Raw genomic sequence first — 140,455 nt, forward strand, 5'->3', positions numbered from 1 at the left:
AAATAAAGATTCCTAGGGTTGAAAACTGTATTAATGGAATGACCACTGGCTTTATTCGTGGGGCGGGTGGGGGGAAGACTCTACATCATTCTTAATTGGTTTTTGAAGTTTGTACAAGTCTGAGGGTCTTCTGGGGATCGTAAGCAGAACCTTATTCCACCTGTATAAGGTACACACGTGCTGTATTATCACACACTCATTCACACCTCGGGGCAATTTAGAGGCATCAGTCCACCTACTGGCATGTTTTTGGAATGTCAGAGGAAACTGGAGGAAACTTATATTATGTTATAACAGCTGTGGTGCCACTGTCACCTCACAGCGAGAAGGTTCTGGGTTTGAACCTCATGGTCGACGGGGGTCTATCTGTGTGGCGTTTGCATGGTGTTTTCGTGGGTTTCCTCCAGGCACTCTGGTTTCCCCCTCCATCCAAAGACATGCGATTTGGTTAACTGGCTACTCTAAATTGCCCGTGTGTGTATGAAAGGTTGGGTGGGAACTGTTCTACGTCCTCGACATCCACCCGGGGTAGCTCTTCTGAGCTAGCGAACAAATCTGCAGTAAAACAGTCAACTACAGCTGATGTATGAGAAGAAGCTAACAGCTACACTACCGTTCAAAAGTTTGGGGTCACTTTGAAATGTCCTTATTTTTGAAAGAAAAGCACTGTTCTTTTCAATGAAGATCACTTTAAACTAATCAGAAATCCACTCTATACATTGCTAATGTGGTAAATGACTATTCTAGCTGCAAATGTCTGGTTTTTGGTGCAATATCTCCATAGGTGTATAGAGGCCCATTTCCAGCAACTCTCACTCCAGTGTTCTAATGGTACAATGTGTTTGCTCATTGCCTCAGAAGGCTAATGGATGATTAGAAAACCCTTGTATAATCATGTTAGCACAGCTGAAAACAGTTGAGCTCTTTAGAGAAGCTATAAAACTGACCTTCCTTTGAGCAGATTGAGTTTCTGGAGCATCACATTTGTGGGGTCGATTAAATGCTCAAAATGGCCAGAAAAATGTCTTGACTATATTTTCTATTCGTTTTACAACTTATGGTGGTAAATAAAAGTGTGACTTTTCATGGAAGACACAAAATTGTCTGGGTGACCCTAAACTTTTGAATGGTAGTGTATAAACTTATGCTATAAACACCAAGAAGGTTCAAACCTTCTGACCCGACTGAGATATTTCTATGTAGAGTTTAGATGTTTTCCTCGTACAAGGGTTTCTTCCAGGTGCTCCAGTTTCCTCTGACAGTCCTAAAACATGTGGATTAGGTCAACTGGCTACTCTAAATTGCCTGTAGATGTGTATGTGAGTGTGAAGGGCTATCTGGCTCTATGTGTTAGTTGGGGATTGGTTCCAGCTTCCTCCATGACCCTGATGGATAAGCATATAGAAAATGGATGGATGTTCCCTCACCAGCCTTTCTCTTTTTCTCTCTCAAGTTAATTAGCCAAGAAAATTGCAGATTATTATGTTCCCAAGAAACCGTAACGTTGTTACAGGAAACTGATCAACAACTTCTGACCATTCAGAATTGAGAATTCAACAGTGCTCTGGTACAGTGTGGCATACAACAAAAAAACAAACAAAAGATGTCTCATATCATCCATCCATCCATCCATTATCAGTAACCACGTATCCTGTGCAGGGTTGCGGGCAAGCTGGAGCCTATCCCAGCTGACTACGGGCGAAAGGCAGGGTACACCCTGGACAAGTCGCCAGGTCATCACAGGGCTGACACATAGACACAGACAACCATTCACACTCACATTCACACCTACGCTCAATTTAGAGTCACCAGTTAACCTAACCTGCATGTCTTTGGACTGTGGGGGAAACCGGAGCACCCGGAGGAAACCCACGCGGACACGGGGAGAACATGCAAACTCCGCACAGAAAGGCCCTCGCCGGCCCCGGGGCTCAAACCCAGGACCTTCTTGCTGTGAGGCGACAGTGCTAACCACTACACCACCGTGCCACCTGTCTCATATTATAATATATATATTTTTTTTTTTTTTTTGCTTAAAATGTCTTAATAGCTGGATTCTGGTTCTCAGCCCCAGTCTTGGGCATTTCTCGACTCCTTTTCATAACTTCTGTTTTAAAAAATTTAATTTCTTGAATTTCCCAAGAACAATGACGAAACATTAAATATCATACTTTTCATGTTTTCCAGCATCATTAATATCCATCCAGCACATCAGCATTATCTAATTATCTAATAACATGCCATAATTATCTGGCCTGCCCTAGGTCGTTGTGGTTTCTGGGAAAAAAAAAAACATGGAAAACATCACAAAATAATGATCTAATGATCTGGACGCAGAACTACCGTACTTATAGCTAATATTTAGGCTTCATTTTGGGACGGTTCTGCTTTCACAGGTGATAGCTTGACTTTTAAGCCGGTGTTAATGGTAGCACTGACCCTAAACTGTGTTTCTCTGATTTTTTTTTTTTTTAATTTGAGAATATGATCAGAACCCTTTAGTGGTCATTGGTCGATGAGGAGTAGCTTTTAAAAGTAAGATTAATAATTTATCACATCAAATGTTGCTTGGCTTTTAGGCTAGGTTTCATATGGAAGCCATATTGTCATAAATTATGTATATGTTCACTGTTATTTATATTATACACCACATATCCACCTGCTCCGGTCAGTGTGTGTGGAGGAATATGTAAAATTAAAGCTTGTCATTAATGGTCCTGTGTGCCGTATGTCATATCAATCACGCTATTCACAGCCATTGTGGTTGCTGAATATGTATCGATTAGGGGTGGAATGCAGTGAAGCTATCTGTAGCTGGGTCTGTATTTTGTAAGTCTCATCTCATTATCTCTAGCCGCTTTATCCTGTTCTATCCCAGCTGACTACGGGTGAAAGGCGGGGTACACCCTGGACAAGTCGCCAGGTCATCACAGGGCTGACACATAGACACAGACAACCATTCACACTCACGGTCAATTTAGAGTCACCAGTTAACCTAACCTGCATGTCTTTGGAGGAAACCGGAGCACCCGGAGAAAACCCACACGGACATGGGGAGAACATGCAAACTCCGCACAGAAAGGCCCTCGCCGGCCACGGGGCTCGAACCCGGACCTTCTTGCTGTGAGGCGACAGCGCTAACCACTACACCACCGTGCCGCCCTCGTATTTTGTAAGTGCTTTAAATATTCATATTTGGATTTAAACATGGCGGCACGGTGGCGTAGTGGTTAGCGCTGTCGCCTCACAGCAAGAAGGTCCGGGTTCGAGCCCCGTGGCCGATGAGGGCCTTTCTGTGTGGAGTTTGCATGTTCTCCCCATGTCCGCGTGGGTTTCCTCCGGGTGCTCCGGTTTCCCCCACAGTCCAAAGACATGCAGGTTAGGTTAACTGGTGACTCTAAATTGACCGTAGGTGTGAATGTGAGTGTGAATGGTTGTCTGTGTCTATGTGTCAGCCCTGTGATGACCTGGCGACTTGTCCAGGGTGTACCCCGCCTTTCGCCCGTAGTCAGCTGGGATAGGCTCCAGCTTGCCTGCGACCCTGTAGAACAGGATAAAGCAGCTAGAGATAATGAAATGAGATTTAAACATGATTTAGGTAGTGGGTGTGGCCTAATTTCAAGTTTTTATTTTTGTGTTTTAATTACATATAAACTCCGTAGGTTATATGGTTGTCAGATTAACCAAAGATTGTCAGATCCATATAAAATCTCAAACATTAAAAAAAAAAAATCCAGTGAGTTCCTCAACCTCAGCTACATCACTCGAATCCATAATTGTTCTCAACTACAGGGGTTTTTTTTACCGTTGTTTTGTTTTTTGTTTTGTTTTTATCCTGCTCACTTGGGTCCAGTTGTTCAAAGCATGGTTATTTTAAGAGCAGGTTAACCTGTAACCATCTGTTAAAATTTGAACCTACCATTAGTTAACCAGCCATTAAAAAATTGTTTCTTGAAGCGAGTTTAACCATACCATTAGCAAACCAATTGGTTTAGCCCTAATCAGCTGGTTATGGCGTCACACCATGTCAAAATCAACCCACAGTGCCACCCCCACCGAGTCTTCTGACTTGGAAAAAACTGCCACTTGCATAAAATCTAACGGCAATGATCACCTGTTCCTCAACGGACAATGCATGGCTTCTTCGCGTTAGGCGTTCCAAATCTTCTCATCTCATTATCTCTAGCCGCTTTATCCTGTTCTACAGGGTCGCAGGCAAGCTGGAGCCTATCCCAGCTGACTACAGGCGAAAGGCGGGGTACACCCTGGACAAGTCGCCAGGTCATCACAGGGCTGACACATAGACACAGACAACCATTCACACTCACATTCACACCTACGGTCAATTTAGAGTCACCAGTTAACCTAACCTGCATGTCTTTGGACTGTGGGGGAAACCGGAGCACCCGGAGGAAACCCACGCGGACATGGGGAGAACATGCAAACTCCGCACAGAAAGGCCCTCGCCGGCCACGGGGCTCGAACCCGGACCTTCTTGCTGTGAGGCGACAGCGCTAACCACTACACCACCGTGCCGCCCACCGTTCCAAATCTTCTTGCAACAAATCAAATATATAACGGAGAGATTCTCTACCAAATCAGTACCAATGTCGAAGTTCTGTGTCATTGTATCGATGTAACTCATTTGGTCCTCATCCGAATTGTTTTGGACGGCATGCATTAACAATCGGGAACATGCCAGCAGCGTTTGCCTGTAAGATGAACGCCATTTTTGATGAAATATAACGGAGTCTGGAAGGTGTGTTAACTTTAACCACTTGGTTAACTTTAACGGAGTTGTGAACAACAGTTTAACGGTAGGTTATATTTAACATAATGTTAAATAGTGATTAACCACTGGTTAAAAGATAACCATGTTTTCAACATCCGGACCTTGGTTATGTTTTTTACCTGCCAGCGATATTTTCTAATGAATTTAATTGGTTCCTTTTCCCAAAGTATCGTATAAACAAACTTGTGGATTAATTTAAATTACGGGCGGCACGGTGGTGTAGTGGTTAGCGCTGTCGCCTCACAACAAGAAGGTCCAGGTTCGAGCCCCGTGAAAGGCCCCGCGAGGGCCTTTCTGTGCGGAGTTTGCATGTTCTCCCCGTGTCCGTGTGGGTTTCCTCCGGGTGCTCCGGTTTCCCCCACAGTCCAAAGACATGCAGGTTAGGTTAACTGGTGACTCTAAATTGGCCGTAGGTGTGAATGTGAGTGTGAATGGTTGTCTGTGTCTATGTGTCAGCCCTGTGATGACCTGGCGACTTGTCCAGGGTGTACCCCGCCTTTCGCCCGTAGTCAGCTGGGATAGGCTCCAGCTTGCCTGCGACCCTGTAGAACAGGATAAAGCGGCTAGAGATAATGAGATGAGATGAATTTAAATTACTGCAACCCTGACCAGGCAGTTACTAAAGATGAATGAATGGCTGTATTGTGGAATGACTCACGTTTACGTTAATGAATGTTTTTCTTTGTCCAATTAGCTAGCAACAAGCCTAGTCCATGTTTGCACACCTCTAGATTCTGGTTTTCTGTCCTCGTATCTGTTTAGAATATATTATCTGTTCATTAGAGGACATAAGGACCTTTTTCATATTAACTCTATGTCCTCGGGCTTTAAATAATACACTAGCGTAACCAGCAGATGAGGAATATTCAAAAGGGAAGTGTATGACGTTTCTAAACATACTGCGAGAACCAGACATGCCGGAGATAGCTCAGACATAGCAGTTCTCTATCGGGATGGCTAAGAGAGTAACAAAGCAGGAAAAGGAGAAGTGCACTATCGAACGTGTGGATGACAGTCACTTCACTGGACTCAGACTTCAGTGTTGCGACATGTGAAGCAGCCGAGCAGAGGCATCCTGCAGCTGTGTGCAGGACTGAGAAGTGATACTGAAGGGGATTTTGACGTATTAAACCTAGAATATGGAAGAAGAATCTAATTAAAGCCTATAACTGAGCAGTTCAAGGTTAAAAGCCTTTCCAAAGGTTAAGAGTCTTGGGTCACTTGCACCAAACCACTCAACCACTGAAGTACTAAGTGAAATATTTCAAAGGACTGAACCGAGTGCTTGAATAAAAAAAAAAAACAGAAGTTAATTATTTTCCTATAAAAGGACATATCAAAGTGTTGTATGGTTTATATTGCTTGGACCACAGATATTTATCAATGATTTATTTTAATTCATAATTTTTTTTTATTACATTTATAGTTCTGTTTAATTTTGTGGGGCGTCTACAAAGCAAGTTAGTTCCTCTTGCTTATGTTAGAGCATTTTTCTTTCCAGGTTCAGTTTTTTCTCTCTGTTGAAGTTAATAAGACCAAAAAAAAAAAACAGGTGCAGCATGTCATGTTACTGAGAAATCAGAAAGCGTAACATATGTCCTCTGGTCTGAAAACTTTCCGAATGCCAGAATACTTACTGACTGTTTCAACATGCTGATACTGGAGACTCATTTCAATAATGATTATACATTATTTATCATAACAACAAACAACAAGAGAGGTACAAGACAGGTATACTGACCACACCTCCTTCACTAGGACTGACAGGTACATAGGCCACGCCTCTTCCACTGTGAGTGATGGGCAAAGAGATCACAACTTCATCCTTCACTGAGACTGACAGCTACACAGCACTTTGCCACATTCTACTTAAGGCCACACCTCAATCATTGGGACTGACAGGTACAGATGGCATGCCTTTTTTACTCGAGGCTACACCTCAATCACTGGGACTGACAGGTACAGATGACACACCTTTTTTACTTGAGGGCATGTCTTATTCATTGGGACTGACAGGTACAGACGACACACCTCTTTTACTTGAGGCCACACCTCGATCATTGGGACTGACAGGTACAGACGACACACCTCTTTTACTTGAGGCCACACCTCGATCATTGGGACTGACAAGTACAGAGGACACGCCTCTTTTACTCAAGACCACACCTTATTCGTTGGGACTGACAGGTACAGACGACACACCTCTTCTACTTGAGGCCATGCCTTATTCGTTGGGACTGTCAGGTACAGATGACACATCTCTTTTACTTGAGGCCACATTTCGATCATTGGGACTAACAGGTACAGACGACACACCTCTTTTACTTGAGGCCACACCTCAATCATTGGGACTGGCAGGTACAGACGGAACACCTCTTTTACTAGAGACCACACCTTATTCTTTGGGACTGACAGATACAGAGGACACACTTTTTTTTACCCGAATCCAGGCCTTGTTTGTTGGGATTGGCAGGTACAGAGGACACGCCTCTTTTACTAGAGGCCACGCCTTATTCATTGGGACTGACAGGTACAGACAACACACCTATTTTACTAGAGGCCACAACTCAATCATTGGGACAGAGAGACCACGCCTTATTTGTTGGGACTGAGAGGTACAGAGGATATGCCTTGTTTACTAGAGGCCACGCCTTATTCATTGGGACTGAGAGGTACAGAGGACAAACATCTTTTACTCAAGGTTACGCCTTATTTGTTAGGATTGACAGATACAGAGTACATGCGTCTTTTACTTGAGGCCACGCCTTATTCATTGGGACTGACAGGTATAGACAACACACCTCTTTTACGAGAGGCTACACCTCGGTCATTGGGACAGCAAGATATAGAGGCCATGCCTTATCAATCGGGACTAAGAAGTTCAAAGGACACTCCTCTTTCACTAGAGACCATGCCTTATTCATTAGGACTGATGCCCCTTTTCCACCAAAGCAGTTCCAGGGCTGGTTCGGGGCCAGTGCATAGTTTGGAACCGGGTTTTCTGTTTCCACTGACAAAGAACTGGCTCTGGGGCCAGAAAAACCGGTTCCAGGCTAGCACCAACTCTCTGCTGGGCCAGAGGAAAGAACCGCTTACGTCAGCAGTGGGGGGCGGAGTTGTTAAGACCAACAACAATAACAAGACCGCAAAAGATCGCTATTTTTAAGCGATGAGAAGCAGCAGCTGTACAAATGCGAAGTCATCCATTATTATTGTTGTTGTTGTTGCTGCTGCTGCTTCCGTGTTGTTTTTGCTTTGATATTCGCGCCAAGGTTTATGTAAACGTGGCGCCGTAACTGATGTATACAGCGACATAATGACGTATACAGCGATGTAATGACGTATACAGCGACGTAATGACGTGGCTCCGCTTAGCACCGCGAGCTATGGAAAAGCAAACTGGTTCTCAGCTGGCTCGCAAGTTGAACGAGTTGTGAACCAGCACCAGCACTGGCCCCGAACCAGCCCTGGAACTGATTTGGTGGAAAAGGGGTATGAGAGGTACAGAGGACAATGCCTCTCTTACTAGAGGCCACGCCTTATTTGTTGGGATTCACAGGAACAGAGGACACGCCTCTTTTACTAGAGGCCATGCCTTATTCATTAGGACTGTTAGGTACAGACGACATGTCTCTTTTACTCAAGGCCACGCCTTACTCATTGGGATTGACAGATACAGAGGACACGCCACTTTTACTAGAGGCCATGGTTTACGCTTTGGGACTGACAGGAACAGAGGATACACCTCTTTTATTAAAAGCCACATCCTGTTCACTGGGACTTACAGGTACATAGGATGCACCTTGTTTACCAGAGGCCACACCTCTTTCACTGGCACTGACAGCTATATAAACTCAACAAAAATAAAAACTTTACACTTGTTTCAAAGTCAATAATTTGAACATTTTGGAAAATAGGTTTGAAATAACGATTGTATTAAATTATCTTGTCATTAAAGATGCTATAGCATACAGATCATGTTTGTCATGGAATCGGTTCCACCGGAAATGCGACGACAATGTCCATGATCAAAAACTGTGAGTCACAACTTAATGAAATCATGTCAATATCGGGTGTGTCCTCCATGGGCGTTCACAACTGCGATACAACGTCTCCTCATGGATTGGATGATGCGTCTGAACACAGCTTGGGGAATGCGCCGCCATATTTGTACCAACATGGCACCAAGCTCCTGTAGGTTCTGTGGAGGGTTCCAGTGGTTCCTGTGGTGCCAGTTTGATGGAGACGTGTCTGGAGATTATGGATGGTCTGTCGACTGCGTCCCATAACCCTCGCAACGTCAGTGACGGATGTTCCCGTATTCAGCATGCCAATGGCACGTTCACGCTGAATGTTTGACAGTCGTGGCATTGCAAATTAACGAATAATTAACTATAAAACCTTGTTTTTCTGAGATGACACTCTACTCTGCTACCGTGAGATCAATTGCATGTGTATCAATAGGTCACGTCACTTGTGTCACGTGGAAACGTGATTTTAGCATGCAGTGCTCTCGCACGTGCTACGTAGGCCCGACCAGTAGAATGAATGTGTGACGTAATGCCCTTGACAATGCATTTAACCATAATCACAACAAAAACTCTTTCAAGAAACGTTTCTAAACACTATTTGAAAAATAATGAGTATCAAGTTTTTATTTTTGCTGAGTATAATTGACACTCCTCTTTTGCTAGAAGCCACGCTTCCTTCACCGGGATTGAGAGGTATATAGAACACGTTGTTTTTAACCTTCATCCTACCAAGTGGGGTCCATCTGGACCTCGCACCTATATGTTTGTTTGCCATTTTAAAAATATGTGACATACTGCCTCACCGTTTTATGAATCTGTCGGAATTTATGTCTTAATTAAAACACTAAAGCACCGGAAGATCAGCTTTTTGCATTGTGAAGGTATAATTAATTTGTTACTGGGGTCCAACCGGACCCCAGAGTAAAGTTTATCTGTCTTTCATTTTATAATTGAATAGCACACTGAAAGTTAACTTCTTTTATTTCTTTTATGTTCCATAATGAAACTACCAAGGCATTCCTTCTTGGGGTCCGTGTGGACCCCACTGCTGCAATAAGCACAGGCTGCAAAACAAAAGCCCTAAATTATTTTACAATTACTTTTTTGTTTTAAATTCTGTAAGAAAAGACCTAAGTTGTAATCCAGAATGTTTTACAGCTGCATGAGCTGCAAAAATCATGTATATAATGCCAATTTTTTTTTTTTTGTGGCGCTATAATTTGCTACATGTATGCTAGTTATTGCAATATTATTGCAATGTTATTGCATTTATAATACATCATTGATATTCAGCCATAGTGGATTTTGTTCTTCAATAAAGTTATGTCTGTTTGCTGCATTGAATTGGTTCTTACTGCATTGATTTCAAGGTATTCCCTCCTGGGGTCCATACGGACCCCGCCTGGTAGTTTGTGTATGTAAAATTGGCTGGTAGGATGAAGGTTAAGTGTGTTCTTTATGCCTTGGGCCCTTTAGTGTATTGCTGTTATTAATACAAGATGTTCTGAACAAAACTTATCTGGTGATTTTGTCTTTATAAGCTTTAATTTTAAAGAAAAGTATTGGGGTCCAAACGGACCCCACACGGTAAAATTAAGGTGTAAAATAGCATGGTAGGATGAGGGTTAATAGAGGCCACACCTTCTTCATTGAAACTGGCAAGTACATAGGGTCATACCTCCTGAACTAAGACTGATGGTCACAGAGGCCACATCTCCTTCACTACAGGCCACGTATCCTGGACTGACATGTAGAGACGCCACACTCTTTTCTGGAAATTTCTCTGGAAATTAAACATACATAGGCCACACTTTTTATGCTGGAGCTGAAAGCAAGACAGCATGTCACTTTATTAAGGACACAAATCATCAGTGAGATTAAATTTTCTTCCATGCACAGACTGTTGTCAGTCGGCACCACAAGCTAAACATCAAGGTTTCGTCTCGTTCATAAATTAGGTCCATTAAATCCCTCGCATTATATTTGTAACCATGAAACCATGTTAACATTACCCCACGTATTATTATGGGCAATTTATCTGATTAGTAAGACTGAAAGGATTTTTGATCGAGACATGACTCACTATAACAGAACTTCTTCCTTGTCTCAGCTCTCTACGATAAAATAACTTTATTTTGTTATTACTACTGCAAGCCCTGACGGTGATATCGAATTTGATTTCTTTGCATTTCGTGGAACTACGCATGAGGAAGCCTTCAGAGAGAAGCGAAATGTTTTAGACGCTTCAAGTAGTGAGAATAGTGTGTGAATGATAGTCGTAGAAAAAAAAAGATCAACATTTAAGAGTATTAGAGATCTATTAGAAACGAGAACCCTTGATAAAAAGAACACTTTTTCGAAGAGTGACAGGAGACAAGGCAGTATATCCACAATGTGTGTGTGTGTGTGTGAAATAAAACCACATTGGAACTGCCGAAAGGTCTGACAGAAAGACAACACAAGAGTAAGCCTGATCATTTCATGCTTACAAATCACAGTAAGAATGAGTCATGTCATTCATGCCCTCCACAGACAAATTGTGGTTACTGTAAATATGCGCATTTGTGAGAGTGCATGTGTGTGTAAGGACGCCGAAGCAGATGTGGCTCATCTATGAATTATGGCCTCAGGCGGAAATTTGTCATTGGCCTGAAATACTGCCAGCTTCCATCGTTGCGCTTCGATATGCATTTTTAGAAACACGGCTGAAGAAAAGAGCAGCAGTATCACATTCTTCACTCACTAGATTAATTTCTAATGAATGCCATGACCAAGTGCAATGATATAATCCACGACTTTTATCTATTTGTAATAAGTCCTTGAGTTTTTACGTCTCAATCTTTGCAATCCAATACTACGAAAAAAAAACCCAACTATTGTCATAAAAGGAGCGAAAATCTTCTGTTCTGGAGCTGTGAGCAACCTGTGCATGATCTAAGCAGAGGCCCAACCTCATTCCTGGAGATCTACCATGCAGCCAGAGTTTAGCTCTAGTACACCTGGCTCTAATATTTATATGCCAGCGAAGGCTTTGGTTAGCTGGATCATGTGCGTTAGATTAAGAACTCAACTTTGAAAGAAGGTAGGTCTGGGTGGTCATGCTGTGGATTGTGAGAAATCAAGAACTCACAAACATAAATAAGATTGACGTAAGTGAAGTGCACATTTAAATAATTAATTAATAACATACTCAGGGACATGTTGTTATAGGAACATAATCAACGACCAGGTGGTGTTTATGTCACTCCATTTGAAGCATAGTTAATTCCACCATCCTAAAATTGATTTGATTACTTTCCAAATAGAGCATGCTCTGAAGTGTTTAATTTCTCGTATACTACGGCAACTTGATAATTATCGTACGTTATTTATAATTGAAAATTCCCTGACACATAATGGTCCCTTTTCAGCATTTATACATATATACACTATACATTATTATCCATAGTTACATTTAACAGTTATTCCATGAAATCGAGTCGTACGTGAGCTGTTAGCCGACGAGGCGCGTTCGTAGCACCGAGATTGAGTGGAATAACCGTTTTATTCTATCCACAGTTACTGGATTTTGAGAAACAGAGCATTTTTATTTTTATTTTCCGCAAATTCGATCAATAAAAACTTTGTACAAAGTGTCCGACAGAATCATTTCCACTTAGAATGTAAACAAACCAGCGAAATGACAGGAGCAATTTGTGAAAAATGCGATGATAATAATAATAATCATTCTTGAAAAATAAAAAAGATACGTTCTTACCATAAAATACTTTTATTCCATATTTTGTTGCTTTTTTTTTTTGTTTGTTTGTTTTTTTTGGGGGGGGGTGTTTTTGAGTAGAGTTTTTATTCCGTCCTCGGTTGGTTCAGCAATACACTCCGCCATTTTCTTCTTTTTCTTCTTCTTCTTTAGGGGTTTCTTTTAAATACTTGATAACAAAGTGATATATCTGGCTTGATGCACTCCATCATTTTGTTTTTCTCTACTAACAATATATGAGCTGATATCTTAGTAGTAGAGTAGCCAATCAGAGTGTGTGATTGCTCATATCCAGTGAATGTGGATAGAATAATATAGATTATGCTCATTGTTCAGGAAACAAGTTAGTACCTGTTATAACTTATGCTATAGCAGTTCATAAGACAAAAAACACACATCTCATTCATATCAATGATTATAAGTGTTGTTTGTTAAACTACAACACTTCTTTTAACCACTTTATTATTATTCAAAGATTATGTTGAGCATTAGCGATACAAGTTCATGTGTATGAGCTGTTACTACACGATCAGTGATAATGTATTAGAACAAACTGCTGAAAAAGTTAATGCTGGCTGAAACAGAAAGATGTCAGCATTAAGTTTTTTAGCAGTTTGTACTACAGGAGCTCTTCTGTGGGATTGGGTCATATGGGCTAGCCTTTGTGCCCCATGTGAATCAGTGAGCCTCCGACGCCCATGACCCTGTCGCCGGTTCACCGGTTGTCCTTTGGATCCTTGGACCACTTTTGGTTGGTACTAGCCACCGCATACAAGACGTGCCATTTTGGAGACGCTCAGACCCAGTCACCTCGCCATCACAATTTCACGCTTGTCATAGTTGCTCAGATCCTTAATTTTGCCCATTTTTCCTGCTTCCAACGCATCAACTTCAAGAACTGACTGTTCTCTTGCTGCCTATTATATCCCCCTTAACGGGTGCCATCGTAATGAAATAATCAATGTCATTCACTTCATCTGTCAGTGGTTTTAATGTGATGGCTGATCGGTGTATATTTTGATATTATAAACAATGAAATTCTTGAGAGTCTTAGAAAAAACGTTTTCTTTGACCGGTTTCTAAAGCTTTCCAAAGGGGTTCTACTTGGAAACCATTTACATGCTGGAGTAGTGCATTATTATCATGTATATGCTTTATGGGGGCGGCACGGTAGTGTAGTGGTTAGCGCTGTCGCCTCACAGCAAGAAGGTCCGGGTTCGAGCCCCGTGGCCGGCAAGGGCCTTTCTGTGTGGAGTTTGCATGTTCTCCCCGTGTCCGCGTGGGTTTCCTCCGGGTGCTCCGGTTTCCCCCACAGTCCAAAGACATGCAGGTTAGGTTAACTGGTGACTCTAAATTGACCGTAGGTGTGAATGTGAGTGTGAATGGTTGTCTGTGTCTATGTGTCAGCCCTGTGATGACCTGGCGACGTGTCCAGGGTGTACCCCGCCTTTCGCCCGTAGTCAGCTGGGATAGGCTCCAGCTTGCCTGCGACCCTGTAGAAGGATAAAGTGGCTAGAGATAATGAGATGAGATGAGATGCTTTATGGTTCTAGGTGCAAGATGGAACCTAGATTGCCGTCTTGTTGATGTGAATAACGGCACTGGAGCAATATCAAGGCGTTATAAAAAGTTAGCTCGCTTTCTGAGAAGCCTATACACGACATCAGATCTGACACCCACCTTTGCATTGAAAACCTCATTCACTGTAAGCAAATGAGCTTGTGGAATGCAGCTGCCTCCAAAAAGCAAATATGAGCGCAGAGAGTGGTGGTGGTGTGTATGTGTGGTGGTGTGTATGTTCTGGGAGTGCACTTACTCTCTCGCTCCTAATGGCTGCGGATGTATCGTTAAAAGAAGATGATTGGTCTCTGCCTTACATGCCAGAGCTCTTTTCAAGACCTGGAAAAGCGTTTGATGCAAATTCTGAATGAGCTACTCTATTAGTCAGAGGAGCACTAATTACGCCCCCACGGCGCCAAATGCACAATATCCTGCACTGCTCTTCTGCAGAGAGCTGTTATCATATGAGCATAAGAAATGGAGGACCATGATCAGATTACAATCGTACACATGATCAGACTGATTCAGAACCAGAAGACGCTGTGACTAGAAGGTTTCGTGAAAGTTGCTGCTTTCAGCCCATGCCTCAGCACAAGGAAACAGATTCATGATAGAAGGATGGAAAATATCAATTGCTCTCTTCACAGCTCTGTGCTTTTCGGAATGTCTGAAGAAACCAAAGTTTCCCTTGCTACAAGGGAAACACGCTCTATATGACTCGTCGGTGTCACCGCAGACAGCTAAGCAATCCGAACGCAGGATAAGAACAGTGTGATTACTCTGTAGCGTCTTTCGCTAAACCCTCTCAATATTTGCCAAGTCTTGAGTCATTTTAATCTGAACCCCCAGTGCTTTCTAATCCACAAAAGTGTACCTATTCCAGAGCAGAAACTAAAACGTGTCCTGGAATTCCACCCAAGACGAGATTAAAATTTCCTGAATAGGTTTCTGAGTGAGACATTTCAGTCAAACCCCTTTATTCACAACCAAGAGCTTTACCTTGGTCATGGTCACAGTCAATCCAGAGCCAATCCTGGGAATACTGGGCTTGAGATGAGAATTGATACACCTGAATGGAAAACTAATCAATTACAGGGCGCCATGCACACACACACACACACACACACGGGCACAATTTCAAGTTGTCAGTACCTGAAGCAACCCCACAAGAACAAGAGAATCAACACACTATACATACAGTAACCTATAGTTACTGTCGTCACCAGTAACCTGCACCACCCTCAGTCAAAAGGTGTATTTGTGTACTTTGAGGGTGTAACCAATGTTTTGTAAATGTGGCATGAAAATTGTAGGCAAATTGAAAGTATGACTATTGTAATGTCATTTACATTTCAATAACAGCAGCCTGGTGATGGATTGGAATCAGGAAAACAGGGTGTACTCCCAGTTGGCTCGCAACCTTGAGAGGATATGTACCTACTACATACCCAGTATTCCCAGGATCAGCTCCAGATCAATATCCTGACAGGGTGTATATCTGTCTCATGCCTAGTATTCCAAGGACATGCTCTGGATCAATACCCTGACAGAATGTGTACCAATCTCATTTGCAGTATTCCAAGGATAGGCTCAGGATCAACACCCTGACAGGGTGTGTACCTGTCTCATACCTAGTATTCCCAAGATAGGCTCTGGATCAATACCCTGACAGGGTGTGTACCTCTCATGCACAATATTCCAAGGATAAGCTCTAGATCAATACCCTGACAGGGTGTGTACCTACCACGTACCCAGTATTCCCAGGATAAGCTCAGGATCAATACCCTGACAGGGTGTGTACCTGTCTCATACCTAGTATTCCCAAGATAGGCTCTGGATCAATACCCTGACAGGGTGTGTACCTACCACGTACCCAGTATTCCCAAGATAAGCTCAGGATCAATACCCTGACAGGGTGTGTACCTGTCTCATACCTAGTATTCCCAAGATAGGCTCTGGATCAATACCCTGACAGGGTGTGTACCTACCACGTACCCAGTATTCCCAAGATAAGCTCAGGATCAATACCCTGACAGGGTGTGTACCTGTCTCATACCTAGTATTCCCAAGATAGGCTCTGGATCAATACCCTGACAGGGTGTGTACCTCTTATGCACAGTATTCCAAGGATAAGCTCTAGATCAATACCCTGACAGGGTGTGTGCCTACCACGTACCCAGTATTCCCAGGATAAGCTCAGGATCAATACCCTGACAGGGTGTGTACCTGTCTCATACCTAGTATTCCCAAGATAGCCTCTGGATCAATAGGCTGACAGGGTGTGTACCTGTCTCATGCCCAGTATTCCAAGGATAGGCTCAGGATCAATATCCTTTCAAGGTGTGTACCTGTCTCATGCCCAGTATTCCAAAGATAGGCTCTGGATCAATACCCTGACAGGGCATGTGCCTACCTCATACCTAGTGTTCCCAAGATAGGCTCCAGGTCAAAACCCTGACAGAATGTGTATCGACCTCATATCCAGTATTCCAAGGATAGGATCAGGATCAATATCCTGACAGGGTGTATACCAATCTCATGCACAGTATTCCAAAGATAGGCTCAGGATCAATATCCTGATAGGGTGTGTACCTGTCTCATACCTAGCATTCCCAAGATAGGCTCAGAATCAGTACCCTGACAAGATGTGTACCTGTCTCATGCCTAGTATTCCAAGGATAGGATCAGGATCAATATCCTGACAGGGTGTATATCTGTCTCATGCCTAGTATTCCAAGGACAGGCTCTGGATCAATACCCTGACAGAATGTGTACCAATCTCATGTGCAGTATTCCAAGGATAGGCTCAGGATCAATACCCTGACAGGGTGTGTACCTGTCTCATGCCCAGTATTTCAAGGATGGGCTCCAGGTCTAAACCCTGACAGAATGTGTACCTACCTCATACCCAGTATTCCCAGAATAGGCTCAGGATCAATACCCTGACAGGATGTGTACCTGTCTCATGCCCAGTATTCCCAGGATAGGCTCCAGGTCTAAACCCTGACAGAATGTGTACCTACCTCATACCCAATATTCCCAGAATAGGCTCAGGATCGATACCCTGACAGGATGTGTACCTGTCTCATGCCTAGTATTCCCAGGATAGGCTCAGGATCAATACCCTGACAGGCTGTATACTTGTCTCATGCCAAGTATTCCCAGGATAGCCTCTGGATCAATACCCTGACAGGCTGTGTACCTGTCTCATGCCCAGTATTCCAAGGACAGGCTCAGGATCAATACCCTGACAGGCTGTGTACTTGTCTCATGCCCTGTATTCCAAGGACAAGCTCTGGATCAATACCCTCACAGGCTGTGCACCTGTCTCATGCCCAGTATTCCCAGGATAGCCTCTGGATCAATACCCTGACAGGCTGTGTACCTGTCTCATGCCCAGTATTCCAAGGACAGGCTCAGGATCAATGCCCTGACAGGCTGTGTACTTGTCTCATGCCCAGTATTCCAAGGACAAGCTCTGGATCAATACCCTGACAGGCTGTATTACCTGTCTCATGCCCAATATTCCCAGGATCAGCTCCGAATCAATACCTTGCCAGGATCTAGTCTTATGTCCAGTATTCCCAGATGTAGTGTTCCCTTGACCAGGATCAAGCATATACTATAGATGAGTAAATTAACAACCAATAAGAAAAAAATGGTTTGCAGAAAGGAAAATGGTGTGATGGCAATATTCAGAAGCAAAAACAAAAAGGCGAGAGATCTGGGTAGATAATGATTGTGCTTAATGACAGCCTAATAAACTTGCAACAAAAACTAAAGGTGAAAGGGCAATAAATATGACATTTATTGTGCTTTAAAAAATATATACACTACCGTTCAAAAGTTTGGGGTCACTTTGAAATGTCCTTATTTTTGAAAGAAAAGCACTGTTCTTTTGAATGAAGATCACTTTAAACTAATCAGAAATCCACTCTATACATTGCTAATGTGGTAAATGACTATTCTAGCTGCAAATGTCTGGTTTTTGGTGCAATATCTACATACTGTAGGTGTATAGAGGCCCATTTCCAGCAACTATCACTCCAGTGTTCTAATGGTACAATGTGTTTGCTCATTGCCTCAGAAGGCTAATGGATGATTAGAAAACCCTTGTACAATCATGTTAGCACAGCTGAAAACAGTTGAGCTCTTTAGAGAAGCTATAAAACTGACCTTCCTTTGAGCAGATTGAGTTTCTGGAGCATCACATTTGTGGGGTCGATTAAATGCTCAAAATGGCCAGAAAAACGTCTTGACTATATTTTCTATTCATTTTACAACTTATGGTGGTAAATAAAAGTGTGACTTTTCATGGAAAACACAAAATTGTCTGGGTGACCCCAAACTTTTGAACGGTAGTATATGAATAACTTGCAAAGTAAAATTAGCTTATGTGAGTCTGCTAGCTAGTCAACATTTTAATAATGTGTCAAAAATATTTTGTAAAATCCTGTCAGTTTAGCTCATTTTAGCTAGCTGACTAGGGTTTTCAGTGAATATTAACATTTATGAATAACTTACAAAGTCAAATTAGCTTATGTTAGTCTGCTAGCTAGTGTTAGCTGTGAATATTGTCAACATGTTAATGTCAAAAATATTTTCTGAAATCCTGTCAGGTTAGGTTATTTTAACTAGCTGACCGGAATTAGCAAGGAATAGTAACATTTACACTACCGTTCAAAAGTTTGGGGTCACTTTGAAATGTCCTTATTTTTGAAAGAAAAGCATTGTTTTTTTCAATGAAGCTTGACTGATTGATTTTATTTGACATTCTCAGTTCTTGTATAAAAATAAATACATGATTTAGTTTCAAATAAACCACACCACATACTTAAACTAAAAACAGAGAGTCAGGATAACACAATAAAGCTCGAAAGCTTATTTCCATTGTGTCCTTTGATGTTGGATGGCAGCAGATGTAAAAATGACAAAAGTGGCGCTGTGACATTACTAAAATTGTAAAACAAAATTACATAGACAATATACACATCAGATTAACATTGTATACATACTATATAAGTGCAAGCCCTACACTATCTGATCTCTAAGCCATGTTTTCACAGCACATTTAAACCCATCCAAACTAATGATTACCTTAATATTACCTGGTAACTTATTCCACAGACTAGTTGCAACATATAAAAAGGAGTCCTTCCCTATTTTAGTTTGCACTCTTGGAGGAACAAAATCTGTGGAACACCCCCTAGTGAAGTAACTATGAACGTCCCTCACTCTACTAAAAAAAATTATTTAAGTATTTAGGGACATCTCCATTTACAATCTTATATACCATGCTCAATTCAATTTGAGAGACTCTATCCTCTACCCTCAACCATCCCAGCCACTTAAAATGATGATCAAGGTGAGTTCTTGGGGGCAGATCCAAAATGGTCCTTACTAATTTATTTTGTGAGGTCTGGAGCTTGTTCTTGAAATACCTAGTAAGGCCAAGATCACTTTAAACTAATCAGAAATACACTCTATACATTGCTAATGTGGTAAATGACTATTCTAGCTAAATTCTACTAAATGTCTGGTTTTTGGTGCAATATCTACATACAGTGGTGCTTGAAAGTTTGTGAACCCTTTAGAATTTTCTATATTTCTGCATAAATATGACCTAAAACATCATCAGATTTTCACACAAGTCCTAAAAGTAGATAAAGAGAACCCAGTTAAACAAATGAGACAAAAATATTATACTTGCTCATTTATTTATTGAGGAAAATGATCCAATATTACATATCTGTGAGTGGCAAAAGTATGTGAACCATTGCTTTCAGTATCTGGTGTGACCCCCTTGTGCAGCAATAACTGCAACTAAATGTTTCCGGTAACTGTTGATCAGTCCTGCACACCGGCTTGGAGGAATTTTAGCCCGTTCCTCCGTACAGAACAGCTTCAACTCTGGGATGTTGGTGGGTTTCCTCACATGAACTGCTCACTTCAGGTCCTTCCACAACATTTCGATTGGATTAAGGTTAGGACTTTGACATGGCCATTCCAAAACATTAACTTTATTCTTCTTTAACCATTCTTTGGTAGAACGACTTGTGTGCTTAGGGTTGTTGTCTTGCTGCATGACCCACCTTCTCTTGAGATTCAGTTCATGGACAGATGTCCTGACATTTTCCTTTAGAATTTGCTGGTATAATTCAGAATTCATTGTTCCATCAATGATGGCAAGCCGTCCTGGCCCAGATGCAGCAAAACAGGCCCAAACCATGATACTGCCACCACCATGTTTCACAGATGGGATAAGGTTCTTATGCTGGAATGCAGTGTTTTCCTTTCTCCAAATATAATGCTTCTCATTTAAACCAAAAAGTTCTATTTTGGTTTCATCCGTCCACAAAACATTTTTCCAATAGCCTTCTGGCTTGTCCACGTGATCTTTAGCAAACTGCAGACAAGCAGCAATGTTCTTTTTGGAGACCAGTGGCTTTATCCTTGCAACCCTGCCATGCACACCATTGTTGTTCAGTGTTCTCCTGATGGTGGCCTCATGAACATTAACATTAGCCAATGTGAGAGAGGCCTTCAGTTGCTTAGAAGTTATCCTGGGGTCCTTTGTGACCTCGCCGACTATTACACGCCTTGCTCTTGGAGTGATCTTTGTTGGTCGAGCACTCCTGGGGAGGGTAACAATGGTCTTGAATTTCCTCCATTTGTACACAATCTGTCTGACTGTGGATTGGTGGAGTCCAAACTCTTTAGAGATGGTTTTGTAACCTTTTCCAGCCTGATGAGCATCAACAACACTTTTTCTGAGGTCCTCAGAAATCTCCTTTGTTCGTGCCATGATACACTTCCACAAACATGTGTTGTGAAGATCAGACTTTGATAGATCCCTGTTCTTTAAATAAAACAGGGTGCCCACTCACACCTGATTGTCATCCCATTGATTGAAAACACCTGACTCTAATTTCACCTTCAAATTAACTGCTAATCCTAGAGGTTCACATACTTTTGCCACTCACAGATATGTAATATTGGATCATTTTCCTCAATAAATAAATGAGCAAGTATAATATTTTTGTCTCATTTGTTTAACTGGGTTCTCTTTCTCTACTTTTAGGACTTGTGTGAAAATCTGATGATGTTTTAGCTCATATTTATGCAGAAATATAGAAAATTCTAAAGGCTTCACAGACTTTCAAGCACCACTGTGGGTGTATAGAGGCCCATTTCCAGCAACTATCACTCCAGTGTTCTAATGGTACAATGTGTTTGCTCATTGCCTCAGAAGGCTAATGGATGATTAGAAAACCCTTGTACAATCATGTTAGCACAGCTGAAAACAGTTTAGCTCTTTAGAGAAGCTATAAAACTGACCTTCCTTTGAGCAGATTGAGTTTCTGGAGCATGAAAATTAGTGTTGTGACATTCGTGAACGAACCGATTCTTTTGAACGGCTCCTAGGCATGAACAATGAGAACCGAGTCTCGAGCTGGGGGAGCCGTTCTTTCTGTCGTTCTTTTTCTGTACTGTGTTTCAGATAGTTTATAATGTTGTTGTGTGATATTAATGATAATATTGTGGGGAAACTACTTTGCACGGATGTTCATTTAATTTATTCTATCGTCATTTTGTTTGTTCTATTTTTGTGTATTGTATTTATTTATCTGTTTGTCTAGTTGTATCTGTTTTGTATCTCAGACTTAAATATTTTTGAAAAACAAGTGTTTTTCTGGGCGGCACGGTGGTGTAGTGGTTAGCGCTGTCGCCTCACAGCAAGAAGGTCCTGGGTTCGAGCCCCGGGGCTGGCGAGGGCCTTTCTGTGTGGAGTTTGCATGTTCTCCCCGTGTCTGCGTGGGTTTCCTCCGGGTGCTCCGGTTTCCCCCACAGTCCAAAGACATGCAGGTTAGGTTAACTGGTGACTCTAAATTGAGTGTAGGTGTGAATGGTTGTCTATGTGTCAGCCCTGTGATGACCTGGCGACTTGTCCAGGGTGTACCCCGCCTTTCGCCTGTAGTCAGCTGGGATAGGCTCCAGCTTGCCTGCAACCCTGTAGAAGGATAAAGCAGCTAGAGGAGAGGAGATGAGATGAGAAGTGTTTTTCTATAAAATATTCTTGCGTTCTTGATAACTATGTGCTTGAGTGGGTTCTTTTTTTTTTTTTTTACAGAAAAGACGTTCTGCATGGACATTCATTGAAGCCCTCATTGTTTTTTTAATGGTTATTTATGAGCGTTTAGGGGTTACAATAATGTAAGTCTAGGTTGCTTTATATAAAAGGTATGTCCAGAAATATTGATGTCACTGTCTAAGCAGAGGGATCTGGCTTCTTTAGACGCTGTCTTCTTAAAACTGAATAAATATTTAAAAAGAGCCAAATGAGCCAGTCTTTTGAACGGCTCTTTTCAAAGAACGGATCACAAAGATGCGGATCCCATCAAAGAGCCATAAATCTCATCTCTCATCTCATCTCATTATCTCTAGCCGCTTTAGCCTGTCCCACAGGGTCGCAGGCAAGCTGGAGCCTATCCCAGCTGACTACGGGCGAAAGGCGGGGTACACCCTGGACAAGTCGCCAGGTCATCACAGGGCTGACACATAGACACAGACAACCATTCACACTCACATTCGCACCTACGGTCAATTTAGAGTCACCAGTTAACCTAACCTGCATGTCTTTGGACTGTGGGGGAAACCGGAGCACCCGGAGGAAACCCACGCGGACACGGGGAGAACATGCAAACTCCGCACAGAAAGGCCCTCGCCGGCCACGGGGCTCGAACCCGGACCTTCTTGCTGTGAGGCGACAGTGCTAACCACTACACCACCGTCCCACCCGCATAAATCCCATCTCTAATGAAAATGGCCAGAAAAATGTCTTGACTATATTTTCTATTCATTTTACAACTTATGGTGGGAAATAAAAGTGTGACTTTTCATGGAAAACACAAAATTGTCTGGGTGACCCTAAACTTTTGAACGGTATCATTATTAATAGGGTGCTGTGTCACAGACGTGGCAACAATCCGTCCAGAACTCTTGCGCACTGCGCAGGCGGAATCCCGTCTCAGAGAGATTCCCGCTGCCGCGAGGCTGCCGGGGGGCGCGACCGGAGGGCGGCGCGTGGGATTCAGGGGGCGGGAGGGGAGAGCGGGATGGGGTAGGAGGGTATTTTCCAGGTTTAAATACAGCGCGGTGAGGGAGCTCCGTAAATAGTCGCGTCACACAACGCCGGTAAAGAACACACAGACACAGAGAGTCTCTCTCTCTCTCTCTCTCTCTCACTCACTCACTATGAGAAGCGCCAGAGCGGGTGCGGAATGACTGACGCCTGACCTGACGCGCCGCGCTCGCGCTCTGCACCGAAACGCGTAAAACAGCCGCGACGCACCGGATCTGGATGCGCACTTCACTTCACTTCACTTCACTTCACTTCACTTCACACTGATCTCGCTCAGCATTTCACAGTTGCACTCGCTTGACATTTTCTTTTCTTTCTTTTTCCTCCCCCTTTGATCTTCTTTGCATTGGAAAGTTTGCGCGCTCCCGTGTCGAGTCGACAGGGTGAATGCCCGCGCCTTCGTGCACGCGTCCCGATTCGAGCGCCAACCTCACGCGGCCGGCTTTGGGCAAACGGAGAGGGTCCGAGCTCTGCGGCTCCGGACGGGTCAGCATGAAGTCTGCGGAAGAAGGTGAGTGCACGCGAGCGTGCGTGCGTGCGCGCGCCTGCCTCCCTGCGTGCGCGCATGTGTGCGTGTGCGCGCACGCGTGTATAAAATGATAACCTGCTTCAGCTCAGCCTGACTCAAAGTTTGTCCATCCAAACCAAAACCTATCATTTAACCACCACAGAATAGAATTAAAATAAATCGACTTGGCACATTTTTACAAATGTTCTATTGCACAATCCAGGAAAATAGAATAAACTTCAGATTTCTGTAACAGATTTCTCCACACTTTGATTTAAAAAAAAAACCCAGAAGAAGAAGAAGAAGAAGAAGAAGAAGAAGAACATTCATAGTCATTCAGTAGAATCTGTTCCAGCTTATGATTATCGATTGTAGTGGAGTTAAATGCCCCGGTGATACTGTAACATACAGTAATATGCTCCTTTGAATGAAAAGTACAATAGAAATGCAATAAAACCGACATGCATTTTAGAATCATGTCGCATAATGATGCTTTAGCTGTAGAATGGCAGATGCTTTGTTATTCATTGAATCACTGAGTCGTGCATTGGTAATGCTGTACATGAATAATGTTGTGCTAATGAAGGTGTTTTGAGATGGGGGGGGAATAGAATAGACATTGCTTTTGTGTCAAATTTTATACTGAAGTTTTCACTCGAACTCTAAATGAGGTGTTACTGACTGAATAATGCACTCATGACTTGTATAATGAAATGTTTCGGTGATATGGTAATGTTTTTATTCCAGTAAAGCTGCTTTAAAAAGGATAGAATTGAACAGAAATGTGAGTTTGTATTCATTTCATGCCGATGCCTTTAATAGAATTTGATTTTTATAATAATAATAATAATAATAATAATAATAATAATGTATTTATTATTATTATTATTATTATTATTATTATTATTATTATTATTGACTGGTTAATGGACAGATATCTGAAATGCAAGTTAGTCAAATGCATTATCAGTACTGCAACATAACACTGCGATTTTTTTTAACTGCCAATACGTTAAAAAAAGAGAAAAGTATAGAATATAAATTGAGTTTGTATTCATCTCAGGTTGATGCCTTGAGTAGAATTAATGTACTGGCGTCTGAAATGTAGTTAGTCAAGTGCATCATTAATAATGTAACCTGCCTTGTAATGGGACCTTGTCAATATAGTTACTGTGAAATAGAATAGAATTGAATTGAATTGAGATTTGTGTTAGCATCCTGTTGATGCCTTTAGTAAAAGTCAAATACATGATCAATATTGTAACCCAAAAGGTCGAAGCAGCAGGTCAAGATATTTACTATAGAATAGAATAGAATAGAATAGAATAGAATAGAATGGGAGATGCAGTTTATATTAATTTCCTGTCAGTCTCTTTATTGGTGCATTATCAATATTGAAACCTAATAGAGCCAGTGCCAATGTATTGACTTTGAAGTAGCATAGAATAGAATAGAATAGAATAGAATAGAATAGAATAGAATGGGAGATGCAGTTTATATTAATTTCCTGTCAATTCCTTTATTGGTGCATTATCGATACTGAAACCTAATAGCGCCAGTGCCAATGTATTGACTTTGAAATAGCACAGAATAGAATAGAATAGAATAGAATAGAATAGAATAGAATAGAATTGGGACACAGTTTTTCCTAATTTCTTGTTAATGTTTTTAGTAAAGGTCAGATGCATTATTGATATCGGAACGTAACAGCACCATGTCAATACATTTACTTTCAGATAGAATAGAATACAATAGAATAGAAATGCACTTTGTATTAATTTCCTGTTAAGTTCTTTATTAATTCATTACTGACAATGAAACCTAATAAAGCCACGGCACGCTACTGACTTTAGATTAGAATAGAATATATTCAAATAGAATAATTGCATTAATTTCATGTTCATGCCTTGAGTAGAATTTTAAATGTTTGCATGTTTATTGACTCGTTAATGGGTTGATATCTGAAATCCAGTGAGTTAAATGCATTCCTGACAGGACCATGATGATCGAGCTGCTTTGAAATAGAATAGAAGTGAATAGAATAGAGTTTGAGCATTCTACAAGATCAAGTCTTGCTGTGTACTTGTTAATGACTTGCTTCTTTCTCGCTGACAGTCATGAAACCACATGCAGTCCATTATAACGCGTTTTTTTTTATTGCATCGGCACGCAGCTGTTATGGTCACAAATAGAACGGCCTGTATCTGTGATAGTTGCATCAATATGTTGCAATATCGCTGCGTCAGTTTTCTTTCTGCAATATTTTTTTTTTTGTCTCAGTTCAGTTGGGATCAGGAGTGAACACTTGATATCGCATCATTTTGTTCGTGGACGAAAGCTAAGCGTGGTGCTACGGGAATGTGTATCAGGGATTTTATGATGGATGATGGATCACCGTCTCGTACACTTATACACTTACTCCAGTAACTAAAGCGCACTGATGTCATGGGCTGTGCGTCGATTTGGGGTTCCTTCTGTCTGTCTGTGCGGTTTGGGGGATTGCATTACTGCGGCGAGGAGAGCATGATTATTCGTTTCAGCCCTCTGCTTTTAAGCCTCATAATTGATAGCAGACTGCTTGGTTTGGGTATGCATGTGTGTTGCTTCAGCACTTGAGCCCACGTGTGTGTGTGTGTGTGTGTGTGTCGTCTCAGCTCTTCAGCCTGCTGACGACGGCAGTTTTGTGCACCCCCTCTTCCCATGTTTTTGCCCAAACCTCTGTCTCTTATACCCATAATTCCGCCAGACGCACAATTAAGAGGCTGCCTCTCTCCAACTCAGGCCAATGGGTGAGTATTAAAAAAAAAAAACCTCCTGTAGGCCGCACATGTGGACACTTTTTGTATACGGTAAAAAAATTCCAACAATAGGGGCAACTTCTGCTTTATTTCACCATGCGTTCATGCTGTGCAATCTATAGTCACTCACTTCCCTCTCAAGCTTGAAACGCAATCAAGCCATGCTACGAACAGAGAAAAACCCCTTGTGCACATACACAACACACAGCACTGTATGCACATGTACCCGTCGCTCTTTGCTGCAGCATGTGTGTGAATCACAGAGTACCTTAAAGTCGAAAAAAGGAACTAGTAAGGGGCGGATCTGGTTGTGAGAGAACCCTCAGAATGAGGCGGCAGGTGTTTTTTTTTTTTCTTCTTTTTTTTACGAGAGTAAGGAAGAGATAAGAGCTCTGGTGTGACTGAACAGGATGTCAAAAGCCACCGCTCTGCTCTGCTCGAGGAGCTGCTGATACACAGCGGCGCTTAAACACTCCTTCCCGGAGACGCAGAAGATGGGATCCGGCCATAAAGAGCCCGAATTTGATTTCAGCTTTCTGTTTGAGTACGGCAGCCGAGGCGGAGAGATGGAAATGGAGAGAGGTGTGTTGGACAGGTGGCTGTGTGTGTGTGTGTGTGTGTGTGTGTGTGTGGTTTCTATAAGTGAATCTATTTTCTAGTTTGATAGATATGGAGTTAAAAAAGTACACTAACATTAGTTCATTTATCTCTGTAAAATATATTTGGTGCATTTACACTGGATATAAATATAAATTTGTAGATTTTTATTCAAATTTGGTAAATAATTTGATTTCATTCAAATATGGCAAATGTGGTGAAAGTTTTATTCAGATTTATTCAATAAACAAAACAGATTTATGTTGGTGTGTGATATATATATATATATATATATATATATATATATATATATATATATATATATATATATAAAATTTGTATTTCTTATTGAAATCAGGTTGATTTTAATGTTTTAGCTACTTAAAAGTCACTTTTATATATAGTTGTTGGTTTTTTATGTATTTTATTTATTTTATTTAAACCACAAAATTATTCAAGAGTGACAGCTTTTTTTTTTTTTTTTTTTATCAGTGCATCTGCTTCTGGAAATAGTCTGTCACACACTAATTTTAGTCATTCTGCCCACGCATTCTGTGGTGCATGACAGCTTCATCATTTCACGTGGTGTCCTGGTTGTGCACCGCTGCAGTTAGCAAAGATAGACTGAGGTGAAGGGGATGGCCACAAAAAAAGCATCACTGCTCAAACAGAACGCCATTTCCTTTAGAAATTTGAATGGGTACAAAGACCGGGTCACGGTGGGGACATTTTTTTTTTTTGTTGTCTTTTAAACCAGATTAGAGTGAAATCATTACATTACATTACATTACATAAATGCAGGTATGAAAATAACTGGTACAAATCATCAGTAATCCCTGGCTGATTGTTGGAATTTCTGGTTTTATCACGAGCAATCTTCTCATTCATCTCATCTCATTATCTCTAGCCGCTTCATCCTTCTACAGGGTCGCAGGCAAGCTGGAGCCTATCCCAGCTGACTACGGGCGAAAGGCGGGGTACACCCTGGACAAGTCGCCAGGTCATCACAGGGCTGACACATAGACACAGACAACCATTCACACTCACATTCACACCTACGCTCAATTTAGAGTCACCAGTTAACCTAACCTGCATGTCTTTGGACTGTGGGGGAAACCGGAGCACCCGGAGGAAACCCACGCGGACACGGGGAGAACATGCAAACTCCACACAGAAAGGCCCTCGCCGGCCCCGGGGCTCGAACCCGGACCTTCTTGCTGTGAGGCGACAGCGCTAACCACTACACCACCGTGCCGCCCACGAGCAATCTTATCTTTAAAAAAGAAAATTACAAGAATTCAAAGAAGCAAGAGTGGTTTTGTCTGATTTCCTACGATAGAACAGATAAGCTAACATTATCGTAACTCATCCCTTTGCGCTAACCTTTAACATTTCTTCCTTTTCGTATGTGACCTCGTGGAAATGCCTTAAAGTACATTTTGAAGTAAGCCTCCATGGCCCTGCTTTCTTTACCTTGCACTAATAGATGAGCCAGATGTTGTGCTTTTGTTTTTTACTCATCAGATTCTTCTTCATTTGTCTTTGCAGAGGCTTTTAGCTATACGCCAAATGTGAGTCTGTCTCTCCCCCTTGGCATGGCCAACCCCTGCTTGGCATCGCAGTACCACAATCTTCAATCAAGCCCTGTTATCTCGGTCTCGTCATGCCACCAAGCAAGCTACGGACTCCATGAGAACACCATGGCTCCGAACTACTACTTCCCCGGGCTCCGTCCCAATGGCGCACCCCCTCTGGAGAGGCCACGCATTGAGATCACCACCTACGGCCAGATGCCTGAGGAAGAGGTGGAGGAAAGTGGCAGCATGGGCCCTGTGGCTAAGCGAGTCAACATCGTGACCTTGACCTTGCCCAGTGCTGATGGGTACCGTGACCCAAGCAGTCTGAGTCCAGCAAGTAGCTGCAACTCGGAGGCCTCATATGAGTCTGGTTTCTACAACTATGAAAATTCACCCCAGAACTCACCCTGGCAGTCACCCTGTGTCTCGCCCAAAGGCTCATCGTCTTCTATGCTGTCTTGCCCCCCTCATGGGCATGTCCCCGGTCCCTCCCCTCATCACTCCCCTTCCACCTCCCCCAACGATGAGATCGGAAGTCACGGCAAGCGGAAGTACAGCTTCAACGGCACCCCTTATGGGCACGCATCAGGTCTCTCGCCCAACCATTCACCCGGGGCTTCACCTCAGGGTTCACCAAGGCTTGAGGAAAATTGGCTGGGAACCACCAACCAGTACACCAATTCAGCCATCGTAGCAGCCATCAATGCCCTCAGTACAGATGGCATACCTGATCTCGGGGATGGTGTTCCCAACAAGAGCCGGAAGACCAGTGTAGAGCACAATGTCAGCATGAGCCTGAAGGTGGAGCCGGCAAACGACGATGCAGGGACAGAACTTGGCCAGGAGGACTATACTAACTCCAACCGTATGCCATTCAAGAAGGAGAGCTATTGCTCAGGATTCTTGGATGTGCCTCCTCACCCGTACTCATGGCCCAAGCCCAAACCTTACCTCAGGTACAAGAAAAATCGTACACAGAAAAGTGAAGTAGAAGTACATTTCCAAGTCCTGATCTATTTCAATATTTGATGTTAGGGTGGTATTGACACGTAGGCTTCAAGCACATCTTATTATTAATTTGTATTTACATGCGGATTATAACTTACTACAAAGTCTTCTCATTGGTATCTAAAATAAAACTAGTTTATTTATATTATTTATACTAAAAGTAAAATTAATCATAGCAGTAGGAGGCTGAAGGTAGAAAGTTCATACGTATTTCATGAATCACTTTGCGAAAGGTAACGCAATGGATAGTGGGCCAGTTCCCATAGCAACACACACAAACACTCACCAACACGTGATTTTTTTATGATTTTGTTGTTTTTACTGTTTTTAACAGGCCTCTGGGTCTGCCTGTGGTCATAGTGCAGGAGTGTGTATGTGAGTGCACACTTTCCTCCGCCGGCACACTTTCCTGCCGGAAATCAAGTGTTTGAGGGTGATAGTGTGGAACAGGAAGTGATGGTGTCAATGCTGGTGGAGCTGCCTGCAGATTCTCCTTCCCTCTCAGACGCATTAGGCCGATAAAAGGCAGATAAAATCGCAGATAAAAGCGTAGAGGGAAGCCGGTTCGTTTTGGGTCAGCAAACACACCAAAAGTTCCAAGAGGATGCCTGAGATTGTGTCCATTCGTGTTGCTTGAGGTTGCATCGTCCAGGCATCCGGGTGTGTTGAAAATCTGTTCCGTCAGTGTGTGCTTCAGGCGTGTTTTCACGTGGGAATGTGTTCTCCATTTGCTGACTCTCTCTGGACAACGGAGAATCACAAACACAAAACAAAAAAAGAAAGGCGTTTTCTGAACTGGCATTGTACTTGAATGAAGTTTCATAATTTCGGTGGAACCAAATTCATCCACTTAAAAGCACAAGCGCTTTTATGGAGACTCCGACTGATGAGCTGTCAGATCGTGATAGAATGCATGGAACACTTTAAATGTAATGCATGCTTCTTTCATTAATTCTTCTAAAAGAAAAAAAAATCACAATTAGCTGCCAGACTTTGGAAATTAAGTATTTCAGGCAGTGACTACAACAGATTAGATTAAAGACGATGATGAAATGAAGGGGTCCAGGTCCCAAACGCTTGCCAGGAGCAAGCCGAAAATCTGGTTTCACTCATCCGATTAATGCCTGCAAGACTGTGTATGCGTATGTGTATGTAATCCATACGTCTTGATGAACTGTTTTGTTCTCTAATTTGGCAGCCCGTCCCTCCCGGCTCTTGATTGGCAGCTGCCATCCTGCTCAGGTCCTTACAATCTGCAGATCGAGGTGCAGCCCAAATCCCACCACCGTGCCCACTACGAGACGGAGGGCAGCCGAGGGGCAGTGAAGGCCCTGTCAGGAGGGCACCCTGTGGTGCAGGTATGCTAACCTTTCTCCTGCAATTAAAAAAAAAAAAACAACCTTACAATATAACCTTACAAAAAGAAAATCTACCCGTCTCATCCACCTCATTGAGCTTGAGGAGCATCTAAAATTCGAGTATGGTTTCTGTTTTTCGCTGTAAATCCTTTAGTAATTTCGTAACACGGTGCATTTTTGATAGTTCTTTCATTATTCATATATGCGAGGTTTTACAATAAGCACCAGCCACTTGATGGAAAAAATCTTGTCTGAAAGTAGAAAAATTACGTGCAGGAAAGTAGAACTAACTGAAACAGACAAGTGGCAGGTTTTTTCCCCGTGAAAATATTCAGTATTCACCGTATAAGCACATATACTGTACGTACATTTCAGTTTCTAGTGCGACAAGCTTGACTGCACTGTTTATATGCATCAGATGAGCAAACAGCATTTGAAATCATTTCATCTCATCTCATTATCTCTAGCCGCTTTATCCTTCTACAGGGTCGCAGGCAAGCTGGAGCCTATCCCAGCTGACTACGGGCGAAAGGCGGGGTACACCCTGGACAAGTCGCCAGGTCATCATAGGCCCCTTTTCCACCAAAGCAGTTCCAGGGCTGGTTCGGGGCCAGTGCTTAGTTTGGAACCGGGTTTTCTGTTTCCACTGACAAAGAACTGGCTCTGGGGCCAGAAAAAACGGTTCCAGGCTAGCACCAACTCTCTGCTGGGCCAGAGGAAAGAACTGCTTACGTCAGCAGGGGGGCGGAGTTGTTAAGACCGACAACAATAACAAGACCGCAAAAGATCGCCATTTTTAAGCGACGAGAAGCAGCAGCTGTACAAACGCGAAGTCATCCATTATTGTTGTTGTTGTTGCTGCTGCTTCTTCCGTGTTGTTTTTGCTTTGATATTCGCGCCAAGGTTTATGCAAACGTAGCGACGTAACTGACGTATACAGCGACGTAATGACGTGTCTTCTCTTAGCACCGCGAGCGATGGAAAAGCAAGCTGGTTCTCAGCTGGCTCGCAAGTTGAACGAGTTATGAACCAGCACCGGCTCCGAACCAGCCCTGGAACTGATTTGGTGGAAAAGGGGTATCATAGACACAGACAACCATTCACACATTCACACCTACGGTCAATTTAGAGTCACCAGTTAACCTAACCTGCATGTCTTTGGACTGTGGGGGAAACCGGAGCACCCGGAGGAAACCCACGCGGACACGGGGAGAACATGCAAACTCCACACAGAAAGGCCTTTGCCGGCCACGGGGCTCGAACCCGGACCTTCTTGCTGTGAGGCGACAGCGCTAACCACTACACCACCATGCCGCCTTCATTTGAAATCAATTTCTAATTATTATTATTGTTAAAATTTCTTGTTATTAAGTGTTAGAGCTGACGTTTTATAGTATGACTTTTTTCTTTTTTTTCTCTTTCTGACAAAACGGTGTATTTTTTGACCAGCGTCTTTTCAGATTATTGTTTTTTATGTTACGAAAAATTCAAGTTAACTGATGATGATTAGCATATAGAGTTGTCTGGACAAATTATACATCAGTTAAACATGCATTTATAATGTCAGATTAATGAACTAATGAGGCCATATCATCCAAGCGAGAAAACTTACAGGAGATACAGTATTACTAATGTGAAATGGAGAAGAGGGCGGGGCTTTCAGGGTGTCTGAGGGATTACTATTGGAGAGTTTAAAAACACCTACGCAACTGTTAATCAGTTCAGTTTCACATGTCGACTAACTTGTTTGCTGCTTTTTGGGGGGGGTAGAGAGAGAGAGAGAGAGAGAGAGAGAGAGAGAGAACTTTCCTTTCTGAGTATTTTTCAGTGATGAGATGATTCGTGATGCTCCTTTGCATCACGCGTAAAAAGGTCAGCACATCTGTCTTTATTTGGTAACATCCAAGGAGGCTTTGAAACTTGACTCGTTAACCCAAAAAATGGAGGCGTGAATTACAAATATGCCCTTATTTATGTAGTTTAAAATGTTTTTTTAGAGATCTCCTTCTTTTTTTTTTTTTAGAAGAAGTACACCTCATGTATAGAATAATTTAGAAAATGAAGCAAAAATCCTGTAACCATTAACCATGTCAAGACATTACTTATCCTTTGAGAGATTACAAAAGTAATTCATCAGGATCCTGAATATATTTAAATTAGCAACTGGAATTAGCACTGCATTTATGCTGAAATGAAAAAATACAGTTTTATTGCCCATGACTTTCTTCTTATTCTTTTCTTTCTAAAACGTCCCGACAGGACCATTTTTTGCTGGCTGAGCTTTGAATAAGGGTAGGTGTGTGTTTGAGAGTGACAGAAAGAAAAAGAGTGTGTGTATGCGCTTGTGAGTGACATGCCTGTGTGCGTGTGTGTGTTATTAATGGCCCGTGAAGTCCGAAGTCAATCGACTACCCCATTTGAAGGAGTGAATTGCAGTGGCGCATATTATCACAATTACTGTGGAGCAAGAGCACCGCCTTGGACTATTGTGCTTGGCAGGCGTTTTAGAACCCACGTCAGTTTCACCTGCATTGCCTAACACGTGTTAGAAAAAAGCGTTCTGTACTTTTCTCTGTCTTGAACTTGCAGCTTAATTCCCTTCTTGGTTTATCCAAGGTAGAAAGTGCACTTGAAAGTGCAAATGCTACATGTGTGTGTATATATATATATATATATATATATATATATATATATATATATATATATATATATATATGAGTGAATGTGGCCAGGAGTGACGTGCGTGTGGCCATGAAATCAATAATGTAATACATTCAGATGCAGACACACTGGCGCGGTGCTGCCGTCTCTTGGTAAAGGCAGTAGTCGAGGCATTGCAGCTGTTTTCCAAACCCTTATTCTCTCCCCAGTCGAACATGGGCACTTTCACTTCCCAGCACAGCAGCTGCCGCCCAGCCAGTTTCAAACCTAATTCGTCAACTCTCAGGTGTTATTTATAATCCATTTCCTCCCCCAGGAGAAGTCATGTCTCGAAGTTGAAGTTGAATTTGTTAACGCAGGTCTGCAGGGAGGTAGACGTTAACCAGTGTAGCTTGTCATATGCTCGCTATTGAGAGCTGGACCTGACTAATCTTGTGCCATTTCATCTCTCATGGGTGTAGCGGTATCACAGGGGCCTCCAAGAACAAAAAATGCAAATAAAAATATAAACACTGGTACCTTTAAGCTGTTTTGACTGAAGCCTTTCAGTAACCTTTATTCCAAGTCCGACGACTGACACTATATGGCCAAAAGTCTGTGAACACCTGACCATCATAGCCATATGTGGTTCACACAACGTCATAGAATGTCTTTTCCTGCTCTAGAATTAAAATTTCCCTTCAAAGGCACTAACGGGGCCCAAACATGTACTAACATGACAATGCTCCTGTGCATAAAGCATGGTACGTGAAGATATGGTTTGCCAAGGTCGGTATAGAAGAACTTGAGTGTCCTGCACTGAGCCCTGACCTCAACCCTGCTGAACACCTTTGGGATGAACTGCTACACCAACATCATCAGTGCCTGACCTCACTAATACTCTTGTGGCTAGATGACCACAGTCACACTCAAAAATCTAGTGGAAAGCCTTCTCAGAAGAGTAGACGTTATTATTACAGCAAAGGTGAACTATATCTGGAATGCGATGTTCAGAAATCACATCTGAACGCTATGGACGGGTGTCCACAAATTTTGGACCATATAGTGTATTCCAGTCTCCATTAGGATTCATATATATACAATAGCCAAAGATATTTTTTTTTGCCTTTTTTAAAAATATTTTAGACCAGTAGAATTTCCTTATTGGAATATTTCAGTATGGTTTGATTTTCTCTGAAGAAACAAGTTGAAAAACACCACTTAAGTGATGCACTTTATCTGCCATGCTTGCATTGTTAGCATACTTCAACTTTTTTGCTTTTCTTCACTGTGATTTAATGCCTTAACTGCTTCAGTTCGGGGGAAATATACGAGGGCTTTCGTCAGCCTGTAGCCTCTCAAGCAGACAGCAGAAGCTTACTCGCTGCTCTCTCGACTGGGTTAGGCAATCCTGTCCAGGGAGAGAGGTGCTGGGATAAAGGAGCTTCAGCTTAGTCACGCTTCAACTCTTGCCAGCATTTGCCGTAGATGGTCCAAAGCTGAGAGTAAAATGGGTTGTAATTTTGACCCTGCTCCCCGGCTCTTACTTATTCTTCTTTCCTGAGCATCATCCTCATCTCGGCTCCCAGGGTAAGGCAGTAATGAAGAGCAGGCTTTGGGCGGGTGGATGGCAGCCATGGAGAACGGCAGCAGGGGGGAAGAGGGTGTGGGGCACAGGGAGTCAACAGGCAGGCAGCTGAGGCTTGGCAGTGCTCCTTCCCCTCTGGGACCCTCTGCTTCCTGCTGATTAAGGACCCTAGGCACCACTGGTGCCCCTAAAGAGGAGTAGGGCATGGTATGGGGGCAGAGCAGGATAGGAGTCCCACAGCCCAGCTGATGCTACTGTGCTGGGACTCCGGGGACCTTTGTCTCATTGCTTGTGTCATTTCTGGTGAGCCAGTCATCTCTCAAAAGTGTTCCCAAGTCAATCTATGGGCTGACACTCACTCTAAAATGTTTGCTTTCATGCATCAACACACACACACACACACACACACACACACACACACACACACACACACAAGCTGTTTCTATTGTGGTGGTGACACAATTTTCCTGGAGAGTAGCATTGAAAAAACAAGAATACAAACAAAGTGGTAGCCACCAGTGGTGCCCATCCCTTGTCAAACAGAGCCACATCACACTTCATTTGTATAGCGATCACATGGGGTTTGTATTTTAATTTTCTGTCATGTGATGTAAACAGCTGGAACACCAACAGAAAAAATGGTGACCCACCTTCTCCCAGGCCGGACTGTTTCTCTGCCCCCTGGCATACTCGTTTGTTATCATCGAGTTTCCGCCGTAATGAGCGGAGGTGTTTTTCTAACCTCTTTCACCACTGCTGCCAAACACCCAGACTTCCCTTTGTTTAGGAAAGTTCCTTTCGTGGAGGTGACGTCACTCTCCCTCTCCACTGCACCACTGGCAGACTGGGGACCAAGGCTTGAGAGAGATGCCCCATGTTGATAGAAATCTCCTTTCCACACTTAGACAAGGATCTGTGATCTTGGCAGCTGACCATTCCCTCTTTACCTGCACCCTTCTTCCTGATCTCTTCAACTCTTTCATTTGCCCGTATGGCTTATTATAGAGGAAGCTGACCCCTGGAGCTACTTTTCCTCTTCTCTAGCTACTGCCAACTGCAGTACTGTTATGGGGATGTCCATCTGTGGAAAAGGCACACTGCTGCAGCGCAACCATTGCCAATGGTTTTCAGGGGCATTCTGGGGGAATCTCAAGGTCTACCTTTGAGGAAAAGATCACGTCAAGAATTATGGGTTTTCCATCAATTTGAAATGAATATCATGAGTGTTTGCCAGTGCTGAATTACATTAAATTATGTTTTGAGGAGGGTGAACACCAAGTTGTGACTCACTAAGTATTCTCATAACTCACAGCTATACAGTATTCCTATGTTTTTAAAGACTTGAACTGCCATTGGTTAAACTTAAAAACCATACCTGATAGTCGGGGTGACGAGTGTGAGCGGATTCCATTTTGGGTGGAGTGATTCCCTGTTTTGGGTCCAACTTGAGTGCTCTGATTTCAAAGCCTGAGGTCTGGACAAATACTTCGAAATGTGTTGGAGAGCAGAGCTTTGCTCTCTGAAAACATGTTTCTCCAGTAAGTCTACTGCAACCCTTTGAACAAGCCTGGAATCCCCATCTTTGTTTCATATTGAAGCACAGTTGACAGCTCTATAAGAAAAAAAAAAAACTCAAGAAAGTATCATCTTGCAAATAATTACTGTCTCGTGTTTATTATGTAAAGATCCATTAAACACTCCATGCCCAGATTTCCTTTTCTTTGAGGGGCTCCCCTTACTCAAGACCTTGGTATTGGGAAACCACTAATTGCAACCATGGAGTAAGTCGAAGAATGTTGTGCGACGGCAACATTTTCATTGGTTTGAGGTGCTGACCACAGATTTATGAGGTAAGGCATCATTGGCCGCCACTTAGATCACGGGGCACTGGAATCCTGCACACGTCAGTGTGTAGCCTTTGGCGAGGTACTCCGGTACTAAGACATTTCTTTTAAAGCCATCGATTTATATAGTGCTTATGATCTCTATGATCTTTGGTCTAGACATGGGGAGCTCTAAACATTGGCCCTCAATGACATTTTGTTTCACATTTGCGTTTTAATACCCACCACAGACTATTGTCACTCTGCCGAAAACCATAAACGCGACACTGATTACTGAGGCAGCCAATTACAATAAAGCAACTCGCACAGACATCTAGCAAATACTATGTGAATCAACAGCGAGCTCTGGGGTGGGAGAGAGAAGACTTAGATGAGTGTAGATTTAATTTGGTACAGAGAGGCCTTGCCGGGTGACTGTCAGCACCTATGAGCGAATGTGATAATGGACCGAGATCCCCCTCCTTCTTTTCCTCCAACCTTGCACTCTTACTGTTTCTCTCCCTCTCGTCTCCCCCTTTCTACGCCACGTGGACTAGACCAGTCATGACATTCCTACTTACCACCGTGGAGAGTACAAGAGACAGAAACGAGAGCAGGAAAGAGTTAGAACGAGTTGCATAATGTGAAGTAACAGGCTACAGAGAGAGAAAAAGTGAAAATGTGGCTCGCTTAATGTAGCTCTCTGATGTCACCACTCATCAGCCTCTAATTTCCTTAAACAAATGTGCCCATTGCAAATCCTGGAGCCGTGTGACCCAGCAGGACTGATGTGTTTCCAGTGAGGGTGTTTCACTAATACCTAGGAGCCATATTGATGTAGGAAGTCTGCTGCGGAGTATGTCATGTGTCATATTAGTTATGGGTAATAAGAGCACATTTTCTTGGTAATTATGTTGATTTATATGCTGAGTTGCCAGATTGGCATACCTAATAATCTGGCAACTCAGGAAATATGGGAAAAAAATATGTACAGTGAGTTGCTTATGTAGGGCGGCACGGTGGTGTAGTGGTTAGCGCTGTCGCCTCACAGCAAGAAGGTCCTGGGTTCGAGCCACGGGGCCGGCGAGGGCCTTTCTGTGTGGAGTTTGCATGTTCTCCCCGTGTCCGCGTGGGTTTCCTCCGGGTGCTCCGGTTTCCCCCACAGTCCAAAGACATGCAGGTTAGGTTAACTGGTGACTCTAAATTGACCGTAGGTGTGAATGTGAGTGTGAATGGTTGTCTGTGTCTATGTGTCAGCCCTGTGATGACCTGGCGACTTGTCCAGGGTGTACCCCGCCTTTCGCCCGTAGTCAGCTGGGATAGGCTCCAGCTTGCCTGCGACCCTGTAGAAGGATAAAGCGGCTAGAGATAATGAGATGAGTTGTTTATGTATTTTTTTAGATAGGTTAACCTAATAAATGGGCAAATCAGTGTAACATATATGACCAGACCTCGAATTTGAGAGATTTTGTAAGTATATGGCTTTCTGACAGGCTGACACTCAAAACTCCGTCATGCAAAATAGTAGGTAATATGCAGAAATCAGTCAGAAGAACGAGGTGCAATGATTTGACTTCAAATACCTGATTTGAAACATGGAGGTTGATGAGGAGGATGGGCTATATTCAGTTTAATAGAACTTACTGTATGACTAATCCTGTAACGAAATAAGCAGCCGTTTTCTCCCTCCATTTTAATAACTGATTAAAATGGACAGGATTTTAGCAAAAACAAAGCAGGGAAATGTGATCTTCAGTGTAGCTGTTGGGGCCTTTTGGTGCCAGGGGTGATATTTCAGAAACTGCTGACCTCCGGGGATTTTCACGCTCAGCAGTCTCTTGAGTTTAAACAGAATGGTGTGAAAAATAACCAAAAAAAGAAAGCATCCAGTGAGTGGCACGTCTATGGTCGGAAATGGATTGTTGGGGAGAATGGTCAGACTGATTAGATCAAACAGGAAGGTTATGGTAACTCAAATAACCACTTTTTTACAATTGTGGTGAGCTACAACAGCAGAAGATGATATTTGGTTCCACTTCTTTAAGCCAAGAAAGGAATCAGGAATCTGGACAGTTGAATACAGGCAAAAAAAAAAAAAAACCATGTACAGGTGCACCACATAAAGTGGTCAGTGAGTATAATTAATCCCAGAGGGGAACCGTCAGGGCCTTCTAGGCCTTCAGAGAAGGCCCAAACGTATCAGCATTTCAAATGTCCTATTTAATTTCTTTCCTTCTTTAATTTCTTTCATAATTTCATTTCAAATTTGGCCTCATTTTCTATTAATTTGCTTCAGAAACCAAAGCGTTACTGTCCTGAAAACATTAAAATCGAGTTATCCAGTGAAATTGTTTTGTTTGTTGTGTCTAGGCTGAGAAGAGTTTAGAGCTGCTCACTCATTGGTTAGGACTTCATTGCCGGGACAGAAGGCCATGGCAGTGTCTGTTTATGTAGGATGTGACAGACGAATTAACCAATCAGATTTTGATTTATAGTAGGAGGGACCAAAAATGTATCGCCCTAGGCCTTCTCGAAGGCTAACGCAAGCTTAACCGCGAGTCGGCGCCGTCAGCGCAGCAGTGAAGTCACCTTCCAGCCGGTGTTGCGTTCATCAGTAGTGTTAGCGAATGCTAATAAAGCGGTCAAGCCAGTGCTATCTATTGAGAGCTGCAGGCTAACAACCGAGAAACTAAGATTTCTGTCTCCAGACTCTTCTTCCATGCTGCACGCTCGCTGCAGTATTTTTCACTCAGACTTAAGTATTCATTTCCCTGTGTAAAATCAACATCGACAGCTACACACAGGGCCGCTGACAGCTTTGGCTGGGCCCGGGACAAAATGCTCTGAATGGGCCCCCCCCCGGGCCAACACACACCCACCTCTCTTATCCCAGTCTCTACTCACTCCAACCCTTAAATGACAGGTATTCAAAAAGGTATTCCTAAACTCGTGGATCGTCTACTATAATCACGCGATTGGGGTGCTCTTGAAGGAGCAGCGATGGACGGGGGATTTCGGGCAGGGCTGGGGGCGAACATAGTATACTGTGCGTGCGTACTGTCCAGTGTGAAAAGCAGAGAAGAACACACCGCTCGAGAAACGGCGGGATATGATTGCGGGCTAATGTGAATATTCTTAGCTTCAATCAGATATATGAAACACAATGTTATTAAGCCGTTGTGGTTATGAAATGATTCAGTGCCCTGTGCGTTTGATATGGTGTTCAGTGTGACTTGCTCTCCCCTCGTTTGTAACATGAATTGCGTGCCGCGCGTGCCTTGGTTGGGGTTACTTTACGGGGCTGGAAAAAGTTGGCTGTGTCTTACCTGGCTCAGCTGCCCCACTGCCTTTGCTAGTACCTGCTGCATCATCCGAATCTTTTTTAAAATATTTATGCAGTGAGCCCCTGAGTCTCTTGGTTTCTTCCTCTCTTTTTCTCTTTTCTTTTCTGTGCTCCTGACTTGTGCATGTTGGCAAATGGCACGCACACTGATTGGCCAAGCGCTATGATCGAACGATGTCGTTTTTTTCCCCTTAATCAAAGAGTCAGACCAAACCATTTTTGCATTAGGGGTGGTAGGGGGTTCTTGACACCTTTTTCAAAGACAATAAAGGCAAAAGATCTAGAAATCATTTATTGAATGCAAATATAGCACATTTCTCCCCCAAATCAACACATTTTGAAATGAAATAAAATAATTTAATTGCAACTTCATGAGAGCCCAGTTCTGGGCCCTCCCCATTCCTGGGCCCGGGACAACATACCCGTTTGTCCCCCCCTGTCGGCGGGCCTGGCTACACACAACAGCGCGACCTGGCAGCCTGCCGCTAATCCCTTGCAAAATCCTTTGCCCTTTGCTTTTTTGGTGTCTGGCTAAGTTTTGGCTGAGCTGAAGTCCTAGATCTAATAGTAACGGTTCACCACTGATTAATACACATCGCAGAGTCCTGATTTGTCATCAGGATTGTATTTTCCCCATTTTCCAGCAATAGATTCAAACGCAAATCTCAAGTAAAATCTAAGTAAAACGTTTTTTGACGTATACTGGCCCATCGAAAGAAAATAAAGCCTTGGGTACCCATCAAGGCAACGACGTAAACGCGAAACTCTGAAAGAGTCCTTTGGATTTTATGGTGTCTTTAAGACAGCAGTCTCACCGTTTGCAGATAAAGACAAAAAAAAAGAGAAAGAAAGTTCAGGAGAGCACATATGGTGAATGAATCTAGGGGGGTTTACCCAAGAGGGACAAAAACATGTTACGTTACTTTCAGGAAGAGCAGCGTCACCGTAAGTTACCTGACCTCATTCATCACTTCCCTTTGCGCATGAGGTCACTTTTGCTTCGAATGAATTGTCGCCCAACGCCGCTAGACCTGTGAGCTCAAAAAAATAATTTCCCTCAGACATATAAAAGCTGAGGTAATGCCTAGTTAAAAGAACACGCAAAATCATGGCAGTACACAATGACTATAATACCGTAGTATAAGTGGCGTGGAAGCAGAAACATTAGACGGCCGGCACTACTTAAAAGACCATTTTCTGATTAGTCTTCTTGATCAAGCGCACAAAAACACAGTTGCAATTTTCCCCTTTTCCTCATTTGTCTAGAAGTGCTTGGTAGCGCACAGGCCTGTAGCTAATTAGCTGTGGTGACACAGCGAGTAAAATATAATAAGCAGAGCGAGTGCCTCTGGTGAGATCACCTTGGAGACAAAGTGCTCTCGAGAGAAGCGAGGACTTCAAGAAGCCCCTGACCCCGGCATGCCTTGCTGATGACAAGCATATGTGACTAGCGTTCAGGGTCAGGACAGCTGTTGAGACTCTGAAAGGAGAAAAAGAGCCAGGAGTGTGGATAGATCATTAGCCAACAATCGCTGACTGAAAAATTTGTCATTCTTAACCATTCAGCTCAGTGAATGACGCTTAGAAAGACCTTCTAGTAAATAATGGATTTTATATTAGCATTTATCTTTAGTATCATTATTCATCATGGATAATATATCGTGCTTGGAAACCCATTCATTTTTAGAAAATATATCTGCTCAGTGCCTCATGTCAGTTTATGAAGTGTAGTCAGTATGACTTCTTTTTTAGCCACTCAAAGTGTGGATAATGGGGTCACATAAAATCCAAATCACATACAGCAAATTAAATGCTATGGTTTTGATATAGTAATAATTCTTTGAGATCGTTTTCTGTGTCAGGATTCACAAGTTCTGCTCCTGATGTCACCCTTCAACCATCCAAGGGGTCACTTGATGATCTTCCCTTCAGACGATAAAGCAAAAAGTCAAATCGAATAGCTCTGAACATGGTAGTGGGGTTGGGGGATCGCCAGGGGAAACTAATGATGGCAAGTTAACGAGGTCATACAATATAGTCTAATGGGATGTATATAAATAAAATGGGAGATCATTCATTCATCTTCAGTAATCTTTTTATCCTGGTCTGGCCACAGTCGCAATGCGAGGCACACACATTCAATCAGCTATGGGAGGGGGAGGAATCTGGAGAACCTGGAGGAACTTCTCACTGGACATAAGAGAATGTGAGAAAATCTGTACAGGCAGTAACCGAAGCTCAGGATCAACCTGAGCTGGAGGTGTAAGGATGAAACACGACCTGCTGTCTCACCGTCATATAATGGGAGTGTCGCTCCCAATTAGAGGAGTGGTGATAGAAAAGGACCTCAATTTCATGAGTTCATCTCATCTCATCTCATTATCTCTAGCCGCTTTATCCTTCTACAGGGTCGCAGGCAAGCTGGAGCCTATCCCAGCTGACTATGGGCAAAAGGCAGGGTACACCCTGGACAAGTCACCAGGTCATCACAGGGCTGACACATAGACAACCATTCACACTCACACCTACGGTCAATTTAGAGTCACCAGTTAACCTAACCTGCATGTCTTTGGACTGTGGGGGAAACCAGAGCACCCGGAGGAAACCCACGCGGACAACATGCAAACTTCGCACAGAAAGGCCCTCGCCGGCCCCGGGGCTCGAACCCAGGACCTTCTTGCTGTGAGGCGACAGCGCTAACCACTACACCATCGTGCCGCCCCTTTCATGAGTTCTTGCTTGTTTTTATGAAGGCCGTTTGTAGTTGGCAGATATTTCCAGCAAAGCCTCACTCTCACTCTGGTGCTGGTTCATTTTTCGTAAGTACCCCAATCCTTCCTGACACTCCACCCCCTCCTCGTCAATACAGGGGCAATTATATAAGCATTAATCAGATTATGTCATAGGTTACATGTGGTCTACATTCTGTTAGATGACTCAATCACTTAAATAAGCATAGCCCCTATTATTTAGCTTGACATCCTTACCGTTTTCACTCGGTCACCGAACGAAACTTCATAAGACCGAGACCTGAAATTGCACAGTTTGGATTTACCACATGGACTTTATTTTGACAGGTCGTTCTTATTTGCTTTCATGGCAATTGAACATGTGGCCAGTAAACCCCAACTGGATTGCGTTCTGGAGGTTAATCTTAGGGTTTGTTTCTCTCCTTTTTTTTTCTTCCTCTTAGTGTTTTCTTTTTTACTGTTTTCAGGATGCCCACCCACAGTGTGGAGAATGTAGCCATGCAGACCAAGATCTGGTTACACTAAAGTCCATTTGGTTGGACCATTTATGGTTGCACCAAAACTGCTGTTGCAACGTATTCATCCAACGTACAGTTCTTAAGCCACTGCTACACACATTAGCGCAACATTCACAGCAAATGGCCAAGGATAGCCACAACCCTGTATTTCAGAATAAGTCTACATTTACAGATCCTACAGATCTTCAGCAACCCTAACGCACAGACATACAGTGGCTCTCACTTACTGTGCTGTTGACAAGTGGTTTCTATCTATGTGTAACAACAATTTGTTCCCCCTGCCTGCACTGAAGTGGTTTTTATTATAGAGCAGAAGGGCTAAGTGGTAACCAGAGAGAAAGAGGAAGTTGTACATGTTTGAAGTACGGGGTTCTGATTCTCTTGGTGCTTTAATCTCAGTGTGGCACCGTCTCTGGCTCCAGCCCAAAACTTTCCCAGCCATAATGAAAATCATAACACGCACTGTGTTCCATGTCAGAAAGCCCTCAGGGCAGCATTATGGAGGCTAGCAGCGTGTTAATAGCAAGTTATGCTCAGAAATGCTGCCGTCACCAAAATCTAGCTCAATTGAATCAGGCTAGCAATGGGGGAGAAGAGTGCCTAGATGTTCTGCTTCTTTCTTAGGCTTATTTCATTCCAGTAAGTGTAAAATCAATAATTGTGAAGTGCTTTTGTCTCGTTTTTGTCATTACTGTCATTAACATAAATTGTATAGATCTTATTAATTTCATCTCATGGAGAATGTTCTGTAAATAATTTGATAATGCCCCAAAGGTATAAAATAAAAATAAACAGTTGTAGCAATGTTGCAATGTGTTAAAAATATTTTCAACAGTTAGCTGGGGTTATCTCAGATCACAATATCTTTGTTTCATTTATAAACATTATTAGGTGTCATAAAATAAATAGATGGATTACACTGAATTAATATGTAAAACCTCTTTAAAGACTTTGGTTATTTCCCACTGAGTCAGTGTCTGCTGAAGGCCTGCTTCTCCATCAGCATCCTTTTTATGGTCACTGAGAAATTTTCACAAACACCAGTAGTGTGACAGGACCAAACCTCCACCCTATGTATTATAGAACAGACGCTATGAAAGAGTTCCTGCTTCATAACCCCAAGAAAAAAAAAGATCAAACCTGTCTTTAAGGACCCCCCAAACCCCAAAGGGAACTCTCTTAATTGGGCAAACAGAACTAGGCCTTGGGTAATATGGCTCGTCTCCAGCCCGACCAGGGAAACAAATACAGTGTTGCTAGCACGAGTGAGCTCTTGGAGGCTAGAAGCTATCATTAGAAAGCCTTAGCCACAGTGTGCTGAAATAATTACAGCACAGAAGAGACGGGGTTTTAAGAGTGGGCTTCTTTTAAGAGGTAGCAGGCTTTTGGAGAGCTCACCTAGTTCTCTTTGTTGTTTTGCCAGCTCTACGGCTACATGGAGAGTGAGCCGCTAACGCTCCAGCTTTTCATTGGCACGGCAGATGACCGACTTCTGCGACCGCATGCCTTCTACCAGGTTCACCGCATCACCGGCAAGACCGTCTCCACTGCAAGCCACGAGTCCATGCAATCCAACACAAAGGTGCTGGAGATCCCTCTGCTGCCTGAGAACAACATGAGAGCCATGTGAGTCTGTCCCACCTGTGTGCATTCTCTACCGGTCATTTCTGGCTCTATTAACTAATATAGATGATGGCTCCATAGATGTAGATGTACTGGGTGTAGGACATTTTTCATTGATCTAAAATTTAGTGAAATGATATCAATTTATAACAGTGAATCTACATGAAATAATCTACTATATCTAACTGGATCAAGGTCTCCAAGACACTCAACTGAGAATCTAAGTTCCATCTCTCTACCCTTAATGGTTCCTCTGGGTGAACCATGGGATCTAGAATCCAATAAGAAATGAGTTCCGTTTTAGAGAGAGTTCTAGGTAACACAGCTTTTTTTTTTTTTAATAAGCAAAAAGAACCCATGAGGAACCTTTTTCTCTAACCTGCACCAGAATACACTCAATATACATTGAGACTGTAGGTGCTAAAGAAGGCAACTGGACTTGTTTGAAATCCTTGAAGACGTTTCACCTGTCATCCGAAAGGCTTCTTCTTCTTCTTCTTGAAACGTCTTCAAGGATTTCAAGCAATTCCAGTTGCCTTCTTTAGCACCTATGGTTTACGATGACCTGGATGACTGAGAACCTTCACAGACATGTACATTGAGACCCCTGTTCTCCTGTCAAGTCCAAGTCCAAGTCCAAGCCTGTGCCCTAGACATGCTTCAGTACATTTGTTGCTTCTTGCTGGAGGAGTTTGAGGCTTTTTGTCCCCAAACGCCACCTCCTCACCACCACCACCACCACCACCACCACCCAGAGCTCAAATGTCCCTGGGGCTTTTACTCAGCACGCTGTCCAGCCAGCAGCACTTCTGGCTTGGCGTTCCTTCTCCACAGCTCCACTGGCGTTTGTCCCAGCAGCTTCGGAGTAAAAGAAATAAGGCATCGAACCCAGACATTACATAACCTCCCTCACCTTCAAATGTCTCTCTTTTTGTTGTTTTCTATGGTAATACACCACTTTTATTTATGAAGTTTATTGGCAAAACACATTGGTTCCATCCAAGCGAATACAAACCCCCTCCCATTACCAGCTTCATTTGTTAAAAATTTGGACAAACTTGATAAAGCCTTAAGCAGGAATCCAAAACGCTCGTTTTTACTCGTACTCAGAAAGACGGATTATCCAATGTGGAAGTGTCATGAAGAAATCGAACGGTTAACTGAATTACAGGAGGAGATAGAAGATAGCAGCAGACGTTCTTCAGTGTCCTGATGACCTGATAAGCCTTGGCTAGATTGTCTGCTGAAATGTCGGAGCAGTGAGGGGGTTTTCTCCAGTCCAATCTCAGACAGGAAGGTGTGGGCTGAGGACCTTTTTCTTTTAAAGGCCAGGTTTTGTGGAGGCTGGCTGATGTGGTCTTTCCATCCATAAGCAGGCTGTTGATAAGACAGAAGCCAGTGCTTTTCTCATAGATCCAGTTCTGTTTCTCCATCTCTCGGTTTCTATGCGTCAGTTGTTCAGGAGATCCATGTTACCCAAGTCAGGTCCATAAGGGCCACAAGACTACACAGACTCGATTCATAAAGGCATGTAAGTGTTGGGAAAACAGAGCAGAGCAGCAGTGCACCCATTCAGTGTGGATTTCAGGAACGCAGCGGGAGACGCCGTAGTCTCTGGTATTGATTTTTTTTTCTCAAAATTATGGAATAGAAATGTGAAAACAAGCTGTTTTTGTATCCTGTGGGAGGTTCGAGGGCGCCTCAATCCATCCACCGAGCATGCAAGGTGGAAAGTGTGTCTCTAATTGGTCCATGTCCACTGTCAAAGCAAATGAGGTCATTCTTTTCCCATCATTTCCCCTGTTTCTTAATTATATTGCTAAGAGAAGTATTAACAGCGGAAAGAGCCTCGCGATGGTTAGGACACCAGACACTTTCAACTCTGGTTTCACGGAAATGTCTGTCAGCCTACACTGATGTTCTCTGTATCTTGCTGCCCTTTATAGACCATTATAGAAAAGAGGTACAATTGAAGAATTAAAATATATGATCGCTACCCATTTATATGATTCATTTGACCATGTCCGAGAACTCTCATAATCTCTTTCACACAAAATGTGTTTTGCCTGAGAGTGACATCAGACACGACTACTTAAGTGCTTATTGTGGTATTTTCTGTGTATTCAAATTGTTACTGGCCGAAGAGGCGGAAAATAGATTTGTGTAAAATTTAACATTTACCATGTTCCAAAAACTTGGCATGAAACTCCGATATAAAATAATTGGAATCCCAAGACGTATCCCATATGTATTCTCGGCTTTATTTTATTTATTTATTTATTTATTTTTTATCAGCTCAGCTTTAGTTTTATTTAGTTTTTTTAAAATGCCAGCTTGAAACCTGAGACCTTTTTCCACGCACATGTTCCATTAATGATAAAACTACCCAGAGAGAGAGAGAGAGAGAGAGAGAAAGAGAATGGGCATGCAAGAGAATGAAATGAAAGCCTGAAAAAAAATTCCTGCCTCTAAATATGGCATTAGTTAGCAGAATTGAAGCTGTAAAAGTTTGTACTGCTGGAGGTTCTGTTAAGGCAGGCTGGATTAAGATTCTCGACCAGCTGTAAGAACGTGTTTGGTGCCCAAGGTGCTTCTCCTCTAGAAACCACCAGAGATCCCCCACTCCATAGACACTAGGGAGGCAATTAAGCTAGGAGAAGCAAGTCCGTCTTCATCAATTCAGATGAAGACCTTGACCTCAGGTTATGCATCACCCTTCCAAAGCCGAACATTGTAGAAGTCCGCACTGATGTCATTACTAGTCATGACAAACGACCAATACATATATTGGTTCCATCGCTTTTGTCCAAAATGAGCCTCACAAAATCCACTTAGTTTGGGATCAATAAAAATTTCAGTGCTCGATTTTATACATTTGAATGTTCAGTGGTTTGAATGATTGGTCCACGTCCCGTTTTTATTCTTTCCGCGTGAGTAAAGGCTTTTATTAAGAAAACGCTTAATGGTTTCCTCTCTGTTTCTTCCACTCTGCAGAATCGACTGTGCTGGGATCCTGAAGCTCCGAAACTCAGACATCGAGCTGAGGAAGGGTGAGACAGACATCGGCCGCAAAAACACTCGAGTCCGAATGGTGTTCCGTGTTCACATCAACCAGCCCAACGGCAGGACTGTGTCTCTACAAGCCGCATCCAACCCCATAGAGTGCTGTAAGTACCCATACGCAACAAAACAACACGGGTATCAGTTCAGTTCTGATTCTGCTTTTTGGAAGAAGCTGCTCTGACATTGGAACTCAAAGACAAGATCTAATTGTCTTGTCTACTAGACCTTGTGTTGTCTTTCTTGATCTAGATCTAGAAAGACAACAGTGATCTATAATAGCACAGAGACAATAGACATTGACACGAAGCAGTTTTACAGAAATTTGGATGTAGAGCTAGAGCCCTAATGAGCAAAACAGAGGCGACAGTGATGAGGAAAAACTCCCGGAGATGACATGTTGAAGAAATCTTGAGAGCAAACAGATTCAAAACTGGGATGATAAATCATTACGCTTATAAATGTGCTTTAAAAAAAAAAAAAAGGTTCAAAAGAACATAATGTGATTGAGTGTTCTGTCACGAGGACAGGACAGTCTTTACTATTATTATTTTTATTATTGCAGCAGCATTTCTGAGGTACAAAACAACAGGAGATTATCCACTGAAGCAAAGATGAATTTTGGATATAAATTCTTTCTGAGAAGTGTAAATCTTTATGGTAATCATGTGCAACCATGAGCAGAAGATGAGTCAGCGACATTATCTAACCCATTAAAATATTTACAATATAACAGCTATTAGATCAGTATTTAGTAATTTACACTGGGCCAAGGAATGTCATTTTCCAAACGAAAACTCACTCTCTAACATACCGTGATTGGAGAAACTGGAATTGTCTGGTTTAAAGAGGATACCTTGTTACTTGTTTAAAAGTCATGATGTTATTCAGTTCTCTTTGCCATTCTCATAAATCCGCCCCAGTGTAATAAGCTTCCTCTACATTCGGGACAAACATATGGGCTACACTCTTCTCCCTTCTGTCATTTATTAAAATTTCTTACAAGGCTAAGATGAATATGCCAAGAAGCAGTAAACTGAATTTGATGCTAGGTTTTCTGGCTGCGAAAATGGTCAGTATGACCAAAATGGCCTTAAGCTTTGTCATAAAAGAATTAACAACAAGCTGGTGCTTAAATAATCATTGAAAGGAGTTTGTTGATGACGCTGAAGAAACAAAACAAGCTGCTTAACAGGTCAATAGTGACTATAAACATATCGATATAAGAAATATGTTCGTTATTATAGGTCTTTTTTAAGCAAGCATTGAGTTATGTATGGCTCAGTATGGCCCAATTATTCCGAACATTGGGAAAATGCTAACTGTCTTCCAACTTTAAACTTTGTGCTAAGTTTATGAATATGGATTTTTTTTTTTTATTAACACATACATATGTTATCAGTGTTAAGCAAGTAAAAAAAGTAGTCCGCTAAGCTACAGGTTAGCTCAGACCCACGGCTACAGCTACATTGCAAGCCGTACAGCTGTATAGAAACTAGTTCATGTGTTTTTACTAATTATACATAATGATCCATGGAAGAAGCAATAAACAACCTGTTCCCGGATTATTTATTACCACAAACACAATAAAAATCTGTTTCTGGTTTCTGTAAATCTGAAACAAAAAGGGGATTTCAGTCACTGACAGATTTCCTCCATCTGGTAATTACACTTCCACCTCCTACACCTGCCATCCGGAAAATTCCCAAACACCGGGAGAGGTTTCGGATGTCTATTTCTATAAATATTATATATATTTCTAAGAATCGACAAAGACCTATTGTACGACGTATACAGTATAGTATATACACCGAGTTTACTAGCAAAATAGTAGGCTTGGAAGAGAAGTTTGTCTCTGGGTAGGCAGAGACAGATGGAGATCAGGTTTATGCTTCTTGGTGACTCGTATGTGTTCTCGTGCAGCCCAGCGTTCAGCACAGGAGCTGCCTTTGGTGGATAAGCAGAGCCTGGATAGCTACCCAGCATCAGGAGGTAAAAGGATGCTCCTCAGCGGCCATAACTTCCTCCCCGAGTCCAAAGTCATGTTTGTAGAGAAGGCCCAAGGTGAGCCTAAGCTGGTCTTCTCTCATTCCTTTTTTTTTTTTTTTTAAGTTCCCTCCCATTTGCTTCCTCACTTGCCCTCATTTTTTTTATTACCATTCCCTCTCAATGCCTCTCTACTTCTGCTCCTTCCGTCAAAATAGAGCGCGGCCTGCCAGGCGGCCCATGTGGTGTGCATTAGGACGCTATATTTTTAAACCAAAACGTATTTACATTTGCACAAGTTTCCATTGCCTGTTCTCTGACGTTCAGCCGCAAGTTGAGGAATGAATCACAAACGGGGCATGTGCAATCTCTCGCTCATGCTCTCTCTCTCTCTCTCTCTCTCTCTCTCTCTCTCCACTCTCTTTCAGTCTTGCAGACTCATTTTCTCCCTCACCAGCCCTTTCCCCGTTTTCCTCCATCTTTCTGTCTCCATAAAAATAATAGATCTCTCTATTATTTCAGTCACCTCATCTGTCTACTGGAATTTATTTGTCAAACATATGCTGTCTGGGTGGAAAAGCGCAACAAGATGTTGATATCCGAGGACTACAAGTCGTTTCCTTGATTGCGTTTGGAAACCTGCTGGCGAGGCCTAAACCACCGCTTTCTGTATACACATGTAAAGATGAGGATGAGAACAAAAATAAGGCGTCTTCCGTCACGCGTGATTGAGTATACGCACGTATCGAAATACTACATCTGTAGGATTCCTGATTTTTGATGCTCTTGTCTTGATCGCACGCCTGTTGTTTCTGTAATTTATAAATCTCAGCTAAGTGCATTGTTAATATCTGTCAGTGCAGAGGAGGCTGAAATCCAACATTAGCAATTAAACATAGCTTTTCTAGGCTCAGCGGCTCAGACTGCGCAATTCCCGCTGGCCGGAGTTTCAGAATCTCAGTGCAGCACAGAATTGCTGGAACGTCAGTGTGAAAAAAAAAAAAAAATGACTACGAAAAAAACAGTGTGTGGTGTTTTACCTTGTTTTCCTTGGCATTGCTCACCTCAGGCTTTTCCCAAAGAATATGAATGCGTCTGCTGTTCCTCTCTCGGCGGGGTCTCCACTGTCTTGGGGTAAACTCTTTACTTCACTTGGCCTGCTGCCGGCCCCTTAGAGAGGAGTTGTGCTGAACCGTCACATTAAATGCTAATGAATTAAGATGGATGGAAATCTAGAAACAATGATCTTTCTTGAAAGAAGATGGATACCTACCATAGGGCCAATCTGTCCTAGAACGTTGGTTTAGGACAGCTAGATGCAGAGACATTTGGGAAAACTGGGAAAACTGATTGCCAGAGATTCGGAAAATGCATTTTTTTTTTTTTAAATGTAAAAATGTGTAGTCAGTAGTGGTGTCTCCATCTGCTTTTTAATGCTAATTTTAAACGCGCGTACTGTAAAACCTGAATGGAAAAAAGCTGCAAAGGTTAGACTCAGCCGAATTAGGAAGTACACAGTCTTAAACAAAAAGGGTTCTTCAGAAGTCCTGTGGCATTGGATTGAATAAAAAAAACAACAACTGATTTTCTAAAGAGGAGGTTTGTGGCAGCGAGGGCGTAGTCGAGCGTCGGCTGTGAACGGTGAGGAGTCAGGTGGAACCAGCAGGTAACATTTGATGAGTTACACCTGTGTCTAATTCCTGGCTGTCTATTAATATGTGTCTCTGTGTGTCTTTCAGATAGTAATTAACGAGAGAGAGAGAGAGAGAGAGAGAGAAAGAGAGAAAGAGAGCCGAGCCAAGCCGAGCTACCCAGCGCTGTATTTGTGTGTGAGATTTGTAGTCAATGAAAAGTGAAAAGTGAAGGGAAAAATAAAAACGCACCATGAATTGTCAAGCCTGTCTCCCAGTTCCTCATTACCCTGACTCAAAGTTGTCACAAGGTTCTACATGGAACCTTGGATGAACCTGAAATCCTCAGAACATTGACGCGATCTTCCAAAGGGAACACCTGAAGAACTCAAGGAGCTAAACTGAATGATCGCAATACCATTGTGGTTTAGGATGTAGTCCATGACTGCTTGTGTTTGGTAGCTCAGAAAGTACTTTATAGCAGTGCATTAAGATATACAACCATTTGTAGTTTTTCCTTGGCCAAGTTATTTAAAAAAATAAAAATAAAAATCATTGAAGCATTTGGATGGAAGCCTGACTCCATCAGGTTTGTGGGGTTTCTGGAAAGAGAAATTCCCCAGCCTGGTATGGGCTTAGGATTTCACAACACACACCCACATACATACATATACATACGTATGCTCAGACTCAGAGCGGCCGTTAAACGTGAGCACGTCATATACCGTACTCTGACATGTCAGGCATCAGCCTCAGAGTGAGCTGTTTATGCAGCGGCAGGCTGTGCATGCAAATTCACCCCTGATTGAAGTGGAAAGAGAGGGAATCCCCAAGAGAGGGAAGCCCTCCATCTGTCCTCCTTTCACTTCTCTCTCTCTCTCTTTTCCAAGGCTGACCGTTTAACACACTGTGCTTCTTTTGTGCGACCCACAACACTTTGCTGGTCTGTTATTGCCATCACAGGCGGGTTGTTTTCTCTCTTCGCAGCTTCCTCCTCTTTCTTTGTACGACTGGAAGAATTTCTGATGATCCTCTCTGGTCAACATGGCTGTCTATCTGCCTACCTGTCTCTCTGTATTTCAAAACCTAGTAGGTCTGATGGAAGAACTTCTCGAGAGAAAGCAAAAGAAATACAGGACATGTTAAAGTTTAGTGTACGGATTAAAATCCCAAACACAAATGAACTGTCAAGTACTAAAACTCACGCGAATGCCTTTAATACCATCAAAACCACCTCACGCTTCCTAACCACAGCCATCAAAGCTGATGAGACGCACAGGCTTTCCAAAATGGACACCAATAAACACCTCCTTCAAATTTCCAGCCTTTAAATAACAACAGATGGGCTTCTTCACTTGCACGTCACATCAGGCCAAAAAAAAAAAGTTCTCTCCTCAACATTTGAGGTAACACTAAAGGAGCAAAGTTAGGAATTTTATTTAACGCGTTTTTTTTTTCTTCATAAACTAATTTGAGGAGTGTAAAAAGTGTCATCATAAGATCTTGAAATCAGAGTTAGTGTTCGTACACATACAACCCCGATTCCAAAAAAGTTGGGACAAAGTACAAATTGTAAATAAAGACGGAATGCAATAATTTACAAATCTCAAAAACTGATATTGTATTCACAATAGAACATAGACAACATATCAAATGTCGAAAGTGAGACATTTTGAAATTTCATGCCAAATATTGGCTCATTTGAAATTTCATGACAGCAACAGATCTCAAAAAAGTTGGGACGGGGCAATAAGAGGCTGGAAAAGTTAAAGGTACAAAAAAGGAACAGCTGGAGGACCAAATTGCAACTCATTAGGTCAATTAGCAATAGGTCATTAACATGACCGGGTATAAAAAGAGCATCTTGGAGTGGCAGCAGGTCTCAGAAGTAAAGATGGGAAGAGGATCACCAATCCCCCTAATTCTGTGCCGACAAATAGTGGAGCAATATCAGAAAGGAGTTCGACGGTGTAAAATTGCAAAGAGTTTGAACATATCATCATCTACAGTGCATAATATCATCAAAAGATTCAGAGAATCTGGAAGAATCTCTGTGCGTAAGGGTCAAGGCTGGAAAACCATACTGGGTGCCCGTGATCTTCGGGCCCTTAGACGGCACTGCATCACATACAGGCATGCTTCTGTATTGGAAATCACAAAATGGGCTCAGGAATATTTCCAGAGAACATTATCTGTGAACACAATTCACCGTGCCATCTGCCGTCGCCAGCTAAAACTCTATAGTTCAAAGAAGAAGCCGTATCTAAACACGATCCAGAAGCGCAGACGTCTTCTCTGGGCCAAGGCTCATTTAAAATGGACTGTGGCAAAGCGGAAAACTGTTCTGTGGTCAGACGAATCAAATTTTGAAGTTCTTTATGGAAATCAGGGACTCCGTGTCATTCGGACTAAAGAGGAGAAGGACGACCCAAGTTGTTATCAGCGCTCAGTTCAGAAGCCTGCATCTCTGATGGTATGGGGTTGCATTAGTGCGTGTGGCATGGGCAGCTTACACATCTGGAAAGACACCATCAATGCTGAAAGCTATATCCAGGTTCTAGAGCAACATATGCTCCCATCCAGGCGACGTCTCTTTCAGGGAAGACCTTGCATTTTCCAACATGACAATGCCAAACCACATACTGCATCAATTACAGCATCATGGCTGCGTAGAAGAAGGGTCCGGGTACTGAACTGGCCAGCCTGCAGTCCAGATCTTTCACCCATAGAAAACATTTGGCGCATCATAAAACGGAAGAGACGACAAAAAAGACCTAAGACAGTTGAGCAACTAGAATCCTACATTAGACAAGAATGGGTTAACATTCCTATCCCTAAACTTGAGCAACTTGTCTCCTCAGTCCCCAGACGTTTACAGACTGTTGTAAAGAGAAAAGGGGATGTCTCACAGTGGTAAACATGGCCTTGTCCCAACTTTTTTGAGATGTGTTGTTGTCATGAAATTTAAAATCACCTAATTTTTTCTCTTTAAATGATACGTTTTCTCAGTTTAAACATTTGATATGTCATCTATGTTCTATTCTGAATAAAATATGGAATTTTGAAACTTCCACATCATTGCATTCCATTTTTATTTACAATTTGTACTTTGTCCCAACTTTTTTGGAATCGGGGTTGTACAAGAGACAGGTGTTAATACATCACAGAATATCAGAGCCAATCAGATTGCAATATGCAAATGCACACCAGGAAAATTTGAGCAAAGTGTATTTTGGACTTAAATTCTGATCCGTTCTTAATAAATATAGTTAACTGATGTAAACTGTATCGCCTGTCAGATGTATATTTCTCTAATGGTCACTAAGTCGAACAAACATTAATAACCTCAAAGTATTCTCAACTTACTGGGACAGAAACTGAAGGCGCTGAATCGTTAAAGCAGGGAAATCGATTCCAAACAAGAGCGCCCACCCTAAAGTTACAAATGTGAGATGCAGAGAAGGAGGCGGGGCTTCCATGAGGAATCGGTTAATATCAGCGAGTTCAAAACACCTATGCAATTGTCAATCATTCCAATATTTTGAAGTGATAACTTGTACTAGCGGACGGTACGATGGTGTAGTGGTTAGCACTGTCGCCTCACAGCAAGAAGAAGGTCCTGGGTTCGAGCCCAGCGGCTGGCAAGGGCCTTTCTGTGTGGAGTTTGCATGTTCTCCCCGTTTCCACTACAGTCCAAAGACATGCAGGTTAGGTTAATTGGTAGCTCTAAATTGCCCGTAGGTGTGAATGGTTGTTTGAATGGCGACTTGTCCAGGGTGTACCCCGCCTCTCACCTATAGTCAGCTGGGATAGGCTCCAGCTTGCCCACGACCCTGCACAGGATAAGCGGTTACGGATAATGGATGGATGGAATTTGTACTAGTGTACTTTTACATTGTTGCAAATTAAATTTCATTTTATGTGGAACTGACACACAAGCGATTGGTTACTCAATTTCCAAAAAATATCCGCTTTTTGAAACTTTAATGACATTAACTGAAAATTGTTCATGTGCAATACAAAGCAATTGGATGGTTAATAACCAAACTAGTTAGTCAGGCATTCGATTAGATAGCTATTTAAGGGTTAATAAGAAATAATTTCATTGACTCAAACGCCGAGCTCATCCCTTATCAAGTGATACAGGCATTGTGCGTACATGTAGAACTTAACCTAAATATAGCCTGCCTTTTATGGGGGTATGCTTGTTTACGTGTGTGTGTGTGTGTGTGTATGTGTGTGTGTGTGTGTGGCTAGCCTGCAGGCGTGTTTGTGTCTTAAACAGGAAGTGTTTTCAGTGTCTCAGCTGTGAGGAATTCCCTTAAGAGGGGCAAATAGGAACAAACCAATCTTTCAGGAATACACACACACACACAGAACTCTAATGATACTCAGTACAACCCAGAATAGACATGTGCCAATCATGTTAAGGTAGATTTCGTGCCACATGATAAGGTCTATTCCAGCTGTATTTGGAAAACCACACAGCAGCATGGCACGTGTCTTTCACCTGGAATTCTGTTGACCAGAACCAAAAGCATATGATCTTTTTTTTCCTGTGCTTGTAATTTTATGTTTCCAGGGTGAGGCTGACATTTGCATGGAAATGCACTTTGTTATTTGAGAGTGTGTGTGTGTGTGTATGATTGTGTGGTCATTTCTGTTCGTGTGAGTCTATAAGAGAGAGTTGAAGAGTTTCCCCTCCGTTTTGGCAGGGCTACTTGTAGGCATACCTGGCACGCCGCATGGAGAGAGAGAGAGAGAGAGAGAGAGAGAGAGAGAGAGTGTGTGTGTGTGTGTGTGTGTGTGTGTGTGTGTGTGTGTTGGGGAAAGCCTCTCTCTGACTCAGAAGGGAGGGAATTCCCTTGTGGCCGTGATGCGTTTTACATCTGGTCCGATTGGAGCTGTGCCTGGATCCTGCACACACCACTGGAATTTCTCGGTCTGTCTGTCTCTCTCTCTCTCTTTCTGTCTGTATCTCTGTCTTCTCTGTCTATCGGTCTCTCACCCTCTGTTAGCCTCTATCTCTCTCTCTTGTCTGTCTGTGTCTCTCTCTCCTTCTGTCAGTCTATCTATCTCTATTTCTCTCTCCCTTTGTCAGTCCATTTCTCTCCTTTTCTGTTTGTCTGACGCTCTCACTCTCTTTCTTTCTCCATCCGTCTGTTTCTCACTCTGTCTCTCCATTGCCCTCTTTCAGTTTGTCTCTTCCTCCACTGTCTGTCTCTCTCTCCATCTGTCTGTTCCTCTCTGTATCTCAGTCTTTTTCCAAGCTTTTGTTCTTTCTCCTTCTGTCTCCCTCCTTTGGCCTCTCTGTCTCCTTTACCCTCTTTCTCCCTCCTTTTCTTTCTGCTGCGTTGTCGATTTTTCTCTATCTGTCTCTTCCATTCCCTCCGTCTCACTCATTCAGTCTCACTTGCTGTCCATTTTCCATCTCCCACTCTCGGTCTGTATGTATCCCTTTGTATGTAGCTCTTTCTTTTTGTGTCTCTCTTGGAATGTTTTTCGTTCTATCTATATCTTCTGTCTGTACACACACACACACACACACACACACACACACACACACACACAGTTGAGAGAGACATCAGGAGGCTGAAAGACTCGGGATAGGGAAATGAAGAGACACACCTTGATTGAATCGAGAGACGCTCTCACAGACACACTCTCTGTTAGGACAGGTTCTCATATTTACCAACTTTGATGTCAGGATCTTCAGTGTAGAGATTTTCTCTTCTCTTGTCTCCGCCACATCCGAGTCAGCTAGTTTAAGATTCTAGATTAACACTCTCCTAAAATTAATAACTTCACTCAGCAGCAATCACAGGGCAGAAGTGCAGAGGGAAAGTCAGGGCTGAATCGCTCCCATCATGGTGTGTGTAATTTACCCATCCGTCATGTTTCCATTTTGCTAAATGGATGGTGTGAACACTCCTCGGTTGTCGACAGCTGTAATTGTGTTGTTGGTGTTGCTGCTCGTTTGAGCTTTGATATCTGCAAGCTGTGTAACTGCTAACGCTTTTGTGGCTGAACAGAAGCTAAGAGACCTGACAGGATTCCCAAGAAGATCGTTCTAAATATCTGACACTACTTAGCTGACTGACACAAGCCAGGAGTCATGATCATAAATTCCCAATATATTTACTGCTAATGACAGCTACAGTATGACTTCTATAAACTGACAGGATTTGTAGTATAATTTTTAAAGCTTCACTTCTAACACTAGTTAGATGACTAATCATATCACATGCTAATACTCGTCATGCTAACATGAGCTAACCTGAAAAGATTTCAAATAAAAGAAGTTTTGACCGATAATCCTAATTATTTTTTCGCGGTGCGGTTTCCATCAAATCCTGCGCTCTGATTGGCTGGCGAGTGGGTCCGTATCCTACGGTACGGACCCCGGTTATGGACCTCTGGCGACTCGCTCATTCACAACAACAACATAGTAGCATTTTTTGTCAACATTTATTTTTTTTAATAAGATTTATTTATAAGATTATCAAAAATCTTATAAATTTTTGCCAGCATTTCTCAGGAGAATAGCATTAATTTTACAGCATGAATAGTGATAACGACAGTGTTCACAGCGAAAGCGAGTTTTACTACCCTGAGGAAGACAAAATAAAACATTTCAGGAGAAAGCTAAAAACCTGTAACTTGCTAACACCGAGCAAAACATGGCTGAATCCTGAATGACTCAATTTTGTATAAATAGGGGACTACATAGGTGGCAAAATGTAGTTTTTTTCCTGCCATGGAAGTGCACTTGTATACCGAGGAGGAAGCAATTTGCATTACAGCCGTGAATGAGGATTCAAAATGGCGGCTCAGCTCAGTTTTCCCTTTCGGGCGCTCTTGTTTTCTGTTAGAATTTGGTAAAGAAAAAGATAAATATATTATTTACCAGCTTAAAGTCGGTCCATATGGTGAAATACCATGACCTCGGCCTTGAGTACTTTCAAGACCTCGGTCACGGTATTTCACCATACGGACCGACCTTAAGCTGGTAAATAATATATTTATTTTTTTCTTTACCAAATTCTAACAGAAAACGAGAGCGCCCAAAAGAGAAAACCGAGCCAAGCCGCCATTTTGAATCCTCATTCACGGCTGTAATGCAAATTGCTTCCTCCTCGGTATACAAGTGCACTTCCATGGCAGGAAAAAAACTACATTTTGCTGCCTATGTAGTCCCCTATTTATACAAAATTGAGTCATTCAGGATTCAGCCATGTTTTTGCTCGGTGTTAGCAAATTACAGGTTTTAGCTTTCTCCCGAAATGTTTTATTTTATTTCTTCTTCCTCAGGGTAGTAAAACTCACTTTCGCTGTGAAGACTGTCGTTATCGCTATCCATGCTGTAAAATTAATGCTATTCTCCTGAGAAATGCTGGCAAAAATTTATAAGATTTTTGATAATCTTATAAATAAATCTTATTAAAAAAAAGATAAATGTTGACAAAAAATTCTACTATGTTGTTGTTGTGAACGAGCAAGTCGCCAGAGGTCCATAACCGGGGTCCGTAACTGGGGTCCGTACCATAGGATACGGACCCGCTCGCCAGCCAATCAGAGCGCAGGATTTGGACCGTGAAAAAAAAATGTATATATATATTTACTAATACTAACTAGCACTAGCTAACATCAGCAAATCTAGCAGGACTTCTAGGACAATTTTTTTTTTACTGTTAATGCTAGCTATGTGACAACTCTAAGACTAGTTAGCTGACTAGCATAAGCTACTTTGACTTTTTAAGTCATTCCTCAATGATCATATGCACTGACAACACTGGTTACCTAGCTAACAAGAGGTAACATGACAGGATTTCAAATCATAATTATACTTACAAAATGTCTACAACATTTACAGCTTACATTAGCAAGATAAGCTAATCCTACTTTTACATAAAAGAAAAAAAAACACTCATATGTCCTGCAAACACCTCAATCATCTAACATTAGCTAATATCACAGGATTTTAGATTATATTTTTCATTCATAATTTTGTTTACAATATTCACCACTAACACTAGCTAGCAGACTAAAATAAGCTAATTTGATTTTGTAAGTTATTCATAAATGCTAATATTCACTGCTAACCCCTTGTCAGCTAGCTAAAATGAGCTAAAGTGACAGGATATCAGAGTGTATTTTTGACACATTATTATAAATGTTGACAATATACACAGCTAACACTAGCTAGCAGACAAAAATAAGCTAATTTGACTTTGTAAGTTATTCATAAATGCTAATATTCCTTGATAACCCTAGTCAGCTAGCTAAATGAGCTAAACTGACAGGATTTTACAAAATATTTTTGACACATTATTAAAATGTTGGCAATATTCACAGCTAATACTAGCTAGCAGACTAACATGAGTTAATTTTACTTTGTAAGTTATTCATAAATGTTACTATTCCTTGGTAATTCTGGTCAGCTAGTTAAAATGACCTAAACTGACAGGATTTCAGAAAATAGTTTTGACACATTATTAAAATGTTGACAATATTCACAGCTAACACTAGCTAGCAAACTAGCACAAGCTAATTTGACTTTGTAAATTATTTATAAATGTTGATATTCCCTGCTAATTCTGGCCAGCCAGTTAAAATGACCTAACCTGACAGGATTTTAGAAAATAGTTTTGACACATTATTAAAATGTTGGAAATATTCACAGCAAACACTAGCTAGCAGACAAAAATAAGCTAATTTGACTTTGTAAGTTATTCATAAATGCTAATATCCCCTGATAACCCTAGTCAGCTAGCTAAAATGAGCTAAACTGACAGGATTTTACAAAATATTTTTGACACATTATTAAAATTTTGGCAATATTCACAGCTAATACTAGCTAGCAGACTAACATGAGTTAATTTGAGTTTGTAAATTATTTATAAATGCTGATATTCCTTGCTAATTCCGGTCAGCTAGTTAAAATGACCTAACCTGACAGGATTTCAGAAGATATTTTTGACATTAACATGTTGACAATATTCACAGCTAACACTAGCTAGCAGACTAACATAAGCTAATTTGTCTTTGTAAGTTATTCATAAATGTTAATATTCACTGAAAACCCTAGTCAGCTAGCTAAAATGACCTAAACTGACAGGATTTTACAAAATATTTTTTGACACATTATTAAAATGTTGACTAGCTAGCAGACTCACCTAAGCTAATTTTACTTTGTAAGTTATTCATAAATGTTACTATTCCTTGTTAATTCCGGTCAGCTAGTTAAAATGACCTAAACTGACAGGATTTCAGAAAATAGTTTTGACACATTATTAAAATGTTGGCAATATTCACACTAACACTAGCTAGCAGACTAATATAAGCTAATTTGTCCTTTGTAAGTTCTTCATAAATGTTAATATTCACTGAAAACCCTAGTCAGCTAGCTAAAATGACCTAAACTGACAGGATCTTTAGCCCATAATTATAAATGTTTACAATATTCAAGCCAGGTTAAGCCAATGTGACAGATTTTTGGCAGTATATACAATATAATGGAAATATATATATTTTTAAATGTTCACTTTTAACACTAAATACCTGGCCAACATATGCTGAGTCATATTCAGTTTTAACACTTGCCATCTAGCTAGCATAAGCTAACCTGACAGGATTTCTGACAGGATTTTGAAACTCTTTTAAATAGTATGCCATATTTATTTTCAAGAACACCTCGTTTTTGTTTTGTCAAGACAATTTATTTGGAAGAACCTTTTTAAAAGCTGGAATTCTTTCATATTACTGGGTCTGGCACTTGAGTTCACTTTTTTACGGGATGGTATGATTGTGTCTTGAAGAGCGAGTGAGCAAGTGAGTGAACGAGTGAGTGAGTGGTGTGTATGTCACCTCAGCACTTTCAAATTCACATGTAGCTGTGAATCATGTAAGGACATGACTGTAGCTGCTCTATCTATCTTCCATGACTGCTGGGTGGTGTGTGTGTGTGTGTGTGTGTGTGTGTGTGTGTGTGTGTGTGTGTGTGTGTGTGTGTGTGTGTGTGCTTCCGTAAACGACGATGTGCTGTATCTCTGGAAAGATTTTGATAATCATGGTGATTTGTCTAAACTCTGATGAAAGAATATTGAGAGGTGTGTGTGTGTATGTGTGTGTGTGTGGGCGTGTGGCTTGGGGATGTCAGAGTGGCGTGGGCAGGAACAGAAGCATTTTTACAGATGTTGCAGGGAGTGCACGGAAAGTTTTGCGGTTATCAGTCCTACAGCTCTCTCTGACATGAAAAGGTATGCCACATATGTGGCTCTCACCCAACTCATCTGATGCACAAAAAAACAAAGGCCAGGAAAAGGACGATTAAGACCTCGTCTTTTAGTTTGTCGTTTTATCCTGTAGAGCAATTTTCCTGGCTACAGGGGCCCCCATAAAAACGGCTGTGTTTAATTTTGGTACACGCTGATGGGAGACAGATATTAAGAGAGTGAAAGACAGAGACAGGATGGGGAAGTGAGGAAAAAGAAAAAAAAAACACAGGCTGACAGGTGAGAGTTAGATAACGGGGAGAGGCAATCCTATTTGTTATTAAAAATAGTGCATTTCTATTTATCAGAAATGATCAGAAATCCCTAGCTAATATAGATTTCCCTGTATTTTCCATCCATCTATTCATTTCACACCCATTCATGACCTAAATTACTGTAAAACAGGTGATTATATACGGGGAAAATGAAAAACAATTAAAACCTGATCCTATACTGTTCCTGCACGTGAATATGCACAAATATTCTCCAAGCAGGTTAATATTGTTTGGCTGTAAACTTTAATCTTTATATTATTCCTCGAGATGAACCAGATCTCAGGGAACAAACGGAATTGATTTATGGTCCATAAACACAACGTTCGCATGATGGATGTCGGGTCTGCAGTTTAACTGTTGATTAAGGAACACAGGCTTTATTATAGTGTAGTGTTACAGTAATTATAATATCGCCGCTTGGACAATTTACACAAACATGCCACATCTTGAAGATGGTATGCATGTTGAACTTCCCATTCATGTAGATAAATCTAAGTCTCTTGTCTCATATTAGCCTGATTTAGAGTTTATTATAATGCATAATGCATTTAGTATACTAATAGTGGTGGTAACTTTAGCTCCCCACTGCAGACTGATAGATACGTACAGACACAAAAGCAAGTCATAAGATCTTTTATTGATATTGTTTTCATTAAAACAATAATCTTTATTGACTGATTAATGCACTGATATATAACACAGACTGATCGAAATGCATAAGCATTGTACACTGTAACTTAAGATTCCATTTGAATTACTTTAAATGCAATTGAGTTGAACTGAGAGAGAGAAAGAGAGAGAGAGAGAGAAAGGAGATTGTGAATGAAGGAAAGGGAGGAGTGAAGGATGAAGGAGCAGCACCTGAAAAACATGTTTATCAGCAGTGGACTTAAGGGGATGTCTAAGGTTTCCCCACTGGAGAAGACAGAGGAGTGAGATTCCCCCATGATGCAGTGCTGTTAAAGGAATACTTCCCCTCCAATGTGTCCAAAAATCCAACAGTAAAGAACGGAGAGTTGGCGAGACCGAACAGTACTGCTCACTTGGGATCATGCGTCCTGCTCCCGACTAGAATTCGCTTTTATTCATTATTTATTTATGTAACCGTATTTGGAAAAAGTGTTCCATTAATAGATTAATATCTCTGTCTTTCGGTGTATATGTATCACTTTCGCACATACAGGGTTGTAGATCTTGCTCCACACACACACTTACGCAAACACGCACACTTTGCTCGGAGTCGATAGGACAAAAACCTGCCTGAGATTTGCTCTTGAGAGAAATTGATGAGAAGAACAGATCAGTGGAAAACCATACACTGGCCCAGTTTTAGTTTGACTCAGACTCCGTCAGTGTACTGATAATGAAAGTTTAACCACATCCTCTAAATTCCATATGCATGTTTGTTATAGAGGATATTCCTGATCATACTCTCTGCCCACATACACCGAATTTAGTGAATAAATCAACGTAGTTAATACAATTAATTACTCAGGTAAATAGAAATGTGACTCGATTATACAAGTCTCATTAATAACCAACACTAATACTGTACATAATCATTGTTTAGTGTTTAGCTGCTTTGAAGAATTGGAGATTATGAGAAGATATACTGTATAGCTGCTTGTAAAAATCAGTGCTTACTTTATATACTGTAATTTAGACCATCATCTTCAGAATTATTGGCACCTTGGATGAAACCGAGCAAAAATTCATGTGTAAATTTCAAATTTTTCGATACTAACAAACTTGTATGACTTTTCTACTTGTCTTTTCTTTAATTTCCTATTCCAAATAATTGCACATACATTATAATTCATTTTTATGAAAGAATTTGACAATTAATTGCACTTATGAATTAAAATTTTCAATAGATCTAGAGTGATCATGATCCCAGGTTCTAACAAAAATCACAAAGCTTGTGATGAAACTTTCTAACATACCTTCTTTTCTAATAACTTAGCACCTACAGGTCTGATCTTTTGAAAACTGAATTTTTTTTTTTGTATAAATAAGGTTGTTGTTGTTTTTTTTAAATTGAATCCTTATTTATGATGGTCACTCCACACCAAACACACACATGTAGAGCTGCATAAGAATAAGAAGAATACAATCAATATCAAAAAAGTTTTAAAACAACAAACCTTTACCAAAATGTCTGATCTTTCCGTGCTGCATGACGACTGCTTTTGACTTTTACTTCATACATTTCAAAATAAAAATCTGTACCTTCTACCTTTCTACTTGCTACACTTTGAAACACTACATATATAGAATTTTGTGCATTTTTTTTGTACTTTCAGATGGACACCATGTATGGGAGACAGAAGCCAATGTGGACAAGGATTCTCGCAAATCTGTAAGTAGATAGATAGATAGATAGATAGATAGATAGATAGATAGATAGATAGATAGATAGATAGATAGATACAGTGGTGCTTGAAAGTTTGTGAACCCTTTAGAATTTTCTATATTTCTGCATAAATATGACCTAAAACATCATCAGATTTTCACACAAGTCCTAAAAGTAAATAAAGAGAACCCAGTTAAACAAATGAGACAAAAATATTATACTTGATTATTTATTTATTGAGGAAAATTATCCAGTATTACATATCTGTGAGTGGCAAAAGTATGTGAACCTCTCGGATTAGCAGTTAATTTGAAGGCGAAATTAGAGTCAGGTGTTTTCAATCAGTGGGATGACAATCAGGTGTGAGTGGGCACCCTGTTTTATTTAAAGAACAGGGATCTATCAAAGTCTGATCTTCACAACACATGTTTGTGGAAGTGTATCAAGGCACGAACAAATTAGATTTCTGAGGACCTCAGAAAAAGCATTGTTGATGCTCATCAGGCTGGAAAAGGTTACAAAACCATCTCTAAAGAGTTTGGACTCCACCAATCCACAGTCAGACAGATTGTGTACAAATGGAGGAAATTCAAGACCATTGTTACCCTCCCCAGGAGTGGTCGACCAACAAAGATCACTCCAAGAGCAAGGCATGTAATAGTCGGCGAGGTCACAAAGGATCCCAGGGTAACTTCTAAGCAACTGAAGGCCTCTCTCACACTGGCTAATGTTAATGTTCATGAGTCCACCATCAGGAGAACACTGAACAAGAATGGTGTGCATGGCAGGGTTGCAAGGAGAAAGCCACTGCTCTATAAAAAAGAACACTGCTGGTTGTCTGCAGTTTGCTAAAGATTATGTGGACAAGCCAGAAGGCTATTGGAAAAATGTTTTGTGGATGGGTGAGACCAAACTAGAACTTTTTGGTTTAAATGAGCAGCATTATGTTTGGAGAAAGGAAAACACTGCATTCCAGCATAAGAACCTTATCCCATCTGTGAAACATGGTGGTGGTAGTATCATGGTTTGGGCCTGTTTTGCTGCATCTGGGCCAGGACGGCTTGCCATCATTGATGGAACAATGAATTCTGAATTATACCAGCGAATTCTAACGGAAAATGTCAGGACATCTGTGCATGAACTGAATCTCAAGAGAAGGTGGATCATGCAGCAAGACAACAACCCTAAGCAAACAAGTTGTTCTACCAAAGAATGGTTAAAGAAGAATAAAGTTAATGTTTTGGAATGGCCGAGTCAAAGTCCTGACCTTAATCCAATCGAAATGTTGTGGAAGGACCTGAAGCGAGCAGTTCATGTGAGGAAACCCACCAACATCCCAGAGTTGAAGCTGTTCTGTACGGAGGAATGGGCTAAAATTCCTCCAAGCCGGTGTGCAGGACTGATCAACTGTTACCGGAAACGTTTAGTTGCAGTTATTGCTGCACAAGGGGGTCACACCAGATACTAAAAGCAAAGGTTCACATACTTTTGCTACTCACAGATATGTAATATTGGATCATTTTCCTCAATAAATAAATGAGCAAGTATAATATTTTTGTCTCATTTGTTTAACTGGGTTCTCTTTATCTACTTTTAGGACTTGTGTGAAAATCTGATGATGTTTTAGGTCATATTTATGCAGAAATATAGAAAATTCAAAAGGGTTCACAAACTTTCAAGCACCACTGTAGATAGATAGATAGATAGATAGATAGATAGATAGATAGATAGATAGATAGATAGAACTAATCATATGCAGACATATTCATCGGAATCAAGTATCACATACAGCAATATGCATCATTTTCTCTCCTTATATTCACTTAAATTAGCGTATCTTTTCGTATTTAAGGAATTATTTTATCATTTTGAGACGCTATTTCGGTGATGCAAGGTTTAGTTATACACACTCTCCCTGCTTCTAGATTATACACACTCTGATGTAACCTTTGCTCATTCATTACTCGACGTAAAAGAGGCCGCTGATTAGCTTGTGCAATACTAAGTGATCTTTTCACCAATTTGCAAGTCTCTGCTTTCAGTTCAGTGACTCAAATTACTGCTCATTGTGTCCCAATTTTCCACTACATACATACTAGCAAACCCCCCCACACACACACACACTCCCACGACAAACATACATACACACGCACACCCACACACACAGTCATCAGCTTCATTTGCTGTCGCACAAACAAAAATAGGTCTGATTTAGACACCTCAATTATTCTATCTTTTCATCACCTGAATTTACGACACTCCAAAAAGTAATATTTAAACACAAGCACTTGCTTTGTCATGTTCATAGAACACACTTGAAGTCTTTCTTGTACTTCAAACACACCGTTCAAACATGTTTTTGTGAAGGAAATAATGTACGAATAAACCGTTCCGCGTCTTGGTTATATTTATATTCAGAAAACAGAGAGAGCGACATGCACTAATTAGCTTTTTATTGCTTTTATGCTAATTTGTGTCCCAAAAGGTTGTTTATGTCTGGAATTAAAACAAGGCAAAGATATAATACATCTTCAGGATCTACAATTATACATTACTTAGTTTTGATGAGGTTTCACTAACCAACAGAACAGCACTAGAGCACTTGATATTAATGCAATGAATCTAATTTTGTTACATCGTTCAACCCTTGGTTTCATTTTTGTGACTTTTATACCTCCAGTCTAGTCCATCGTTACCATTCCCAATCAAACATGCTCACATTTTACATCTTCCTACAAAGCAATTGTCGCTCTTTGCTCTTGTAGAACTTCTGCCTACACAAACTCAAACCTTCGGTTTTGTCTTTTGTCATTATTGCGTGGTTTGGCCTTTCTCGTTGCGAGTCCTTGCGTCAGCTAAGCTAATCATGACCCTTCGCCTTAATGCTAATTGGCCTTTAGGGCCAGTCCGTGATAGGACCAGACCCACACAGTGGAAAAAACCCAGTAAGTTTGCGTGTGTGTGTGTGTGTGTGTGTGTGTTAGAGGAGCAAAAATGTAAAGACTATTATAACATGGTTGTTTATTGAGAGTCTATGGAAACATGGCGATCTCATTTTGTTTCCCCTGACACACCAGAGGACACACACACTCTCACATGCACACCCGCACACACATACCTGGGTCCATGGTTATGGCCTCGACCTGCAGACGAGCCCCATCTGTTTAAAAGAGTGCAGAATCAGCACAAAGGGTTTCCTCCACTCCATCCGTCCATCACAACGCAGACGGCTGTTGATGTCATCGCTGCTCCTCCACTACACACAAACACAGAGGGATGAAATATCACATACCAAGATGCTAAAACAATACATATGTTTTTTTTCTTTCTCATGGATAGATCATTTCTCACCTTCCTTCAGATACCACAAGCCAAAAAAAAAACCCCTTCCTTTTCACAAATTAGGGGAAATCCCTTTTAGCTGCCCATATTAATATATTTTAAGAATTTTCATGCTAGCATCATTTGCTAGATGAAGTTTTTCTTTTATTTCACTGGTGAGAAGATTGATTTAGATTAGTTTCACTCTCACAGATTCTCTTCCAAATTATCTTAATGAATTCGGGATTGTTTTTGTTTGTTTGTTTGTTTGTTAGGCTTTTTTGTCTTTTGAGAAAGAGGCTGAGGTAAAGCTAGATTTAAATACATGTGTTATTTACTAGCTGGGAGGTCCGTATCGTGAAATACCGTGACCGAGGTCTTGAAAGTACTGACCGAGGTTAGTATTCAAAGCCGAGGTCACGGTATTTCACCATACGGACCGACCGTAAGCTGGTAAATAATATATTTATTTTTTTCTTTACCAAATTCTAGCAGAAAACGAGCGCGCCCGAAAGGGAAAACCGAGCCGAGCCGCCATTTTGAATCCTCATTCACGGCTGTAATGCAAATTGCTTCCTCCTCGGTATACAAGTGCACTTCCATGGCAGGAAAAAAACTACATTTTGCCACCTATGTAGTCCCCTATTTATACAAAATTGAGTCATTCAGGATTCAGCCATGTTTTTGCTCGGCGTTAGCAAGTTACAGGTTTTTAGCTTTCTCCTGAAATGTCTTCTTTTATTTCTTCTTCCTCAGGGTAGTAAAACTCGCTTTCGCTGTGAACACTGTCGTTATCGCTATCCATGCTGTAAAATTAATGCTATTCTCCTGAGAAATGCTGGCAAAAATTTTAAGATTTTTGATGATCTTATAAATAAATCTTATAAAAAAAGATAAATATTGACAAAAAATTCTACCATGTTTGTTGTTGTTGTGAACGAGCGAGTCGCCAGAGGTCCGTAACCGGGGTCCGTACCGTAGGATACGGACCCGCTCGCCAGCCAATCAGAGCGCAGGTTTTGGACCGCGAAAAAAATAATGATTGTTTTTACCTCAGGAAAAATAATACTTAGCATAGCTCGCAGGACTTCACACAAATGGCATCAAATTGCTCTGGAAATCAATTTCACAATGAGGAAATAAAGCTAAAGTAATCTTAGCTGAAATAAAATACAAGGACCACACAAAATCCAGTTAGCTAGCTAGCTCACGTGCCTACTAGCCTAAAAACAGTGTTTGCTTTATGATTTCAAAGATTATACCGTACTGTACTGTACTGCTTAAGTAATGGTCACCAAATTAACATCATAAAATAAAAGAGTGATGAAAATTTTGCACAGTGAATGTTTATTGTGAATAAATTTTCTCTCAGTTTGAGCCCTGGGCATAAACAAGGCAGGCTAATGTTGCTAATAATAACTGAATCTGGTCTAACTGTCAGTCCTTTTGTCTTCAGGCAGATTCTACCATAACAGAGGCCAGTTAAGTCCCATCTCCTTAAATTGCAGAATTGATTATTTTGATCATTCTATTAAGATTTTCTAGTAGCATTTGGGGTCTTGGACATTCACAGTAAATTTTAGGACAGTAGTCCTGGTAACTAATTAATAAAAGCCTGACATGACAGACATGCTAAATGCCAATAGAAACACATCGGTTTCTATCATCAAAATCTGACAGACAAACTAACGTCTACCGTCATATTCTGACAGACACTCTAGATGACAATAGCAACAAAACTGTTTCTTACATTATTAATCTGATAAATTTAATAATAATATTAAATACCTCATCACTAGAACCAAATAATAAAATAAAATATTGAAATAAAGATAAAATTTATTTTCAAAATTGAAATATCAACAATAATTGTCAGAACAGTGACGATAGACACGACTGTGTCACTTTCGCGGGGAAATAACACATTGAAATGGCCTGTCGGCTGAAAGGGTCGCAAGTGGCTCTGAATTATCTCAACTTACGATAGTTTTCCTCCAGAAAAATTTAAATATGAATGCACAAATATATTCTCAATGTTTCTATCGTCAAAAATTTCAATCGTCAGGATAGCTGACTGAAAATCTTACCTTGATTTATTTGATGAAATCTAGCTGTCAGAACTCCAAGTCTTGCCCGGAAGTAAATGTCTGCTGTCACAAAAATCATGCGCAGTAGAATTTCCTCTTTGCGTCAGTCAACATGTGCGTGGTGAGGGCTTGAATTTTGCTATCGTCAGGTGCATTTGATTGACAGACTGACGATAGCATTTTTTAAAAATAACTGTGGGCTTCTCTCGTGAACGAAATAGTTTTTTCGCTGTTAATCTATTTCAACTCTATCTGTTGACACCCAAAAATTATAAAGCCTGCTTCTACACGATAACCACCAAAGATCCATAATGGCCGAGTCTATCGTCAGGTCATCTGACAGAAATTCACTGACGATAGCAACAGGGATAATGAAAGTGATTTTTAAAATGGGAGTTATGTCTGTCAGATATGTCAAAGAAATAGAACTTTATTCTTTAAAAATCTTTTATTGATATACTCAGTGTATTTTTAAATGACATGTGCTGTTTTAGAAGACCAAATACCATATTTTCAATCTTGAAAATATTACCTCACTGAAAAAAGGACAAGAAAAATTTCTTATTTTGTGGGCAAGTGGTTAATGGATCCAGTTAAATCTGCCTTAAGTCTCCCTTCAGAACACTTACACTTCTTCACAGCTTGGTGGAAACACAGTTAATACACCGTATGTTCTTTTTTCCAACAGACTTCTTTGGTGGTGGAGATCCCTCCTTACCGCAATCAGAGGATATCCAGCGCCGTGCCTGTTAGCTTCTACGTCTGCAACGGCAAGAGGAAGAGGAGCCAGTATCACCGCTTTACCTACCTGCCGTGCAACGGTAACGAACCACGCCTCACACGACAGCTCATCTCTTTCCTTATCTTTACTTTGTTCTTCATCCTAGTAATCTGCACCATGCTTCTGAAGCGCTAGGATTTCACTCTCTTTTGAGGCAGAAAATTCTGGAAACATCTCATCTCATCTCATTATCTCTAGCCGCTTTATCCTTCTACAGGGTCGCAGGCAAGCTGGAGCCTATCCCAGCTGACTACGGGCGAAAGGCGGGGTACACCCTGGACAAGTCGCCAGGTCATCACAGGGCTGACACATAGACACAGACAACCATTCACACTCACATTCACACCTACGGTCAATTTAGAGTCACCAGTTAACCTAACCTGCATGTCTTTGGACTGTGGGGGAAACCGGAGCACCCGGAGGAAACCCACGCGGACACGGGGAGAACATGCAAACTCCGCACAGAAAGGCCCTCGCCGGCCACGGGGCTCGAACCCAGGACCTTCTTGCTGTGAGGCGACAGCGCTAGCCACTACACCACCGTGCCGCCTTCTGGAAACATGATCTGATAAATTTTAATTGCACTTTCAGTGTCTGCAGTGCAAACAGCACAAATTTTATCAACATTGTCATAAACGCCAGAAAGTCAGAGGATTTTTTTTTCTTCTGTGCGAGTACATGTGTGTGTGTGTGTGTGTGTGTGTGTGTGTGTGTGTGTGTGTGTGTGACAGTGAAAATGAGAGAGAAGGCCAACAAAGGCTGTCATCACTTCCTGCTGCGCTCGTGTGAATTGCTCCTGCTACCACTTCAAGCACAATTGCGGTTGTTGATGTTTCTCATAAAGAACATCTCACGCACACTATAGTGTTGGGCATTTAAAAAAAAAAGAATGCACAACACACAGACACACACACATACAGACACATACGAAAGCCACGGAGTGTGAAAACCGCCTCTAAAATTAGCTGCAGATTCTTTAAAAAGCGGAAGGACGACACAAACAGGCTGCGGTCTGTGGGAGGTATTGAAAATAACCATCACTTTCCATTCATCTGACGTACTATACGTCCTGTAAACACAAATGAAATATACGTGGCAATGTGCTAACAGATCCCACCAAGACCATGACACTATTCTGATCAAGGCCGCTATCTTGTCATTACAACCCCAAGACCGAAAACGTTGGGACGGTACGTTGAAATTGAAAGTAAAACTGAAAACAATGATTTGGAAATAATTTTTGACCTGTATTTCAGTCAAAACAACACATTGCTGGATGTTTTACTGAATGAACTGTATTGTTTTATCAAAAGAAACACATTTCGATTTTGATTCTTGCAAAACATTTCAAAAAAGTTGGGACGGTAAATCATGTACCACTTTATAATGTTGCCACAACACTTCAAAGATGTTTAGGGACTGAAGACACCAAGTGAAGTGTTTCAGGTGTTACAGTATTTTGTCCCATTCTTCCTGCAAACTGGTCTTAAGGTGTGTAATAGTACGAGGTCATCATTGTCATATTTTTCCTTTCAAAATTCTCCACACATTCTGTATTGGGGACAGAGTGGACGGGCACCCTCTTCTTCCACAGCCATGCCTTTGTAATGTGTGCAGAATGTGGATTCGCATTGTCTTGTTGAAATCTCCCTGGAAAAGACGTCATCTTGAAGGCAGCATATGTTGCTCCAAAATCTCAGTGTACTTTTCTTCTCCATCACAGAAGTGTAAGTTACCTTTGCCAAGGGTACTAACACAACCCCATACCATGACACACCCTGGCTTTTGGACTTGTTCCTGGTTACAATCTGGATGGTCCTTTATGCCTTTGGTCCAGAGCACATGGTGTCCATTTCTTCCAAAAAAGACCTGGAATACTGATTCATCTGACCACAGTACACATTTCCACTGTGTGATGGTCCATCCCAGACGCCTCTGAGCCCAGAGAAGTTGACGGCACTTCTGGACAGTTAACATAAAGCTTCCTTTTTGCACAGTAAAGTTTTAACTGGTGTTTGTGGATGTAACTCCATATTGTAGAACTTGACAAAGGTTTGCCAAAGTAACCCTGAGCCCATGTGGTTCTATCAGCTATAGATGAATGATGGTTCTTGATGCAGTGAGGAATCGGAGATCATGGGTGTTCAGATTAGGCTTGAGCCCTTGCCCTTTACGCACTGAAATTCCTCCAGATTCCTTGCATTGTTTCATGATATTATGCACCAAAGAAGGTGTTTTTAAACATTTCAATAATTTTCTCACACATTTGTTGGCAAACTGGAGATCCTTGACTCATCTTTGCTCCTCAAAGACTAGGCCTTTCCTGGATACTGATTTTGGACCAAATCATGATTACACTCCCCTGATGACATCACCTGTTTCAAATCACATCATTATTTAATCGTTTTACTTCATTACTAGCCCTAAATTGGCCCCGTACCAACTTTTTTTGGAATGTGTTACAGCACTGAAACACAGAAATGGATGCATATTAACAAATGAAATGAAGTTGACCAGACAAAACATAAAATATCTTGGGTTCATTCAGTCTGCAATGAAACACAAGTCAAAGTCAATTTATTTGACTTGTGCTTAATTTTTTTTATTTGCATTCTCCATGCCGTCCCAACTTTTTCTGAGTTGAAAACTTAGAAAGAGATGTGCATGTCGTTCAGAGACAGTGTGTCTTATCTGTGTTTCGTGGCATGCAAAATCCACATAACTGCTTGATGTTATCTGCAGTTACTGATATGGAAAGAAACCTGCTTATTGTACTATTCCTGGGTTGATCAGTCATGCAAACATGTCTGATTATGGCAACTTCCCGCTAACTTTACCACGAGCTTTATTGGTCAAAACCAGATATTAACTCACAGGCAGACATAACTACGAACCAGGCAAATAGGATCAGAACTAGGATGGTAACTAGCATATAAGAACAAATACAGAAGAACGAGGCTCAGAATTAAGTGAGAATGAACAATATGACATCATGACAAATACAGGCTGTATATTATTCATTCATTCATCTCGAGCCAGGAATATAAAGCTGGAGTACTGTACACCCTGGATGGGAACAGAAATCCATCATCGGGCATCAAAACAAGGAACAGGTGCACACAGTCAGGGAAAATGAACCTATTACAAGACAAGGATGTTCGTGTGAAAAAAAAATACATTTCTATAAATTCATAAACTATTCTCATTACTTTTTTTGAGTGCGCTATCAAACAGGATTTCCTGCCCAACCATCTTCTCAAGTAAGTGCAGAGTTGAATACAAAATTTGCACCCTCCACCCCCGGTTTTTGAACGGTTAAAAAAAAAGTACTTTGATTTTACACTTTATCTGCAAAAAAATTAATTCCACAGTGTTGCAAGCAGAAAGTGGGTGTATCCTGTGGCAAGACCTCAATACAAAACCTAAAACATCAGCAAAATTACCACAGTAACAACATTTTTTGACCAATTAATATTCATATCACATTCAGAAAGTGACAAATCATATCATTTCAAATGATTGCACTGTTATCTATTACTAATATCTGAACATGGAATATTCAACCTTTTTTTTTTTTTAAACTTGATGATGGAACATCTGGAAAACCGAACACACAACCTTATTGCCTTATTTTCTTTGCTTTCTTCATTTTATTACAGGGCGTGCAAACTTTTGCTCTTGAGCACAGTACTGTGCAAAAGTCTTCATGCAAAGAAATGCTGTAAAGCAAAGATGCCTTCAAAAATAATGCATTTCTAGGGTTAAAAAAAATACTGTATAGAGCAGCATACATGTCAACCTTTGGTCAGTCAAACCTGTATAACCAACCTCCAAAATCCGTATTTCCCTTATAAAATCCGTATAAGATGCAAATTAAAATAATTTACCTAAAATTTGGATGATAATTAACAATGATATATCCAAGTTACTTTTTATTCAATATTAATAACAATAAACCTTCAGAATGAATACAAAGCTCCAATGTTCGACAAAAACACAAAGTGTCACTCTAATGTTCTGAATTGTACTCCATGACAGCTTTTTTAGCACTCTGCACCAATACCTCACGAGGCTGCATGTCACAGCAAGTGTCTGTGTTGATCTTGCCGGAGTGCCCATTCAGAATCTTTTCAGTCGCTACTGAAAGTCGCTCAGGTGGAAATACGCGTTTCAAACAAAATGTTACTTCCCGGTTGGCGGGATTCTCGGCTGTTTGTGCTTTCTGTGCTGTACAGTACGTTTGTAAATGTTATGCGCTCTTTTATCATCGTGGGAATTGATTATAGCACTAAATAAATATTGAAGTTTTTTTTAAAGAATCCGTATAACTTTATTTGCACGCCCGTATACTACGTTTATTGAATCAAATCCGTATAAAATACGGACATTCCATATAGGTTGACATGTATGGAGCAGTAAACAGTAATAAATCAAATGAAGTCAATATTTGGTGTGGTGGCTTTTTGCTTTAAAAAAAAAAATAGTAGTCTCAAGTACAGTGTGTTCAATTTTATAAGGAAATGAGCTGGAAGTTTTACTGAGCATCTTACAGAACCTGCCAGAGTTCTTCTGGAGGTGTTGACCATCACACTTGTGCCTTATTTATGCAGCGAAACCCAGAAATCTTCGGGGGGATTTTTTGTTGTGTTTTTTTTTTTTTTTTTAACATGCTGCTTCCTTTATTGATATACAAACAGAAACATTAGTGCTGGAAAATTAATGTTAGGAAAACTAAAATCTTTTTGTACTAACTTGATAATATAGAAGTTACCCCCCCCCCAAAAAAAAAACACATATAATGATGTTTGTACAAAAAAATAAAATAAAATAAAATAAAGGGTGCCAAGACTTTTGTGCAGTAGCATCACATTTTAGCGATCCAATCCTTAGTGACTAAGGGACTATCCCTTGCCCTGTGTGTCTTTTTACAGTTTGTTCCATTTATCAGGATTAACACTTTAAGCATTTTTCTTTCTTTTTCTTTTTCTTTTTTCCATCTCCGTGCTACCTGCTACGTTTAACGTCCACCTCTGTGTATATATTTATACGTAGTGAATTACTTCTCCTGATGTTCTTGCTCATTGCTGTATATCATAGAAAACTATATTTTCTCACCTCATTTACAGCTAAATATGTTTTTTATTAGGTGGTATAATGGCTGGCAGTTTCTTTGAAATGGGTTTCATACATTTTATTTTCTAAATGCTCCAAGATGTCTCGAATGGTATAAAAATGAAATATAGGAGAGATAAATCCAACACTGTAAAACGTTCACTTTTGTGCATGAAAGAAGTATTAGGAATGTGGATTTGTGTATGCATGTGTCTGTGTGTGTGTGCATGTTTGAATTGGCTGAATCAGTGTGTGTGTGTGTGTGTGTGAGCGCAGCTCTTGCTCGCTCCCGACGTGAGCGTCACTTTTCCAATCGCACTTCCAACAACTCTCTCGTGTGCAAAGTCGTGACGCAGCGTCTTGTTCGCTTCTTCCAAATAAGACACATTCTCACTAACCACATAAAACAGAGGCGAAAAAGGGCTGGAACAGAGGAAAGCCCACTTTATCCGTCGCTTCTCGGAATCCCTTTATTTTTACAAGCACAACAAAGATTCCTTCACAATATCGAGTTCTATTAATAACCCAAACAGCGGCAGCCTCTTCAGCTCAACTTGAGCTTATTATAAGGGTTGTGTTTATCATAAGGGTGGTGTGTTTGAGGCTTTATGACTTATTTTAAAATTCTTTTCAAAATGACTTAAGTTGTGACTATAATTAGAGCAATATTGTTTAAAAAAAAGTAGACTCCTAAAATATACTTGGCTGAAAAAAAAAAGAGACTTTTATGAGTCAGATGTAAATCACATCGATAATGAGGTCATTTGAGAGGAACGAAATGGTTCTGTGCAGTCATGGGAAAGACGTTTGGAAATTAGAAATTTGGGAAATTGATTGAACACAGTTTGACAAATGAAGATTCCGGACATTAAAGGTAGACCGCCTTTCAAATTTTTCAAATGTAGGTCATAAAAATAATTCCCCCCCCCCCCCCCCCGACACCCAATTATTTTTCTTTAGTGAACTGAAAGCTACTGTAGTTTTTTTCAATAGAACAATTAGTGAATTTAAGGCCATGTGGCCCTAAATTCTCTGCTATTTTTTCATGCTTCACCATGACCCAATACAAGATACTACTGTATGTCATGCGTCACGTGGTGGGCTTTCCCTGTTCGCACAAGGCATTGTGGGATACAAATTTGAAACAGGAGAGAAAAGTAAAGGCTGTGAATGTGCGAATGAAACGTGAAAGACCGACTACAGTAACAGAAAGCGAGAAGAAAAGACGAAAGAAGAAAGGAAACGCAGGAAACACCAAATTAATAAATATCGGCGCTCAGCGAGCACCTCAGTGTGATTAGCTGTTCGTTTAGCGACAAAATGATGGAACTGTCAGCGCACGCTCAAAGGTAAACTTGCGCATGCACACACATACACACACAAACACGGACTTCCTCTGTCTACTTGACTGTGTGAAGCAAGCAAAACCATGCATATTATTTGCTTTAATCCCCTCAAATTAAAGAACTTCCCAGCCACAGAATGGCCTGATATTTTGTGAGATATTACAGAAATAAACATATATCAGGACGACCAAATTTCAGAAGGAGCTAAATTTCACCGATTTTAGGAAATCGAAAGGCCGTCTAGCTTTAAGGTTACCTTATTGCACAGTGCACTTCATGATTTGCATGTTTTAAAACAGTAGAGTTAATCTTAGGTTTTTTAGAAAATTGTAAAATTCTCAGAATAAATTTAGAGATTTTAGGATTATCTTTTTTTTTTTTAGAAAATTTTACATTCAACGCTATTTAAAAAAAGACTCTTAGGGATTTTCCTCTTGAAATGGTCGGAATTTTTTTTTTTTACATAGAACGCAACTGTTTTTGAACAAGGATAAATTTATATATATATATATATATATATATATATATATATATATATATATATATATATATATATAGGCGGCACGGTGGTGTAGTGGTTAGCGCTGTCGCCTCACAGCAAGAAGGTCCGGGTTCGAGCCCCGTGGCTGGCGAGGGCCTTTCTGTGCGGAGTTTGCATGTTCTCCCCGTGTCCATGTGGGTTTCCTCCGGGTGCTCCGGTTTCCCCCACAGTCCAAAGACATGCAGGTTAGGTTAACTGGTGACTCTAAATTGACCGTAGGTGTGAATGTGAGTGTGAATGGTTGTCTGTGTGTCAGCCCTGTGATGACCTGGCGACTTGTCCAGGGTGTACCCCGCCTTTCGCCCGTAGTCAGCTGGGATAGGCTCCAGCTTGCCTGCTACCTAGCCTGGGAAATCCCATGCTGCTTTGCACAATCGTTCCGATCTGAAAAGACAGCATGGAAACTATAGTCTAAAGGCTCGCCTGAGTTAGGGAGCCAATCAGAGAGTGGGGAGGGGTGGAAAGACGGTGACGCGTACTACTCGACAAACGGAAGCTTGCAGTTTATTTGGGACTGTTTACAGATCACATTTAACATGGTGGCGAGCGATACGAACCAAACTTTCGATCAAGCTTTAGACACTGTTCTGAATAGTTTAGAGCGAAAGTTTGTTTTAAAAAACCTCTTCGTCTTCTTCATCGCTCTAACTACGTCACCGGGTACAACTGCCATGATTGGCCATGGGCTACGTATACGCCAAATGATAGACATTTGCAACGTCCAATAAACGGCCGTTGACAATCGTAAACCACACCTCCCCTACGAGAAATTCAATAGGCGGATTCCAGACCACATTTCACTTGTGATATGGTCGGGTGTTAACCAGACTACCTGCGACCCTGTAGAACAGAATAAAGCAGCTAAAGAGAATGAGATGATATATATGGTAAATAAGAAACAGAATGTAACTTGTATTCTCATCTGCACACACACGGAAACAGGTCTTGTATATATATCCCATTAAAATGTTAAGCTCTTATACTAACTAATATGAAGTCAAAATATCTCATCTATTTTAAAATCTTTTTTTTAGCTATAAAATTAAATGACCCTGGACATCAATGGGACGTCTACAAGCAGCGAACAGAACACAGGGGTTAAAATGAAACACATGACATGTCAGTGGAAGCTTGTTGACCTCTCGTTGTGTAACTCTTCAGATGTTTCAGCCAGCTGTGGCTTTGTCCAGCAACCAAAACATGACTAAGCACCATAAAACCACTCTCTGTGTGTGGCATAACACCCACAACACACACACTGTCCATTTTCCAGGGCCGACTGACCGTCTCATACTCAATACAGTGTCTACTTTGTCTATTCACAAAGGACAGCGGGACAGACGTTTCTCTTACAGACGGCATGCAAAAAAAAGTTTCAGAAACGTCTCCTTTATTTCACCTTGACGATCTTCAGAAATCGAGACATTCTGTCCTGTATGAGCCGGGAGAAGTGGCAGTCCAAGTTTAGGGACTGATAGTTTGCCAGTTTTGAGGGAGCATGCTGTTTGTCGTGATTGTGTGGAACTGGAACTAGCGCTGGCAGGACAGGAGTTGGCACGGTTTTGGGCCGGTGACAGACACAACCAACTGGTCCATATTGGCCACCAGATTGCTCCTGCCAGGGGGCTTGTAATTACGACTAGGCCCTCGTGACGTAATTAAGAATCACCTGTGTCACACGGAGACTCCTTTGTCCTTTCATTCTGTCTCAAACTGCAAAACTGAAAAAGTATTTTGGTTACGCATTGCAGGTGTATACTGATGAGTAGATCTGCTCGGATTTTATACAGTTTATACACTAAGACCATAATTTCATAATTTTATCGAAAAATAACAGGAATTATTGCACAGCTAACACTTATTACCCAGGAATATACTAATTAACTGATTCTTGAAATATATCTAAAATTTTAAACTTTCAGTCAATAATTGTTGGACTTTTACAAAGTCAGTTATTAAACACTGATTGTATGCTGTCTGTAAAAGAGCTTTCTATCAGTTTATTTGTAGCATAAAAGCAATGTTGTAGTCGAGTCACTAAACCTCAAGTCCGAGTCCAGTCTCAAGTCCCCAGTGTTCAAGTCTGAGTCATCTCATCTCATTATCTCTAGCCGCTTTATCCTGTTCTACAGGGTCGCAGGCAAGCTGGAGCCTATCCCAGCTGACTATGGGCGAAAGGCGGGGTACACCCTGGACAAGTCGCCAGGTCATCACAGGGCTGACACATAGACACAGACAACCATTCACACTCACATTCACACCTACGGTCAATTTAGAGTCACCAGTTAACCTAACCTGCATGTCTTTGGACTGTGGGGGAAACCGGAGCACCCGGAGGAAACCCACGCGGACACGGGGAGAACATGCAAACTCCGCACAGAAAGGCCCTCGCCGGCCACGGGGCTCGAACCCGGACCCTCTTGCTGTGAGGCGACAGCGCTAACCACTACACCACCATGCCGCCCCAAGTCCGAGTCATTAAAGAAAATTTCAAGTTGAGTCCGAGAACAAGACTTCTACAAAGTCGCACCATGTGACGGCGGCTGTTGCTGCCTTTCTGTGAAAGCGTCTCTGCTACTGTGTCGGACTAACGTTCCTGCTCGACCGCCCCATTTTAGTTAACAGGCTACAGATAAAAAGCTTCTTCATCGCTCAGCAAGCCCCGCCCACTATCAACAGGGCAAATAACATGAGAGAGGGTTAACACTAGCTAGTTCATCGCTCAGCAAGCAAGCTCTGCTATCAACAGAGCAATGATCATAGCGTGTCACTTCCTTCTCTGGGTGGAGTCTCGCCAAATGACGATTGAAGTTCGAGGTTGTCCGCGTCGTCTCCGCGATAGTTTTTCTACATATGGAACACATCGCAGTGCATTTTTTCCCCACTGCATGAGAAGTCTGTAAAAGCAAAAGTGGACAATCCTAGGGGCGTCTCTCCAGGCATTTTAACACCATTAATATTAGTTTGTTCCTGAACATGACGTATGAACAGGTGAATGTGCATTCTCTTACACGAAATTAGCAGAAAAATTAATGTAGATATAGATATAAATATATTATGCCAAATTGTTATGTCAAGTTACAAAAAATAAAGAAAAATCCAAGTCCTCGTCTCCAATTTACGAGTCTGAATGCAGTTAATGCACGAGTCCAAGTCCGAGGCCGAGTCATCAGTGCTCAAGTCCAAGTCAAGTCATGAGTCCTTAAAATTAGGGCACGTGTCGGACTCGAGTACTCCAAGCCTGCATAAGTATGGAATTAAACACTTGACAGCATGCTGTTATTGGAAAATAAACAACGACGAATACGATTGTTTTTGTCAAACAGCACATTCCGAAGAGGCTTATTAAAGACTCGCGCATTGTTACTTTTATCCATTTATAATTGCATTCGAATGTTGTGGAACCTCCAAGAAATAAAACGTTAGTTCCTGTTGTGACTTGTGTACATTATAACAGCTCAAAACAATCTCACGAAGCTCTCTTTTACTCTCTTTCGAAGACTTGTCTGACCATGTTGGAAACCTAAAAAAGGTAAACAACTTTCCCGCTGAGTGTTATAAAGCGCTGACACTGGAGACTCCTTCCAGAAATGTTAACTTCACCCTATCAAGAATGACACAGTTACTGTGTAAGATGTTACTCCGGAAATAATAACACATTTGAACAAGGCCATTAATATCCATCCATCCATTATCCGTAGCCGCTTATCCTGTGCAGGGTCGCAGGCAAGCTAGAGCCTATCCCAGCTGACTACGGGCGAAAGGCGGGGTACACCCTGGACAAGTCGCCAGGTCATCACAGAGCTGATACATTGAGACAAACAACCATTCACACTCACATTCACACCTACGGTCAATTTAGAGTCACCAGTTAACCTAACCTGCATGTCTTTGGACTGTGGGGGAAACCGGAGCACCCGGAGGAAACCCACGCGGACACGGGAAGAACATGCAAACTCCACACAGAAAGGCCCCCATCAGCCACTAGGCTCGAACCCAGAACCTTCTTGCTGTGAGGTGACAGTGCCGTCGTGCCACCCTGGCCATTAATATATACATTTTAAAAAAACTAGCAATGAGAGTGACTCTCCAAGCTGCTGTTATAGAAAGTGAATCAACCTCCAGCTCCAGCTTGCCTGCGACCCTGCACAGGATAAGTGGTTATGGATAATGGATGGATGTTATTTAACAGCAAGAGCCAGACGAATGTTTGCCCGACTGGACGTTTGGTTTCTAACCGCAGTTCACATTGATGCACAGAAGCGCTGCTAGAGTCCCTCTGTACTCTCAGCTCTCGAGAGAAAAGTCACACTTTGTAAACATCCACTTTGGGCCTGATGACTTTAATAGAAGCGAGATGGTCGTAAAAAGAGATCCTGGAGTGAAACAGAGAGACAGATACTGGCAAAAATGCTCAAACAGACCTTCTCTTAGATGGCTGGAAAAATAAATACAACAGGATGTTAATCGAATGAGAGGAAAATAGAGCTTTACTTGTGCTTCATTTTTGCTCATGTGCAGATTTAATTATTAATTCTGTCGCGAAGGCCGATTTCTCCAGTAAAAATAAAAGAACAGAGTCATAGATCTGGGGCTTGTCTTCTCTAATGGAGATTAAGGACTGGTCTTGGAATATATTTAGTCCTCGACTAGGTTTTATCAAGATCAGATATCGATCAGCTTTGATTAGACTGAATACTTTCAAGGGTATCACAGATGTACCATTTTCATTCTGTCACATCCAGGAGGAAAATCCACCGCCAGTCCGACTGTCCAAAATTTCATTAAGGTTTTTTTTTTAATGTGTGTTTGTTTTGAAATTTTGCCATTGCGTTTTGACTGCAGTGTATTGCATGCTGTTGAGTCCACCAGTCCTTCGTAAAAAATAAATGAATAAATAAATAAATCCAACATATTTATCCCAAGGTGACTTAAAGCAAAGAGCTTCACTCCAGATGCACCAAACAACAGCCAGGCCAGGGCTGGTAGGTGTAGTCTCCAGAGGAAGTGCTTAGGGAGAGCCAGAGATCATGGGAGCAGCTGACTCGCACCAGGCAGGGTGCCCGGGGACGCCCACAGCACTCCCACGCCACTTAGAGCAGACAGCAATGACGTAAATCCATGGCGCGCTGGGTATCGCGGGTGTGAAAGATTCATTTCGTTAAAAAACTAACAACCTTGGAACAAGATTGTCTGAAATCAGATGGGAAACTTGTTTGGGTTCGTTAGAGATGTGTCTCACCAAGCTGACTTTAGTGTGCTTGTCGATTCTTCGATTCTACTTTGGAGATTACACAAGTGCGAGTGCAAAAGCTATGATATGATGTGATATAGAATTGCACAAAGCTGTTCAACAATTCAATAAGTAACAAGGTTCGTCTATCAATAATTTTCAATTTTAAAGTGCCATTCCACCATTGGATGTATTCTTTGGCATAAAATACAATATATTTTGACAACATATATAAATGGTATCACTAGATAGAGAAATCTTTTAGCTTCAAAATGATATATCAAACATGATTTTTTGACAACGACAAGTATATTAATTTTGCGACCAAAGTCACCTACCCTTTTAATTTCCGCGTGTGATGTCATCGGCAGGTTCCCCTTCTTGTGTACCACGTGACGTGTGACGTGGCACATATTATCAGCAATGGCAGATAGAACGCGATAAAAATAATACCAATAAATCTAGCTAATACCAATAAATCTAGCTAACTGAAAGATTAACTCAAAATTTTTCGCAATTTTTTTGGCCCCCATATACGAGGAGAAATGACTCTCTCACTTTGGGGGTTTCCTGGTCTAAAAATAGACCGACACGTGGTACACAAGAAGGGGAACCTGCCAATGACATCACGTTTCACTACCGCACGGAAATTAAAAGGGTAGGTGACTTTGGTCGCAAAATTAATATACTTATTGTTGTCAAAAAATTATGTTCGATATATCATTTTGAAGCTAAAAGATTTCTCTGTCTAGTCATGTTGTCATAAAATATATTGTATTTTATGCCAAAGAATACATCCAATGGTGGAATGGCACTTTAACCTGTGAATAGTTCAGTGTAGGACTAAAAGGTCATTCAATTCTGAGGTATTGGGTTGGAGCTTTATGATGCAGAAAGTTGTCTAGTGTCATTTTTCACTCATCGAAACTATTATTTTAGTCTTACTTTTTGTTTACAGAGTGGATAGAAAATGTGGAATATGTCTGCCTTGGAACCCAAAATGTCCACGATAATTGCCTGTATTCAAGTGAATCAGTGTACTGTGGAAACAAATGAGGGGTTATCTGAATTGAAGTGGCTGTTCATTGGACTTCCTTCAGTTTTCTTTCTCCTAAGCCTCCGCAACCACATGCTGAGCGGACTCACTCAACCAGCTCTAAGTACCTAATCAAAGATAAATCATTTTCATTCCTATTTTTTTTGTCCTTTAGGACAACATTTGGTTATCCAATGTGGAGCCCATGGGATCTAAAGCTCCTACAGCAGCTTGCTCTCTTTCAATCTGCTTTCTAATAGCACATTAGAGCTGGAGACCAGTCTAAAGAGAATTTTAATATTAGAGCCAGCTGTGAAGCTATCCCTGATGACTCACTGTTTCTTCTTTTCTGTTTTGTGTCCTGTGTTAAAATAACAGAGATCTCCAACGCTCGTTCTGAACAGTTGATTTGGTTTAAGAGGGTATCCTTTTCACACTTGCCATCTTTCCAACTTATTCACTTCTATGGTTTTTTCCTTTAGTTACTTGCTCACTTTGCCCGTCCCCCCCCCCCTTCTTTTGCAGTTCCGATGATAAAGACAGAGCCGGCTGATGACTATGAGTCCCGGATGTCCATACATGCAAATCCCTACTTCGGCCAGCAAAGACTGCCTACCATGATGCCTTTGGATGACCCTGAGCCCTGCATGGTGGCCAGCTATGCCCCCTGTGTGTCCCACCCCACCCCTATACTATGCTCTTCCCCCAGCTCTAGCCCTAAACTCCATGACCTGTCTCCTGTACCCTTTCCTAAGTGCCTGAGCAACAGCCCTACACACTCCACCATGCCTGGAGGTATGGCATCCATTCAGGATCCACCCACCCACCATGGGCTGACCCTACCCAGCTCCCCTGACCCCACCTCCCTCGCCATGCACCACCCTCAGGGTAGTCCGCACCTTGGCAGCCCCTCATACCACCCCCTGTACCCCAACAGTAGTCCCTCCTCATCTCCTACTTCCCATCCTTCAACGCCTGGGGCTGCAGCAGAAAGCCCTTATCTGGCCACCTTTGGCTCCACTCAGCCCAGAGGAAGCCCACCCACCCTGTTAGCAGACGATCACGCCTCCCCTGCGCTACCTGTTACCATCAAACAAGAACCACAGGAGCTTGACCAAATGTATCTGGATGATGGTAGGTTACAAAACCATAATCCTTTGATCATAAACTTGACATCTAGTTGACTGAAATGTTACACACTCACAACCTTTGTGTTTTTTGTTATACGTTTGCAAAAAGTGGAACCATACTAAAAATTGATCATTGTTGTTAAACCAAAAGTGAAGGCCTGCATCATGGTATATCCCTTGCTAAGTGGTACAAAAAACAGAAGGGTTAAGCCGAGAGCAGACCTACACACCAAGTACCAACAAAAACCTAAAGGTTGGGTTGATGTTGTAAACCTGTTTGGGTTTACCGAGCAGTAGAAGAAAACTTCTTTTATTTTTACAAATACTTATATCTTGATAGGAAGTTGGGGTCAGGGTGTAGGTCAGCCATGATAAGTCTTTATGATGAGTTACTAGTAGTGGTAAACTGACTGAACTTGTCTTGAATCGCCAGTTTCGGATTCTTCAGTGATGTTCAGCAAAGCAATCCATCCATCTATTGTCTGTAGCCGCTTATCATGTACAGGGTCGCAGCTGACTATGGGCGAGAGGTGGGGTACACCCTGGACAAGTCGCCAGGTCATCACAGGGCTTCAGCAAAGCAATATTCTTCAAAATTACAGTTTTAGACAGAGACAGTCCTATAGAGTTACTCTATTCAGTGACAATTTTTTAGAAAGGCAGAGTAAACTCTGTAGCAGGGTCTAGAACATCCACAGGGAGCTTGAAATGGGGATGGCACCATCGACAAATCCATTTCTGATTGTGCTGAAGTCTTTAGAGTGCTCTTTGCCTCCTAGTTTGGCTCTTTTGTCTTATCAATTCCTTTGCCAACTCGGTCCTATCAGTTATGTCTTTTGAACATTATATGATCCCATAACTTCTTTCCCGTTCCCGCTTTTCATAGCACTTGTCAAGAGTTTGCAGATTCACATCAAAAGACTGCCTTTACAATGTAGTTTGAAATGAGTTCCATTTGTAGTCTCTTCAAATTCCCAAATATCCTGATATCTTGCTGAGCTCATGCTGGTGATCTAAAGCTAAGACGCAATTCATATTATAGGCAAATGGAGTGTTGCATCCAGGGCGTTTGTTGTTTACTATAATCTTACCCATTCCCATAGTGGATCCTATTAAAACCTGTTACACACTGTTTATTTGGGCCCCACCAGCTGCAGGTGGATAGACACGTGCATGTGCGTAGATAGGGGAGTTACGAATCCACCCGTTAACGCGACAGCAGTAAATTAGCACAGCGGGATTTCAAACAATCTGTCTAAACACACTAGGGTCAGGGGTCTGGCTGGGAGCGGCCGAGTGAAAACAGAGGCACACGCGCCGAAAGCCCAGACTGTTGACACGAGCTCTAATGAAGGAAGCAAAACAATGGGTAGGGGTTTCCTGAGGCCATCATTTTTTTTCCAGAATTGGATTTGTGGCCCCTTGTTTTCCCTCAGCCTCCCTGTGGAGCCTTCCAGCTCTGAGTTGGCGTCATCAAGGGAGCTTGGGGGGCCTTGGGGTGCCCCCTGGCACCTTGCCCGCCAACGCTCAGGGGGCCATTGAATGTTTGGCCCTGAGATCTCCTGCTATTTCGCTCATAATTACCTGGGATATTTGCCCCCTCTGGTCACCGGTGCAACCACTGGCGTTTTAATAAATATAAGAGCATTTAATTTGAACCAGAACAGGAACATAAGGACAGCATTGTTTATTTGCACCTTTGCTTCAGGAAAAGAGTGTGTATAAAATCTGAAATTTCAAAAATATATATATTTTAGAGGGCGGCACGGTGGTGTAGTGGTTAGCGCTGTCGCCTCACAGCAAGAAGGTCCTGGGTTCGAACCCCGGGTCCGGCGAGGGCCTTTCTGTGTGGAGTTTGCATGTTCTCCCCGTGTCCGCGTGGGTTTCCTCCGGGTGCTCCGGTTTCCCCCACAGTCCAAAGACATGCAGGTTAGGTTAACTGGTGACTCTAAATTGAGCGTAGGTGTGAATGTGAGTGTGAATGGTTGTCTGTGTCTATGTGTCAGCCCTGTGATGACCTGGCGACTTGTCCAGGGTGTACCCCGCCTTTCGCCCGTAGTCAGCTGGGATAGGCTCCAGCTTGCCTGCGACCCTGTAGAAGGATAAAGTGGCTAGAGATAATGAGATGAGATGAGATATATTTTAGAAACATAATGTGTACAGAAACTGGTTCACTGTGAAAGCCATGGAGCTTTATATTCCTGAACATTTCTGCCAGCAGAATGTATTTTTAGTCAATTTGTTATTAGATTCAATTTGACATGATGTACTGTATAGGCTGTCTGTGTTAGAGATATTAGATTAAACCAATAGAATTCAAGCAAACTGGCCAATAAATTTAAGAAGTCAACAAGACCTTGAGGGCGGCACGGCGGTGTAGTGGTTAGCGCTGTTGCCTCACAGCAAGAAGGTCCGGGTTCAAGCCCCGTGGCCGGCGAGGGCCTTTCTGTGTGGAGTTTGCATGTTGTCCGCGTGGGTTTCCTCCGGGTGCTCCGGTTTCCCTCACAGTCCAAAGACATGCAGGTTAGGCTAACTGGTGACTCTAAATTGACCGTGAGTGTGAATGGTTGTCTGTGTCTATGTGTCAGCCCTGTGATGACCTGGCGACTTGTCCAGGGTGTACCCCGCCTTTCGCCCGTAGCCAGCTGGGATAGGCTCCAGCTCGCCTGCGACCCTGTAGAACAGGATAAAGCGGCTAGAGATAATGAGATGAGATGAGTCAAGACCTTGATAGTGGTGGATTATGATTTTCAACAATGGAACAAAGTAAAAAATAAAAAATTTGCCCATTTAATACGCTTCACGATCCACTACTGATTTAAAGAACATGCGAAAATTACAGAAAGCTATCAAGCAATATTTACTGACACTAATATTCCATAGACAATAATATTGGTTATTCAAATGGTTCCAGTACTAGTCATAAACAGCATTCTTTTATTGCTAATAGTGAAAGATGCGAAAGGAAGTTTCGAGGTGCTTGTTGTGCTCTGCGTGTGCGTGGGTGGGGGGATATTTAGGGGCTGAGCAAAAATTGAGTTAGAATGTAGCCTTCACTAAATCTGTCATCACCACATCTTCAGCTCATAAATAAACAACACACAGGGAGCCGAGGTCATCTATTTGTCATCAGCCCTGTTAATGACTTCAAACATGGTCAGATGTGACATTTTGAAAGTCATGTCAATTCACACTCAGCTAGAGTTCATCATCATCATCATCATCATCATCATCTGTCCCTGTCAGGCAGGTCCTTGCTGTTATTCTTTATGCAGCAGGAAACAAATGAAAATGAATAACCTCATGGATATCGAGCATAACCTCGTCACGTATAAAGTCCGTAATGCCAAAGGACATATTTATTCGTGTGTTGTGAACTATGGTGGTATTAAACGAATCGAGCTGAAACTTTAGCTCAGTTCAATGTGCTATGAAAGCTCGTTATTGGATCGTTTTACCTAGTAGCTGCCCTGCAACTCGGCTCAACGTGAAAGTATTCCGGATTTCCACTTTAAAAAAAAAAAAAGTAACCTCATTTTCTGTCTTTCGCCCCGTACCTCATCTTCGGTCACTTTAGCTCTTGTGCCTCCAAATGCATTCGGCCTGTGATTACACTCGCATTAAGTGAGCTGCAGGAATGCATATCGATTGACTAGGGGGCCTCCAGATCTCGTCTCGTTTAAAAAAATGAAAGAAAAAAGCTCGATTGGGGCCGCCATCTCGCGCGCTCTAATGCTTGAATAAGCGTCTGTGGTCAGCTGCTGGAGTCCCGGTAAGTGTGCGGTGGTAACTGCATCCTCTGAAGGAATCTGCTCACTCGCTCTCCCTCCCTTTCAAACGAGCCGAGAAACAAAATAAACAACGCTGGTGCAGTGGTTCAGACCAATACTCTGAAGCCCTCCTTTGCCAGGCTGATTAGACCTCCTGGTGAGTGAACCCCTGAGAAATTTGTCTACTTCCTAACAGCTGGATATGAATGTGTGGTGTGTGTGTGTGTGTGTGTGTGTGTGTAAAAGCTCGTGTAAATGCCCACCACTCAGAGCTGTTGCTAACTACACAAGAGGACACATTGTACAGGAGCAAAAGTACACGTTATCATCACCGCTCTCCACTTTCACTAGCTGAACTCTTGCTCGGTTCAGCAGTTTGTTAGGCCAAACGTGGTAGCTTCTTTGCTGAAAGGATCCAAATAAACAAGTTCTTATCCACTTCGAGTGTTGAAGGCTGGTAGGTTCAACGCCAAGACACTGAGGACACGGGGAACATTTTTCACTGCTACTTGAAATCAAAAACATACTTCTTTTTTTTTTCACAGCCTCTCTCTCTCTCTCTCTCTCGCTCCCTTTTTTTCTTGCTGTGTCTAGCACTTGCATAATCCAGCCTGCGGTCTCCAAACTGGGCAGCATCCAATAACAGTTTTAGTTGGGTCATTCCCTTTTGTATTCACAGTGGTTTACAATGCATATGGCACAAGAAGTAAAAAAAAACACACATGGCATTTGGGGGAGCGTTTGAAAAACAGGGGCGTGGGATTTGCATCAGGCTCGTTTTTCTTCACTAATTAACCAATAAAAAGCTGGACAAGGTGCCGATGCGACAGGAGTGACATCATGGTCTTTATATGTGTGCTTACGTGCATGTATTAAGCCACTATCTGCAATTTTACCATTTTAGATCCTTCAAAGTGGGTGGCTAATTATTTTGCACGTGAAAGTCTTCTGTCCTTTGGGTTATCAGGATCTGATTAGGTTTCAGTCACATGAGCGGAACTAATCAGTGCGACAGATTCATTCCAGCTGTGTTCCTGAATACAAGCCACCAGTAGTCCACGTTCATATTATGAACCTCTTTGTACAATTCTGATTTTTTTTTTTTGTCTGTCTGTTTTGGCGGGACACATCCGTGACTCATATCTTGTCCCTCGAAATGTGTCCTTTATGAGACAAAACACGTGATCACACAAGTAGCCCAAGTCTTTTTAAACACTCGTTATGATTTATCGTCGTAAATCTTTGTCTGGTCCGCTTGGACTCATTCTCTGTCCAAGTTGTACACTTCTGTCAACTCCCTCATCATCTCCTCCTCTTTTACTCTGTCCTAATGGAGCAGGGGTCTTAAATTACAGAAGATCCCCGTGACCGTGACACCCCCCCCACTTTCCTCCCTCCCCGATTTGCGGCTTCCCTCATGGAAACTTTGACGCGTGCTGGCAGCAAGCCCGGGGCAGCAGGACTCCACTCGAACCTCTAATGATGACTGAGAGTGCGTCCGGCCCGTTCTGAAATTGCTGAGTCGCTAACATTGTAGCTTAGCGCTTTGGGATGGGGTTGAGACTTGCATTAAAGGGGTGGAGGTCACCTACATTTTGGGAATAGCAGGATCTAGAGCATCTACAGGGAGCTTGAGGCACGGCCTGAGGCAAGGATCTCAGCTTTTACCGCGGTCAAACTTTGACCTCTGTGGCTTGGTGTAAGAGGGCGGAGTTAATCGAACAGGAATTGGGGCTTTCTGGTGAAGAGCGCTCAGGCTTTATCGATAGGTAAAACACGAGGGTGATGGTTTTCTTCATTATTCATTACCAGAGAGGACATGCTTTGGGTTTTTTTTTTTTTAGTTGCAATGTTTTCGGAATACGAATCTAAAAGATGAGCAAACCGCTGGGAACCTGTGTTATTTTTTCCAACAATTACCGAAGGCCAAAACAGTGGCCGCAGAGGGCTTTTGGGGTTGGTTAGATGGCTAGGAAAGCAACCAGACTGTCAAGTACAGCACATTTTGGGATTTGTCGTGGTGATTTCCGTCATTGGAAATATAAATCCAATCCAATAAACATATGAACCCAGTAGTGATTTAAGTTAAATTTCCTCGAATGTCTGCTTTTGTTATTATCGGCTGTGGACAAACACGGCACAATTTATGACCTGATTCATTTCTGTTTTACTAACATCCCTGTCAGAGACAGGAAATGAAACAAATACACTCCTTCACAGCCTTTTTATAGCATGAAGCTTGCGTAAATATGGAAATAGTTATCCTGAAGACCAGACGTCGTGAGATGATTAAAGGTTAGCTTGTCTGTAGCTTCCAGAATTTGCATTAGTTCAATAGTTCTTCATTTATTGACGCAATTACGATCAATTTAGATAATATGATGTACATTCAATCTACTCCATCTGATCCACAACGGCCAGTAATCAGATACACTGGACTCCAAATATCTGCGTCTATTTCACTAATGAAAAGAGTTTTTGCAAATTGTTTGTCTCAGGAATGTAGTAAAATTTTATACAGATGCATTATTGCAGTTTGGAAATTTTCAAATCAAAATAAAAATGCACATTTATTGAAAAAAATTGCTCAAAAATATCATAATTTGTTGAACATTTATGGAAGGAGTCTCCAGTGTCAGTGCTTTGTAACATTCAGTAGGTTTTCCTCTATAGGAAAGTCTTCAGGACAGGCATTTGTTTGTTTGTTCATTTGTTTGTTTGCTTGTTTGTTTGTTTGTTTTCTTAACCTCAGGAGAACAAACAAAAGAGAGCCTGGTGAGGAAACGACTATTTATAGCTGCTTTAAAGTGCTCGTCTTACAAAAATGACATCATAAAATCCCAAGTTTTCTGTGTGTGATATGCTCAATTCGGTTGTAAGTTTCACCGATAAATAAAAAATTGGTTCAAAAATTCTGAATTCTGTTCCAAAAATCACTACAAGCTCGTCCGCCATTATTAGATCGCGGCAATGTACTGGTCAGTGGTGCTGCATGTGTGACGTAATATGTGCAACTTTTGTAAAGCTCTCAATACAACTTTACGACATCAAGGATGAAGAAGTGACTCAGCGTGAATAAGTGTGTTTTCGTTTACTTTTAGATCAGCAATCATCTGTCGTCTATCTAAGTATTATATTTGGCCACATAGAAACTGCCTGAGAACGTTATTTTTTTTAAAGATTTTTTGGGGGCTTTTTCACCTTTATTGGATAGGACAGTGTAGAGACAGGAAATGAGCGGGAGAGAGAGACGGGGAGGGATCGGGAAATGACCTCGGGTCAGAATCGAACCCAGGTCCCCGGATTTATGGTATGGCGCCTTATCCACCTGAGCCACGACGCCCCCACCTGAGAGCGTTATTGAGCTGACTAAGGACAATTAATACATTCAAGCAACAGGCTAAACCCAAGTTTGACCCTTCCTGTGCGGCGGTGAGCTCTTTGGGATGACACTTTTGATTTCTGTCTCCAGATCGTAGGAACTGCTCCGCGTACCAGACATCGCTCAAATCCTTCTGTGTGAATCTGCCTCACAAATTTATCTTTTTTAAAAGGTATGGAGCAGACACCAAACCGTCCTGTCGGCTTGAGGTTACTTCTCTTTGTCCGTACAAATCGAACCCATTCATTCTGCAAGTGTCCTTGGGAAAGTGACTTTGGGCTATATATAATGGATCGAAATTCCGCTTTTTTAATCAGCTACGCTTGAACAGCCTTGAACGACACACCTCTTCAGAGGCATGCTTTGGTTTTAATTTTGTTTTGGAATTTTTAAAAAAAATCGTTAAAAACATGCTACGCTTTGCAAAGCGAACGAAGCCAGAAACCCCGCGAACTTTCAAGCGTTGCGCGTATGATGTCACTTCCTTTGAATTAACAATAACTTACCAGGAACGTATTCATGTAACTTTACCAGCTAAATAGACCATGTTCCCAGTCTCATATTAAAATACAATTTAGACAGCAAACTATTTAACACATCTAGTTTTATAAGGTATGATTTCCAGGAGTGATGTCATTTTCATAAGACTAGCACTTTCACATAAGTTACTGTAGAAGAAGTACGTTGCACAACATTAAAGCTAGACCGCCTTTCAGATTTTTCAAGTTCAGGTCATAAAAAGAATTTTCCCTGACACCCAATTATTTTTCTTTAGTGGATCAAAAGCTACTGAATTCGAATCACAGACTTCCAATTTTATTAGTTTTTTTAAAATAGAACAATTAATGAATTTAAGGCCACATGGCCCTAAATTCTCCGCTATTTTTTCCTGCTTCACCATGACCCAATCCAAGATACTACATCATGCACCATCACGTGGTGGGCTTTCCCCGTTCACACAAGGCATTGTGGGACACAAATCTGAAACAGGAGGGAAAAATGGAGGACGTGAGTGTGCGAATGAAATGTGAAAGACCGACTACAGTAACGGAAAGCGAGAAGAAGAAAAGACGTTATGTTATATATGAAGGAAAGGAAACGCAGGAAATATCAAACTAATAAATATCGGCACTCAGCGAGCACCTCGGTGTGATCAGCTGGTCGTTTAGCGACAGAACGATGGAACTGTCAGCGCACGCTCAAAGGTAAACCCGCGCATGCACACACACACGGACTTCCTCTGTCTGCTTGACTACACGAAGCGAGCGATTTCGTGCACCTTATTTGCTTTAATCCCATCAAATTAAATAACTTCCCAGCCACAGAATGGCCTGATATTTTGTGTGATATTACAGAAATAAACATGTGTCACAATGACCAAATTTCAGAGCGAACTAAATTTCACGGATTTTATGAAATCGAAAGGCCGTCTAGCTTTAACTCTAAGTGCTTAAAAAGTCGTTCTTTAATCAATGAAAAAAGGAATTGCTGCTGTATAAGAGGAATAAAACACTTCCTTCAAGACGTGCTGCTCTTTCAGGGTGGTAAGAGTAAGTCTGCTTTATATAACATGTCATATATGGATTTATGAACTACAGAGTTGATAAATTACCAACTTGCATCGCACATTTTTAATGATATTTATAAATATAGGCCTTATAGAAAGCGCGACCAAAAAGATTTATCTCAGTATCTCAGTTGTGGTCGACTGTTTTCATTTTGTATTGGACCCAGCCCTTTGGACCCGACAGTATGCTAACGACTTGGTGAAAATCTTTGTCAGTATTTGGATTCTGGTTCTTTGAAGTCATCAAAGTACTAAAGTGCTTCATGATGATGTTAACAGTCTCCTAATGTTCGGTCTGACTTCACAACCTTCTCTTCTCGTTTCGTCTCATCTCGTCTCGTCTCGTCTCGTGCAAGGCTCTGTTTATGTGGCGCAGCTCATTCGGCTCATTCAGAGCGGTCCAGTTTCAGCCACTCCGTCATTATCTGTGCGTTCGAGTCACGCCAATGGAATCCGTCTGGCGTGTAACGACATTGCTGTCTAAACACATTGGCGTTCTTCATGTCTGATGAGGAAACCTCAAGATTAGAACTTGATTTTCTTTTTTCAGGAGGGGAAAGGGTCGTCACGGTGTTCTTTTCTTCTCCGGGCAAAGGCTTGCAGAACCTGCATGAATGCTTAATCCATGTGGTCCGAGTTATTAAGTACAAACGTCGAAAACTGTTTGATGGAAGAGGGATCGGTAGGTACTGCTGCAGAGGGAGGAAGCAGGAGTCGGCATGTGCAGTGAGTTTATGTGGTGGAGGTTTGTGGGTTGGTACTTCTACGCTCTTGGGAGAGGGTTTGAGAGTTGCGGCTTGGGAAAAAAACTTGGCCCGAGTCAGGTCACGCTCGAATCCACAGCCTAAATTCGTCCTGTTGGTTTCTTCAGCAAACCGTGCACCTTTAAAGCTTTATTTGTTATTTGAAAGGGAGTAATTGTGCCATTAGTATTAGCCACATTGCTTGAGACTTCAATTTAAATTCCCGTTTAAGCACTCTTCCTGTTTATAATCACTGTGAGAAAAGTATCCCGTCGTGAAGGATGTCAAGAGGCAAAGCTCCTGCAGGCTGCAAGGCCGGGGAAAGCCGAGCACTTTGCTGATCTTGGCTTGCCTCTGTCCTCCTCCCTCTCTCTCTCTCTCTCCACAAAACTCAAGAAAGTCCGAGAAAGAAAGCGTCATAAATGAAAAGGACTTTTCTTCCCTGTAGCCATAGCCCACATCTGGCTGTTTCTTGATTTCAGTAGAAGAACCACACACAGTACGTCCCTACCGAGATCTGTAAACGTGGGGCCCGAATCAGAGCGGAAGGAATTTTCACGGCTCAATTTATTGCCTTTCTTTCCTTCATCATCTCTCAGCCAGAATGAGAGTTAGAGCTCTTGGCCACTAGCTCACGAGACAGACAGTGCAATCTTGGGACACAGATAGAGCAAGAAGAGACGGATACGTACACAAGAGCGCCTCCATCGAGACAATACATAGACACACTTAATCACACGTATATGCAAAAAGGCAGCCAGACTGATAGGAAAAAGCGGGGAGGAAGAGGGAAGCTGAGCTCTGGCTTCAAACCGTGGAGAAGAGAAGTGGGGTTTCCACCTGCTTTTATATCAAATCCGTTTACGCAAACGGAAAAAAAGATGAGATAACGTTCAACAGCGGGTGAAGTTTATTTATTTATTTATTCGTGAACCTACAGAAGAAGAAAGGCCGTGGTTCTTAGACTGGCCTCGCTCAAAAGAAATGAATTAGCTACCTAATATTCCTGACTGCAATCGCATGACATTACACCACACAAAATCATCCTTTTTTTTTTTTTTTAAACTGCGATCCTTATACATACAAATAGTCTATGATAATAGTCTCAGTGTATCCTACTGACTCTATGAAAGTCACCCAGGTGGAACCTCTTTTAATGAAAGGAAGTCACATCCATCCATCCATACATACTCCTTTTCACTTTTGTAGTGGATAAAGTTAGTGCACTCCGGTTTGCTGGCTTCTAACAGCACTCGTTTAATGTATTCTGGCTCCATCATGAATCATGGCGTGTTTCAAATCCCATTCAGGCCTTAGACTCGTAAAAGTGTCCGCCGCACACATGTTGTACTTCATCTCGTTTCCATTTACGTAACTAATAACTCAGTGAATATGGATTACTTCGAGGCTGGATAATCAGTCGTGTGACTGTACCGTGCTTCCAGACAGAACAGAGATCTTTATGATCAAGGCGAAAACATGAGGAAGAAGTTAAGTTTTGCAATTTTCACGGTTGTCCTTTTTTTTTTTTTTTGCAGCAACGTTATAATTTAGTGGCGAGTGGATTTTGTGATTGGCAGAAATGTGTTATTTGAATTTATACAGAACGTGCATGATAGAGGGCTGCTTTAAAGTTTATAATAAAACTTTATACGAAATAGTTCTTCTGCAATATGAAATGTAACTATAAATGGATAAAAAAGTATGACTCTTTGTGCTTTAATAAATAAAAAATGTGTTTGTGGCCAAAGTGCTGCGGTGTAAGAGGAATAAAGCACGTTGGGACATGTGTTAAAGGAAAATAATCAACTTTGGGGTGGTAGCATTAACTCTGCTTCACATTGGCTCCACGTTCACTGGATATGAGCAATGGCACACTCTGATTGGCTACTCTACTACTAGGATATCAGATCAGCTCATATACCGTGAGTAAAGAAAAACAAAATGGCAGAGTGCATCAAGTCAGATATACCACTTTGTTATCTAGTATTTAAAAGAAACAGAAATAGCTAAAAGAATATAGTTTCTCCTCCACTTCCCCCCCCCCCCCCCCAATATCTCCTGTTCCACACTCCAGCCCAGTCGGTGGCAGTAAGGCACCTTTAAGTTGGTTTGCCAACCACCAAAAAACCCTAAAGAAGAAGAAAATGGCAGCAGCTTGTTGGAATAGGTTATTGTTTCTATAGTAACAACTTGTACATCGGCTTGTTTGTATTTCATGTGTTGTATATGTATATTTATTCCATCCACGTTCACTGGATATGAGCAATCACACACTCTGATTGGCTACTCTACTACTAGGATATCAGCTCATATACCGTGAGTAGAGAAAAACAAAACGGCAGAGCGTGCTGCTGAACCAACTGAGGATGAAATAAAAACTCTGCTCGAAAACAAAACCCAAAAAATACAAAAAAAAAGCAACAAAATATAGACTAAAAGTATTTGATGGTAAGAACGTATCTTTTTTTATTTTTCAAGAATTATTATTATTATTATTTAGCCTGGCAAGCCAGACTAAATGTGAATATTTAGTCTGGCCTCGATCCGTAGACATTTCCAAAGTGGGTAGGAGGAACAACCCGCTGTCTTTCAAACTGTCTCTGTGCGTATAGGCCAACGCTCTGACCAATCAGCGCAACAGTGACTGTGACGTAGTCAGAGCGACAGAAAGCAGTGGGGGAGGCCTTGAAATAAATCATTTTTCAAAATGCATATTAATTAATAAACAGGTTCTAGATATTAAGAAGTTTGGAGATGATGACCACAAGTTTGGAGTCTGTACCACATACACATTTTTTTCCAAGTGTTTTTCAAGGGTTTGCTTAAACTGTTTTTGAGAGTTTTTATTTAGTGGTGTTTGGTGAAATAATTTCCCTTAAATTTAAAATAACGGGAAAATAAGAAACAATCAAAAAGTAATGTTTCAGAGCTGTTTATTCATTCTTCGTACTGCACAAACTAGCCCCATCCTTTTGGCTACGAGCGGAGCCAGCTGGTAGATCAGACTTTTGCCATAGCCGGTCGGCAAAACAGCGAAAACGTCCTTCTTGAAAAGGAATGAGCGGAGAGCCTCTTCCTGCTCATGTTTCAACGAAAACTCCAAGTCTAATTCTTCTAAAACTGATTCCAAAGCGGAGTCAAACGCGCGCTGTTCACTAGCCGTAGCCATCTTTCCTGTTGCGCTTTCTCCAGCGTCGCGCGGCTTTGTCGTCACTCCTGCAAAAGCCCGCCCAAAGAATCCAAACAAAAACCTTGCGTTGTGATTGGCGGGCACGATTTGATGCCCGGGGTGTTTTTGTTTATATGGTGCGAGGCTAGACCCACTCGCTAGGCAAAAATATTTTTGGCCGCTAGGCGGGTGGGTCTAGTTTACTAGGCTAATTATTATTATCACATTTTTCACAAATTGCTCCTGTCATTTCGCCGGTTTGTTTACATTCTAAGCGGAAATTATTTTGTCGGACGTTTTGTATAAAGGTTTTATGTATCGAATTTGCAAAAAAATCAAAATAAAAATGCTCCGTTTCTCAAAATCCAGTGAATGTGGATAGGATAAAACAGTTATTCCACTCAATCTTGTCGTACCTGGCTTATAGCCAACTCTATGGTGCTATGCGTGCAAAAGTCTTGGGCGCATGTAAAGAAATGCTGGAGACCAAAAACACCTTAAAATAATGAAATGAAATGTTTTAACATTTAAAAAATACTATAAACAGTAATCAGTAAGCCATAATAAATGAAGCAAAGTCAATATTTGGTGTGAGACGAAATTCCCTTTGCTTTAAAAAAAAATATAGTAGTCTGAGGTTCAGCGAGTGCAGTTTTATAAGGAAATGAGCTGTAGGTTTTACTGAGCATCTTCCAGAACCAGTTCTTCTGGACACTTTGACTGTCGCACTCGCTTCTGCACCAAAAAATTTCCAGTAGCCTTCATTATGTTTTCTTTTTCAGTCTGAAAAGTGCTCTCTTATGGAATATGCTGCTCAGATATATTACAAACTTTTTTTTTTTTTCCTGTAGCATTTAATTTTGTGCTGGAAAATAAACCCCGAACGTTTGGAACTCTAAAATGTTTTTGTAATGTTTTGACTCGATAATGTAGAAGTCAGGAAATAGAAATTTATAACAAAGTTTGTATGAAAAAAAAAAAACAGGATGCCGAAGACTTTTGCACAGTACTGGATATGTATATATTATATATGAAGTTCAGAGCTATGATCCATCCTCAGTATCAGATCCTTGAATTTCCAGTGGTCATTCCCAATCCGCCATCTTCCTCCTCGTGGAAGAGTTTAATCGTGTCGTTTCGGGAAAATAGGACCAGTGGGGGACATGTGCATCGAGGCTTATCATTGGTGTTTATGTTAACCCTGCAGGACTTTTACTGGAATCACACTCTGTGCCTCTGCTAAGACGCTCAGACGACGAAAGCTCGGAACGTGAAGCGATATATAAAACCTACAGGTGATGAAATCGTATCGCTGAATGCACGCTTGTGATTTACGCACGTTGCATCCATGCTGTATATGCTTGGACATGATCAAACTGTGTCTGTCGTCTTCTTTATGAGTTATGAATATGTCTGTGCTGTGTATGTTTTTATCTCAGCACGCATGGTGTGTGTGTGTCTGTGTGTAAGAGTTGGAGGAGATGCTCAGTGGACCCGAGTGGATTCTGATCGTTGTATATTGCTTAATGGGTATTTCAGAGTGTCCAGATGTAAGAGCCATAGAAGCATTTAAAGAATTCCTTAAAAAAAAAAAAAAGTAGATGGGAGAATGGAGTGGAAAAGCCAGCACAAGAGTGATGGGATTAAAAGGACGGGGAAACACTAGCAGATGGCTTTAAAATATGCCAACCATTTAAAAAAAAAAACACACTGACTTGACAGATCCTACAAGATATTCAAGCCAATCGGGACAAAAAAAATAGGGATGGCTTTTTTATTAATTAGTTTTAAATGACCGAGATTGTCAAAAATCAGAATGGTTTTTGGGTGTCTGTTTCAAGAAGTATTGTTTATATTGCAAGTTGTATTCCTATTAAATAAAAAGTGAAGGTCTTGGGATGCTCAAAGAGGCATCCGGTGCTAATGAACAGTAATTAACAGTTATTCCACCAAATCGAGTCGTACATGAGCTGATACAGTAGCTGACGAGGCGCATAGCACCGAGATTGAGTGGAATAACTGTTTTATTCTATCCACGTTCACTGGATTTTGAGAAATGAAGCATTTTTATTTTTATTTTTTGCAAATTCGATCAATAAAAACTTCATACAAAACGTCCGACAAAATCATTTCCGTTGAGAATGTGAACAAACTGGCGAAATGACAGAAGCAATTTGTGAAAGTCAAGTCAGAGTCCCTCTCACGCCAGAATCTGGTCTTCCCAGGCAGTCTCCTGTCCCAGTACTAACCAACTCTTTAAAGTGCCATTCCACCATTGGATGTATTTTTTTGGCATAAAATACAATATATTTTATGACAACATGACTAGACAGAGAAATCTTTTAGCTTCAAAATGATATATCAAACATAATTTTTTGACAACGACAAGTATATTAATTTTGCGACCAAAGTCACCTACCCTTTTAATTTCCGCGCGGTAGTGAAACGTGATGTCATCGGCAGGTTCCCCTTCTTGTGTACGACGTGGCACAGATTATCAGCAATGGCGGATAGAACGCGATTGTCAGCTTCGGAAAAGAAGCGAAGGAAAATAGCAAGTGATGCCCAAAGGAGACGGTCGATGGTGAATATCGGCACAGCAATCGACAAGTGGAAATCGCGTTCTATCCGCCATTGCTGATAATCTGTGCCACGTCACACGTGACGTGGTACACAAGAAGGGGAACCTGCCGATGACATCACGTTTCACTACCGCGCAGAAATTAAAAGGGTAGGTGACTTTGGTCGCAAAATTAATATACTTGTCGTTGTCAAAAAATTATGTTTGATATATCATTTTGAAGCTAAAAGATTTCTCTGTCTAGTCATGTTGTCATAAAATATATTGTATTTTATGCCAAAGAATACATCCAATGGTGGAATGGCACTTTAAGGCGTATAGGTGTGGCACCAATCTCCGTTTTGATAGCCCTCGGCCTCTCGCCTGTACAGCTAGGGGTTACAGTTGGGGGGGGGGGGGGGGGGCTAGTCCTCTGGTAACCACGAGAGTTTGACTTCCCCACTCGCATCTATATTGCAGCGTGCCTTGCCAGTCAGTACCGTTTTTATGATGGTCTTTGGTATGACCCGACTGCGAGTAGAACTTGCAATCTCCCGGTCAAAAGGCAGAGATGCTAACCACTAGGCCAACTCGCGGTCAATTTGTGAAAAATGCTATTCCATATTTTGTTGCTTTTAATTTTTTTTATTTTTGGGGGTTTTGTTTTCGAGTAGAGTTTTTATTTCGTCCTTGGCTGGTTCGGCAACACGCGCCGCCATTTTGTTTCTCTCTACTCACGGTATATGAGCTGATATTCTAGTAGTAGAGTAGCCAATCAGAGCACGCGATTGCTCATATCCTGTGAATGTGGATAGAATAATATAGGTTAGCTCAACTGATACTTCACTTTCAGCTCCGTTACCCGTGAGAGAGATCACAGCGCCAGCGGAGAAGAAGAACTCGTGCATTCTCCCTGTTGAGACATGATAAAAGTGAGATGGAATGAAAGACATGGTCAGGTGAAAAGGTTCCTCCAAGCTCTCTCTCTTTCGCTTTGAAGGACAGAGACCAATAAAGCCCATGCTGACGTAATCCTTTTGGACGCCATAATGACAGCGTATGTAGATATATATATATGTCTTTTTTATAAGGAAGAAAAGAGAAAATGATTTGAAATCTGACATCAAGACTGACAGGCAACAGGTGATTTAAAGGGGCAGCGTACAAATACTGATGTTATAAATCCCATTAAACGCAGGCGTGATTGCTTCAATATGCTCCCGCTTTTCCACTATATCTGAATGTGAGATGACGAACCTCTCCTTGCAACTTGGCTCTCAAGGTTGCATTTGTCAAACGCTGCTTATCAGATGGCTGGCGAGCTTTTGTCGTGAACCTGCACATGTGGAAATGCAGACGTTTTTAATCCTTAACACATTTCTCAAAAGCGTAGTTGCGCACTTTTATTGGGGTTAAAACATCTGTGCTCACGTTATTGCTTCGCTTCGGTGTTGCAGCGTGCCCCGTGATGATGTAATAGGCCAGCTAGGAATGAAAGGTAGTCATGGTTTTTACATTTGCCGGATCCTTGTTGTGCACACGGCTTCGTGAAATGAGTGTGTGCGCAACGGAGCGAATGCTAAATCATTTCTGCACATCTCTGATTAGGGCACAGGAGAGCAGGCCTAACCATGTAAACACCCCTTCCACACACACACATACACCACCCTAGGGGACACCACCCGACACATACACCCCGGCTTCCCCTGAGACAGAGAGGAAGTGATTGCAGGAGAAGAGGAAGATAGCAAAGAGACAGGGTGTGTGTGTGTTGGGGGGTGGGAGAGACGAGCGCTGTAGGGAGACAAACGGAGGTTTGGTGGATCAAAGGGAAAAGGGACTGTCTTAAATGGAGCCAATATAAACAGGCACTGTTGTTAGATTAAGCATCTAATTTTGGCGACCGTGCCTTTCTGGTTCTGCGTAGGCAGAGCCGCATTGGCAGCATGTGTTGTGCGGGGGTTTGTTTTTCTTTCTCTCTTGTCTGGGTCGAGTAGACTTGTGTATGCCCCGGGGTTTTCTCGCTCACCCTGGCAACAGTTGTAATTGATCATGCTCAAGGGAGCCTCAGAGCTTACACTTCAAAATCAGCCTCTCTCAAACAGGTGGAGTGCCAAAGCTCATCACTTTATCTACCGCACCTGAAGCAGATAAAGCTCTGTGAGTGTCTTAAGTGTGTGTGAGAGTCGCAGAAGAGTGTGCGTTTGGGTGGGGAGGGGCATACTAAAGGCTCGGGGACATGACATTATAAGCAAAATTTAATTTATTTAGCCATCCATGGTTTGGTAGCTCTGATACAAATCAATTTTGCAAGTAAAAGTGTTGTTTGTTTGTTTGTTTGTGTAGTGGTCAATACTGTCGCATCACAGCAAGGAGGTTCTGGGTTCGAGCCCAGTGGCCAACAGAGGCCTTTCTGTGCGGAGTTTACATGTTCTCCCCGTGTCTGCATGGGTTTCCTCCGGGTGCTCTGGTTTCCCCCACAGTCTAAAGGCATGCAGGTTAGGTTAACTGGTGGCTCTAAATTGATTGTAGGTGTGAATGTGAGTGTGAGTATGAATGGTTGTTTGTCTCTATGCATCAGCCCTGCAATGATCTGGCGACTTGTCCAGGGTGTACCCCACCTCTTGCCCATAGTCAGCTGGGATAGGCTCCAGCTTGCCCGCGACCCTGCACAGGATAAGCGTTTACAGATAATAGATGAATGGATGGATGATGTCTGAAGGGGTGGAATGGGATTTTATGCAATACGTCCTGATCTGGCTACCAATTATTCAGTAATGCCGTCAGCCAAGAGGTTGAATTTGATCAACCCTTCAGACCAGATTTATTTCAAGAACACTTACTTAAATTTGTACAATAATATCGTGGCTATTTATTAGCGCTGTTGACTTTTCTATTCCCGAACATTCCACCAAACCTAGACTCAAGGCAGCATGACTTGCTTGTTTTGAGTTATCAAGCTCAATAATAAATATATCACTTTGATCCTTGGTTATGCTTCATAGACTCCTTTGGGTAGGGCTGTAGCCAAGACTGCCATTGTCAAGTCCGAAACCAGGACTATCCTAGATCTAGTTAAGACAGAGTCTTAAGAGGGTTGAGGCCAAACCAAGATCAAGTCCAAATGAAAGCCATCAACACCAAAAAATGATGAGGTCATGTTTTCTAGAACAAGGAGATACTTCTTTTCCAACTTTGTACATGTGAAAGATAAACATTATTTCTGTAAACTCTTGGTTGAGATCAAGACCATATTTAGCAAGACCAGTGCCCAAGACTGAGTACAAATGCCAATATATCTGAGTCAAGTCCAAGCCAATACAGAAAACAAGACCAGACTCAAGTCCTACAGCCTCCAGGGGATCCATGGACCCTACTTTGAGAGCCACTGGTATAAACAAAAGTCTTCTTCTTATCTCAGACGTTTTGGAGAGGCAACTGCAGCCTAAAGAGTACATAAGAGTGTAGGAGGTTTTGAAGGTGTGAACTGGGGTGGCAAAGCTTATTCCCAGGATAGGAGCTGCCTTCCTATGCCACCCTTGTGGCCACGCCCCTGGCTCAAGGCCTCTCAGCTGTCCAAAAAATACTCAAATGTAGTCTGGAGAAACTCCTTTAATATCTCCCTCCCTCCCTCTCTCTCTCTGTCTCTCTGTGGGGATTTGAAGGGTTTCGGCAGCTGCTGCCAGGGGCTGGTGAATAACACACCAGAGTTTATTCAAAGTCATTTTAAAACAAACTCTCCCTCTTTCTGTCTGTCCCCCTGCTGTCAGGCTCTGAGCTGAATGCTTCCACATGGCCAGCACAGGCTTTCCAAATCAGCCGAATTTTTCTTGATGGGGCACACCATATATATATGGACGGCGTGCCCCATCAAGAAATATTCGTATATATACATATATATGTACAGTATGTATATGCCATTTCTTTTTTCTTTATTTATAACCGTAGTAGACTCATGACTGATCCAGTGGAATTTTTCATCGTGTGTGTTTGTGTATACTCTTTTTTAACCCCTCTAATTTCTTTCTCTATGGGGTTAAGGCAGGATCTTGGCATGCTAGCTCCCTCACTGGCGCAGCTCTACGCGTGGGAGGCTGCGAATGGCCCATTAGCGTTTCGGCTGAAAGCGAGAGCAGATTTGATATTGTGGGGAAACAATAAGTAATATGTAGCAGGAAATTCAATTGCCCTTCTCCTACAGCATCAAATTCAGAGTTAAGCTTCCTTTGCCAAATCAATTTCACGGGCGGTTTAAACAAGGTTAAAGCATTTCTGTGAAAGCCGCCCTATTGAACATATACAATTTCAGAGCGGGATATTGTGATCTTGCAATTACACCAGAAACATGTTGTTGAATTTCAGTAGATATTCAGTAGAAAGAAAGCGCGATAGTTCTTGTCAGTCAACATGTCGCTTTGTTAGAAAATTTCTACTAAAGAGTTTGAGATCCAGCTTGTTGTAGACCATGCCATGTAGATCACGGATTAAAAATACTGCGCCTGGTGAGTCGCATCTTAGCTGCTGAACTCATCATAACTGATTGAAAAAGCTGGTCCGGCATTTGCCTCCCCTCATGCTCATCAGCACAGTATCAGGTTTCGTGCTAAGGATTGTCCAGGCGTGATGGTCATCCATCTTGAACCTAACCACAGGCTCTCTGCTCTCAGGTCTTTTGGAGTCTCACTTATACTTACTGTAGTGTTTCCTGCTTTTCGTTTATGAGGATTAATGACAATAGTAAGAATAAAATGGGTCCCTGAGTGGAGCCTTGATCGAGCCAGGTATTAGCTGGAAAGTTGAAAGGTGAATACTATTCATCATGCTTGTTTCAAATTTATTAATTGTAGGAATTTAGGCTAAGGTTAAGATATATCATAGCAAAAATTTTCTCTCTGTGTTGATTGTTTATCAGATTACTAGACAATTCTGTCTACGTCTAATTATTCTGCTGAGCTGACATTAGTGTTGTAGTCAAGACCATCTAAACCAAGACCAAGTCATGACCAAGACCAAAGTGCATCGGAACCGAGACAAGACCAAGACTTTGAGGGGTTGAGATCAAATCAAGACCGAGACCGAGTCAAGACCAGCACCAGACCAGTGGGGGAGGGGTGACGTCCATTAACAGGAAGAAAAATTTCAAATTCGCAATGAGTCACGTTATTGGTTGCATTTGAAGCAGGAAATTTTTCATCTAATCACAGTAACGATGTTAACAAATAAATCAGCCAATGCATCGGCAGTTTAGTGAAATCCCTACAGTTGTGGTCTTGACCAGTCTTGAAATAAATTCCAGAGTCCTCTGTGTCCGAGACCGAGACAAGACCGAGTAAAAATGCGGTCAATTCTGAGGCGAGACCAAGACCTTCAAAAAGTGGTCTTGAGACTGGTCTTGAGTACTACAACACGAGTTGACCTGCAGTTGTTGTTGTTTTCCTTTGACTAAAACATTGGTTAATTGTTGAATTGTAGAGTCAAATTGACATCATAGACAAGACTAGCTATGTCCTGAAGTTCTTTGGAAATCACATCCTTTATAAACTAACACGTACGTCTTCCTCGATACATGAAGCCAGCGACTCTTTTCCAAAATGTTCCTCATGCTACTTCTCAGGGCAGCATAACACACTATCTTCCCTCTTCCGCATACATTAGCTTACAGATGTTCATATTTGGTTAGCGTCGCTCTGTCCTCGCTAGTCAGCTTATAAGAATAAGAATCAGCTTGGTAGCAGCAAGTTCGACTCAGCGAGTTGTATAAGTTTTCTCATTAACCGTAACCACAGAACAAGTTTCTACAAACACAAATATGGCTGTTACCTGGTCATAAGCGAAATAACTCTATACCTCTAAACCTACATTTGTGAGCGTGCCATGTTTTTTGAAACAGTTTGGCGCTTGGTAGAATTAGCTGTGATATAGGATCATCGACATGAGAAGTATATATGCAATGTTTCCATCTAATTCGGACAAAATGAGTATTGGGAACTACATTATCATTGGGACACAATGCAAGATAGATGAGCAATTGATACACACTGACAGCTGGTGATACTGTTATCTGTTTTAGATTTTTTTTCCACCACCTTCACAAAAGCTTGCATACCTGAGTGATGAATAATCCATAATGGAAAGTGAGTGAAATGGATTCACATCAGTTTTGACAGGAAAATAGTGTCATATCGATAAAAGTTGTCAGCATGGTGAAAGCCGGAATTCCTGCGTTGTGTATTTTTAGACCAGCAAACGTCAGTTGCCAGTCACTGATCCCTGCATGGGGAATGGGATTAAAAGATGCCTTAAACAGGGCCACACCCAAAAGGAAAATCAGTAGGGAGGGGTTGGCTGTACTCCCTATACACACACGTGTGTGTGTGTGTGTGTGTGTGTGTGTGTGTTGGCAGTGCCAATACTACAGGTTGGAGCACTGCAGGGAGGATGCATGTTTTAATAAAGCACCTTCTGTGTTCTGTCACACTTCGAAATGCTCCGTCTGCAACCAACCATGCTTGCTTGCTTGCTTGCTTGCTTTATTGTGTAGGCGTGGTTATAAGTGTTGATTTGGGTTATTGTCCAGCAGCTTGAAAAGACAGTAATGTGTACTTGAGGGTTGCTTGATATGAGAGAGACACTTTGGCTCGATTGTTTCATTTTTTTTTTTTTTACATAAACGGACCAAGGATAGACCCCTGAGGTACATCACAGCAAATGTCATGCTTTCCACCATTGTTGCTAAACAAAAATATGAATTTATCATTAAAAAAAATAAAACTAGTGCAATTAAGGTAAGCACTAAACTTCTAAAGCTTACAATACTGATTTAGGGTGTATTCAGACCAGGATAGTTCAATAGTTCACTTGCTTTGGTCCGAACCAAATGTTTTTTTTATTTTTTCATTTTGGTGCGGTTCGCTTTCACACTGTACATTTTAGTAAGTGGACCAAAATCTGTCAACAAAGCCACGCCTCAATTATATTTTGACCCCAGAATAGTATCCAGGTCATCGTAATAGATGAATTTCTTTTTTGCGTCGCTAGTACCGCCACTTTTTGAAAGAATGTCCCTGATTTTAATGTAGGTCTGATGGAGTTTCTTCACTTTTAGCCGACATTGTTCTGGGGAGCGCGTGAACCCCTTCTCCTTCATTTTCTCACTGAATACAGCAAACACGTCGGCATTTTTGTGTGTTCTCTCCAAAAGCTCAGATATGTGGACATCTGCCCATATATCCACAAGGGTACGCGTTTCTTCCTCGGCCCACGTTTGCCCTCTACTCATTTTTTGTACTCTGTAGTCTAGCCTACCACTGGTCTGAATGACTGAACGACTGTTGTAAGGTTCCCTTGACAACCGAAACAGTGTTTGCACTTTGCGGTGGAGTGTCAAGACTCTGTTTCCCATAATGCTCGACAAACGACGGAAGCTCCCGAGGTACAAAAAAGCAAAACTGTCAGATTAGGTCCGGTCTGCTTTCACACCTCCAAAAGGTCCGCACCAGGGTTCCTTTGGTCCGGACCGAGTCCGACCTTGCAGCTCGGTCTCGGTCCGCTTGTTTGGTCCGGACCAGAGTTCGGTGGTTTGTATTCAGACCAACCCAAAAGGTCCGGACCAAGGGAAATTTGGTTTGTTTGGTCCGGACCAAACAACGTACGGTAGGTGTGAATACGCCCTTATTTCTCAGCCTATAGCTATCAGGATTGAGTTGATATGATAGTGCTTCTTAAATGCTTTCATAACATTGTATCACAATGCATGCTCAGTATTGTAATACCAAGACTTTGACCTAAATTTTGATATTCACGTTATGATATTCAAATAACCAAAGCTCAGTAAAATTGCTAATTTCAGCGAATGGTACTGTCTAATGTCGCTATTTGAATTTATTCATTCATTTAATATCGCACCGTCTTGTCTAAACATAAAATGGTGGCTCTCCATCACCCTGAGAATATTATCCCCACTATGAAGCATGGTGGCGGCAGCATCATGTTGCCCCTTCACTTCAGTATGGGTTAATTTGTGCAGATTCGTGAACATACAATCCAAAGTAAATCCATTTTAATCCCCTGTATTTGTTTTAAGCCTAATGCCTGGTTACTTTTTTAATGCCTGACATTGTTACAATGCATTGCATCAGGTGGGTTCAAGCCCAGGAGACTATCCACCACAACATCACCTCAACATCCAACCATTTCATCTTCTTTCACCATCACAAACAATTCACTGATCTTTGTGCTTTATTTATTTATTTATTTATTTATGTATGTATTGTACTGTGCTTGTTGAACGTGTTAATAAACCGTCTGGCAGGTCATATTAATAGAATGCTATAATTAGCCATGCATGTAGCACTGAGGTTTAACAGTTTATAGCATCCTGTTTCGGTGGCTTTTTGAATGTCAGGAGGGTAATTAAAGGCCTCTGGACATATTTGCTGGCATAAATCAGTCTTTTTTTTTTTTTTTTTCCAGCTCATGCTTTTTTTTGTTGCAGTGGAAAAGCTGATGGCTTGGAAATGGAAAGTATTAGTTGATAAAGCAAAACAGCACAATGTTGTGGTTGCTGTGTAGGTGTGAAAATTTCGGAGAAAGCCCGACCGTTACCGCGAGTGACAAGAATGAAAAGGAAGCGAGCGAGCACTCTTCCTTTTCAAGAAAACCCTTTGTTTTATATTAAGCATGCTGATTTATTTTAACCTTCCTTCCACCCTGTTTTTTTTCTTCTTCTTACCTGAGGCTTGTTTTATGTATAGACATTAAAGTTTGATCACATAATTGTGACCGTGGGTTTGTGGTCTGGTTTTTTTCTTCGTCTGCGTGATGAAGAACATGGTTTCGGCATGTTAATGCCTGTTTTGCTGCGAGCTGTGGCGGGCACAAACAGCCAGTGGTGTTGGCTCAGCCTGCACTTTTCCACTGGGACTTCTCATGGAGGAAAACGAGTTCTGGGCGTTAGTGTGTGTGTGTGTGTGTGTGTGTGTGTGTGTGTGTGTGTGTGTGTGTGTGTGTGTGTGTGTGTGCATGTCTATATACCATTGCCGGAGGAGCTGATAAGGCTTGCTGTTGGTCTGTGATCATAAAGGCGTGAGTTATAATCCACCCTGATTGTGTAGCATAGATCACAACTAGATCTTCCTGTGTATCATTCGCTGTTGGTGTTGGTGTATCATTAAAAAGCTTTTAGAGGTGGCTGTGATTGCAGGGGTCATCAGTGGTCACTTGGGGTCAGCCAGGCTCTCTGTGTAGTCACTTCCTCAAGTCCAGCCAAAGAACACAGAGATAAGGACAATCTGAAGTCTGGCTGAGAGTGTGGGAAATGTGCGGGTGCATGCAAAACACAGTCCAGTGCTTACTCATACTTATGAAAGAGAATCGAAGGATGCATATTTCCTGTCATCATTGGACCCTAATCATATTTTTTAATACTACACACAGTTTGGGCTTGCTGTAGTATTGTGCACATTTGGCTTCTTTAGTTTTCTGTCGTTATTCTTATCCAAAATATCTGCCACAAGCCGCATCCCACTCCCACAGGCTCGATAAATAAGCAAAATATTAACATGTGGCTGAAAATATTAGCATTGGGGCGGCCATCTTGGCCACACACTCGGACCTACCTCCCAAAGTCGTGATAATATGGAATGATAATACAGTATCACTAAATATACCTTCCACTTTGACATCATTTTCATCCTTATAAAACAATTCAGTTGATGACGGCGGGGTCATCCAGGAAGAAACCACACCCATCAGGATAGAAATGTTTCATCACAGGATAAAAGTAATCACTTTTAGAACCGCAGTATTGATTTGCAGTGATGCTTTCATCTAGGGAGACAAGTGGAACCAAATCTTAGCACCAAAAAAAGTTAAATAAATAATAATAATAATAATAAATCCCCCCCCCACACACACACGCACAGCTTAACAGAGCGACCATTCTTTCCTTTAATTATGTCACCTGTTTGAATGTAAATAAAGATTTTTGGTGAATTAGACTTCATCTCATCTCATCTCTAGCCGCTTTATCCTGTTCTACAGGGTCGCAGGCAAGCTGGAGCCTATCCCAGCTGACTACGGGCAAAAGGCAGGGTACACCCTGGACAAGTCGCCAGGTCATCACAGGGCTGACACATAGACACCCATTCACACTCACGGTCAATTTAGAGTCACCAGTTAACCTAACCTGCATGTCTTTGGACTGTGGGGGAAACCGGAGCACCCAGAGGAAACCCACGCGGACAACATGCAAACTCCACACAGAAAGGCCCTCGCCGGCCACGGGGCTCGAACCCGGACCTTCTTGCTGTGAGGCGACAGCGCTAACCACTACACCACCGTGCTGCCCGGGTGCCAACAACAATAAGAAAACAGCAAATTCAAATCAGGTGGTTAATAATAAGCTTCACCTCCATTTTTTATCAATCAGCAAGACCATGGTTCCGACTTTTGGGTTTCTGTTGACTCACAAAACCGATGCTTATGAATTCCCAGATTAAGGTTCACATAGATACAGTTCAAACAAACTGAAATTAAGAAATTCAAATTAGTTCTTTATAAAACCACACATTACTGTAGCAAAGGATCAAAAATCATCCATGGATGTTGGCACCACTGGTGACTAAATTTGACTTTTTTTGCTTGTTGACACAGTAAAAGTAAACCTCAACTAGAAGCAAATGCACATCTTTGACATCCTGCATCCTTTCCCCTTCTGTGAATTGCATTTTTATTTGTTGTCTCCGCCAACTTTGTTGGAGGAGGGTATGTTTTCATCTCCATTTGTTTGCCTTTTGTTCCCAATGTAACTCAAAAAGTAGTGAATGGATTTTGATGAAATTTGTTGGAAAGGTGGACCATGGACCAAGGAACAACTGATACGATTTTAATGCAAATCCGGATATGTATGCAGATCCAGGATCCAGATATGTATGCGGATCCAGGATTGATTTTTTTTTTGTCTTTTCCCAATGTAACTCAAAAAGTAGTGAACAGATTTTGATGAAATTTGGTGGAAAGGTGGTCCATGGGCCACGGAGCAATTGATGAGATTCACCTGTCCATACGTCATGTTCAGGAACAAATCCAGATATGTATGTAAACATAGTAAACATCTGGATATTCTAATATGTGGCTTGGCAGTGGTATGCACTCTATTGAGTGCCTTTCTAGTTTATTTTTAATTTTATTTGTATTTGGACTGAGGCTTTGGCTGAAAAATCAGAAAAGTGTAGTCTTCAGGTGCCATAGCAATGGATGACAAACTGTAATTGCTACGGCCAAGCCACAGATGATGCCTGAATTTGACATTTTGCTTGTTTGTGATTTAAACTTAAAATGTATCTCTATTTTTTTTTTGGTCTCCACAGTCAACGAGATTATCAGGAACGACCTATCCTGCACTTCCTCTCACGGTCACTCATAGATGAACATGAACATGCCTGACGAAAGAAGGGACCAAGATGTCTTCCCTCTGAAGCCTCCCGCAATTGGACAATCAGTCCTCACGTTTAGAGGAACTTCTCTGAGGACAACATGACGTCATGTTTCACATGAAAGGCCTTAAATTCAATGGTGTATTTTTCAAAAAAAAAAAAAAACACCATGAAAAGCAGTGACTGTTTAATTTGTTGGTTATTTTTGTTCTTGCTCTTGCCTTAAAACATTAGAACTGCGTGACGGTGGACCAAGATCTTACAAAGACTTTATTCTTGTCTTCTTGACGTGTGGACGTCCTGGTGTTCAGGACAAACGCTGTCCAAATGACGTTTCATAGCAATTAGTCCCGAATGGTTCGTCACGCGGGACAGATTCTGCAGTGCCTTGCTGCAAGTGCAAATGGGGATGCAATTCCGTTCATCTTCTTCACTTCACTTCCTTTTTTATACTTTTACACTTTGGTCGCTCGTTTGTTTACAGTGAATATGAAAGGCTGGAATGTGTAGATGTGTGTGGAAACGTGTGAATAAAGTAGACCTGTGTTTAGACCATGTTTTTTTTTTTTTTTTAATACACCATATACATATAAAGATGTCGGTAGTACAACTGTCGTTGTATAAAAGTGTATGTTTAATGTGCTGTATATATGCCTTAATGAACCTTTGTCATTCCCTATGTAGTGCATGGTCTCTTGGTGAAATTGGACCGCCAATTGGACTACCTCCCTGATGCCCTTGTACCCCAGAACTATAGCAAGAAGCAAAGTGGCAAACAAGCTTTGACCAAGAATCACAGGATTCCAGCTGAGAGAAAAGAAAAGCACTTATTCCCGTGGCAGTGGTCACTTACCAATTTCCTGGAGATCATCACTGTGTCCCAAATTTTCAGAGTCGTAGCCAGTTAGAGTAAAATGGCAGGTGTAGTTTGTGACTAAGACTAGCAAACATTAGAATATAGTCGCTGTGTGTTCATGTCATCTGTCATTAACAGAACTGATTTTGCAATTTTATACCACAGCGCTCGCTCTTGAGTAATCCATTCTGATTGGTCAGAGGGTGTTGATTCATTTTCTATACCAACACAGTGGTACGGACAGCGGTTCCGTCTGCAAGGTTTTTATTAATGCATTCATTCGAATATAGTATAGTTTCTACGGTAACACAAGTTTTGTATGCTTCACGTAAACAGATTTTAAAAAGATGTATGTAATTATAGATATCGTGATGTTTTTACCTGTAAGGAAATGTTTATCACTGGAAGGAGTCTCCAGTGTGAAGTAAAGTTGTAAAAGTTTTTGTCAGGATTGCGTTTCGTTTTTTATTATTCTTCTCAACGTCATGACAAAGACAAAAAGAAAGCCTAGTGAAGGAAAGACCGTTTATAGCTGCTAAATGCTAATAGTAGTGATAATAGTGATAACGGTAACTGGATGTCCGATAACATTAAACCTAACTGTAAACAATTTATTTTTTTTAAAGTACAATGTGCCATTCTTTAATAAGCAAACAATTGCAATTATAAACAAATTACTGTCAAGTAGAATAAACTACTTTGGAATGTGTTGTTATTGGAAAATAATGAATATGCAACTCCATATTTTTTATTATTTCTTCTAACAGCACAACCCCAAATGTTTTACACCTCACTTTGGTTAAATGGCACATTCATACTTGGTGGTTGTTTGAATTGTGTACAAGTTTGGTCGAATAAATCAGAGTTGTCATGTAGTTCTGAAAAAAATGCGACACTTTTTTTTTTTTTTCAGTTGATCGGGGTAAATATTATGGTTGTTATCATGGGACAATCATAAATGTGCAATCCAATCCTATTGAGTTACAAATTTAAGGTTGAAACGAAAGTGTAAACTTTATCTGGGATCTTTTCTTAGTGGCTCATGACTTCTGTCAGGATTTAGTCAAGTAGACCGAGTTAATGTCGAGAACTGCGAATTAGCTAGATGTCTATTAGCTAGCAACTTCGTGAGGGAGTATCTAAGCGCAAGTTTTAAAGTTAGAAATAATATTCGCTTTAAGATACACCGCTAGCTGCTTGTATAAAGTGTGGATTAGCTGGATAAAGCATGTTAGATTTGGCTTGCAAGTTAGGACGGATCTCCAGCGACAGGGTTCGTGACCACTCCAAGGATGCTATCGCTGCAAATGCATCCCACTCTGGGCAAACGAACTCATTTTGTTTTAATTAAACCATTTGCGCTCTGAGCTATCATTTCTCTAATGGGACTTTTTTCCCCAGCGCCATCACACAAACAGAACTGGAATAATATAGCAAAGCCTGTTATCCTTTAATAAGCGTACAGCAATATGTGTAATCAATTGGAGGTTGAGGTTGGGTTTCATGGAGACGAAGACCAGCAATAAATGATGCGACGACACCAAAGGATTTATTACGTAATCGATGTTTTCTATAATCAGATGTATGTCCCTAAAGATGAAAGAGTGGACCTTATTTGAGCGGAGCATCTTGCCTCGTTGACGGATATCCTGATCCTAGTCCTGGCTACTCACCACTTAATAACGAAATAATGAGACATGTTAGACGTGACAAACCTCAAACACGTCCAGAGCGTTCAGTATCCGGGACTGGAACTGGGAATGGTTGTCTAGAAACTTCTACTATAACAAAATGGAGAGGGCTGCTCTCATCAAAGGCTCACTTCTCTTCTAGTGAAAGATGTCTTTCTAACGCATGCACTTAATATCGATTTCCAATGTTTTCGTTCATTGTTGTGATACGGATACTTTGGGATAGTTTTCTTCCTGTTGTATATGAACGCATGATCGTGTGCCTTATTCTGCTAATCTGTTAAACGAGCTGATTGTATTCTTTATTCCCCCCATCAATTTAGGCACACAGTGGATTCAATCTTGTATCTTCTCAAATATGGAATATTTATAGAAATCTCAAGGGTATTTTATGTATACAGTATGCTTTCTGCTAATTAAAGGAATAAAAAAATATTATTTAAAAGATATTTTTGTTGCTCAGTGCTTTCTGTACGTCAATACAGACAACATGATCGTCTGAATATAAAATATTTGTATCAGCATTCCGAGTTAAACCTGAAGTGTGCGTGGTCTAAATCTTTTTTTTTTTTTTGATGGACTACTTTTCTAATCCTTTTCACATAGTTATTTTCTTGTTTGTAACTCCTAGTGATTATTTTCTAACAAATTTAGTTGGTATTATTCATACATGTCAACCTTTGGTCAATCAAACCTGTATAACCAACCTCCAAAATCCGTATTTCCCTTATAAAATCCGTATAAGATGCAAATTAAAATAATTTACCTAAAATTTGAATGATAATTAACAATGATATATCCCAGTTACTTTTTATTCAATATTAATAACAATAAACCTTCAGAATGAATACAAAGCTCCAATATTTGACAAAAACACAAAGTGTTATCAGCGTAGTTACGAAGGAAATACTTCGTTGTTCGGAGACAGGTTTCACCGAGCGGCTATTATGCACGAGACTTCATATTAGCCACAAAGTCAGAAAAGTCTGTTCGTAAAATTACGTTATAATGACCAAATACAATGAAAAGTATTTTTCCAGTCTCACCTGTGAAAGGTAATCCCATGTGATCTCGTTTGGACGGTAAACCTGTTGGTACAGTTAAACGCAGCACATGAATGAGGCATCTTTATTCTCGGCTACTGTCTAGACGCTATACCAGAGACGGTTGAAGAATCTCCACTTTGCCACATCCAATATGGCGGCGAGGATGACGTATGATTCTACGCAGAAGGCGGCGTCTATGTTTATATGTCTATGACTTCACGGTTGGCGGGATTCTCGCAATGCGGTGTGCGCATGATCAAAAGTGGAACGAAGTCTCGCTACCACAAGATAACGTGCGATTTCATAAGACTCTTTACTGGCTTTCTGTGGTGTACAGTACATTTGTAAATGTTATGCGCTCTTTTATCATCGTGGGAATTGATTATAGCTCTAAATAAATATTGAAGTTTTTTTAAAGAATCCGTATAACTTTATTTATACGCCCGTATACTACGTTTATTGAATCAAATCCGTATAAAATACGGACATTCCGTATAGGTTGACGTATGATTATTTCTCAAAATCTAAATGTTACCTTACAGGCATTTAGCAGACACCATTATCCAGAGCGACATACAACATACACGGAGTAGCCTGGGGTTTGGTGCTTTGCTCAAGGGCACTTTAGCCACTCCTGCTTATCCAGGGAATCGACCCAGCAACCTTTTAATCCCAAATCTGCTTCTCTAACCATTAAACCATGGCTTCCTCCATGTAAAAAAAGTAACAAACAAACTCGCATCATAATATGAACCTGACCAGGCTGTTACTAAGGATGAAGGAACGCTATAAATGCATATTAACGAACAGCCTTTGTCCAACGAGGGTCATACCGTATGCATACATGAAAGCAAAAATCTCCCGCCAACATAAGTTTTTTGTTGTTGTTGCGACTCAATCATGAGGCATAGAAACAAAAAGAAATAAATAAACCATAAATAATGCACCGATTATTTATATCAGTATTTACAGTGGTGCTTGAAAGTTTGTGAACCCTTTAGAATTTTCTATATTTCTGCATGAATATGACCTAAAACATCATCAGATTTTCACACAAGTCCTAAAAGTAGATAAAGAGAACCCAGTTAAACAAATGAGACAAAAATATTATACTTGGTCATTTATTTATTGAGGAAAATGATCCAATATTACATATCTGTGAGTGGCAAAAGTATGTGAACCTTTGCTTTCAGTATCTGGTGTGACCCCCTTGTGCAGCAATAACTGCAACTAAACGTTTGCGGTAACTGTTGATCAGTCCTGCACACCGGCTTGGAGGAATTTTAGCCCATTCCTGCGAACAGAGCAGCTTCAACTCTGGGATGCTGGTGGGTTTCCTTACATGAACTGCTCGCTTCAGGTCCTTCCACAACATTTTGATTGGATTAAGGTCAGGACTTTGACTTGGCCATTCCAAAACATTAACTTTATTCTTCTTTAACCATTCTTTGATAGAACGACTTGTGTGCTTAGGGTCGTTGTCTTGCTGCATGACCCACCTTCTCTTGAAATTCACTTCATGGACAGATGTCCTGACATTTTCCTTTAGAATTCACTGGTATAATTCAGAATTCATTGTTCCATCAATGATGGTAACCTGTCCTGGCCCAGATGCAGCAAAACAGGCCCAAACCATGATACTACCACCACCATGTTTCACAGATGGGATAAGGTTCTTATGCTGGAATGCAGTGTTTTCTTTTCTCCAAATATAATGCTTCTCATTTAAACCAAAAAGTTCTAGTTTGGTCTCATCCGTCCACAAACATTTTTCCAATAGCCTTCTGGCTTGTCCACGTGATCTTTAGCAAACTGCAGATGAGCAGCAATGTTCTTTTTGGAGAGCAGTGGCTTTCTCCTTGCAACCCTGCCATGCACACCATTGTTGTTCAGTGTTCTCCTGATGGTGGACTCATGAACATTAACATTAGCCAATGTGAGAGAGGACTTTGGCTGCTTAGAAGTTACCCTGGGGTCCTTTGTGACCTCATCGACTATTACACGCCTTGCTCTTGGAGTGATCTTTGTTGGTCGACCACTCCTGGGGAGGGTAACAATGGTCTTGAATTTCCTCCATTTGTACACAATCTGTCTGACTGTGGATTGGTGGAGTCCAAACTCTTTAGAGATGGTTTTGTAACCTTTTCCAGCCTGATGAGCATCAACAACGCTTTTTCTGAGGTCCTCAGAAATCTCCTTTGTTCGTGCCATGATACACTTCCACAAACATGTGTTGTGAAGATCAGACTTTGATAGATCCCTGTTCTTTAAATAAAACAGGGTGCCCTCTCACACCTGATTGTCATCCCATTGATTGAAAACACCTGACTCTAATTTCACCTTCAAATTATCTGCTAATCCTAGAGGTTCACATACTTTTGCCACTCACAGATATGTAATATTGGATCATTTTCCTCAATAAATAAATAACCAAGTATAATATTTTTGCCTCATTTGTTTAACTGGGTTCCCTTTATCTACTTTTAGGACTTGTGGGAAAATCTGATGATGTTTTAGGTCATATTTATGCAGAAATATGGAACATTCTAAAGGGTTCACAAACTTTCAGGCACCACTGTATATCTGTTTCGAGCACTGTCTGTTCATTCCAAATAATATATGTTTAGAATGCAAATATTATCCTATACTATACTAAGCATAAACGGTTTTCATTGCAACTTGCATTCAAGACATGTCGTGAATCGCTTACAGATCTCAAAACCCTCTAAATCATCTTGTGATCTGTCCCAAAAGCAAACCAATAGTTTCCATTCTGGAGGACTGGTCATGATTGAATAACAAGTCTTTATTTCTTTTTCTTTTTTTTTTGTAGCTTTGCCTAAGGCTTTGTTTCAAACATTCCACTGATTATGATTACAAAGCTGAACCGGACAACTTCTGGGAGAGTGTTTTGATATAAACAACCCCAAATTTGAAATGGATGAATAAAGTTGGATCAAGCACGGCCTTTATCCTGTTATACTTTGTGTTCCATGTGTGTAAAGTGAAAAAGGGTGTTGCTAAAATGGGGACAGCGAACATTTGAAATGCCAGCGGGGAGCGAACGGAGTGATCATGGGAAAAACCACGGGCACAGTGCCACGGGACTCTCCTGTGTACCACCTGTCTGTTCTTCAGACTTTTTCCATTCAGGCGTACTCTAAAACAGCCATTGTCATAGTGACAGAAGGCAGGCCTGGGCGGCACTCTCCTGTACGCCCGCTGCATTCCAAAAATAACGTCTAGTCCAATATTGAATCACACGTCTTTTTCCGGGTGCTTAGTTTAGCTTAGTTTTTTTTTTCGATAGATTGCTTTCATTTATTTGCAAATGTACACTGTACACTGTATACTTGTGATGAAACATAATTTACAGTTTTCCGAAAAGTTCTGTGTTGTATACAGTATGAACCTTTGAAGTTTCTCAGTTTTGCACAACATAATATTATTTAGCTCCTGAACTTTTACAGTTCCTCAAACTCAGCTACACTACCGTTCAAAAGTTTGGGGTCACTTTGAAATGTCCTTATTTTTGAAAGAAAAGCACTGTTCTTTTCAATGAAGATCACTTTAAACTAATCAGAAATCCACTCTATACATTGCTAATGTGGTAAATGACTATTCTAGCTGCAAATGTCTGGTTTTTGGTGCAATATCTCCATAGGTGTATACTGTAGAGGCCCATTTCCAGCAACTCTCACTCCAGTGTTCTAATGGTACAATGTGTTTGCTCATTGCCTCAGAAGGCTAATGGATGATTAGAAAACCCTTCTACAATCATGTTAGCGCAGCTGAAAACAGTTGAGCTCTTTAGAGAAGCTATAAAACTGACCTTCCTTTGAGCAGATTGAGTTTCTGGAGCATCACATTTGTGGGGTCGATTCAATGCTCAAAACGGCCAGAAAAACGCCTTGACTATATTTTCTATTCGTTTTACAACTTATGGTGGTAAATAAAAGTGTGACTTTTCATGGAAAACACAAAATTGTCTGGGTGACCCTAAACTTTTGAACAGTGGTGTACATCACTCTAGTTCATATTTGGTCTCAACCAGACCATCTGTGGAACTCTCTGGCATGTTTTCTTTCGAACGTGACTGAATAAGATTGTCTTAAAGATCAACAATGTCTTTCTGAAATCTAAAAGAGTTCCATTATAGTGTTTCATTCAGGCTTGTAGTACTCGAGTCCAACTCATGCCGTAATTTTAAGGACTCATGACTTGATTTGGACTTGAGCACTGATGACTCGGACTTGGACTTGGCCTCGTGCATTAACTGCATTGCTGAGCGATGAACTAGCTAGTGTTAACCCTCTCTCATGTTATTTGCACTGTTGATAGTGGGCGGGGCTTGCTGAGCGATGAACAAGCTTTTTATGTGTAGCCTGTTAACTAAAATGGAGCAACAGTAACGTTAGTCCAACACAGTAGCAGAGACGGTTTCACAGCAACAGCCACTGTCACATGGTGTGGATGGAGTCTCGGACTTGACTCGGATCAATAATGGACTTGACTCGAAATTTTCTTTAATGACTTGGACTTGGGGCGGCACGGTGGTGTAGTGGTTAGCGCTGTCGCCTCACAGCAAGAAGGTCCTGGGTTCGAGCCCCGTGGCCGGCGAGGGCCTTTCTGTGCGGAGTTTGCATGTTCTCCCCGTGTCCGCGTGGGTTTCCTCCGGGTGCTCCGGTTTCCCCCACAGTCCAAAGACATGCAGGTTAGGTTAACTGGTGACTCTAAATTGACCGTAGGTGTGAATGTGAGTGTGAATGGTTGTCTGTGTCTATGTGTCAGCCCTGTGATGACCTGGCGGCTTGTCCAGGGTGTACCCCGCCTTTCGCCCGTAGTCAGCTGGGATAGGCTCCAGCTTGCCTGCGACCCTTGTAGAACGGGATAAAGTGGCTAGACATAATGAGATGAGATGAGATGGGACTTGGACTTGACTCGGACTTGAACACTGGGGAAAAGTGAGGTATTGTATTAATAAGTTTCTGGGTTTGTTCTGATAATGAGACTCAGCCCAAGTAGGGGTTTGACTTCCCAATAAATGGTTGTCAAAAAAAAGATGGCTTCCCTCTTGGAAATGTGTAATGAAGCAGTCAGACAAGTCAGAATTCCCAGTTGGAAACTTGTGGAACATCCGATCTTTCTGCGCTTGCTGTCATAATTTTCTGTAAGTGCGAGTTAAAATGATGGTTCATCAAAATGGAGAACATCAAGTGTAACTTTCTGTGCATTCATATTTACGTTATGAAGCATGTTGGATGGGTGTTTTTTTATATTTTTTAAATGAGTGTGTGTGTGCTTGAATACTAGATTTGTCCTAATCCCTGCTGTTCATGTTACTAGGGGGTAAAATGTGATCCACAGGGATATGATTTGTAAAAATCTACATGAAATGTGGTCCAGATGAACAATTAGCATGATTAAAGGGAACTATTTTCCCTATTTCATGTTTAACCATTAATAATTAGTTTATGGCTATAATGAAATCAATCACGTTAAGGATATAACAGTCTGACAGTTTGGATGATATGATGCCCAGACCCTGTCAGTATGGGTTTACTTCACAAACAGTATTTAAATTTGTCAAATAATATTTATTAGCAGGTTTGTAGTACTCGAGTCCGACTTGTGCCCTCATTTTAAAGACTCGTGACTTGACTTGGACTTGAGCACTGAAGACTTGGACTTGGACTCGTGCACTAACTGCATGCGAACTCGTAAATTGGAGACGAGGACTCTGATTTTTTCTTTATTTTTTGTAACACGCCATAATAATTTGGCATAAGATATTTACAGCTACATTAATTTTTATACTAATTTTGTGCAAGAGAATGCACATTCACCTGTTCATACGTCATGTTCAGGAGCAAACTAATATTAACGGCACTAAAATATCTGTAGAGAACGCCCCTAGGATTATCCGCTTTGCTTATACAGAATTCTCATGCAGTGCGAGAAAATGCACTGCTATGTGTTCCATACGTAGAAGAACTATCGAGGAGACGACGGGGACAACCTCGAACTTCAGTCGTCATTTGGTAAGACTCCACCCAGAGAAGGAAGTGACACGCTATCGTCATTGCTCTGTTGATAGTGGGCGGGGCTTGCTTGTTGAGCGATGAACTAGCTAGTGTTAACCCTCTCTCATGTTATTTGCCCTGTTGATAGTGGGCGGGGCTTGCTGAGCGATGAACAAGCTTTTTATCTGTAGCCTGTTAACTAAAATGGCGCGGTCGAGCAGGAACATTAGTCCGACACAGTAGCAGAGACGCTTTCACATAAAGGCAGCAACAGCCACCGTCAAATGGTGCGGATGGAGTCTCGGACTCGACTCAAAATTTTCTTTAATGACTCGGACTTGAACACTGGGGACTCGAGACTGGACTCGGATTTGAGGTTTAGTGACTTGAGTAGAACACTGGTTTTATTATGAGCACTATATGATTTTCCCGTCAAATGAACAATGACAAAAATATGTGCAAGGAAAAAAGGACTTGGTGGAGTTTTAATGAAATGATTTTTTTTTTAAACCGAAGTAGACGTTTATTGCCCTCTACACAGCATGTAGTCTGTGTGGGTTGCCTGGTGCGGCTCCAAAATAAAGCCATGTTTCTACCAGATTTCTACCATCTTTTGTGAATTTTGGGCAGGTTTGCATAGAAATGTGGTTCAAATGTGGTTTTAATTTGGAGCTCAGTAAAGCAGTTTAGGTCGGGCTACTGGAGCAAACGAGAAACAAAAAAAAGAGTAAAAAGACTGAATATTGTATCCAGTGCTCTTCAGAACTATTGGCACCCCTTTTAAAAAGAAGAAGCCTTTATTTGGTCACATGTACCTTCAAGCACAGTGAAACTCCTCGTCTGCATTTAACCCATCTGAAGCAGTGAACACATGTACAGCAGTGGCGGCTGGTAGTCTTTCAAACAGGGGAGGCTGGTCGGTTATGATATTTCCAGATTTTAAAAGAAAAAAGAAAAAACATCAATTTTGCCCATACTCTTGCCTCTGATCTGGCTGATTGTTGGCAGGGTCACAAACTGTGAAATAACAGGTTCTTTTGGCCCATTAGCCTACTGTCCAATATACATGATGGTGGTGTTGGGGGGTATATTTTAACATTTTATATTTTAAAATTGTGGCATGTTGTTTAAAAATTGATCATTATTGAAAGCAGCTCTTTGTCAGGAACCTCAGCAGTAACAGCAGAGTGTTCTGGAATAGGCACAAGCACTGACCTTGGGGAGCCAAACATAGAGCTGGGTGCCACACATTTCATTCAATGACACTTTCCCTATATTTTACTTATTTTGACTGAGAAATGTTTTATTGACAATTTTGATAACCCTTCACTTTTAATCCAGGTCTGTAGTGTGAAATGTTCTCGGCTGTGTTTTTGTTTAAAAATGTTTTCCAAATTGTAGCTGTGTTTAATTCATATCCAGAGAAATATATATTCCAATATAATATACTCAGCATAAACATTTTAAATAGATTCTATATTTTTGGTCCATCTATGACATATTACTAAAGTAGCCTATTTACTGTTGTTGATGTGGGTCACTTGCTGTTAGCCAATTCACTTTCTCGTACCAGGAGAGCTGAAAGGAATGAGTATTATTCCCTACCTTTTTCACCAAGTCAGTTTGAGGCGTTGGTCTACCCTGCTCTTTAATTTTAATTTTTTCCTCGAAAGGAAGACTGGCAAATGGCTTCACCAAAATTAAATCAGCAATGCTTGGCATCCGTGCGCAGCTTTCTTGCTAGCTGACTAGCCCCCTCAAGTTCAAGTTCAGTCACTCAAATAAACGAAATTTCTGGAACTAAGATAGCAAACTTGACAACACTATATTTACACTTTATTTACAATGAAAATATATACAAACTAAAAAAGCTGGTAGAAACCGTATGTAATGAATGAAATCGAAATGTAAGCTGATCTCTTACAATACACCACAGCACTTGCGAATCCGCATGGGACTGAACTGAAATTCACCGCTGCCTGTCTATATTTGAAACGAGCTGTCAATCAAAGAAAATATCCGGCCGCTTTCACCAATCACCAGTCTCCTCGCGGAAAGCTTTGCCACGTCCCTCCTACTGTGAGGCTGGGAGTCCGGTGGGTGGGCGTTTTCGCAGTATTTGTCCAATAACCGTCTTGCATTTTGATATTGAAAAGCGCAGAGCTCCCAAATGCCATTGAAGTCCACTGAGGCTGGGCTGCATCGCGTTGTCACGAGGGGGAAAAACTCACACACACATTAGGTGAAATGGGGAAAGTTATAACGGAATGATTTCGTACTGTAGTTGGGTTGAGCACATATATTTCTATGATTCTGGATCTGAAATAGCAATGTTATAAGGTCGGCTATAACATAAGCCTAGCGCAATTCATCCTACACGATGTTCGTCATTTTTAGAGGAGGCTGAGCCTCCCTCGTTGTCTTAGAGCAATCGCCCGTGATGTACAGTATGTACACACAAGTGAGCAATGAACACACACACATACCCAGAGCAGTGGGCAGCTATGCTACAGCACCCAGGGATCAGTTGGGGGTTTGGTGCCTTGCTCAAGGGCACTTTAGCCATGAGGGGAAAGTGCTGTTCATTCACTCAACCCCCCTCACATTTTTCCTGCCAGTCCAGGGAATCGAACCGGCGACCCTTTGAGCCCAAGGCTGCTTCTCTAACCTTCAGCAAAAGTGCTATGCATTCAACGCCTTAATTACTTTTTAATAAATTTCAAATGTGAAGCTTTTTTTACTGCCATAATTATGTTTAATGGTATTTTTAATGGAATATGCATTTTTGTTGTTATACATTTAATTTTTTTCCGCTTTAAAATAAATGACATGTCTGAAGTCCTGACACAATCCTGTAATCACAAACTCTATTTTCCTCTACTTTCCAGAATCCTCCACGACAAGATTTATCACCTGACCTGTCACATGACCCGCTTCTAATCACACACACACATGTTTCGAATCACTGGTTCACTTCATATACACACCTCAGACCTCTGTTCACTGAGTTAGCGGACTTAGCCGGTCATTTTATCCTGTTTTTGACCCTGATTACTTATCGAGTTTGTTTTCCTCCTATTTTGGACTTTTTGTTGATCATGTTTGCACTTAAAAGAGTTTTATTTCAATGTTTTTTCAAACACAGTAATTTTCAGTAATGCAATAGTCTACAATACACTGGTTTCAAAATTATTGGCAGAGATACAATTAATATTTTGTAACTCTTTCCTTGGAGATAATCACAACACTCGGGTTACTGGTACCTTTCTGATTATTATTTTCCATTAACAGCATGATTATAATTTCTGTTGATGAAAGAAGGAAACTTTGTACAGGACACGGTTGTCAGTTTCACATTTAATATTGCGGAACATCAAGAAACCAAGTTATATATCAACTATATATCAATGATTACCGTACATGTCTTCCCTTGTTATATAACTCCAAATAATATTTAGTTTCAGTTTAATATTAGCTTTAGATTATTTGGAATTTCCGTCATCTAACATCCAAGTTCCTGTGTAAGCTGTTACTAAAAAATGGTAACATTTTAGAACTAGAAGGGCATTCAGACAGCGCAGACCTCCACCAATCAGCAGAGTACATTTACTTGAGTACTGTACTTAAGTACACTTTTTGAGTACCTGTACTTTACTTGAGTATTGGGTTTTTTTTGGAAACTTATGACTTTAACGGGCGGCACGGTGGTGTAGTGGTTAGCGCTGTCGCCTCACAGCAAGAAGGTCCTGGGTTCGAGCCCCGTGGCCGGTGAGGGCCTTTCTGTGCGGAGTTTGCATGTTCTCCCCGTGTCCGCGTGGGTTTCCTCCGGGTGCTCCGGTTTCCCCCACAGTCCAAAGACATGCAGGTTAGGTTAACTGGTGACTCTAAATTGACCGTAGGTGTGAATGTGAGTGTGAATGGTTGTCTGTGTCTATGTGTCAGCCCTGTGATGACCTGGCGACTTGTCCAGGGTGTACCCCGCCTTTCGCCAGTAGTCAGCTGGGATAGGCTCCAGCTTGCCTGCGACCCTGTAGAACAGGATAAAGCGGCTAGAGATAATGAGATGACTTTAACTTCACTACATTTGAAAGACAAATATCGTACTTTTCACGCCACTAGATTTCTATCAAGGTCCTCGTTACTCGTTACTATGAAGCGGCTTTGAAAGTGGATGTTTTTTTCTTTTCTAAAACGTGATTGGTTTTTTCACAGGTGACACTGAGACAGCCGATCAGTAATCACTCGGGTCACGTCACATCCATAGACTGTATAAAATCAAGCTCAGTGATTTCTCAACATCATTATTTAACACGATCAGTTGACGGCAGAATGAAAGGAGGCGGTTCTTCTGGGGAACGCACGCACTCCTGGCCATACCTGGAACCCATGTTTCAGTTTTCTGACAGGATTAAAGATTCATTTCGTTTGAAACGTTTGCTTTGTTTGCCGAAAACGAACCACATCACAGCGTACAAAAACTCGCCGTCCAGCCTGCGGAAGCATATTGAGGTATATTAATGTTTTATTCCAAGAGAAAGCTTGCAATGAAGTCGTCTGTGCTTTTAGAGCTAGCGATAACATTGCAAACGTAGCTATACAGTCTGGGTAGTCAAATGACTTTCTATGGATTTGCCCACCAAGTTGCCGTAGCCTTGTACACGGCCAACATTTACACATAGCTAGTTAACTTGGACACTGTTAGTTAGCATGTAAAAATGTAGTTATGCTAACATGAATAATGTTAACTTATCTGAAGCCCTTCCAGAAATATGTTTCGGCATAATCTTGCCAAATAAACAGAATGTAGAAATCTTTCTTTTCTAGTAGCATTAGCTACCTAATATGATTTCGAGCTGAAAAAGAGTTTGCTAGCATGTCAGGTGGAGCTTCACTGACTAGTTAGCTTAACGTTAAACCACGATGATGGCACAGCATGCGTTCATTTTGTGAATTCACATTTCTGTCTTTGGTAGCGGCATTAGGTTTTGTAAACGCTGTGGCAATAATACAACAATGCGTTGACAGAAAATGTACTTTTAATACTTAAGTATTTTTAAAAGCGGGGCAGCACGGTGGTGTGGTGGTTAGCGCTGTCGCCTCACAGCAAGAAGGTCCGGGTTTCGAGCCCCGTGGCCGGCGAGGGCCTTTCTGTGCGGAGTTTGCATGTTCTCACCATGTCCGCGTGGGTTTCCTCCGGGTGCTCCGGTTTCCCCCACAGTCCAAAGACATGCAGGTTAGGTTAACTGGTGACTCTAAATTGAGCGTAGGTGTGAATGTGAGTGTGAATGGTTGTCTGTGTCTATGTGTCAGCCCTGTGATGACCTGGCGACTTGTCCAGGGTGTACCCCGCCTTTCGCCCGTAGTCAGCTGGGATAGGCTCCAGCTTGCCTGCGACCCTGTAGAACAGGATAAAGCGGCTAGAGATAATGAGATGAGATGAGATTTTTAAAAGCAAGTACTTCAGTATTTTAACTTAAGTAAAAATGTGACTGTCCAACTTTCACTTGTATCGGAGTAACATTTGACCAGTGGGATCTGTACTTTGACTTAAGTAATGAAGCTGGGTACTTTGTCCACCTCTGCCAATCAGCTCATCTATGATACAGAAATCTGCAACCACAACCATTCCAAAACTATTATAATTATATGCCTGTATGTACAGTATAGGGCGGCACAGTGGTGTAGTGGTTAGCATGGTCGCCTCACAGCAAGTAGGTTCTAGGTTCGAACCCAGCGGCCGGCGAGGGCCTTTCTTTGTGGAGTTTGCATGTTCTTCCCGTGTCCGCGTGGGTTTCCTCCGGGTGCTCCGGTTTCCCCCGCAGTCCAAAGACATGCCGGTTAGGTGAATACGGGACGGCCTTGGGCTGAGGTGCCCTTGAGCAAGGTACCGGACTTCTCCCTGGGCGCTGTGTGTGGCTGCCCACTGCTCTGGGTATGTGTGTGCATGTGTTCACTGCCCCAGATGGGTTAAATGCAGAGGATGAATTTCACTGTGCTTGAAGTGTGCATGTGACAAATAAAGGTTTCTTCTTCTATATCACAGAGGATGACTGGTACCTGTGAATGTGGGTTGTGATATGGAGTCATCGTATTTCTACATTGGCTATGTTTTGTCACTCCTGAGCTTTACTGCCCTCTACTGAATTTTAAGAAGAAGAAGAAGAACACCTGTTATTCATCACACGCTTGTGAAATTCCTCTCCGCATTTAACCCATCTGAAGCAGTGAACACACACACGTGAGCAATGAGCACACACACATACCCAGAGCAGTGGGCAGCCATGCTTAACAGCACCTGGGGAGCAGTTGGGAGTTAGGTGCCTCGCTCAAGGGCACCTCAGCCCAAGGCCGTCCCATATTAACCTAACCGCATGTCTTTGAACTGTGGGGGAAACCAGAGCACCCGGAGGGAACCCACGCAGACACAGAGAGAACATGCAAACTCCACACAGAAAGGCCCCCGCCGGCCGCTGGACTCGAACCCAGAACCTTCTTGCTGTGAGGTGACCGTGCTAACCACTTACACCATCGTGCCATAAGATATATGGCATTGTTGAGTGCAGACTTCTGCCAAGGCCAAACGCCATATCTCGCAACATTATTTCAACTGTGACTCGGATCTGCTCCAAAATTGAACGGGTTCTTCATCTACACCCTTCCACCAAGTTTCATGGAAATCAGGTTCATAAGTTTTGTGCAATCCTGGAGCAAAAACATAACCTCTTTGGCAGAGGTGCAGTGATGAGTGCATTGATATAATCCAGTGATTTGCCTTACATCTGTTTTAAAAATGAATCCGCACCTTCTAATGAATCGGTATTTTTCATCTCTTGGTCCTCTAGGTGTTATGTTTCAGTCTTTAGAGCACTTAGAGCAACCTGTTCTGACTGATTTTCATAAAGATGGCAGCTAAGATGCAGATATTTTGACAAAACTATTCATTTTTCAAAACTCTGACACCTGGATCTGGCAGTACTGCTAATTCACAGAGGAAAAAATTCCCTAATGAATGTAAATGACTATATTTTTGTGGTAGATGATGACGCCCAGGTAAACTGTAAATGTGCTTTTAGTGCACGTGTTTAAAACGTTCTTAATTAGCTTTCCACTTTAATTTATGACCTGAGCTTTACTGAAAGGTGACCCAAGGGGAAATTATGAACCGTATGTGCATGTGTATCCAGCATGGCTGTGTTTACTTCTGTTAATTAGTTAGATTCATTTATTTTATTTGTAATGCGTTCATTTTTTTAAACGTCATTCTAGGCCTAATCATTGTGTCATGCAGCTTTAACCCATCTGCTCTGCTCTGCTGTGTGAAATATATAGACTATCTGGTACATGTGCTAGCTGCTCTATAGCTAACCATTTTTAAGCTTTTCCACATCACCAAAAGGGGAAAAAAAAAAGTCGCTCGCACAAATCACATTTAAATGACACATTAAAAGACACTTTAAAATGAAAAGTCGTCCAGATGTCATGGAAATATCCGAAACGCAACGATTTTTCCATCTGTTAGCATTCTATTCCGTCTGCACACTGTCAGTAAATGTGGAAGGGTTCGAGTGTATGATGAAATGGCTTAAGAAAAAATCCTAAAATGGCTAACAATGAAGCAAGGTCTCACTGCTAATATAGTATGGCTCGATTAGCATGATTACTACTACTAATCTACATCGACTAGCTATCACGTTTAGCTAGCTATCACAAACTCCTCGTTTGGTCAGAAGGTGTTGACAGTGTTTTCTTCTTTACAAAGCCTTTTTTTTTTGTCCTCACCTTATTTTCACAAAACATCAGCTACAAACACGAGTGTTGTGTTTTCACCTGCAATATTGATAAGCGCCTTTGTGTTTTCCAGTCTGAGTATTTGATTACAGCAAGCTTTTCTCTTAATGGTTTAAAAGCAGCAATGGAGCAGCCATGATTTGACCGCGCACCATCAGGCGCAGACGTACTGCGGGCCCGCTCAGCGTTAGATATGAGTGCTGGACCACTCGAGAAGCTTTTCAGCTGTCCACACTCCTCACTCCTTACCTCATTTCCTCTGGGAGAAGCCGGAGTGAAGCCAGTGTCCATCTATTCATTCTAATGAGGCCTGCTTATTGATTGCCAGGCAGGGAGGGGGCTGAGCTCGAGTAATGACCCTTTATTCTCTTCTGCTTGTCAATCACGCTGACAAAATACACTCAACAGTTCCTCTAATGGACAGCCAGAGAAACCGACAGACCTCGCTGGCACCTCAAGACACTGCTCTCATTTGCCTGATTTCGACCGCGATTGACCAGAGATTGACTTCATGATTTGTACGAACAATGGTCCAACTTTTTTCAGCATGATTGAATCAGAAAGTGATGCTTTTGTAGTTTGTTTATATAAGAATACTAGCCAATTGAACATACACTCAAAAAAGGTGCTAGAAGTTGGCTGATGATGCCAGATATTTAGAAGATATTTAGAACAGAAAAGAAAATAATTTATTATAATGTGTTTCGAATAGAATGGAAAAGTTTGACAGAAAAAGCACTGGTAGTTAGTGATCAGGAAATAAACATGAAGGAAACAGTAACAGATTTAATAACTCACTTTTATTACTTGAAAACATTGTTAAGAAGAGAGGTTAAAGCGCACGAGAACAAAGAATGGGCGGGACAAACAATGGTGAATAGTGATTGGTTGTTGGGAACGACATTGGTCAGTGATTTGGTCATTGGGTATACAAGTGATCGGTGTTTTGTTTTGGGGTTTTTTGGGGGGAGCAATGTGGTTCATTGGGAATTATGGTGATCAATGATTGGTCGTTGTGATCAATGATCAGTGATTTGGGTTGTTGCGTAATCTCTGATTGGTCATTGGGAATGTTGGCGATCAGTCTTTGGTCTTTAGGAAGAAGAGTGATCAGTGATTGATTGGTCAATGGGAATACTAGTGATCAGTGGGGGGGGGGAGCAAAGGGGATCAGTGGGAATGAATGATGGTGATCAATGATTGGATGTTGTGATCAACAATCTGTGATTTGGGTTGATGGGAAACAGTAGTGATCTCTGATTGGTCTTTGGAAATGTTGGTGATCAGTCATTGGTCTTGAGGAACAAGACTGATCAGTGACTGATTGTTGGGAATACTAGTGATCAATGGTTGTTGGGAGCACTGTTTTTTGTTGGAAACAATGGGGATCAGTGGGAAAGAGTGATCAATGATTGGTCCATGTGACAAATTATCAGTGATTTGGGTTGTTGGGAAACAACAGTGATCATTGATTGGTCTTTGGGAATGTTGGTGATCTGTGATTGGTCTTTAGGAAGAAGAGTGATTAGTGATTGATTGGTCAATGGGAATACTCGTGATCAGTGGTTGTTGGAGCACTGGTGATCAGTGGTTTTTCGTTGGGAGCAATGGGGATCAGTGGGAAAGAGAGCAATCAATGATTGGTCCATGTGACCAATGATCTGTGACTTAGGTTGTTGGGAAACAACAGTGATCACTGAATGTTGGGAACAATCGTGATCTCTGATTGGTCTTTGAGAATGTTGGTGATCAGTGGTTGTTGGGGCACTAGTGATCAGTGGTTTTTCATTGGAAACGTTGGGAAACAGTGGGAATGATGGTGATCAATGATTGGTCCATTTGACCAATGATCTGTGATTTGGGTTGTTGGGGAAAAGAATGATCCGTGATTGGTCTTTGGCAATGTTGGTGATCAGTCATTGGTCTTTAGGAATAAGAGTGCTCAGTGATTGGTCATTAGGAATACTAGTGATCAGTGGTTGTTGGAGCACCGGTGATCACTGTTTTTTGTTGGAAACAATGGGGATCAGTGGGAATGATAGTACTCAATGTGACCAATGATCTGTGATTTGGGTTTTTGGGAAACAACAGTGATCACTGATTGTTGGGAACAATTGTGATCTGATTGGTCTTTGGGAATGTTGGTGATAAGTTATTGGTCTTGAGGAACAAGAGTGATCAGTAATTGGTTTTACACAATGCTGGTGAGTCAAGCCCATATAGAGTACAGGACAATCTTTAACATCTGTTAAAAAAAAGTCACGAGATTTCCTGCTAAGCTCTTTTTTTTTTTTGTAATAAAGTCACCACATCTAGTCACAAATTTCCTAAAGTGGCAAGCAACGAAAGACAACTTACGGTTTCACAAACAAGATTTCATGTCCATACTTTTAACCGGCTTCAAATAGCTTTTGTTCATTGTTCACTGCATTATTTTTGGGAGTCATGATTTCAGATTTACAGACACCAATCTGAAAAACTCTGAATATGTTTGTGCGACATGCAAAATCTTTCCACTGGGCAGCTATATAACCAGTACCTCATCTCATCTCATTATTTCTAGCCGCTTTATCCTGTTCTACAGGGTTGCAGGCAAGCTGGAGCCTATCCCAGCTGACTACGGGCAAAAGGCGGGGTACACCCTGGACAAGTCGCCAGGTCATCACAGGGCTGACACATAGACACAGACAACCATTCACACTCACATTCACACCTACGGTCAATTTAGAGTCACCAGTTAACCTAACCTGCATGTCTTTGGACTGTGGGGGAAACCGGAGCACCCAGAGGAAACCCACGCGGACACAGGGAGAACATGCAAACTCCACACAGAAAGGCCCTCGCCAGCCACGGGGCTCGAACCCAGACCTTCTTGCTGTGAGGCGACAGCGCTAACCACTACACCACCGTGCCGCCTAACCAGTACTTATTGTACACAAATTTCATCAAGTTCTTCAAACTTACTAATTTACTTCTTGTTTGAATTTTTATCATAAATATTCATGAATAAATAAATTGTATGTAACTGTAAGAATTTTTCTGTAAGGAGATGTTTATTTTATTTTATTTTTTTAAGGAGTTTCTAAAGTCAGTGCTTTGAAGCAGTCGGAGGTAAAGCTGTACCAATAAGTTTTCAGACACGGGAAAGTCTGCAGGATAGAGGATTGTGTTTTGCACAACAAACCATGGGGTTTTTGTGGGGGTTTTTTGTCTTTAACTTCAAGACAGAGATGAAACAAGACTGGTGAAGGAATGAGAACATGAGTAATAATGGAAGTCTATTGTTTTGAGCACGCACTACAATATTAAATGTAACTGTAAACGGATAAAAAAGGATGACATGCCATTTTGTAAAATAAAAACTGCAATTGTTTTCAAATCGCTGTAGTATTAAAGGAATTAAACACCATGGGACATGCGGTTATTGGAAAACAGTCAACATTGGGATGGCAGCTTTGCGTCTGGTCGCATCGCACCACCGTTTGTTGGTTGTTTTCCGAAAACGGCACAGCTCCTTACATGTTAATGTTAACAAATGAACTAACACTTGTATTTAGAAAGTTACGAATTAAAAAGACAAACCTGAACAGACAAATCTACATTTAGGAACTTGATAATGTCATACAATATTTGCTCATTTAATATGGACTTATGTTTTATCATGGCCTGAATAAACATTTCAACATTTATCCAATATGTCAATTACCAAACATTGTAACCTTGTTAAGATTACGTGGATTAATTAATAACGTTGAAGTTCATGATTTGTTAATGTTAAAGCAGTACTGTTTTTCATATTCTCTGCTCACTATGATCATATGAAACATTTTGTGACCCGTTACAAACAGTTCCTCGGTACACCATGCTTCATTTGAACTGCGACAGGCCTCCAAGGAAGTGTCTGTGAAGTTCGCGGTGTGGTAAACATGGAGGAATTTCCTACTCTGACCGCAGCTTGGACATTCTGCTTCATGAAAATCCCTACAGTTTTTTTTTTTTTTTAAATGCAGTACGCTGCACATTCATAACAGCAGCTTATTATGTTAACAGAAACCCAGATTCTTATTCCGTGTGTGTGTGTGTGTGTGTGTGTGTGTTCCAAACAATCAGACCTTATTAAGTACAGGAAAGTTCTGAGCATGCTACAAACATAGCAAGGAAAATTATGACTCATTTTAATATTTTTATTTGAATAGAAGTGCCACTGTAGTGAAATATAATGAAAATCAGAGTTCAGGTCAGATTCTCATATCGTTCCCCAACGCAGGATCCAGTGTACTGGGATGAGAATTCATTCACAAATGTATATTCTTAGAAAATATAAAAGATGAAGCTTACTAAAACTGGCAAATTGTATTGCTGTAAAATCAAATGAGGTGTGTCTTGGATATCTGTAGCTAAGTACCGTAGTATCGTTGTAACGCAATTACGTTATCTTTTTTTTCTTCTTAAATATTCCAAAAATCTGTATTCGGATTTCAATGCAAAGTGGGCGTGGCATAAACCTTCCAGCATGGCTCTGACAGGTCCTCAACCTCAGCTACATCACTTGATTCCAGGATTGGTCTGAGCTCCTGATGTGCATCTCATCTCATTATCTGTAGCCGCTTTATCCTGTTCTACAGGGTCGCAGGCAAGCTGGAGCCTATCCCAGCTGACTACGGGCGAAAGGCGGGGTACACCCTGGACAAGTCGCCAGGTCATCACAGGGCTGACACATAGACACAGACAACCATTCACACTCACACTGGACTGTGGGGGAAACCGGAGGACCCGGAGGAAACCCACGCGGACACGGGGAGAACATGCAAACTCCACACAGAAAGGCCCTCGCCGGCCACGGGGCTCGAACCCGGACCTTCTTGCTGTGAGGTGACAGTGCTAACCACTACACCACCGTGCCGCCCCCTGATGTGCATGTGAATTTTTTTTTTTTAATCCTCCCACATCAGTTGTACGATTTAAATTTGGACGTAGTTCATATGCGATATTTTCTAACAAATTTAGTTGGATGTGTTCCACAAATTATGAACAAACTAGCAGCCTGCCCAGGCTGTTACTAAGGATGAATGAATGTGTGAAAACTGTAAATCCATCACATTGCCACATGTTCGTGTTAATATGTCATATTTTTTTGTCCCACAAGCTTGATATCTGACCTGCATGAAATTAAAAATACCTCCCACGACTTTTTGTTGCGTCCAGAATTCTAGTCTCAATTCGATGCCTGGTGAGAGTTATGAGAAACCCATCATATCTGAAGTATTCATATTATTGCAGCTATCCTAAGTAGTAAAGAAACGCCAGAGTTAAAGGAAGTTACTCAGCAGCACTGACTGAGCCAAACCGCAAAAGCATCCTGAAACAGATGCATCTCTAGCGTACCTGTTCTCTTTCTCCAAGAGCCAGAACACACTCCAGTGAACTCTTGTTCGTGGCTCTGTTATGTTCAAGAATGCCCAGGTGACACACATTACAGGCTTTAAAAGCTGCAGCCTGAAAAACAACGAGGAGGAACATTAGGCATCTCGGATATTGATCGGCGCATTCTGTCGGGCCTCTGCTGAGCCACGAGGCTGAGTGGCAGGGCCCACGGGTCAAGCGGACAAACCATGAGCTCATTTTCACTCTTCTCTTAAAGGAAAAGTTCACACTGAAACATTTAATATTGTGTATTTGTGATGTCATTTGGTGATATTCTTATAATGTTACATTAGATATATTACAATATCACAGGGAGACGTTCCTATTGCCAGCACAGTTAGCATTATAAAAGTCCCTCCCACACCAGGACGTGGTATTCCCCCCAGGTAGTCTCCCATCCCAGTACTAACCAGGCCCTTAAGGCGCATCAAGTGGCGTCGATCTCCGTTTCTATAGCCCTCGGCCTCTCATCTATTACATAGCAAGGGTATCGGGTATAGTCCTGGGTATGACTTTAAACTGCAACTGGTGGTGAGTCTCAGGTCCAGGAGGACTTGAGTATAAGGGGTAACTCCACTTTCCCCAAATCACCATTGCTCCCAGGTCCGCTCTGACCCAGGGTGGTAGCACCTGCCTGGATTCCAACTATGGGTCAAATAGTACATCACCAGTAAGGTGCTGGCAGCAGGGTGCTTTTCGGTGCAATGTGGCAGATGAACCCAACAGGGTCAATGGCACACCACCAGATGGTATGTGGAAGAACCACTCAAATGGCCAACGGATGGCATCACTCGGCAAGTCAGTTGACACTGCGGGGCAAATTCCATACCCGTCAGGTCTGTGGCACATTTGTGCACCACTTGGCATCAAGTCTGGAGGTCCAGAGAGACAACACAATGAGGGCATGACATCGTTTGTCTTACCTTACTGTGCAAGGCGCTTCATTAGGAGAGGAAAATAGTATGCGAGAGCTCATGAGGCAAAAACATTCTGTGGTGGTTTGGCCAAGCCGTTCGTGCTGCCGCTGCAGGTGACTCTGTCGCTCTGGTGTGGGCCTCACAGCCCATCTCCGTTTCTGTGCATCCTAATGAAGCAGCCATCATTGATAGCGATGGACAGCTGATGATGATGACATAGCTAGGGTGGCAGGGATCCGATTCACTTGAAATGGAGATCGGTGCCACTTGATGCGCCTTAAGGGCCTGGTTAGTCCCGGGATGGGAGACTGCCTGGGGAGAATACCATGTCCTGGCGTGGGAGGGACTTTTATAATGCTAACTGTGCTGTGGGGGGCTGGTCCTCTGGTAACCATGAGACTTTGACTCCTTACTCGCATCTGTATTGTGGCATGCCTCACCAGATGGCAGAAAGTACCATTTTTATGATGGCCTTTGGTATGACCTGACCACAAACTCAGTAGAACTCGCTAACCACTCAGCCAGCTCGCAGTAGTTAGCATTAGAAGGATAAGGTTTTTGTGCTAGCTCATAAAATCAAACAAACAAACAAAAACACCCATGAGCTTTGCTTACTCACAACTGATCTGATTTGCAAGCAGTGTTCAATGGTAATGAGAAATCCAATGCAGGACTCAAAGTTCTAGGATGCAGTGCCACTACAACGTTCGCCATATCAGGCGTTCGAGTTGTGGCAGAGGCTCTGCTAGGCTAAGTAGCATTGTGTTACTGACGGCAGTATTAGCAAAGATATATCTTTTACACTAGATCATATTTTGATGACAAATGTTGACATGCAGGTCATCTGTCCAGGGTGAACCCCGCATCTTGGGCGAAGTCAGCTAGGATTGGCTCCAGCTTCACAAGCGAACCTGATGGACACGCGGTATAGATAATGGATGGATGGATGGATGGATGGATGGATGGATGGATATGCAGGGCATTCAGGGAAGCTTTGGCTTTAAGAGTTAGGAGTTAGCTTCCGAAGAATGTGAAAAGTTGCAGACAGACATTACTTAGCGTTAGAGTGCTGCTATTGCTTTCACACATTTCCATCTGTCAGAGTCTATAGGAAGACTCATAATATAAAAAGAGTCACGAAGGCCTTTGCTCCTTGTTTCTGGAAGAATAATAAAATGCCTCTAGAGCTTCATGTTCTTCTTCTTTTGGACGTCCACATGATATTTCCAGATCTAGACCTCAGATCAGCGTCAGTTGTGTAGCACCAGGTTCAGAGAATAATAATCAAGGCTATGTGTTCTGCAGTCAGTTTTTTCAGGTATGTTTTTGTAACTGAGATCACAGTCAGTGAATCGGGGCATATACAGAGATACACTCACCAGCCACTTTAATAGAAATTTGTTCTTGATTTTAAAATTCCTGCTCTTGGCTGCAGGAGTGGAACCCAATGTGGTCTTCTGTCTGCTCTTGCATGCTGATATGCTTTTCTGCTCACCACGGTTGTAAAGAGTGATTATCCATTTTCCTCTGACCTCTCTTATCAGCAAGGCGTCTGTTTCCACCAACAGAACTTTCGCTCACTCAGTGATGTTTTTTGTTTTTTCGTACCATTCCGTGTAGAGACTGCTGTGTGTGAAAACCCCAGGAAGGAGATCAGCAGTTTCTGAAACACTCAAACCAACTCAAACCATCGGGCTCAAACCAACACCCATGCCACAGTGAAAGTCACACTTCACTGTGAGATCACAATTTTTCCCATTCTGATGTTTGAACATTGTGAACATTAACTGAAGCTCTTGATTTGTATCTGCGTGATTTGAATCATCGTGCTGCTGTTGAGGGATCGGCTGATTAGAGAACTGCATCAAACAGCAGGTGGATGGATGGGTGTTCCTAATAAAGTGGCCGGTGGGCACATCTGTCAAAGACGTTTGACTATAGACAAACAAAAAAGCCTCACGCTGATTTGCTAAAATACTGAACCTTTCCTAAAACAAAAAATATACTTCCGAATATTTTCAGCAGGGCTAACTAAAAGCAAAGTGAAGCTACTGACTGACTATCCTGCTCGAAAAGTACTTAGCCGTTTTCTTGTGTCTGTGTAAACATTTTCTTTTATTAGGCTACTTTTAAGCTCCGAGAGTCGTTGATGATCTTGTCTAGAGTTAACTGGGGAAATATTACTGTATCTACGCTAATCAGCTGTGAAATGTCTGAGCACAAACACGTGCTAAGACATCTTCAAGTAACAAAGTTAGCAAGATATCCAGCTAGTTTTCTGTGTAAGCGTTTGCTAGCTTTGTTCCAACTACAACCCTGATTCCAAAAAAGTTGGGACAAAGAACAAATTGTAAAATAAAAACGGAATGCAATAATTTACAAATCTCAAAACCTGATATTGTATTCACAATAGAACATAGACAACATATCAAATGTCGAAAGTGAGACATTTTGAAATTTCATGCCAAATATTGGCTCATTTGAAATTTCATGACAGCAACAGATCTCAAAAAAGTTGGGACAGGGGCAATAAGAGGCTGGAAAAGTTAAAGGTACAAAAAAGGAACAGCTGGAGGACCAAATTGCAACTCATTAGGTCAGTTGGCAATAGGTCATTAACATGACTGGGTATAAAAAGAGCATCTTGGAGTGGCAGCGGCTCTCAGAAGTAAAGATGGGAAGAGGATCACCAATCCCCCTAATTCTGCGCCGACAAATAGTGGAGCAATATCAGAAAGGAGTTCGACAGTGTAAAATTGCAAAGAGTTTGAACACATCATCATCTACAGTGCATAATATCATCAAAAGATTCAGAGAATCTGGAAGAATCTCTGTGCGTAAGGGTCAAGGCCGGAAAACCATACTGGGTGCCCGTGATCTTCAGGCCCTTAGACGGCACTGCATCACATACAGGCATGCTTCTGTATTGGAAATCACAAAATGGGCTCAGGAATATTTCCAGAGAACATTATCTGTGAACACAATTCACCGTGCCATCCGCCGTTGCCAGCTAAAACTCTATAGTTCAAAGAAGAAGCCGTATCTAAACATGATCCAGAAGCGCAGACGTCTTCTCTGGGCCAAGGCTCATTTAAAATGGACTGTGGCAAAGTGGAAAACTGTTCTGTGGTCAGACGAATCAAAATTTGAAGTTCTTTATGGAAATCAGGGACGCCATGTCATTCGGACTAAAGAGGAGAAGGACGACCCAAGTTGTTATCAGCGCTCAGTTCAGAAGCCTGCATCTCTGATGGTATGGGGTTGCATTAGTGCGTGTGGCATGGGCAGCTTACACATCTGGAAAGACACCATCAATGCTGAAAGGTATATCCAGGTTCTAGAGCAACATATGCTCCCATCCAGACGACGTCTCTTTCAGGGAAGACCTTGCATTTTCCAGCATGACAATGCCAAACCACATACTGCATCAATTACAGCATCATGGCTGCGTAGAAGAAGGGTCCGGGTACTGAACTGGCCAGCCTGCAGTCCAGATCTTTCACCCATAGAAAACATTTGGTGCATCATAAAACAGAAGATTCGACAAAAAAGACCTAAGACAGTTGAGCAACTAGAATCCTACATTAGACAAGAATGGGTTAACATTCCTCTCCCTAAACTTGAGCAACTTGTCTCCTCAGTCCCCAGACGTTTACAGACTGTTGTAAAGAGAAAAGGGGATGTCTCACAGTGGTAAACATGGCCTTGTCCCAACTTTTTTGAGATGTGTTGTTGTCATGAAATTTAAAATCACCTAATTTTTCTCTTTAAATGATACATTTTCTCAGTTTAAACATTTGATATGTCATCTATGTTCTATTCTGAATAAAATATGGAATTTTGAAACTTCCACATCATTGCATTCCGTTTTTATTTACAATTTGTCCTTTGTCCCAACTTTTTTGGAATCGGGGTTGTACTATATGTATATAAAATTATTTTCTAATAGTTGTGAAAGTCACTGATGTCCAGTCAAGCTATTATCCTTGCTAGTCTAAGAATTATTAGCTGATGTAGCTAGCTAGCTATATTATCTAGCTAGTTTTTCTGTCAATTTGCTCGGTATATTAGCTTGCCACAAGTTTTTTATTTGATAATTAAAGGTTTAATAATGATGAAAGTCATTTCTATGTGCTTTTGTTGTTCCAAGAATGATTCACTGAGGTTGTTGGCTAGTTCCCTGAGCTAGCAGATTTTCTGTGGAAGCATCAGCTAGCTGTGTTAGCATGTTTGGATTGTGCTAACACACAGACAAGTTTACAAGTAATATAAATTATGAGGTCAGGAAATAGGCCAGTTGTTTCATTTTTATTAATTTGAAGTTAAATGGGATTGTGTTTAAAAAAAAAAAAAAAAGATGTGATTTTAAACAAATCAGTGACAAAATTGATGCAAATCTACCAGGGACGGTAGCAGTGAGGCGTCAAAGTCCCAAATGACTCTCACTTTCTCTCTCTCTCTCTCACACGCATGACTGAAGTGTGATCCAGGACACAACGAGC

The 140,455-nt window shown here is 41.6% G+C and overlaps 1 protein-coding gene across 2 annotated transcripts; it reads left to right on the top strand.

The window, feature by feature from the left end:
- Positions 1–23,389: 23,389 nt before the first annotated feature.
- Positions 23,390–113,713, top strand: LOC132871133 (nuclear factor of activated T-cells, cytoplasmic 1-like). 2 transcript variants are annotated; one of them, XM_060905237.1, is made up of 10 exons: positions 23,390–23,793; positions 28,734–29,718; positions 30,969–31,128; positions 45,214–45,416; positions 48,408–48,580; positions 50,397–50,537; positions 64,943–64,998; positions 71,089–71,221; positions 84,975–85,583; positions 112,143–113,713. In XM_060905237.1, the coding sequence occupies exons 1-10, from the start codon at positions 23,670–23,672 to the stop codon at positions 112,196–112,198; spliced, it is 2,640 nt and encodes an 879-aa protein (XP_060761220.1). In that variant the 5' UTR covers positions 23,390–23,669; the 3' UTR covers positions 112,199–113,713. The 2 variants fall into 2 exon arrangements, with proteins under 2 accessions (XP_060761220.1, XP_060761221.1); XM_060905238.1 differs by lacking the exon at positions 23,390–23,793 and adding an exon at positions 27,099–27,170.
- The last annotated feature ends 26,742 nt before the right edge of the window (positions 113,714–140,455 follow it).

This window comes from Neoarius graeffei, chromosome 23 (genome assembly GCF_027579695.1).
Source record: "Neoarius graeffei isolate fNeoGra1 chromosome 23, fNeoGra1.pri, whole genome shotgun sequence".
Classification (NCBI taxonomy): domain Eukaryota; kingdom Metazoa; phylum Chordata; class Actinopteri; order Siluriformes; family Ariidae; genus Neoarius; species Neoarius graeffei.

What these genes read in the sequence shown, in the direction of transcription:
- LOC132871133 (XM_060905237.1), top strand. Translation starts at nt 23,670, where the DNA reads ATGCCCGCGCCTTCGTGCACGCGTCCCGATTCGAGCGCCAACCTCACG. An exon ending in CATGAAGTCTGCGGAAGAAG is followed by an intron (nt 23,794 to 28,733) that starts GTGAGTGCACGC and finishes TTGTCTTTGCAG; the next exon opens with AGGCTTTTAGCTATACGCCA. An exon ending in GAGGGCACCCTGTGGTGCAG is followed by an intron (nt 31,129 to 45,213) that starts GTATGCTAACCT and finishes TTGTTTTGCCAG; the next exon opens with CTCTACGGCTACATGGAGAG.